Below are 144,179 nucleotides of genomic sequence, written 5' to 3' on the forward strand. Positions count from 1 at the left end.
TTGGATGATTAAAGGGTCGGCAAGGAAAAATTGAAATCGATCGGGGAGAGAGAGAGAGAGAGAGGGAGCAGAGGGCGGGGGGAGAGAGCGAGCTGGAAGAAGAAGAAGCGGCTCTCTCCTCAGACGAAGGGAAAATTTGGCTGGGTGGAAAGTTAAAATGAGTGGGTCTTCCAAACGTGTTTCTATGTCACGTGCTAGGAAGAAAAAATGAATTAAAAACACAACAAAAAAATAACAAATCAAATATCTCGAAATACCTCTAAAGATATATGATATATGTGAAATCTTGCCACAATTTATAACATATATACACTAGTTCACTTTTATTCTCTGAAATATAGAGATAGTTTCTTATTGGAGTTTTTTATAGCTTGTAAAAAGCCGATCAAATCGATACGAATATCGGAAAGCATATCCTCTGTGATAATTTGTATGGTTCGATGAAATCTGAGTCTTTGAAAAAATAAATGCATGGAAATTAACGTATTAAAATGAGAAGGGATAGATGATTAATGTTGTGATTCCTGCGAATATATACCTAATTTTACGAGTTTGGTTTTTGTAAGTGGGTATCGTGGTTTGCGATTTTTGTTTTGACACAAAGAGACTTGCATTAACTAATTAGATGGGGAATGGAAAAACTCCAACAATCCAACAAAAAGATGACGTTAAAAAAATTACGACGAGAATGAAGGAGCATCGCTGATACTGTTGGCTAACGTAAAAGTTGGGCTCGTGAAAACAATGATAAGTATAGGTAAACGAATCAGTAGAGGAGAATAATAACATATTCTAAAAGAGGTTTTATGTGAGTAATGGAAATAGTTTGATTGAGACTGCATTTGCAACCAAAGTGGAACTTGTTTAAGAAATAATCTTATCAAGGTGGAGGTGACGAGCTTACAATAAAATCTTTCATTAAGGCCACCACGAGAGTCCCTCGGTAATCCTCCACGCGTCGAGCTGTTATTCCTCTTAATACGAGACCAATGCACGTACACATTGAATTCATAGGTACCATTAGATGGAGGATTCATTTATCGAGTCTTTCCATATGAGGCAGAGGCATGATAATATTCTCGGCTGTAACCATTTGAACTTGGTTGGCAATGTGGAAGAGCTAATTCTCCCGCAAGCTTAAACGATTGATTAAACACAATATCATTTTGATCCTTCCAAGAGGCAAGAATCGAAACACCAAAGAATGTAATCCAATTTTAAGGAGTGTTTCGAGTATCATCCTCATTGACGTTTTAAAGAATTTTGCCAATGATTTGGTTTAATCAAGGGCGACCAAAAGTCTCTGGCTTCGTTACAATCTCTTAGAACGTGCATGATTGATTCAGGCCTTATACGACATCTTGTGTGGTTATCCTCATCAAAGATATGCATCTTGTACCTTTCTTCATTCATCAAAAGCCTCCCATAAGCCAACTTTCAAAGAAAATAGTTGATCTTGCTGGGACTCTTCCATTTCCGAACAGACTGAAACAACTTAGAAATGTTACTCTCTGGCGTGATTTTATTCGTGACGAGGGAATATGCCGATTTAAGCGATAATCTCCCATCGGTATTAGAAGTCCAATTAGGGAATTCTTCGTGTAGTTGCTACGATGGTGGCTTCATAGATATTTGTGGTTTGCAGAATTGCAAAATCGGTTGCCCAACTTTGATTATAAACTACAGCATTTTTTGTAATGTAACATAGATCCAATTTAATTTTAATCCTTTCAAAAAAAAGATTATATCCATAAAATTTTAGATTCTTTTATTTCTCTAGTTATATGTGGCATTTATCCTTCTTTTTTGGTGAAAATCTAGATAGTAAACTTATGCGGTGAATGTGTGACTTAAAGCTAAATTAAGGTTTAGTCAAATCTCACATAACTTAATCAAAAGCATGCAAATTTGAGATATGAGAATCTTTCTCAAGTTCACTGAGGTTTACAAAGGTTTTTAAATGTCAGGATAAGTCAAAGACACGTAGAACTTTACTATTCAATGTTTTATGTGTGTTCTATGCTTATAGAGTCATTAACCAATACAAATAGCTTGGACAGAGGCATGCTCTGTGTCCATAGCACACACATGGATAAAGAGAAATGGGAACGTCTCAAGACAAGGGGGAATGAGTCAACGTGTGATGCCACATACACCCAACATCAGAAAGAATCACACACAAATTTTATCAAATGTAAAATAAAATTGAGAAGTTATTACCAACCAGAGTCGTCTAGAAGAATATGTTAGACTCCTACCAATGTGATGCATAAAGGTTTGAATCTCGTATGAAGGATATGCTTACATTTAATTTTTGACACACTTCAAATAAGATTATTTTCCGTGAAAGGAACATATATAAAACAGATAGAAAGAAAAAAGGAAAAAAAAATTAATGGAGTTATTCATGGGTTATAAAAAGCTGATCATAACAAAAGACAACACATAAAATCTCGTAAGATTTTATTGTATCTTTTCTAAAAATGTAATACATTTTTTGACGGGTAAACAATATAATACTTATAAAACCTCTTAAAATACGACCAACTTTTTTGTGTGTTAACTCTCCAGGTAGAGAAAGAGAGTCTAATGATTTAGATTTAAGTATGGTATGACTAAAAAGTAAGAATTATTCCATACAGAAATTAAACCGAACTCTCTTAAACAATTTTTCTTTTAATGAAATTCATTACACAACCCATTTGGGTTGGCTCAGTGGTATTGGCTTGAGATCTAGGAGTGTGCTCCTCCTTAAGGTTTTAAGTTCGATTATCTCCCGTACCAATTTAGGTGGGCTAATTTAGCTTCTTCAAAGATGAAATTCATTACACACTTGTGTGCAATCACTTAATTACAAAATTGAATATTGTGTGCAATCACTTAATTACAAAATTGAATATTTCGGCTATGCAAAGATGAAAAGAAAAACTCCAGCGTACTAATTAGGTTTCCACTTCATAGATTCCAAAACTGTTGGTCGTATTGTTACATACATGTTGTAATTTTGATTGTATCCCAAAGGGACCCTCCATCCATCCTCTAAAACAAAAATGTACCTTAGAAATAATGTTGTGAAGAAGAAAGGTGAAATAGACGTATACAAAAATTATTCAACAAGACCAATTAGTATGAGAGTTTTTTCTTTTTTGGACAAGCAAACCAGTATTAAGAGAGTTGGAAATATCTTAATCTCTTATTTTGAATTTAGAGTCATCCATTGGGGCATTCAAAATAATGAAAACCGTCTGACATAATAGTTTACTTGTTTAATTATGAAGCTTTTTGCTATGTTTATTTAGTATTAAAAAAAAAAAAAATCAAAACTGTCGTTTATTTCCTCTCTCGTCAACCTAGCTAATAGCCAACACTTATCTTCCTAAATTTTTTCACACATCACATACACACAAGATCTTTCTTAACTACTCCATCTGGTCATTATTATAAGCAAAAATCAACTTTTTAGGTTCATTCAATAAATGATGTATATGGTCAAGGAGTACTATTTTTATTCAAAAATTGCTCAGTAATTAATCAATCACATGGTCTTAAAACAACTAACTATGAGTCACTCTCAGATGAACTTATAAAATTTTGAGGACCATGACACTTGCTTGTCCATTCCTACTTTGTTTATCAGGGAGAAAGTCCATTCCAATATGAAAAAAAAAAAAAAAAACATGATGACCTATAGTAAATTCAAATGTTTAAGCTATATTTGAACCTCTATCGGAGATAAATACCTTAAGTATGGTAGACTAGAAAGAAAAAAGCAATTTAAAAAAGAGAAATGATATTTTGACAACCACTTTTTGACAACTTTCGGACAACTTTCTCTCTCATACTCATATGATGTTGTTATCCTCTCTCTTCCTTTTTCTCTCTCCATTGTTTTTGACCAATAAGAAATGAGAAAAACAAAGTTGTCAACAAAGTTGTCATCAAATAGATGTCAAAATATCATTACTCTTTAAAAAATGGTTTGTTGGTGTAAAAAAATGAGAAATGATAAATGAACATTTATTTTGCAACAACTATTTTGACAACTCTATGAATGCAAAAGTATGTTTGTAAAAGTATTATGTTTTGTAATAAAAAAAAAGTATTATGTTTTGAAGCTTTATTTTCCTTTTGTTTTTATGATAATACCCTATCTTCATAGGGTTGTCAAAATATTTGTTGTCAATTAGATGTTCATACATCATTTTTCTAAAAAAATTATAGACACTGATATAATATTATGACACTATTAATATGTAAAATAAGCTCACAAATATCTACTACATAATAAACATTATTGTTTTTTATGTAAAAAAGTTGAGGTGAGTTACCAAGAATGAATTGATTTAAATAGTAAGGTATTTGATCCTTTTAAATAAAGGTTAAATATGTTTTTAGTCCCTATAAAATTACAAACTTTCAAGTTTAGTCCCTACAAAATATTTATTCACTTCTATTCCCTATTTGTATTCTATAAGGACTATTTTCGAGGACTAAAAGTATCTATTTTTTCTTAAAAAAAATCAAAATAGGGGCTATTATTACAAACTACGATATTTTAGAGGACTAAAATTACCATTAAAATGTTATATGGACTAAACTTAAAAACTAATGATTTTATAGAGACTAAAAATATATTTAACCCTTTAAATAATTGGTAATGTATTTGATCTCAAATTCTTGTATATGAAAATATTATATTAGAAGGACAAAACTCATTTTTTATGTCTCACAAATTCTTCAAGAAAAATAGTAGACAGGAGGTAGAAACCTTAAAACCACTAATATGTCTTTGTCAAAATTTAGCGGTTTAATAATCAATTTCATACCAACTAAACGAATATCGATTTTATATATAAAGTGAGTTTGAGAGAGTATTTAGCACTTTATAAAAATAAAATAAAGATAAAGTTGAAATAAAAATGAAAGAAAAGAACGTGAGTCACCCCACATTTTCATTTCGTTATCAAGAACAATGGACAGCTAAGAAAATAGACCGTGAAGTAACAAAACCCTCATTTTCTTTGGTTCCATTCCACCATCAATCACCGTTTTCCTTCACTCACTCACTCACTCGAATGTTACTCTCACTTTCCCAATACATCGTCTTCAATCCATTCCTCAGGTTCTTTCTTCCTCTCAATTCTCATTACGCTTCTTCAATTTTCTGCTTTTAACTTTATTATAATTCTCATCACTTTTCTGCATTTCATTCACTTTTATCATTATCATCACCCTACAATTAATTCGCTTTAATCTCTACCAGTTAGTTAGTTACTTAATTATATTTGTCTTACCCTAAATAATATCTCAATTATTATTCTTATTATTATTTTCATTAACAGGTACTATTGCAACCCAATTGCATCTTCCACACTTTGAATTTCTCATTTTTCTAAATTCACACATTAATTTCACAACTTATGAGTTTCGATACTGTAAGAATGGCTTCCTGTTTTGCACCTGCGAATTCCAGAAATTCAGCAGGGGTGCTTGCTGTTAATGGAGGAAGAAAGCTGTTAGAAAATCATCACATTAACAAACAGTGTTTTGTGAAAATTAATGAAAATAAGTTTGGATTTTTGGGTGTTAACAACAGAAAGTGTGGTTTGTTTCAAGTGAAGTCGACAGGGTTACCAAATTCGCACAGTGTCGGTCCTTATCATCATAGCAAAGACCCTTTTTTGGATCTTCATCCTGAGATTTCGATGCTTAGAGGTGAAGGAAGTAGTGGATTGAACAACTCTACGCGTCCGAGAAAGGATATGTCCGGTGGAGATGTGGTCGAAGGGTTGGAAGACACTTTGACTCCGAGTAATTATAATGAAGCAAAGATTAAGGTTATTGGTGTGGGTGGTGGTGGGTCGAACGCTGTGAATCGTATGATTGAGAGTTCGATGAATGGTGTGGAGTTTTGGATTGTTAATACTGATGTTCAGGCGATGAGAATGTCGCCTGTCAATTCTGAGAACCGGTTGCCAATTGGTCAAGAGCTTACACGAGGTCTTGGTGCTGGTGGTAATCCGGAGATTGGTATGAATGCTGCTAAAGAAAGTAAAGAGTCAATACAAGAGGCGGTTTATGGAGCTGATATGGTTTTTGTTACTGTATGTTCAACCACTTTCCTTCAAACATGGCTGTTCTACATTACAGTTTTATATTTGGTGCATTGCATACTCCTGAACATTACCATGTGTAGACATGATTTATATGCTTTATTATAATACTGAAGTAATTTTTTTCATATTAATTTAGGATTCAGAGTAGAATAGAGTAATACATGATTGGTAGGAAAGGTAATCTATGGTGTAGTGTGAGGAGAAATAGGCCTCAATATTCCACAAAGGGTTGTCTATTTGGCTCATTGTGAAGCCGTGCTCTTTTCTGCATGCCTTTGGTATGGTAGTATTCAAGTGTTTGATCTGAATTATCATACCTTTATACTCTATCATGCATTGTTTATCTCTCTACTCATGTCAATCATTTTTTTGTTTTGTTGCATTTCTTCAAAATGTTAGAATTCAAGATTATTCTGAACTATAAGTTAGTCTTTTTATCTCATTCATTTCAATGTTCAGTCTTAAATAATACTAGACTGTTGGGTTTTTTGTTGAGGGGGGTAATTAATAGGGGGTGAAGCAAAAGTTTGTACTGTCAAAACAAACGTATCATTAATATCAGGATATCTGTCTGTCCAAACTTCTTCACTTAAATAAAATCAACCCGGGCACATGCTTATGTATGCACAGTATGAGAAGTCTAATGTATAAAAATTGATTCAACTCCTTAAAATATACAACAACTTCGCTCATAATAATATAACTTTGTTATGTAAAAATTATAAACTGCCTTGTACATCAGTCCCCATACGACTAGGTTGCTGGCATCTCCACTTCAATTGGAAGCTCATTTTATGTTAAAAGGCACTTTGTCCTTCACTCATTTATTTGTCGAAACTCAAGAGTATATTTCATGTCAAACACTACACTTAGATTGTCAACTTATCTAAAATCTGCTTTCGAAATATCATTTCCCTAGGATGTCACTTTAAATTATAAAATTATGCTTTTCTGTATAATGTAAGAGATTTGCAATTTCAAATACTGTGATGGACTGTAATTCAAAATATAGCTTATTAGAGTATAATATAATTTTTTTTTAAACCTATGCATTTTTAAATTAGTTTTATGTGGTATTCCTTTTGAATTTTAGAAGAAGAATTATTCAAATGTGTATTAAATTCTAGTCTTTATGATTTTGATTTTAAGTCAATGCCTATGTGGATTTTTCAGAATTGGGAATAGACACGGCTGCAATTCCAAATTGTTAGTCGTTGGTATATTTTGATAAATTTGAAAATCAAAACTTATTTTTGTAGGCTGGAATGGGTGGAGGAACTGGCACTGGTGCAGCTCCGGTTATTGCTGGTATCACAAAGTCAATGGGTATACTAACTGTTGGCATTGTCACAACCCCTTTCTCGTTTGAAGGACGGCGGAGGGCAGTTCAAGCACAAGAAGGAATTGCAGCCTTAAGAGACAATGTTGATACCCTGATAGTTATTCCAAATGACAAGTTGCTTACTGCAGTATCTCAATCTACCCCTGTAACTGAAGCATTCAATCTGGCTGATGATATTCTGCGACAAGGTGTTCGTGGCATTTCTGATATTATTACGGTATGGAATCATAAATTTCTTTAGACATGAACACATACCTCCCTTTTGTTGCTTTGTTTAGTTTTTTCACGTCGAATTCTGATTGTATAGTAGTAAAAGGATGAAAGAAAGAGAACCATAATTGTGTCTTTATTCGTTTTGACATATCCGGTAGTCCCCGGATCCACATTTGGTTGTTGAGTTTTTTTATTATGTTCGTTCAAAATTGTGTTACCATTAGTTTTTGTATTAACTAAATTGATATATTTTTTTATCAGTTCTAGATGCGGTTTGATAAAAGAACATAATAAGATGTCCCGATAATACTTTCCCCGTACGGTTCAAAGCTTAAGGTGTCTTTTTTTGAATTATAAATGCCTGTTAATTATGTTATTTAAATGCAGATACCCGGGTTGGTGAATGTCGACTTTGCCGATGTTAGAGCTATAATGGCTAATGCAGGTTCTTCACTTATGGGGATAGGAACTGCAACTGGTATGCATGCAAACTGCTATTGGGGTTGCAATACTGCTCCTGAGTCCAGATCTTCTATTTGACCCAAATAATATTTCTGAAACCTACAGTTCGCTTACATAATACATGTAGATTGTGATGTGATACTCAAATTATATATAGGACTACCAAATGTTATATTAGCGTATCATATGGTGTGCATGTCTGTAACTGAAGGATTTTACAGCCAAAGTTGTTTTAGAGGATAGCTGGCATTGCAATGAAACTATTCTTTGACATAACAAATCCAAAAAAAACAATTTAAAGGTTGCAAAATTAACTCTCGTGAGTCATGCACACTTCAAAATTCATGGAGAAGCACACATGTTGATGGTGAATATGCTTTAATGTTCTTCATTCAGAAAATTTCACATTTTTACATCACTTTCTGTTAACTTACTAAAATATGAATGCATTACCCTTGCTTAGTCAGAACTGATGAGCATATTATTATGGTCCATGGTTACATGTATAATTGAAATTTGAAATTTATCTCTAGCTTCTTTTTGTATTGAAGGGAAAACGAGGGCAAGAGATGCTGCATTAAATGCTATCCAGTCACCCTTACTAGATATTGGTATAGAGAGGGCCACTGGAATTGTATGGAACATAACTGGTGGAAGTGATCTGACCTTGTTTGAGGTAGTTAGCTACCCCTCTGACCCTTACAGATTTATCATTTGTTAAATATTTGTTAGTTACATCTGTAGTTCTGAACACATGATGTTTCTCTTTCCTCCTTTTTGTTTCACAAGTTTATTCTCCCTCTGTTGATTCAAAATTTAGATCATCTAAGGATCATGGGAAGTGGTCAGGAGCAACATGCACTGAATTAAGATAGATTCCCCCCCCTTACAACAGCATGCGAATTACATTCGAACAGAATAAATTAACATATATCTAATAGGGGCATTTCGAGAATTATAGGCATTTATAGCATATTTTTATGAGAATATGCATTGAAAACCATATAAATATTCTAGTTATTTTTAGGAATTTCAAAAAAAATCCCAATAATTTTAAATGTTAACCAAAAGTTTTTTTTTTTAACTGACTTGGTCTCCTGGTGTTCTATCATTACTATATTCCTGTAATATCGTTTTCAGCCAGCCAGGCAGGGATGTATTTTCTTTTTTCAATTACTTGGAAACAAACACACTGGTATTTATAATTTGTTTTTGCAAAAAGATTTTCCTCTGTCCTCTAGTCCAGTTAATATAGTAGTGTTATCTTGCTTTTCCTGTGAGCTATTTATAAACTTGAGTTTTGAAGTGGATGGTTGTTTAAAGCTTGCTTTGGCATCCCTACTGTGAACAAAGAAATATAATGAACAAACTTTTTATTCTGAACTCTGACTGACTAACTACGTCATGATCTGCTCTATATTAAATTCATCATACTCTTGTATCTAAGATGGTCCTTTATAATGTACAGGTAAATGCCGCAGCAGAAGTTATATACGACCTTGTAGACCCCACTGCTAATTTAATATTTGGAGCAGTAATAGATCCATCACTTAGTGGTCAGGTAAGTAAAACTATGTAATCCCTCTAATGTTATTTGTATGAAATATGAATATGAACTTCTATATCTTATGTAAATATTTTTCCTGAAATGAATTGGGCAACATTACCCTGGTGTAGTGTGCCAAGAAAGAGTAGATTTTCTGCACTCAATCCTAGATACAAAAGTTCTAAATTCTTTAACCGGGTCATCTCTTTCTGTTGTGCTACTTTTGTCAATGAAATCTAGCTTCTGGCTGGTTCCTCTTATACTCTTTCTATTTAAACACTGAACACCATTTTTTGTTCGGAAATATTGCACCCACCTCTCGTCAGGTTTGTTTAAATGACACGCAAACACCTCTATTGTTACGGAATAGAAGGGAAGTGTGTGTAATTGAGGGAAAGTCAAATGTTTTGTACAGAATAGAGGTCATGTATGTGTTATTTAAGTAGGGCTAAATACTCGTTAAACTACCATGTTCCATAATGAGTTTAACAATGTTCTCTAGAACGAAGGATCTATTATAAAATTGTGTACTAAAAAAGGGAATGTGTGACCATATATGGTAGGTTTCATGTAAAATTTGTTTCAGAAGTAACTATATATTCTCACTCACAATCTTTTGTGTAATTCCATGAAAAAAGTTAACTCAAAGAGCACTTTCATTAGTTAAATTGTTGTATATTGTGTACTGATGTGAACCATGTCATTTGGTTTCATATAGGTGAGCATAACATTGATTGCTACGGGATTCAAGCGTCAAGAGGAAAGTGAAGCGAGACCCGTACAGGTATGTCTTAACCCCCTAACCCTCCCCCCTCTATGATGTCATACCCATAATTGTGGTTTTTGTCAAAAATGCAGGCCAGTCAACTCACACAAGGAGATACCGTTGTCAGTCGGCGATCTTCCACTTTCACTGATGGTAGTTTGGTTGAGATCCCGGAATTCTTAAAGAAGAAAGGACGCTTACGCTATCCAAGAGCTTAATACTCTTTTCCCCCAACTTCTTTAATTCCTTGTATTTCTTTACCACTGCATCAATATTAGGGGTAGAGTTAAACATTTGGTCTAGCTAGATTCCCGTTTTTGCCCTTTATAGCAATTTTAGGTCCTTGTTGTCCATGAAAGCTAAGAACTTTCCAAACTTGTGTGTTTTGAGGCTTGTTGACATGTGTGAACAAGTTAGCTTATATTTTTGTACAGAGAAAATACCAGTAATGGTCAGGGCTTGTTATAGATGTTTGTTACCTTCTTCAAGTAAGCTACTGGTTTTAAAGTAAATAAGAATTCATGAACATTTCTTCCTCGAGTATGAAATTTTGGTGGAGAGCAATGTGAGCGTCGTAAATTTTGTTGTGTATCGAGTTTGATTTATGTGTGTGTGTGTGTGTGTATTTTGCTTGCGATAAAAATCTTATTATCGATGGATGATTTTGTTGCAAACTCTGGAAACTGGAATGTATGCTCTTACAACACTCGGCATTGCATATTCTACAATGTTGTTGCTTATTTAACGAGTTAATGGTAATTTTTAGTCCTTCATTCATAATATAGAGACCCAACTTAAAAATTTGTGGTTTCAGAAAAATAAATTTACATTTGATCAATGCAACAGGAAGAAAAAATAAAGGTTGTAACATGATTTCTGATCGCAATTAGCAATGTCACATCATCAAATATAATTCCACATCATCAATAAAAATGACACATCATAAAAAATAAACCCTAAATTGAGTTGTGGAGAAAATATGAAACTTGGGAAATTGAGGAATAAAATCGCATATTTAGAAAAGTGGAGGAACTAAAACTATGCGTTATTGGAGACCAAATACGTGTTTATACCAACCTTTTCTAAAAAATAAAATGTATTTAAACCAATTTTATTTCATTTTTGCTAGAAAAAAATTTACGTACGCATTTTGTTGCAAGTAGATGAAGAACTTAATTATGAAACATCCTGTAAACTACTAGCAATTACGATACTTTTCAGTTCTTTTAAAATTTTAAATTAAACTATCTAAATTAACATCGGAAATAATCGAACCTACACTTTAAGAGAACCACGCTAAAAAAATATTAAGCAAACGCCACCATTCCAGTCCAAATAGGTTTCTTTTTTACATGTGCGATCATATCAGCACTAATACACCAGGTTTCTTTTTTACTTTTAAGTTGGATCCAAGAGTAATAAGCGACATGAATAATTTTCTGATGAGAAAAATCATAATAAACGTAATATGTATTTAAAAATTATTAGGATTTGATATAAAAAAATAGATATTACGATCTGTTTGTGATACATTTGGATGGAATATCTGATGAGAAAAATCAGAATAAACGTAACAGGTCTATTTAAAAATTATTAGGATTTATTATAAAAAAAATAGATATTACGATATGTTTGTGATACATTTGGATTTTTATATTATTTGCGCATTGACTGTTTAATTTTATTTTTATCAATAGCGTTGCCCATCTGTTATAAAGTTAAATTTTTTTTGTTCTTAAATCTCTCTTAGTCCGACAAATTTAGTAATTCTTTTTTTCTTATTTGACTGTTTAATTTTATTTTTATCAATAGCGTTGCCCATCTGTTATAAAGTTAAATTTTTTTGTTCTTAAATCTCTCTTAGTCCGACAAATTTAGTAATTCTTTTTTTCTTATTTTTTGCAAACTATATAATTTAGACAAAAGTTTATCCCTTGTAAACGTTTTTGTCCCACAATTTGAAGAATTTGTGTTTTCAATGTCAAATTTTGTTAGTTGAATGCAACGGTATTCATGAAGTTTGGTTGAGAATATAATTTATAATTCAATTATTTAAAAATATGTCATATTTTTATATATTTATTTAAAAAATAGATTCAATTTTGAATGAGTTTTATCTACGACTTATTGGTATCCAACCAAACTTGAGATGCTTAAGAATTTACCCAAATGTTAGTTTTTTAAAAGTGATTTAAATGTCAAATTAGTTAGCCAAACACAATTTTTCATTAGTTCTTTACTATTCAGGGTGATAATATCATAACAAAGACGAGTTTGGATATGATCCAATTTACTATTTATTCAGTTTTTCGATTTGTTATATGGATGTGTAACACATGGCAATAAACATTTCAACGGTTAAAAATTAAAACACCAAAACATGTACTCCAATGTGCCCTTGTATGCAAATGGGGCCTAGGAGCCATCGTTAGAGATGAGATGGGGTTAGTCATGGTCTCTGCAGCGTGGGAGAAGAATGGTTATGAGGATGTCTTGATTGCAGAAGCGTATGCTGTCCTTCAAATTATGAGGCTGGTTATTGATAGTGGTTTCAAAAGGGTGATCTTCGAAGGAGACAACGAAAGGGTGTTCAAACTTGTTCAAAATGACATTTCAGACATAAGAACTTACTATTGAATGAAATCCAGAAGCTGCAATCTATGTTAGACACGTGTAGGTTCAGTGTTATCCCTAGAACAACAAACGTTGTAGCCCATAAGTTGACTCAATTGGCCCACTCTAATCCAAATAGTATTTGGGTTGAGGAGGTTCATTACTCCATTCAGGAGGTGTATTTCCATGACTTAGTTCATTAATACATATTGTTTCTTATTTCAAAAAAAAAAAAAAATGTGCCCTTGTATGCCCTCTTTCCCATTTCAATATCTTCTATCTTTTCCCTTATAATTTTCTCCCTCTTCTCCATTTCAACAATATCATTGCTTTTCAAACTCACAAATTTGATTTTGTGAATTTTTCTCTTTCCAAATCTTTCTAAATTTTAGCTTCAAAATCTTTGAAAAAAGGGGAAAACGACGACGAATCAGAGAGATGGAAAGCAGATTTGGACTCCAAACATCACACAACCACTATTGCTCCTTTGTGATTGTTAAGCGATGTCTCTACTATTTCTTTTCTTGATACTCTTCTTTGCAGTTTTGAAAACTATGTTTGGAAGGGGTAGAGAAAATGGGTGATTTGGGTTATCGGTGCCGAGTACGAGACAGGGCGAGGCTGCACGACGGAGAGGCAATGTGAGGTTGCTGCTAGTTATGGGTTTGATGGATGTTGAAAACAAGCACATTGGGTTTGGTTGAATGAAGGTGTTACACGTATGGGAGAAAAAAGGAGGCGTTGAAAACAATGAGAGAGAGAGAGGAGGGAGAGATGATCTTAAGAGAATGTTGGTCGCTTTTTTTTAAAATGAATCGTTGAGATATATTTTACCACATGTCACTCATCGATGAAGTAAACTAGGAAACTGGACAAATTGCAAACTGGAGTAGATCTTGACTCGTCTTAGTTAAGTCAAGATCTGCTCCAGTGTGCAATTTGTCTAGTTTCCTAATGTACTTCATCCATGTGTGACGTATCAAAAATATATTTCAACAGTTCAGTTTAAAAAATCAACCAGTGCTCTCTCTCTCTCTCTCTCTCTCTCTCTCTCTCTCTCGCTCTCTCTCTCTCTAACGCCTCCTTTCTTCTTCCTTGCGCATTACACCTTCATTCAACAAAAAAAAAATGTTCTTTTTTCCAACATTCGTCAAACCTAGACCTGGCAGAAACCTCACGTTGATACTCCGTCGTGTCAACGTCCTCAACACCGAGTACCCAAATCACCGATTTTCTCATCTCCCCTTCCAACCACCAAAGTTTTCAAAACTGCGAAGAAGAGCATCAAAAAAAGAAATTGTAGACATCGTTTAACAATCACAAAGGAGCAATATTGGTTGTGTGGTGTTTGGAGTCCAAATCTACTTTCCATCTCTATGATCTGTCGTCGTTTTCTTCTTTTCTCAGAGATTTGAAGCTAAAATTTATAACGATTTGGAGAGAGAAGAAATCACAGAATCAAATTTCTGAGTTTGAAAAACAATGATATTGTTGAAATGGAGAAGAGGGAGAAAATCGTAAGAGAAAAGATAGGAGATGTTGAAATGAAAAAGGGAGCATACAGGAGCACAACGGAGTACATGTTTTGGTATTGTAAACTGGAGCAAATCCAACTCAACCGTGCCATATAGCCACACCACTGCCAAAAATTCGGTCGATTGTGGAAATGGATTGCATCTAGTAACGATATCCTATAATCATTACATTATAATCATTGTATCAAGATCTTACAGTCCAAAACATATATAGATTTTGATTTTTCTTAGAATACAAAACCCAAAGCTCAAATCTAATCGGTCTAACTTAGATTCAACAAACATCAATGTGCTATCTGAGTGATGGTAAATATAAATATACAATTATCGGTGCAAAGAATAACTTTTAATTGAATTGATAATTAATATAAAACGGAATAAATTTTAGCTATTTGCATTAAAGTCAGACTTCCTTCTTGCATGAGGTCCACTAGAGCGTCTATGTATATTATCTTCAACTTGATGAAGTAATTTTAAGATATCCCGAGGGTTGATAATTCATGCCCCATTTTTGTTTGAAAGGGAGAGCAAGAAAATAAGTTATTAGAACAGGCTAATGACCTCACAAAATATTCCCCATTCCTAAAATAGAAAACGACAAAAAAATATCTCTTGAGGCGTCTTCCAATGTAGGTCTCATAAAAAACATAGCACAACTACCCATTTATATCATATTTCTATCAGACAAAAAAAAGATTAAATATACTTTTTGTAGTTACAGAATCATAAAGTTTCATTTTTGCGATTCAATAAAAAATTGCACTTTTTAATCTCCACAAAACCATTTATAAGCAGTTTTAACCTCTATTATTAACTCAATATAAATTTTTGAATAATATTTTAAACATGTTTAAAACATTATAAAAAAAATATTCTATAAAAAATTAGAATAATAGAACTAAAAACATGTTTAATCTAATAAAAAATAGAACCAACACAAGTGAAATTGTAGACAAAAAAAGAAGTAAAATTATTAGTTTTCCATTTATTAGTTTCATCATATTTTCAATTTTTAGTTTTCCATTGCTAATTCAATTTTTTAGTAATATATTTTGATTGAATAATATTAAATATTACATGAAAAAATCATGTATATATATATTAGAGAAATGATATTTGAACAACCACTTTTTGACAACTTTTGGACAACTTTCTCTCTCATACTCACATGATGTTGTTATCCTCTCTCTTCCTTTTTCTCTCTCCATTGTTTTTGACCAATAAGAAGTGAGAAAAACAAGATTGTCAACAAAGTTGTCATCAAATGGATATCAAAATATCATTACTCTATATATTATCATTGAACCTATGTGGTTGATAGCCAAGAGACATACACCCTCCGGTCACTAATATAAGCAAAAATCCACTTTCTAGGTTCATTCAATAAATGATGTATGTAGCCTATAATAAAGACTACATACATCATTAATTGAATGAACCTAGAAATTGAATTTCTGCGGTGACCGGAGGATGTATATAATTAGACATGCAGATCAACATCAACCTCAGAATCCTCCAAAAATCAATCCAAGGAATCCCTCCCACACAGTACTTTATTTTAATGTATGTATGTTCCATTTTGACATTTTATAGCTCTCACCAAATAAGAATTAAGCCACACATCTAAAAATCACATCTGAAACAAGACACGTAGATTTGTCACTTACCATACAAAAGAAACTCATGTGGACTACGTGTAAACTAATTTCCCACCCATTCCATTTCTCTCATTATTCCCCACACAACACATGCAACTCCTCACAATTCAAATCTTCTCTATTCACAACAACAAGATCTCAAACAGGAAGAAAAAACCACTCTTCTGTGTTCTTTTCTTCTGTTCTCTCTCTCTGCATGAAAGAAAACAACAACCTTTTCATAATGTCTTACCAATCCTCTGTTGAATCTGATGACAAGATTCCTTCACACCCATTGGACTCAAAAAAACCCCACTCATCTAAAGATGTCAACTTGGAGACAAAACAAGATGACCCTCCTTTTTTGAACACTCAAAAGGTCCAAAACCATGATGATAAAGATAAAGATGCAACACAAAACCCATCTCTTCTTTGCAACAAGGAGAAAATGACACTATTGCAAGAGATAGCTCCTGTTTCTTCTATGGATGATGTTGAAGCAAAAGAGTTAACAACTATGGATGAAGTATTGGAAGAGGATAGTGAAAGAGAGAGGCTGAAGAGGCATAGAGTTGAAGTAGCTGGAAGAGTTTGGATTCCTGAAATATGGGGTCAAGAGGATTTATTGAAGGATTGGATAGATTGCACTGCATTTGATGCTCCTTTAGTTCCAAGCAAGATCACTATGGCACGTGCTGCTTTGGTTGAAGAGGGTACTAAAACCAATGCTGCTCCTCTAACTATACACAACAGGTGTTAGAACTTTTTTCTTTCCATTTCTGTAATTCTGTTTATTTGACAAACCATATATATATTCATCGTGGATGGCTTCTTATTCGTTAAATTTATATATACTACTTTCCTTTTTTATCTCTTGAGAATTTGATTTTTTGTGGTTGTTGAAGAGGCGTGACTAAATCTTTGAGTTTGACATCCATAAACAAATATTTTTGGGACTAAATTATGTAAATGTGATTCCTATTTACATTCACTAGATACTTTCAGCACTCATTTGATACTCTTTAATCAATTCCCCAAATGTGATGGTAATTGTGAATATTTACATATGATGGAACGAACAAAAAGTGGGAAAATTCCCAAATGATCTCTCCCACATTTCCTACCTTTGAGCATGGCCATCTATAATAATGTAAATAACTTTCAGCCTCTTGACAAACAATTCCCATATACTGTTTGTTATTAAGTAAATATAACTCGAATCATGCTCACGCCAACAATTTAATCAAAATAACATTTTAAAAAGAAAAAGTCCTATACTGAGATGATATAACCTAGATACATATGTTTGCAAAATTTTGGCCAAATTTCAAATTTAATTGATTAGCTGTCTATCAAATGCTCTAGTATATTACAACTTACATGTCAAAATGTCAAGGAACAATTAGCATTTTTACGTTGAGCACATCTAACTTTATGATGCTCGTTTCTTAATATGTTAGTCCTCCTCCATGTGCAGTATATATTGGGCCTTTACAAATGGCTAACCTGCCTGGGATAAACTAATGATGTCTACTGGTACTAACGCTAACAACTAGCAATATCCATCGGTTCAGAGTACATTGTAGAGAGAACCAAGGTCTGTTATGTTTTGACAAAACATGTGTTTTCATTTCTTGTTTCGACTGACAATTACATGATTATTACTTTTATTGTGTTGAAAATGCTATATTCACCATTTTCCATTGATATTTGAAAAAAACGTAAAAATGAAGTAACATTTCCATAATTATCAGTTAAAATAAGAACTAAAAATTCTGACAACAAATGTACTAGCTTTACGACCCAACAGAAAGCCGTGGGGATTATGAAATTGCTCAAGCTAATCAATCCAATTACCAGTTGCTCTAGTTAAGGACATCCTTTGTTCCCACATATTGAAGTATACTTACAGTACTAATTCACTCTAGGTGAATAATTTTGAGCAATTCTTGTGCAAAAATGCAAAGTTTAGTTGACAATAATTATAATTTTACAATAAAACTCCAGATTTAAAAAATACAATAATCAAAATTTTAAATTAAGAGAAAGAAAAAGGACAATGAGGATGCCTGCACATCTAGCATTTCTCCTGTTAGGCTCCACCAGTATAAGTTTCTGCTGCTGATACAGTAAATATGCTAAACTAGTATGATACCAGATCCCACACCTTGATTGTCCCATCATCGCTTGCAGAGGCTAGCAGTGGCTTCTCCTATTTAGCAAACAATAGTAGCAAAATATGTTGATTAATACCAAATTACAGAGAAAGACACAATGCAAATAGGAGCAATAGCTATCAATTTAAATGTTCTTTCATTTTCTGCTGAAAATTCTCGGCCAATCCCTTTCAACTCATTAGTCATAGATAGCCAACAAATCACAACCTTTATCGATCAGCTAATACTTAGTTAATTAGAGGGATATTTAGGAGGCCGTGCTTCAGAATCACGGTCAGCTTTTAATAATAGTAGTAGAATCTACCAATCCACCCACTTGATTTTGTGTAAAGAGATATTCACTTCACCATCAATGTGATTCCACTAAAGTAGTGTCTCAGAATCTTACCCCATGGCTCCACTGCACATAATTTATATCCATGTCATGAGCTTTCTCCTTCTTCAGTAGCAACTTGTACAAAGGACCGTCGACCTATGTCATAAGCAAACAATAATGTTTGGTCAATTTTAACATGCTTCTTGATAGAGTGAGATGCATCGAAAGATACAAAATTATTAAGAAATACTTCTATTGGTTTGTCATTTTTTCCTTCAGATCCGCACATTCTTATATAAGTTTGAATTTTTCAGGGACTTGGGATTCGATGTAGATACAGATTTATCTCTAAATAACAACTGCACAAATGTTGATGTTCAAAACACTCAAGTTTTCAGACGCCAAGAAGAGCAACTAAAAAAAAGATCTGATTCAAATTCAACCCCACAAATATATGAACAAAATGAGAAGGAATAGTATTATAGTAAGAAAAACATTGGAAACAAGCTGCTCCAGTTCACCAGTAACCTATAGTTCAAAGAAAAAAAGTTGAAGTAGATAAATGGAGTTGCAAATACAGTTAACAGTTTAGCTGTAAATGAAAACAAATTTAACATTGATTTGTTAAGCCTTTTGTTACTATTGTCCTTGTGATTGCAAGTACAAACTACAAAGAGACCAAAAAATTCCAGGCTTATCTATAAGCGCAGAGAGCTAATAGAATCATTGTGTTCATGACGTGAAGTGCATGATTATGCACCAGGAAAATGAACTTGTAATGGACATGTAAAGAATCTGATACTTCTCTTTTTTGTGAACTCTTCAAGCAGATTAGACTAAAATGTACGATGATAAAACCTCGGTATGCTCCCAGTGGCATTCCATGTGTGTAAAAATGATGTCATACTAAAATGATGGCAATTGTTAAGTCTACCAGCATTTGGAAGGAAGAAAAGTTGTCAATCCCGGATAGTATAGTGGAGCGGTCAACCCTAAAATTGGGATAGCAGGATGGCCGCTATTTGAATATTTTATATTTATTTGTTTAATTTATACTATGTGTGTGTGTGTATAAATAATTTATATTGTATATTTAAATATTTTGATACTAATACTAATTATGTAAGTTACTATTTTACTAGTACCAACTTGCACAACATTCACAGCTGTAATTTCTTAAGTATTATATTTATGGATTACTAGTACCAATCACAAATGGCCTGATTTATGAGTAATGACAATGTTGCACACACACATTCTGAAAAGCTAAAACAATGACATACCTGACTTTCATTGTTCTCCACAAAAAGTCGTATAGCGTCATCGGCAGCTCCACTGGCAAAGATACCTCCCCTGTCATACCAACAAAAATTGCAGGATACAAATACATCAGAACTATACAGGCCAAATTACATAAGTTGGAACTCTTCTACTATCTAATATCTTAATGACAGACATTAAGTGAACGAATCATTATTGTCATCTTGCTTTCAATTAGAAAGAAAGAAAGAAAAGAAAAGAAAAAAGATCTTGCTTTCAACTAAAAAGAAAGAAATAAAAGACAAGAAAATAATAAATTATTGAATCCGCAGAATTTTGTGAAAATGAAATTAACCTCTCTGTGATCTAAAGAAAGCAAGAGGGTTTTCGTCCACCATACAAATATGGACTGGGCATACTTTCTTAATACGGACATTGGCTGATTCATCTGTGCAACATAATACTACCTCCGCGTCTATATATAATAACTTGTAGTCTAATTCACAGGAATTAAAAAAGTTTGTAGTACCATTGAATTTGTTAATAATTTGCATCAATTTTTCAATTTCACCCTTCAAATAATTGAAACTCATCAACTCGTTTTTTTTTTTTTTTGGTCAGGTAGCCTAGCGGCTAGAATTCACCCTTTTCAAGGTGAATAAGTGGGATGTCCAGGGTTCGAACCCTGGCCCCTGCATATAACAATGCATGTCCCTGCCAACTGAGCTATGCTCACGGGGACACTCATCAACTCGCTTTAATTACAACATTTATGGCTTATTGGCTAACATTATGTAAAATAATTGAAGAAATTTTCACTCTGGTCCTATACATAGGGACGGAGATAATATCTCATATTTACTCCATTACGAGTCTAACTTAAAGTGGGACTGGGCTTAGTTAAAATCTATGACAGTTGACATCGTGAGTATTGAATGACAAGTTGGTTAAATCAGCAAACCACTAAAAGATTTACATAAATCCTCTAAAAAAAGATTTACACAAATGTATAAATGTCAAGAATTGAGATGAAAACTTTACTTTAGATAACCAAGATGCAACTACCTTGACCAATGAACTGAAAAAATTGTCCGATCATGATACCCTGTAAGAGTGCAAACATGTCTCCTGAAAATCCCAAAAAGAAACATGAAACAATTTTATATTGTAAGTAGGATTATTATTTATTAATGTGTACCCCAAAAAAAAGAGGATAGGATAAATATGCCATCGTTAACTGATTGATCCCTCATTTATAAAGGTGGCATGGTTAGTGAATAAAAAAAGATTATAAGTAACCCAAACTTATATAATTGAATTCAAAATCTATGAATAAACTGAATTAGACTGTTACAAATTACAATCCATCCCAAATTTTAATTATAATAATAACTAAAATGATAAAACGCCTCTGGATTCTGACTTGAAAGCTCAACCTATAGTTGAGTAACTTGAGTTTAAGATAAGATGACTATGCAAATGCAATACAATAGCAATTTTAGCAAACAAGCAAGTAGAGTGAAAAGAAATGGGAATGGATGTTAACATTTATAACAGTATAACTTCCCCAGCCATGTCATGCGAATAAGGATACCTACCCTCGTCACAGAAATAGAAATTGGTAAAACATGGGAATACCATTTTCCTGGGAATTGATAATGTTTGCAGATATTCTTTTAAACTTGCAAACAAGTATGGGAATATGATATTTTCAGATTTACTTCCCTAATAATAACTTTAAAAACCTTAAAAGAAACACCCTAAAAGCTAGAATGTAAGACTGGAGAATACTTACCAAGGTGCAAATCCACCACCAGATTGCATGCCTACATGCTCTGTTTCCCATACCTTCAGGGTAAGATCATCACTGCCATAAGGAGTTGGAGTCAAAATGTCACAGAACTTCAAGAAAATGCCAAAAATAATTCAAGGGTTGAACAAGAGAGATGATTCACATACCTACATGTAACCATTTTGTCTCCACTAGCATTAAAGGAGAGGGCCCAAACAGTAGATGTATGACCACTGACAAAAACATAATTGTGAACAAATCAAAATTAGTTTGAAAAATTGGCTATCCTACATAAACTGGCCTAAACAATAGTGCTTTGAAAAAGAAGAAAACACAAAATCTGAAAAAACTGAGCTGATGGGAGATGTTAAGAAGTTGTACTTGTTGGGTTCTCCAAGAGTTTGAACACACTGCCAATCGTCACTGTCACCTTCATCTGCCCAAACCTGGAAGAAATTTGATTGCATTCTAATGTTATTAGTATAACGTTGTTCAACCACAACAATTCAGAAAAGAAGCATGTAAAACTAAGGAACGGAAATTAAACTTAAACAGAAAAGCCTTTTCTAGCGTTTGCATTACCTTAATATTATTATCATAGCTACATGAAAATAATATATCCTCCGTTGGGTGCCACCTCACCATTTTCACATCCTGGGTATGTCCTTGCAGGACCGAAACACACTCAAACTCATTGCCTGGCTGCACTTCCCATATCCAAACAGACTTATCTCTACTACAAGTTGCAAGCAAAGTTCCCGATGCATTCCAAGACACACTCTTGACTTCATTTTCATGTCCCTGACCATAAAATTTACATATATGTCAGACCAGGTTTATACATATTGACTAAAAGAATAGCAACAATCAAAGAATATTCACATTCAAATGGAAAGAAGAAACAGAAAGACTATATTCACAGCATGGCAATAGCATACCTCCAAAGTAGAGACACACTCAAATTCACCCCCAACATTTTCCCATATGGCAGTGGTGGCATCAAAGCTTGCAGTGGCTAACAATTTTCCAGACGGTGACCAAGCACAAGATCGAACAGTTCGAGTGTGTGTTTCTTCCAGAGTCGCCTGCATTTCATTTTTGAACTCCAATATCATCAATCCATCATAATGAAATTGACACCAAACAATCAAAATATGGATATCAAAAGTGTTTATGCAATCCATATACATGAATATTGAAAAGTGATTGTGGTAAGAAAGAGAGAGAGGTACCTTGCAGGAGAAAAGGTTAGTGGAGAGGTTTTGTTCCCAGATTCGAACAGTTTTATCGCCGCTGCAAGAAGCGAAGATGAGGGGAACACCGGCATGACCGGTAGCAGGGTTCCAATCCAAACTCCAAACCCTATCGGTATGACCTTCCAGTTTCTGAACTTCTTTCAATTCCAATCTCTCCATTGATTTCACTTGCACAGCCTCAACCGTGTCTTCTTCAGTCTACAAGCCATGGAATCGTGTTTTCAACAAATACACAAAGATCCTCCAAACTTACAAAATTGTGATTACCCACTGTCAGGGGCGGACCTTGGACTCAAAATATCACTGAGGCACAATTTTTTTGTAAAATAATTAAATAATACTAAATTTAATAACTAGAATTCTAGATGTCATCTTTCAAATGCAATTGGTTCCATTCGAAAACGAGCTTTGTAGGTCAGGAAATAATGCAGAGTAAATTTATAAAACAGAACACTCCATTCACAATATCACGAAAAAGTGTGCAAGAAGTATAAATTCACAAAATTTTCCAGTATCATACAACTATGTATATGATAACTTTCAAATCCAACTAGTCTCACTCAAAAATGAGTTTCCTAACTCAAGATATTTATTTATTAAGCCAACTGCCGCAATGTAATTTGTAAAACCGAACAGATAAATTCATAAAATCACCTTAAATCACATAATCAATATAAAATTATAAGAATTAACAGTATTAAAGTGATAAAAGTAATTTTTCCAGTTTTCAAAGTCAGTCTTTGTTACTCTCCCTACTACAAGCTCTATCTCTAGGCATAACTAGTAAAACATTATTCGTCCCAGTTCAATTATACAACAAAACAATATATTAGATTACTAATGATAAAACATATCATGATTCAATTATTCTTCATCCTAATTCAATTTCAAATAATATAAAATCAATTTCAATAGCCAAAACCTAATGATATTTATAAAAGCTAAAATCAGTTTCAATTTCAGTATAGTGACCAAAATTGAGCCATTTTTTTTTTGTTTTTCTTTTCTAGCTAGCTCTCATTAGGTTTTGAAATTTCAGCGTAATCAACTTCAATCGGCAATTTTAGTATGAACAATTAATCATAATAAGCAAAATGAAGAAGAGAAGCTTAAACACGATTTCAATTAAAAAGGGAAAGGAGAGATGATAGCAGGGGCGGAAACTGACCTTAAACAGAGATGGTGGAGCGAGCGACAGAGGTTGGTATGGTTGGTGAACGGTGGTGGGCTGTCGTCGGTGGTGGCCGGTGGGTGGGCACAGTGCACTGATGCTTCTGTAGTTGCTGTGTGCGTATCGTGTTTGGTAAAATCAATAGAAGAAGTAAACGACGCGCGTGTGCTGTTTGTGCAGTTGTATAAAAAATAAAATATAAAAATCTGGGCTGGTGCGTCACTTGCCACGCTCTAGTTCAAGTCCGACCCTAGTTATTTTTAAAATTTTATAAGTGTGCAATTTAGTTGAAGAGTGTTCAATATTATTGTAGAATTGATTCTCTCTCGAAAGAAATCTGTGTAGAATTGATTTGGTGTGAGAGTCTAAATAGTCACTGAGTTAGTCGACAAATACTCTACAAATTTTACAATTACATATCGTTGGACATTTTTTATAAAAAACTTTACGATTATTCATTATATTAGTATATATTATCTCTTATCATGTTGACGATCCAAACTATTATTAGATTTATAAGCAGTACACCACCGATTTTTTATTAATAAATAGTAGTTTTAAAATAATAAAAACTATATTCCTTCAAAAAAAATATAATAGTTTCATGGAAAGGATAATGGACTATTGTTTGATGGACCAAATCTGTGAACTCTACGCTCAAATAGTCCTACCAGATTGTATGATGCACTGTTTGGATAGTTTTAAAAACCGGACCAGTCATCGACTCGGTAAGGTTAGTGGGTCACTGGGTCATTGGTCGAACCACTGAGTCACTGGTCGAACCGCATGAAAGAATCGGATGACTCGGTCGTACCACCCGGTCTCCATAAATTTTTTACCTTTGCATTAAATAAGATGACTCGGTCTAAAAAAAAAATAATACTAATAAATATTAAAAAATAAGTAAATTAAGATGATTTTTCAAAAAAAAAAAACTCTTTAAATTTAAAATCATTGACTATGACATAATTATTTGATCAAACACATACTCTGTTTAAGAAAAATATATATAATATGAGTGTAGTAAATTAAAAACATTTTGACCAAAAAATAATAGATACACTTACTTTTACAATATATTATGAAACAAAATAAAAAAATAAAATAAAGAGAGAGATAACGAATATATGTTTCTTTGTTTTTGAGGAAAGAAAAAATACAAGTTAAAATGTCAATTGAAATGTATGTAGTTTTAGTATTTGGTAGTTGTAAATATATATCATTAATAACAACAAGTAATTTATTCAAAATCATATGGCTGGTGCAGCGGTTATGGAAAGCGTTTTTCACTTCCTTATACACTGGTTCGATTACTCGTGGGTACAGTTTTCCCTTTTTTCAATATAAAAAAGCTATAGCCCGGTTGGCTCAGAAAACCGCCGGTTCACCGGTTTTTACCGGTTCGATAACATGACCGATCCAACGTATCAACCGAACCGGCCACCCTTCCGGTTCACGGTTGGACCGGTCCAACCGGCCGGTCCGAACCGGTTTTCAAAACTATGACCGTTTGCACTTAGTTTATTTTTTTTTTTATTTCACTTATGCAGTATTTGTCTTTCTAACTGATTGATATGATCAAGTTGATATTGTTAGACTCTTCAACACACCTCCATGACTGATACCATCGCCATTTCAGTTGCTATTTTTTTTGCTTATGCAAAACACAACCAAATTCCACTTTAGTTTGTCATCAACATAACCAATTTAACACTTTTGCACTTATCTCATCACCGTAAATTGATTCACAAAACCATCATTAATAAATACAATCCTCGAAGATTTTTTTTTTTAAGAAGCTAAATTAGCCCACTTAAATTGGCACCGGAGAGAATCGAACCTGAAATCTTAAGGAGGAGCACACTCCCAGATCCCAAGCCAATACCACTAGGCCAACCCAAGTGGGTTCAATCCTCGAAGATTTGAACCACGAAACCATCTTATAAAATGAGATCATTAGTGTTTTCACGTTCCGGGTCAACACCCATGTCTACATAATTCGTGTTTTCAGAAATTGCAAATTACCAGTACACACAAAGGGGTACTCATTTCAATGTTCTTAGCTGAAAAAACCTATGAACAGGATAATAAAATTCAAAAGGCTATTGTAAGGTTGGGTCAAAAAAGTGGTGGATGGTTGAGGATGGGGTGTATCGGTGGAGGAGAGAAGAGATGTGTTAGAGAGAATAATGAGAACCATATGATTGCATCTTAGTTGCAAAAAGTTAAATCTAATGGTGTAAATTATTTGTCTACTGTAAACCATTTACCAAATTCGTCGATATTATAAAATATGTCGTCTTTATACTATAAAACTTAATTAAACTCCAAAAAAGGTTAACAAGATATAGGCGGCAAAATCAAGAGGACCACTAGTAGACCCTTAAAATTGGGGACCATATTAGGGCACACGCATGCACGCCCGCGCGCACACACACACATATATGTAATACCATGCAATGAAAGTAAAATTAAATTTTTGCATGAATTGATCATTAAGATTGACATTGAAAAATGTCGTTGTGAAATTGATAACAATCCTATAAAAGACTAGTTAAAATTTTATATAAAGATTGAACAAAGATTGTCGCATATCTAAAACAAATCCACAAAAGTATTTCAAAAGAGACAAAATATAAAACAGAGTTTGTAAGGATAAATTTTTATATAGGGATGCACGAAGGCATACAAGATGGGGTCTGATTTTTTCAGAATCTCCTCTTTGACACATTCTTCACCCCTAAGCATATTGACAACGGTAGACATGGAAAGTCGGAGCTTAGGGAAATCATGCGTGCAAAGAAGGCCAATCTTCGAAAATCTGCCCGCCTCCAACACATTGATTTCACCTTTAATAAATTTATTTGACAGGTTTTATATTTCCCCCTTTTCATATAAATTTCATGCCTATGTGTGTGATACATTATTGGCAAACAAATTAAGAATGAAAACAAAACAAAAAAACGAGGAATATATGGAACAAAAACAATATTTTACTTGCACTACATACATTTCTCTCTCAGGTAAATTGTGGCATCTTAAACAATGTTTTACTCACGCTCTGTGCAGTTCTCTAATTCAATGTTTGCAAATAATAAATGTACTAACCATTGAATTAATGAAGACACTATTCTCCCTCAGGTAAATTGCAGTCTGTGTTTGGCCTCTCGCTCACAATCTCATCAAAACTGAAGATGTTTGACTTTCTTGTTACTCTACATTGTGACACCACTTCTGGTGTTGCGTAACCCCTACAAAAAGAAACACGTGTATGAATAAACTAAGAAATTAACATGAAATACGTAAACAAAAGAAAAGTGAACACCACCGATAAATTGCAGTTTTTTTTCTTGGTACTTTGTTGATCTTCTTCCGCCCAGTGGCTGCCTCACCCACACTACCGTTGTGCATTACCAAATGTGGCAAATGCACGCCATGCAGAGTCGTGGTGGTGTGGATTGGCCCAACCCCAGCTGTCGCCGAGTATTTTCCGGAGGCTTGGAAATGTCCACGTGGAGGAAAAGTGTTAAACCCATAGTGTAATAGTATTTAGGGGTTTCTTTCTACTGTATTATGGTCTAATGTTGGTAGTTTCCAATTTGGTTTTTATTGTATTAATTAATATATGCAAATTAATGAACATACAAGGTTCCCTTAGGCACTGTAGTAACATGTGAATGGTCGGGATCTACCAACTTTGCAAAACCGAAATCTACAATTATCAACCTCAAGTCTACATCAAACAAAATGTTATCAGCTTTGATGTCTCGGTGAATGATGTAGGGATAAACCTCCTCGTGGAGGAAGGCAATCCCTTGGGCAATGCCGTCGCAAATTATGCGCCTGACATACCAACTGAAGTTGGTATTGCAGCGGCTGGAACCCACAAAATCATGAGAAAGTCGCATTATCAAGATAATAAATCACTACACTTGTTGGAATTGATTGCATTTGTACATGATATTATCATTAGAAATCAATGTAAATTACTTACGTAGGAATATCTTGGCTAGGCTATTTTTCTCGACATAGCGATAAACCAAAATTCTATGATCATGTTCAAAGCAACATCCATATAATTCCACCAAGTTTTGACGCTTGATGCTGGAAATGACTTGAATTTCAATGAGAAGTTCATTGATTCCTTGTTTGGATGAAGCATCTAACACCTCGATATCTCCTAGGCGGCATATTTCACTTGGCCATGCACAACAAAAAATTGTTATGAACAGTTAAATGAACGTAGAATCTACTTAAATGTAAGAAGCAACTTAACCAACTTATATAATTGAGATACCTTGTACATAGGGCCATAACCTTTTTTGCTTAACTTATTGGATGAGCTAAAATTGTGGGTAGATGTTTGCAATTCCTTATAGCAGTAGATGGTAACATTGTCAAACATCGAGAATTCTGATTGGAGCAAAGAAAAAATAAAATTGAATTAAAGACTAAAGACATTTCATGAAGACAAAGTAATGATTTTTTTTTTTTACCTGTGTTAATCTCACTTAATTGTGTGGAATGGTGTTTTTTTTTTTTTGAAAATTGGAGCAAAACAAGTCACAAAAAGTAATAAAAAATAATGAGAATTATGTCTTTAAAAATTAATCAAAGAGAATAAGGATAATGACTTTGTTTGAATTTAATAGGAGGTGACTTTCAAAATTATACTACATAGCCAAAACAAATTCATATGAAAGTTCCTAGATTTCATAACTAAATTTCTAAAAATGAAGAAAGATTGCATGTAGTGTATGAATTTAAAAAGAAGGACAATAATTAATCAACGTTATGAATTTGATTTGAGTTATTAATGGTTAAAACGCGTAATCAAAACTAACTAATTTGGTCGTTGACAATTGGTTAGATGGTAAGGTTCTCTCACTCACGGGATTGTTGACAAAGAGAAAGAAGAATGTTATTAGGGTTCGGAAGGATGTATAGGTTACAAAGAGAGAAAGAAGAAATAATATTGATTTACCAGACTTGTCACGTATATGTGTTGATTCACTAGAAAATCAATTAAACATTGGTTTCTATAATCAACAACTTGTATTTCTTTGATTTATAAATATTTTTATAATTTCTTAATTTGCTCATAAATATTTTAACTATATAATAACAAGTGAATTGTAGTCACTGGATTACTTAATAAAAAAATAACTATCTCATCATTAATAAGACATGTAGTTCATCATTGCTTATGTTCGAAATATGATTAATTTATAAAATATAAAATTGAAGTTGACATTGTTAAGAAATTTAAAAAACGAGACATGAAGTCGTGATTGAATGCATAGAATTTAGCGGATATGTCTAGGCTTATGTCGGTAGAGTTAATTAGAAAGGTTTGCTGTAAAGTTTGTTATAGAGTTAAATTGCCATGTTATGCATCTAACTTACGGTGATTTCTACCCTTTTAATGCTATTTTGGAACATGATATGTCTTTAACTTGTGACTGACTTGTATATACAGTCACACGCACGCACGCACATATATAACACTTGTTTTAACACTCGCGCAACACTCGAAGAAGGATTATAATATAAAGGTTTAAATTGACTTTTGTTATTTTGGAACATGTCTTTAACTTGTGGCTGACTGTTGTATTTTGGTTGCTATCATGGTTTAACATGCCTAAATAATATATACATATATACACACACACATACAAGTAACTTAATTCTTGTCAAAAAAAAAGTAACTTATTTCTTTAAAAAATATATAAATAACTTATTAATTCCTGTCAAAAAAAAGTGAAAAGAAAAAATAGAGTATTTGGTTTTATTCCAATATATATAATTTGTTATTTTAATAGATGGTAATTAATGAATAACATTCAAACCGGAATTAATTAATAAATTGATATAATCGTCATCGAAATGTTAAGTTTTATCGTTTCTTAAAAAAAAATCAGTTTTATCGTAAAAAATTAAAATAGGTTGTTATAGTTTTTTTTTTGGGGGAAATTACACTGACCTCCCTTGAGGTTCTTTTAAATAACACAAACACCCCCTCTAGTTTTATAATAGACAAAAACCTCCCTTGAATTCTCTTAATATAGATAGGAACCTCCCTTTAGGACTTAACACCCACTTAACACCGTTTGCTTTTAATCCAGTGATGGCCTATGTGAATCTCAAACCAACCCCTTTCTTCATTCCCTTTCAATGCCCTTCAGTGTTGTGTCCAGTGACATGAAGAAGATTTAGATAGACACACCTTATGAGATTGGTAGTGGCATGGTTCTCCCTAATGTATTATGAACCTGATGCTTCTGGCAAAAAACAAAAGTGAAAGGGCGTTTACCAATTTGTGCACAGTGTTAATGTTGATGTATACAACCCTATTTATGAGCCTAAAGATTAGAATCTTCAACAAATGGGTTCCGTAAAAAATAAGTGTTGTCACAAAATTTATTGTTTAAAGAAGTAATTCATTGTTTAAGAAATTGGGCTATCAGAAAAAGGGCTGTCAGACTTTAAAAATTCAATGATTGTGGGCAACACCATTTCATTCACGAACGAGGCACAAAGGGAATAGACCAAATTTGGTTGATGAAATCGTTTTGGTGGAAGAAGTGCAGACCGAAGTTTGAGTTTTTCTTTTATTGTTTAACGGCACTTTAACACTGTCATAGTGAAGAGAGGTTAGTGTTATTTGTTAAAATCGAGGGGGTGTAAGTGATATATTAACATACCTCGAGGGAGGTGAGTGTAATTTACCTTTTTTTTTTTTAATAAAAAGGCCATCGAAAAGAAAGTTATCTCACGTGTCCTCTCTACTTGTGTTATTTTAGCCATCTCAAAATTCAAACCATTGATTGTTAAACAACTATCTCAATGGTGAGATTTAATATTTCTCATCATGAGAAATTTAGCCAACCTCCCCACCATAAACATCACCTTGATATATACAATGTTCCTTTATGCAATTTGTGTTAAACACTTATGTAAGATTGTTTTAACTTTTAATTGCATACACAACGACTCAACACAAATTTTTAACAAAACAAAAATATTTTAACTACCGGTTTCAAAAACGAGAATTAAATGTATCAAAATTAGCATTTTATTTAAATTATTTTCTGAAACAAGGCTTGTATGTAGCAAAGCAAACATGCACGTTTTTAAAATATCAGCAACATAACATTTAATATTTCTAAACCAAAAAAGTATCAAACCTCGTTCAATTTGACACAATTGCTTTTCCTCATTTCTTCATTGTACCAAAAGCATTAACATCTTTCAGAAAATGTTGTTGAATTTGAACGAAATCATTCTTGCCTTATTCTTTCTCAATCACGGCATGTGATGCCCAAGTCTCGAAATTTCCAAACTATATGTTATGAATGACTTTAACCAACGTCGTTGGATGTTTTACATTGTTGAAAGGAACGAATCCAAAGACATAACTTTGATGATTTAATTTATTTACAATTGACACATCCTCCATTGTCATTACCTTGAGCAGAAACCTGAGACACCTTCGTCTTGCAGACATGATATTATGATATCAGCGATTCGAAGTGTAACGCCCGTCTTAACTATTTAATTAATTCAATGAAGTTTAGAATATATTTATAAATATATGCTTATATGATTTATAATTTGTGTAATTTATGTGATTTATGATTTGAGTAAGTTATATGATTTATGAATGAATTATGTGGAGTATTTGATGTTGTGAAGTTGTTATGTTGGTGTGACTTATTTTATTATTAAATAAAATAAGATATTAGAAATAAAATAAAAATATTAGAAGTTGGGCTGTGAGGTGGAAAGAGTAAGTTTATAGGTGAGATGAGTAATAAGAGTAAATAAATAATACAGACATAAGTGGGAAACGTTTTTACGTGAAACGCTTTTGGAGAAAAGAGAGAAAGAGTCAGAAGAGGAGAACCAGAGGGAGAGGCTATCGATTCTGCAATTACAAGGTAAGGGTGAGACTAATTCTCAATATTATTAAGAGTATGATTCTATAGGATAAATTTAGCATGATTAGATTAAGTTTTGGTGAGAATTGAGAATTAGGTTTAAGACCGAATTTGATGATTGATTCATGAAAAGATGTTAGGTTGATGTTCAATTAGTGTACAGAACTTAGATACACCATAAGATGATAATTAGATGTTGAATTGAGGATAAAATTAGGAGATTAAGTGAAAAGTTGGAATTTTTAGGTTTCTGGCCGTACTGACATTCATCGCTCGCACCTGCGAGCAAGAACACTCGCATCTGCGAGCTAGAACCCAGAACTCGCAACTGCGAGCAACACAACTCGCAACTGCGAGTGACCTGTGAGCTCGCAACTGCGAGCAGAATAGCTCGCCACTGCGAGTAAATACGTAGGAACCCAGAATGCACACTTTGCTCGCCATTGCGAGTGAAGTTACTCGCCACTGCGAGTTAGGCTGTTAGTTGCCCAAAATTGTCCCGATGCGATCCTTTCGCACGTGTAGTCTTGAGATGACTTTAGAAGTAAGTTAGAGAGCTGTTTAGGATGCTTTCATAAGCTCCAGAAGTCTGTTATGGTGACTGAAATTAGAAGTGTTACTACATGAATGCTATAATGATGTTTTGTGCTATTTATATAGATGTAATTAATTCTTTATGTGAATGTTAACACATTCCAGTGTTGTTAATTGTTGTATGTTGCTGCTGTTTTCTGTTGTCGACTGTAGTGTCTTGAGGTTGCATGAGTCGGTCTATGTTGTTGGAATTTAAGAAGTTGTCCATGATTATGAGTCGTATGAGTTGTACACGTCGTTGTCTAAGTTGTTGGAAGTCGAGTTCATTGCATACTCATTAAAGTTGGGGGCTTTAGGCCCGGCAGCCTTTGTGCTCATTAAAGTTGGGGGCTTTAGGCCCGGCAGCCTTTGTGCTCATTAAAGTTGGGGGCTTTAGGCCCGGCAGCCTTTGTGCTCACACGTTGAAGAGCCTATTATGCTCATTTTGTTGCTGATTGGTACCACATGCATTTGCATATCAAGAAGTTCATGATGTTTAAGTTGTCAGGTTGTTGTCGAGTTGATAGAGTTGCATGGTCAAAGATGAGTCGTGTTGTTAAGTTGTTGTTGAGTTGATAGAGTTGCATGGTCAAGGATGATTTGTGATGAAAATTAGTAATGGTATTTGATGATTGTATTTGTTATGTAATGAAAAATGTGCTAATTGTTAATTGTTGATATGTTATTAATGTTTAAGTTGTTAAATGCATTTTATTGGATTATATGCTTAATGTATTGATTATGAAATCTCACCCCTTCTGCGTACATGTTGCCTCGACCGTGGGTAATGTGCAGGTAATAAAGATTAGAGGCGTTCATGAGTGGACTCTTTGTTGGCGTCTAGGTGCTCTGATACGTAACGGGATGAGGGCTTGCTTTTACTTCTATTCCTTACGTGTCTCTTTTATGAACTAATTTATGAGATTTTCCAATAAGGCCTGCGTGCCAAGACTTTTAGATGTTGAACTATTTTCCGCTGCAACAATTTTAAGATTTTCATGATGTTGAATTTGAAGGATAATTATTATTATCCGTTTTATGATTTAAATGAAGTATGTGACATTCCGTTGTGATCAAAATACTCTGATTTTAAATGAAATTTTTATGTTGGGAAAACGGGGTGTTACAATTGGTGTCAGAGCAGGTCGGTCCGTCCGGCCAAGTAGTGAGTCGAGTTGTGTCCTTAGCAGTTGGAATACCACTATTATGATATTCTAAACGTTGTGTGTTGTGCAGAGAAGAGACCTGGAGGCTGCGAATCTTATTTGCTATAAGAGGACTAGAATGGCTGGAAGAAATGATGCTGCGATTGCTGCTGCTTTGGAAGCTGTAGCCCAAGCTGTGGGACAACATCCAAATGCTGGTGCTGGTGCGAATGCTGATGTGAGAATGTTGGAGACCTTTCTGAGAAATCATCCTCCTACCTTCAAAGGAAGGTACGACCCTGATGGAGCACAGACGTGGCTCAAGGAGGTTGAGAGAATTTTCAGAGTTATGCAATGTACTGATGATCAGAAGGTGCGTTTTGGAACGCATATGCTGGCTGAGGAAGCTGATGACTGGTGGGTGAGCCTCCAACCTACCCTAGAGCAGGATGATGCAGTTATTACTTGGGTTGTGTTCAAGAGAGAATTCCTAAACAGATATTTTCCTGAGGATGTTCGCGGGAGAAAAGAGATCGAGTTCCTTGAGCTAAAGCAAGGAAACACGTCGGTGACAGAGTATGCAGCAAAGTTTGTGGAGCTGGCTCAGTTCTATCCACACTACACGGGGGACAATGCTGAGTTCTCCAAGTGTATCAAGTTTGAGAATGGTTTGCGTGCTGATATTAAGCGAGCCATTGGTTACCAACAGATCCGTGACTTTTCTGCTTTGGTGAGCAGATGCAGAATCTATGAAGATGATAGCAAAGCTCATTATAAGATTATGAGTGAGAAGAGGGGTAAGGGCCAACAAAGTCGCCCAAAGCCTTACAGTGCTCCTGCTGACAAAGGAAAAGGAAGAGCTAATGATGAGAGGAGGTCTAATAAGAAGGATGCTGGTGCTGAGGTTGTTTGTTACACTTGTGGCGAGAAAGGCCATAAGAGTACTGCTTGTACTAAGGATATTAAACGGTGCTTTCGTTGTGGCAGTAAAGGACATACACTTGCAGAGTGTAAGCATGCGGACATTGTGTGTTTTAACTGCAAAGAAGAGGGTCATATTGGGTCTCAGTGTACGAATCCGAAGAAGACTCAGACTAGAGGGAAAGTGTTTGCTTTGACTGGTACTCAGACTGAAAATGAGGATCGTTTGATCAGAGGTACTTGTTATATTAACAATACTCCTTTAGTTGCTATTATTGATACTGGTGCTACACATTGTTTTGTTGCTTTTGATTGTGCTTCTAAGTTGGGTCTTGCTGTGTCTGATATGAGTGGAGAAATGGTCGTCGAAACTCCAGCTAAGGGTTCGGTGACTACTTCTCTTGTTTGCTTACGATGTCCTTTGTCTATGTTTGATCGTGATTTTGAGATTGATTTAGTTTGTCTGCCTCTGAGTGGAATGGATGTAATTCTTGGTATGAACTGGTTAGAGTACAACCATGTTCTCATTAACTGTTTTAGTAAAACGGTGCGTTTCTCTTCTGCCGAAGAGGAAAGTGGAGCAGAATTTTTGTCTACTAAGCAGCTGAAGCAATTAGAACGTGATGGGATCTTGATGTTTTCCTTGATGGCATCCTTATCATTGGAGAATCAAGCAGTGATTGATAAGTTGCAAGTGGTGTGTGATTTTCCTGAAGTTTTCCCTGATGAAATCCCTGATGTACCACCGGAAAGAGAAGTTGAATTTTCTATTGACCTTGTTCCGGGGAACGAAGCCTGTGTCTATGACACCTTACCGTATGTCAGCTTCTGAGTTGGCTGAGTTGAAGAAACAGTTGGAGGATTTGCTAGATAAGAAGTTCATTAGACCGAGTGTTTCACCTTGGGGAGCGCCGGTATTGTTGGTTAAGAAGAAAGATGGAAGTATGAGGTTGTGCATTGATTATCGACAACTGAATAAAGTAACTATAAAGAATAGATATCCACTTCCTAGAATTGATGATTTGATGGACCAGCTGGTGGGTGCACGTGTGTTCAGCAAGATTGATTTAAGGTCGGGTTATCATCAGATTAAAGTAAAAGATGAAGATATGCAGAAGACGGCCTTTAGGACGCTATATGGTCATTATGAATATAAGGTGATGCCTTTTGGTGTGAGTAATGCGCCTGGCGTGTTTATGGAGTATATGAATCGCATTTTCCATGCATTTTTGGATCGCTTTGTGGTTGTGTTCATCGATGATATTTTGATTTACTCTAAGACAGAAGAAGAACATGCAGAACATTTGAAAATCGTTCTGCAAGTGCTGAAGGAGAAAAAGTTGTATGCTAAATTGTTTACGTGTGAATTCTGGTTGAACGAGGTAAGTTTTCTGGGCCATGTTATTTCTAGTAGTGGTATTGCGGTTGATCCATCTAAAGTTGAAGCAGTATCACAATGGGAGACTCCTAGGTCAGTTACAGAGATTAGAAGCTTTTTGGGTTTGGCAGGATACTATCGGAGATTTATAGAAGGATTTTCTAAGTTGGCACTTCCGTTAACACAGTTGACGTGTAAAGGTAAAGCCTTTGTGTGGGATGTTCATTGTGAGAACAGTTTTAATGAATTGAAGAAGCGTTTGACGACGGCTCCAGTTTTGATTTTGCCAAAACCTGATGAACCTTTTGCAGTGTATTGTGATGCGTCCAAATTGGGCTTAGGCGGTGTACTTATGCAAGATGGTAAAGTTGTTGCTTATGCATCAAGACAGTTGAGAACTCATGAACGAAACTATCCTACTCATGACCTTGAGTTAGCTGCAGTCGTATTTGTCCTTAAGATTTGAAGACATTACTTGTATGGTTCGAGATTTGAGGTGTTTAGTGATCACAAGAGCTTGAAGTATTTGTTTGATCAGAAAGAATTGAATATGCGACAGCGGCGGTGGATCGAATTGTTGAAAGATTATGACTTTAGCTTGAATTACCATCCGGGTAAAGCTAACGTTGTTGCGGATGCCTTAAGTAGGAAGAGTTTACATATGTCTGCTATGATGGTGAAGGAATTTGAATTACTTGAACAATTTAGAGATATGAGCTTAGTTTGTGAAATGTCGTCTCGGAGCGTTAAGTTAGGAATGCTGAAAATTGATAACGATTTCTTAAAAAGTATTAGAGATGCACAGAAGGTTGATGTTAAGTTTGTGGACTTGTTGGTTGCTAGTAATCAAACTGAAGATGGTGACTTTAAAGTCGATGATCAAGGTGTGTTGAGGTTCCGAGGTAGGATTTGTATTCCAGACAATGATGAGATAAAAAGGATGATTCTGGAAGAGAGTCATAGGAGTAGCTTGAGCATTCATCCGGGAGCTACAAAGATGTATCATGATTTAAAGAAGCTGTTTTGGTGGTCAGGATTGAAACGTGATGTGGCACAATTTGTGTACTCTTGTTTGATTTGTCAGAAGTCGAAGGTAGAGCATCAGAAACCTGCTGGGTTGATGACACCGTTAGATGTACCAGAATGGAAATGGGATAGTATATCCATGGATTTTGTGACAAGTTTGCCGAATACTCCTAAGGGAAATGACGCTATTTGGGTGATTGTTGACAGATTGACGAAGTCGGCACATTTCCTTCCGATTAATATTAGTTTTCCTGTGGCTCAGTTGGCAGAGATTTATATTCGAGACATAGTGAAATTGCATGGTGTTCCTTCAAGCATCGTGTCAGATAGAGATCCACGATTTACTTCTAGATTTTGGAAGAGTTTGCAAGAGGCTTTAGGTTCTAAGTTGAGATTGAGTTCGGCTTATCATCCTCAGACAGATGGTCAGTCGGAAAGAACGATTCAGTCACTTGAGGATTTGTTGAGAGTATGTGTGCTTGAGCAAGGTGGAACTTGGGATAGTCATCTTCCGTTGATAGAGTTCACTTATAACAATAGCTATCATTCCAGTATTGGGATGGCACCTTTCGAGGCTTTGTATGGTCGGAGGTGTAGGACTCCGTTGTGTTGGTTTGAGACAGGTGAAAGTGTGGTTCTAGGACCAGAAATTGTTCAACAGACTACCGAGAAGGTGAAAATGATTCAAGAGAAGATGAAAGCGTCGCAGAGTCGACAGAAGAGTTACCATGATAAGCGTAAGAAAGACCTTGAGTTTCAAGAGGGAGACCATGTGTTCTTGAGGGTTACTCCAACGACCGGGGTTGGCCGTGCATTGAAGTCAAAGAAGTTGACTCCAAAGTTTATTGGTCCTTATCAGATATCAGAGAGAATTGGCACGGTGGCTTACAGAGTTGGCTTACCACCGCATTTATCAAATTTGCATGATGTATTCCATGTGTCGCAATTGAGGAAGTATGTTCCAGACCCGTCCCATGTGATTCAGAGTGATGATGTGCAAGTTAGAGACAACCTTACGGTAGAGACCTTACCCTTGAGGATTGATGATCGCAAGATGAAGACGTTGAGAGGCAAGGAGATTCCTCTAGTGAGAGTTGTTTGGAGTGGAACGACTGGTGAAAGCCTGACATGGGAGCTAGAGAGTAAGATGATGGAGTCTTATCCAGAGTTGTTTTCTTGAGGTAAATTTTCGAGGACGAAAATTCTATAAGTTGGGGAGAGTTGTAACGCCCGTCTTAACTATTAAATTAATTCAATGAAGTTTAGAATATATTTATAAATATATGCTTATATGATTTATAATTTGTGTAATTTATGTGATTTATGATTTGAGTAAGTTATATGATTTATGAATGAATTATGTGGAGTATTTGATGTTGTGAAGTTGTTATGTTGGTGTGACTTATTTTATTATTAAATAAAATAAGATATTAGAAATAAAATAAAAATATTAGAAGTTGGGCTGTGAGGTGGAAAGAGTAAGTTTATAGGTGAGATGAGTAATAAGAGTAAATAAATAATACAGACATAAGTGGGAAACGTTTTTACGTGAAACGCTTTTGGAGAAAAGAGAGAAAGAGTCAGAAGAGGAGAACCAGAGGGAGAGGCTATCGATTCTGCAATTACAAGGTAAGGGTGAGACTAATTCTCAATATTATTAAGAGTATGATTCTATAGGATAAATTTAGCATGATTAGATTAAGTTTTGGTGAGAATTGAGAATTAGGTTTAAGACCGAATTTGATGATTGATTCATGAAAAGATGTTAGGTTGATGTTCAATTAGTGTACAGAACTTAGATACACCATAAGATGATAATTAGATGTTGAATTGAGGATAAAATTAGGAGATTAAGTGAAAAGTTGGAATTTTTAGGTTTCTGGCCGTACTGACATTCATCGCTCGCACCTGCGAGCAAGAACACTCGCATCTGCGAGCTAGAACCCAGAACTCGCAACTGCGAGCAACACAACTCGCAACTGCGAGTGACCTGTGAGCTCGCAACTGCGAGCAGAATAGCTCGCCACTGCGAGTAAATACGTAGGAACCCAGAATGCACACTTTGCTCGCCATTGCGAGTGAAGTTACTCGCCACTGCGAGTTAGGCTGTTAGTTGCCCAAAATTGTCCCGATGCGATCCTTTCGCACGTGTAGTCTTGAGATGACTTTAGAAGTAAGTTAGAGAGCTGTTTAGGATGCTTTCATAAGCTCCAGAAGTCTGTTATGGTGACTGAAATTAGAAGTGTTACTACATGAATGCTATAATGATGTTTTGTGCTATTTATATAGATGTAATTAATTCTTTATGTGAATGTTAACACATTCCAGTGTTGTTAATTGTTGTATGTTGCTGCTGTTTTCTGTTGTCGACTGTAGTGTCTTGAGGTTGCATGAGTCGGTCTATGTTGTTGGAATTTAAGAAGTTGTCCATGATTATGAGTCGTATGAGTTGTACACGTCGTTGTCTAAGTTGTTGGAAGTCGAGTTCATTGCATACTCCTTAAAGTTGGGGGCTTTAGGCCCGGCAGCCTTTGTGCTCATTAAAGTTGGGGGCTTTAGGCCCGGCAGCCTTTGTGCTCATTAAAGTTGGGGGCTTTAGGCCCGGCAGCCTTTGTGCTCACACGTTGAAGAGCCTATTATGCTCATTTTGTTGCTGATTGGTACCACATGCATTTGCATATCAAGAAGTTCATGATGTTTAAGTTGTCAGGTTGTTGTCGAGTTGATAGAGTTGCATGGTCAAAGATGAGTCGTGTTGTTAAGTTGTTGTTGAGTTGATAGAGTTGCATGGTCAAGGATGATTTGTGATGAAAATTAGTAATGGTATTTGATGATTGTATTTGTTATGTAATGAAAAATGTGCTAATTGTTAATTGTTGATATGTTATTAATGTTTAAGTTGTTAAATGCATTTTATTGGATTATATGCTTAATGTATTGATTATGAAATCTCACCCCTTCTGCGTATATGTTGCCTCGACCGTGGGTAATGTGCAGGTAATAAAGATTAGAGGCGTTCATGAGTGGACTCTTTGTTGGCGTCTAGGTGCTCTGATACGTAACGGGATGGGGGCTTGCTTTTACTTCTATTCCTTACGTGTCTCTTTTATGAACTAATTTATGAGATTTTCCAATAAGGCCTGCGTGCCAAGACTTTTAGATGTTGAACTATTTTCCGCTGCAACAATTTTAAGATTTTCATGATGTTGAATTTGAAGGATAATTATTATTATCCGTTTTATGATTTAAATGAAGTATGTGACATTCCGTTGTGATCAAAATACTCTGATTTTAAATGAAATTTTTATGTTGGGAAAACGGGGTGTTACACGAAGCACCACGAACGTAGCCTCGATACACTTTCAATTTTGTAGACCCAACATAACGGTTATCCCAATGCATAAAACTGTTAGTGTAACCTTGCATAATCTGAACATAACCCTTCCTTGTATGTGCAAACCCCTGCCTTGCCTGATTGAATCCTTGTCTCGCAACTATTTTCCGAAGCCTAATCCATTCCAAACCCTAATCCATTGATCATATTTTAACCTTTGCCAAACCAGTACACTTACTTTCCCTTTCTTATACCTCATTCAAGTCAAGTGGTCTCCCATCCTTCTAATCACTCTCAACCCTCACTGTGGCATAACAAACCACACTAACATGAAGCCCCCGTTTGCTCACTCATTATCTATCTCTCTTGAAACCATAACAGACCGGGTGTATTAAAACCACAACTTATCATTTTTTTGAAAAATTGAATTAAACTATTACTTTTTTGAGAAAGATTATTAAACTATTACTATTGAGTTAGTTTCTTAAAAAAAATGGAGTTAAACACATAATCTTGATTATGTTGTTGCCGTTAGTCTTTCCACAAGTAGATAATAAAGAAATCAAGAAGATAAAAAAAAAAAAAAGAAGAAAATCAGAAAGGGTCAGGGGCGAGTACGAGAGAAAAACAAGGTGCAGAAAGTAATATATTTCGATATAATTTATTTCCCCACCACTAGAAATTTAAACGAACGGTCCAGCCCATCAATAGCGAATGCGGAAACAGGCAGTGTCCGGTCGGATCGAGCCGGTACGGTTCGTTTGAAACGGTCAAAGAATTCTCAATCCTTTGTTTACATTTGAGAACGGTGAAAAGGGATAGAGAGAAACAAGAGAGCGTGTTAACAAACAAACAAACCCTAGAACTCAAATCAGATCGGAACCATGGAATCCGCTGCTAAAAGAAGAGGAGGAGGCGTTTTGGAAGGCCTTTACAAGGTTCTTATGCGCCGCAACTCTGTCTATGTTACCTTCGTCATCGCCGGTGCTTTTCTCGGTGAACGGGTTAGCTAATTTTCCCCTTTTAATTTTACTCTTAATCGTCTATTCTTATTTGCTTATCGAAGATCGCTGAATTTCGTTGCAGGCTGTGGATTACGGTGTTCACAAGCTCTGGGAAATAAATAATGTTGGGGTACTGAATCTATTCCACTTTATGCTTAATCTATCGAATTTTAAAATTACGCTTCTTATATAACTGCGATTTAATTCTGATCTTCGTGTCGTTTCGCTAGTTTTAAGATCTGGTTACTATTATATAACTTTGAAAGGGATTAGGCTTATGAAATTTGTATTTTTGGTTGATGTGATATTTTTATCGTGTTGAAATGTTTTTTCCTTGGGTTTTTATAGAATAATCTCTTAGGATAAATGATTTTCTAATTTTACGAGTGTGTGATTGTTGCTTCATTTTGGCATGATACCGTGGCTGTCAACTGCGGCCACCATAAAACACGAAATCAGAATCTCTTCATAGCCTGTAACTGTGATTGTTGTTTCATATGAGATGTTGAATTAAGTTATGTCGTGTGTTATTGGATTTTTCTTGTTATCTCTTTGAAGAATATGGTTAAATATTAGAAGCTTTAGAGAATATAACAGACAACTGTGTAAGGAAATGGAAAAGTCTTCACGTTTCTATTCCTATTATTCATTGTGGCTGCATTAGGCTTATTCGTTGCCATCTGATTTTCTCTTAGGCTTTGTTTGGGAGTTTGGAGGGGAGGGGAGGGGAGAGTTTTGGAAAAAAGGAAGGAGCAAGTGGAAGAAATAGAAGACATTGGGAGGAGAGGGCTTTGGAGGTTAATTTTTTACTCATAATAAAAAATCCCCCTCATTTGGGGGAACTCAAAAATTGTATTGGGGGAGGGTTTTGGGGGGTTATGGAGGGTTTATATGAATTTTTCAAATCCAATCTATGTTGTTATTATATTCTTAAAATTAAAAGTATATTAATCATAAGTATTAGTTTATCATTCTCTAAAAAACTGTTATTTCAAAAAATGTGAATTTTTTGTCCATTTTTCTATATATTTCCAACCCCCCAAATCCCTCCCCTCCCTTCCCCTTCAAACTCCCAAACAAAGCCTTAGGTTCTATTTGCAAGTTTGGAGGGGGAGGGAGGCGAGGGTTTGGGGGTGGATTGTAGAGGTAGAAATAGAGAAATCTTCCATCTTTTTTGAAATAGTGATGTTGTAGGGATTGATAAATTGCTGTTTATAATCAACATATATATTTTATTTTGAGAGTATTATAACAACATAGATTGAGTTTGAAGTAATTATCTCAACCTTCCAAAATCCCACAATACAATTTTTGTGTTCCCCCAGTTGAGGGTATTTTGTTTTATGGCGAAAAATACGCCCCTCAAAGCCATCCCCTCCAAAAGTCCTTCATTCCTTTCACCTAAAGCCCTCTCTTCCCCTCCAAACTCGCAAACAGAGCCTTAGGTGTTTGCAGCTTATATTATCTGTGCTTAGTTCTAGTTTAACATTTCCAAATTATATACCTGCTCTGCTGAATTTTGTGAGCTGCTGATCTTGGTCATTAATCTCTACTTTGTTTTGGTTGTTTCTTTTGGTTTTTTTCACTAATCGGTAACCGGTTTATGGTTCTCTACTGCCGACTTTCACTCATTGTTTCCTACACTGATCCTACTTGATCATGTTAACATATTGCATTTCATCCAAAGCCTGTTGAAACAATTTTACTGGAAATCGCCTAGCGTCACTTTTGCATTCAAGTCACCTGTTGTTTTTACGAAGTAATTCTGGTACACTGTTATGTGTGCGCTGATCTGTAGTTTTATTCAAGTTTTGTAGATAAACTTGTAAATTTTCATTGTTTACGATGCTTTGGTAGCTCCCTTCTTCAAAAGAAGAGTCATAAAAGAAAATTTATTTATTTTCTCTAATATGTGCTAACTGCTAAAGCACCCCAATTGCTTAGTGTCACTTTTGCATTCAAGTCACCTGTTGTTTATATGAAGTAATTCTGGCACACTGTTATGCGTGCGCTGATCTGTGTCGATAGTTTTATTCAAGTTTTGTAGATAAACTCGTAAATTTTCATTGTTTACGATGCTTTGGTAACTTGAAAAAAAAGAAGATAAAGGACTGAAATGTTATCTGAAATTAAGTTAAAGGACTTTTTCGTTTGTTTTTGACTCATGATTTGATCCATTTGTGATTCATATTTTTACTTGTGTTATAATTACATTTTCTTCTGCAGAAACGATATGAAGACATTTCTGTGCTGGGGCAAAGGCCGGTAGACGAGTGAACTGTCTGATCATATTTTTAGCCATTTTGAAGTTTTATTATATTCATGGAAAATTGAAGTGAACTTACGAGCTGGAAACACTTTCCATTTTGCAATAAGTGAATATGTTTGTCTCTGTTGACCTTAAGTCATGTATGGTTTCATTTGCTGGCTGTTGGAAGTATAAAAATATTGAACTGCTGCAACTTTCTTTTTCTTTTTCTATATGATTTATCCCAAATACTGGATTAAGAAAATCACTTGCTTTTGTGACAGTTTACATGTGCAAAATCATTACTTCCCACCGATTTAATTTAATTTAATTAACTTCACTAATGAGTGAAACTACATTACAATTTACAAGTCTGCAACCCCTGCTGAAATTCAAAGCAGCTGTGCAGAAAGTGTTTAGCAATTATCAATATCTTTTGTTTATGATAGATAGGATAGAGTAATTTTTAATTTGGTGCAATTTTATTATAAATTTATGCCAACCTATTGTCACTTGAGCTTTGGACAACTTAACTTGTGCTTGGTCGCGAAACGGCTAGTGTTTCAGTGTACCTATTGTCACTTGGGCTTTGGACAACTTGTGCTTGGTCGTGAAACGGCTAGTATTTCAGTGTACTCCTTTTTTGATCTAATAATTACTAGTTGAGCGACAATTGTTATACACAATTTCTTTATCGGTATAAAATTGGTTGGAAACCAAATCTAAGTTGGAGGAAAGCATGCTCAATTCATTCTAGGTAGTCGGTTTTAAGTTGGAGCATTTGGGTTTAGTTAGATGATTGTTCAATAGGCATTTTAAAATTGTCCACCTTGTTGAAAAAAGTCAACTGGGAGTAACAATGTAATCCGATATCACACAAAAATACTTCGATTAAGAGTGAAATTGAGGTTTTTATTGAACAATCATATTATTTGTCATAGCTGACGGGTATTAGAACGCTTTGTTGTGGTGGCATTAACATAGAGAATGTTACATGACATTTATGCAAATACTCTATCTTTTACTTATGTACCTTGAACATTTATACACCAAAATTATAGTAATAAATATTGCCATTTATTATAGGAAATGAAGAAGATGTCAACTCACCTTAGTTATACCCAGTTATGCCTCAAGAAATTAGAAAATTGCTTTTTTGACAATGAATACTTCCTATTGACACAAGTGAATGACGTTTTTACCCCAGCGGTAGTTAACTACCGCTGGATTGCTGTACACCAACACAGCTTAAAAAAAAAACTCCAACGGTAGTTAACTACCGTGGAGCATATGAAACTGTGGAGCATATGAAACTGCAGCTTCCATCTTCTTTGAGATTCATCGTTTCCAATTGATTCAACCCTTCTTTACAAAAAAAAAAACTCCAACACAGATTCTACCTTGTCAAACCAATTGATTCAACCCTTCTTGAGATTGATGCACCACTCAGATTCTACCTTGTTATTCACCTCACTATCCAACACTAGCATAGTTCTTAATCCATTAGAAGCAATTTTTCATTGACCCCATTTATTTCATCTCATTTCAACTCATTGAAGGTAATTAGATCATTTTTTAGTGTTTTTCTACATACCCTTTTGAACAATCTTGATCCATGTAATTGTTCATGATTCAAAAATTAGTTTTTTGATTGAAAAATTGTGACTTTAGTATTTGGTTCTTTGTTTTTGCTTAAAGGGTTGTTCAAAATGTTGATTTTTATTTGTTTTGTTGATCATGGAAGGTGTTGGAGAGCAAGAAGGTGATGGTGATGAAGGAAAGAGACGAAGAGGATGAGAGAGAAAGAGAATGAAAAGATGATTTTTTTTTTTGAAGTAAAGAATGAAAAGATGATGATGGTGGCAAAAAACAATTAAAAAATGGAAGTGGGTGGCAGAACAAGTGGGCATCTGCACAAAAGCAATTTTCAGCGGTAGTTAACTACCACTGAGTCCAGCGGCAGTTAACTACCGACGCTTTAATCAACGGTATTCTATGTCAGAAAAGCAATTTTCAAGAAATTATGGGTATGTTTGTGGACTACCAAAGAAATTATGGGGTATGTTTTAGGACTACAATTGACTTATAAGCTGTATAGTGGGACTTCACTCTTCTCTTCTACCATTAAAGCGGGAATCTCATATGGCATTGACTGATTAAATATTGACATATAAGTCAATTAAACTATTTTTCCTCTCTCTTTCACATACTTTTATGTTTAAAAAAATGCATCGTTGTGTCACACTTAACTTGTTCAATGTCACATGAAATTATGTCACAAAAGTGCAGTTTTTCATCATAGAATAAATTGCATGGTTAAATACATTTTCGTCCCACTAATTTATTTTTTTTTAAGTTTTCACACCCCTATATTTAAAAATCCGTTTTTGAGTTTCTTATTTGACCTTTTTTCTTTCTAAATTTTGGTTTTTCATTTTATTTTTCAATCAGTTTTGATGATGTGACCTATTCATTTATGACGTGACAATGCTTATTATTATTTTTTTTTGGTACAAGAGAGGGCAAAGCCCAAAAAAACAAAAAAAAAAAAAACAAAACTAAGAAGCTAATCGAACATTCCTAGGCATGCAAGCCCCGGATAAATCATCAAAAAGGATTCTTTTGACCTCACAAGGAGGAGACTCCAACACTAGAAAATTAAAGTGATCTGTAGAAATGCTTAAATTAGCGAGCCAATCAGCACTCCTATTTCCTTCACGCCAAGTATGGTTGAGTTGAACATTCCAACTCATCTTCAGCAGCTTCCGGATCCGGTGAACTAAAACAGGAATATTTCCATTGAACTTGAAATTATCAGAGTTGATATCTATTTCAAAAAAAAAAATGTATAATAATCATTGTTGCGTCATAAATAAATATATCATATCATAAACAAATGACCTAAAAATGCGATAAATAACCAAAATTTCGAAAAAGTTAAATGAAGGAATGTAACACCCCGATTTTTTACTTTTATTTACTTGACAAAAAAATCCCTTTTTTTTATAGTTTTATTTATTTTCTTAGGGATAAACTTGATTTTTTTTTTTTGAAAGATTTCTTTATTATTATTTGACTAATTTTTTTACTAGGTGTTAAGGATTTAATGAAATTTTGTGATCTGGATTATTGAAGTGAAGTCAATAGTTTTTCCAAATATTTTCTTTAATTAAGAGAATAAAAAGAGAATATTATACATAAAAGTTATTGATAAAAATATTCGTAAAAAATGCGTGCAGAGCTTTTGGATGATGCCGTGAATCTAAGATAATCTCAGTTATTTCTCTCTGATGTGACCAAAAACCCTAATTAATCATTAATTATTGCCCAATTAACTAGTATTATCCATCTCCTACTATACGATAGCATATGAATATAAATTCAAAGAATAAGCAACGAATAATCATAATCTATGAACAACAATGATGAAGGGGTTGGAGTCAGAACTCAAAGACCTAAATTCAAAACCACCCAAACCAAACGGAACCACCACCACCGCCACCGCTCGTGACGATCGTCCTCTTCTCAAATCCGATTCACTCTCTTCCACCACCACAACCATCACCACCGCGGCGGAGCTACAAGACCTAGAGAAGAAATTCGCCGCATATGTTCGCAACGATGTATACGGGACGATGGGAAGAGGAGAGTTAGGAGCTAAGGAGAAGCTTTTTCTTGGTTTCGCGCTTGTGACTCTTCTTCCGATTAGAGTGATTCTTGCTGTAACGGTTTTGGTGGTTTATTATGTGGTTTGTAGGGTTTGTACACTGTTTAAAATCCCTAATCGTGAAGATGAACAAGAGGATTATGCTCATTTGGGTGGGTGGAGGAGAAGTGTTATTGTTAAGTGTGGGAAAGCTCTTTCTAGAGCTATGCTTTTCATTTTTGGATTTTATTGGATTCATGTTTCTTCTAACTCTTTCAATCAGGTTTCAATTCTACTTTCGCTTTTTTGTTAATTGTTCAATTTCAATTCATTAGGATTAGCTTAGTTAAGTTAAGTTTATCATATTCGATTTGTGGTAAGGTTTTTATTAGCATCTTTAATTGGGATAAGTGTGGGAGATTTTACTTGGGAAAAGCTCTTTATAAGTTTATGATAGATGTTTATTATTATGAAGAAGTAAAGTTGGATAGCAAAAATGAGAGGTGGAATAGTTGGAAATTGCGTTTGTTGACGCAGTCGCGGTTATACTGGGAACCTTGAATATTGTGGCGAAATTAGGGCCAATATGGCTGTGATGCTGTTGTGGAGACCCTTAAAGCCTTTATATTGCTGCCACAAATTGCAGTTGTGATACTTTTACGGAGACCTCTAAAGTTTTTATATTGTGGCTGCAATTGGGGCTTGGAACCGTAGTTTAGAGTTATGCGCAAAAGTTAATTTTGTTAATATTTAACGTTTTGTTAATAAATGTTTCTAGTTAAGTTTATCGAAACTGGCTTGTACTCAAAAGACTATTGGATGTATCTTAGTTGGTTATTGGTTATTGCCGGCCAGCTTGTTTCATTATATTTTGCAGTCAAAATGTTCTCTCTTGTCATATTTTTAATTTGTTTTCTCTGCTTCATGTTTAACTAGGAAAACAAACCTCAGCCCGAAGAGACGGGAAGACCTGGTGTAATAATATCTAATCACGTGTCATACTTGGATATTTTGTATCACATGTCTTCCTCGTTCCCAAGCTTTGTTGCTAAGGTTTGTCACGTGACATTCTTTTTCCATAATGAACATATATATCTGTACATATGTATGATGCTGACTGTTTTGTCCTGAATGTCCTGTTAAAATCTTGGATTCCATCTATGAAGAGATCAGTGGCTAAGCTTCCTCTTGTTGGTCTCATCAGGTGTGTTGTCTTTTTTTATTAGTTCCTCCTGGTTTAGTTTTATGGATTTTGTGGTTCATTGTAAATTAAATTTTATTTCTTCATTTGAGTTCTGTAGTTCTCGAGGCATTTTGCTCTTTATTTCTTTCTCAAATCTCATTTCAAAAGTAAACTTCATATGAGTAGTGCTTCACGTATTGTCCGTGAAATGAGAATGCTGCATTTCAAATGATTCAATGTGCATTATTTTTTCATTGCAAGGTATTTTTCAGAACTTGGTGCTTATATATTATGACACATGTTTTGTAACAGCAAGTGCCTTGGTTGCATCTATGTTCAGCGGGAATCTAAGGCATCGGATTTCAAGGGTGTTTCAGGTGCGTAGATAGCTTAGTATGCGCACTCTGTAACAATCATGGAAAAGTACACAATTTAAATTAAATGAAGTAAAAAAAGTAAAATCCCTTGTTTCCATCATTTCCTCTGCCCTATGTTGGTCTTTTCATATTTTTAGCTGTATACTAATGTGCTCTAGTGGTTTTCCTTTTAGTTATATTCATGTGTTCCATTAAGTCAAACTAGGGTCTTAATACCCTGTAGACTATACGTTATTTGTTTAGTTGCAACTGGTGCCTAACCCGTGAACTTTCTTCCTGCAGCTGTTGTCACTGAAAGAATTCGAGAAGCACACCAGAATGAATCTGCTCCATTAATGATGCTATTTCCAGGTTATCTTCCTTCCTTTTTTGGGGGGTGGGTGTGGGGTGGAGTGGAGGGGTGTGGATCAAATTTTTTCGTGTAGTTTAACTAAGTTGGGCTCGAGTTCTCAAATTGGAGTAGATTATCTTAGACTCTAATTACGCCAGTTAGATTATATATGGGTTTGGTACCTTTATCTCTCCAATATACAAACTTTAGCTTACATAAAGAAGAGCAAGATATAGCTCGTTTGTACTTGATAGGTATGGGGGTCTCTTACCTGTATAAGGACGCTAGCATATAAAATGAGTGATGCACATTTATATTTGCAATTTCTTGTATTTTTTCAAAATAATTTGACGATTAAAGTTGCTGCATTTCATTACCTATTTTATCTTATTTATTAAATGAATACTGTATCCTTGTGTTCATCTGCTTGCCAAAATTTATGTTTTTGACCCAATGTCTGTTGTTTTTAAAATCTTATTTCAAACATGAAGATTCATTTCCTATGTCCATTTCCCATGTCCATTTCCTTGTAACTTCATAATCTTACAAATATAACTATATGCCTTAAGGTTCTTCACATTTAGTTACTTATTCTTTTGTTAGCATGTGAGTTATTCTTTGTCACATATGGTAACACTAGCATTGGTCATACTATAAAATTAGTCGATATTTGTCTAATTGCTCATTGCATCTGTCTGTAAATCATCAGAAGTGACCTGTATTATCCAAATTATTCATGTTTCTCAAATATTTTGCAGAAGGTACAACCACAAATGGAGATTTCCTCCTTCCATTCAAGACTGGTGGTTTTTTGGCAAAGGCACCAGTACTTCCTGTAATTTTAAAATACCCTTACCAGAGATTTAGCCCCGCTTGGGATTCCATATCTGGGGTAAGTACTTATATTGTAATAAAGCTTCATATTTTTCAATTACTTTTGATTATAAAACCTAATCCTTCTGTACTCAACTTCTAAGTTGCTTTGTACCGGTAAATATGTTATATTTTGGTCATATGTGTTGAACATATTTTTGGTAAATATGTAAACATCCTGTTATTTTATCGGTGTGTTTATATGGTTTGTGCGACAAATTCATAATTTTGGTCTTACATGTTGACAATATTCTACTTGCTGCAATAATGATGTTTTGTTGCTTATGTAAAGAAAATTTTCTCTAGTTTACTTTGAAATATAAGATATGGGTGAGGCGTGTGATAGAAATAGAAAATTCTCTCTAGTTTCCTAGGGTTCTTAGGTACTTACAAGGCACCAAAATTTACATTCTCACGCATAGAAGATCATATCATCTTGAAGTGGTGCGCTACTTTCATTGATATGCAGACAAAATAAATAGTTCCACATTTGGTATATGTTTCTTCTGGTGGAGGATCAATGTCATGGATGAGTTTGAGACAATCTGCGATTGCTACTTTCTCGGAGGAAAAATTTGTGGGGTGCTTTGAGGCCACATATTCATGCACTGTGGTTGCAGAAATTTACCTTAAAATTGGGTGTTGTCAACATAATTTACCTTGAAATTTATCTTAAAATTATTGTGATAATTCTGCAACTGTCTTCTCTAAGAATGACGATTACTGAAAGTGTGCAAAAACATTGATTTGAAGTACTTGTCAGTTAAAGAAGTGCATAAACAAAAAGTGTCAATTGAGTATATTGATACAAATTTAATGATAGTGGATCCAATCCTGCAACCAAAGCGTTGCCACCCAAAAAGTTTATTGGCTATGTTGAAAGGATGAATGTTACATATAAGTCCCCGTTAACATTACAAAGTGATATATAAGATTGCAAAGCTCGTGTATGATACTTATGAGTTCAATTAAATTTGTGTTATTTTTTGTTACCCGCATTATATGGAATACCTATGGACATGGTATTCCTTATTGTTTTGATGTGACGGCATGACGTGTCTTTGATAAATTGATGAACCCTAGGAAACTATGACTTATGGTTTTATGCTTACATTTTTATGCTAATTTAATTGGAGAAATTGCCGTCTTATGTAATAAACACAATGCTTATTTTATTCTAAGTTGATCTTAATGTTGGCAGGTGCGCCATGTGATATTTCTCCTGTGTCAGTTTGTAAATTATATAGAAGTGATACAATTACCTATATACTATCCCTCACAGCAGGAAATGGATGATCCCAAATTGTATGCCGATAATGTTAGACGGTTGATGGCTACTGAGGTATTTATTTTGGTTATAGATTCAATATTTCTTTCTTGAAAAGGTAGTTAAATAGTTGGAAGGATATGCCTATTTTATTGCTGAAGTTGATCGTTACACACGTGCATGAATTGACACTCTATAAGACATCATCCAGATACACCACTCAATAGCTCTTCATAGAGAATTGTTTTGATCAATCTGGCAAGTAAAATATTTTGCTGAATCTTTTTGCATTCAAAAGTTTGAGGAAAAAAGCTCTTCATAGAGAATTGTTTTGATCAATCTGGCAAGTAAAATATTTTGCTGAATCTTTTTGCATTCAAAAGTTTGAGGAAAAAAGCAAGTATATAATTATATGTTCAACCATGGTATAAACATAATGTAAATTAATTTTGTGACGCTTGTTGGAGTAGACAATATATGCATATCATAAATTATATATTCAAACATGGTTTTTGTTTGAATTTTTCAAAAAAGTGTTTGAATATTAGGACTCTGTAATTTAGCCTTGCTTCTGCGTGGGGCTTGTACCAGTTATACCACACTAGTACTAGACTTTGATTGCCAGAATAGGTATTTACGGTTTATACCTAATGCACAAGTTTCTCGAATATTGTTTCAGTGGAAATTGACTGCTGTGAATCAAAATCACTCTGATACCACTGGAAAGTCTGTGGATGACTTTCTCATAAAAACTGTTATTAGATTGAAAGTTCTTATCATGTTGTATGAAATTCATATTCGTTTGGAACTGTTCTTTTGCGGGCATTTACCAAGAAGTCTTGCACTATTTTTCTAATGTCGAAAAATGTTATTTTTGTGCACACACATTACTGTTTTGGTGAAACAAATATTAAACATCCTGAATGGTACAACAACAACAACCAAGCCTTATCCCACTAAGTGGGATCGGCAAACATCCTGAATGGTGATAAAGAATAATAATTATTTTATTCCTTTTATTTTTATCTCATTACTGTCTGGCAAATTTCAAAATCTTCATTCTTTTCGTAGCACTCTTTAGTGTCATACCTGTATTTATAGCCTAAAGGTAGTATCCTCCATGTTATGTATTGACTATTTTGTTTAGGCAGGGTTCCTTGTAGCAAAGCGATGTAACATTTATCTTATTGGTTGAAAGTTATACTGTTATAGTGTGACCGCTGGTGATACCTTTTTGATTATTTCTAATGTATGTTTTGCTTGCAGGGTAATTTGATACTTTCTGATATCGGGCTAGCTGAAAAACGAATCTACCATGCTGCTCTCAATGGTAATAATAGCCTGCCTAGTGTTTTGCGTCCGAAAGACGATTGATAATTTCATGATCCCGGAGTCAATTGATATGTAGTTACACACGAGTTTTGGTTTCAAACTTAGAATTTTCTTTATTCTTTAAATATATGAATGGACAGCTCACGTGAGGGGTGTTATAGCTAATACATTCTCCTCAAATTCAGAATGTTGTATAATTTCCATGTAAATAATGTACCCAATAATGTGTTTTAATTGCTGGTGAATGAGATACACAATTCAAGAGTCAAGTTTTATTCACGTTTTGATTGTGATAAATGACCTTGCTCATTTTAGAAAAGCCATGTATCTGAATCTTCTGTTTCATGTCCCTGCAGGTTTGTTTTCCCAATGCTAGTTCTTCGGATACGTGGCTTGTATATTTATTGTATGGCTCTATTATTTATCAGGAAACGAAAAAAGAAATTAATTAGAAAATTGTGTGTAGAGCAAGTATGTATCCAATAACTGCCTCTGGAGTATGATTGGGATTTAACAGTGCCTGATGTATCTATAGTTATAGGATTCTCTCCAAAATATTAACATAGGTGTTCTAACTTCTAAAATAACTTGCCGTTTCTTGCTATTTAATATTTTAATGTTTTGCATTAAAATATACAAGCTTATGGCTGCATTTATCTTTCTGGTGCTGAGGTTCCCTGTCCCGAAGCCCCTGACGAAGAACAACACTGAATAAATATGAATCTTCAATTTAGCCTGAAGTAAAATTCCTTTTTAATCAGCCTTTAAAATCTATACTTTCTTTTAAAGCACATGAGAATCTGCCAGTTTTGTTCCTGTTTTTAGAAACTGTCAAGATGATAGAGAATAGTAAAACAAATTTCCATATACGCTAGAGGTTATTTGGACAGATTATTTGTTGGAGACTTGATTTATGTATACACACACAAGTCCCCTTTTTAGATCATTTTTTTAGTATGGACAACTGAAGCCTCATCTATGGGAATTTAAATTATTTTGTTGGTATGCTGCGATAAGGTCTTCCGAACTCAGTTTTGGCACAATAATTATACCACAGGCATTGAACCACCAAGACTAACACAGGAACATAACTGCAGTGAGTTAATGTGACCATTGCAATAACACATTTGGAACCCAAACCCTGCCATATGGTTCAAAGAGATTGAATGAAAAAGAAAAGCAAAATGAAATACGATGCCTAGGTGAAAGACCGGATGAGATTGAATGTCGCAACTAATAACTAAATAGAACTACAATGACGGTCTTTCTTCTTACTCAAAAAGTCGCATGATTGTTAATAGTGTGAGCAATACTACTAACTAAATAGTTTGAACTGTTACAGAGGATTAAATTGTTTGTCATTCCATGAAGGTTTGTACTAAAAGCATAGACAAAAGGTGAATGGTCAGAGGAGGAAGTTCCAAAAAAGAACTGGGCGCGGTGCTAGTTTATAATTCAACCACTACGACATATCCATATTTAATAAATATGGATAAACCCTTAATTAAATAAATGTTATTTATGACTTTTAGATTAGATTTAAAGCAATAACCCAAAAGGAAACACATAATGGAAAGGTATACTTTTTTTATAAGCAAAATGTATTAAAGAGTACAACCCATCAAATTACACATCGCAGGTTACAATTGATAAGCTTTGTAAGCATACCAAAGGATTATTCAACCAGTTTGAAAAGGCAAGTGTAGAGTTCCTATTAACTTTTTTTTAGAGGTGACGACAAGGTTTTGATGTCTAGCAGAGTCTTTTCAACATCTCCCAACATTGCCATTGAAAATGACATTATTCCTCATGTTCCAGATGCAGCATATCGTTGCAAGCCATACCAAGCTTTTTACCTTTCTTCCTGCCAAAGGCTTCCTAAACAGAATGAAATTCAAGTGACCCATACTACCAGGTTGTGTATTCATACCTAGCCATGCATAAACTTCCTCCTAAACATTAACGAACATGACTCAACCTCTCTAAAACATAATGAAGTTCAGTGTACATTTGTTAACACCGCTCTTTTTTGCTAACTCGTCACGGGTAGGAAGACGGGATAAAAGTAACCTCCATCCAAAAACCTGTACTGTTAGTCTGCCATAATATTGAAGTGCCTTAAGTAAAAGATGATCAGTTTCCTCAAATTGCTTGTTAGACATGAAAACATTATAATAAGATTTAACAGAGAAACATTGTATTCTATCCAGCATCCATACCCATTGATCCTTATTCACAACCAGTTTGATCTAAAGCCAAAATCAACTGTAGTTCAGCCATCGATCAGTTCAATAATAACAGCATCATGCAGACGATCGAATGACAGAGACGCCTCCTAACTCCTGCAACTTCCATGCCACACACCCATCTTAGCCACAACCCCTTCTTTAAACTGAACACTTTAAGAACTCAGGGTACTCTTTAAAAGATTTACCATTAATCCATAATTTAATATCATCCCAACACCGGACACGACAACTAATATCGGATGCAAACCAGTTTTCATTTGCAACAACATTACTTACAGCCAGCAAAACATCTCTCCATGAGGTCTTTTGGTTTGATTATAATGTCCTCTCTATCTACTAAGTAATTTGACTGATAAAGAAGCATAGATAGTAGCATACCTGAATGGTTACAGCTCAAACCACGTGTATCCATTATCGTTTAATAAGCAGCACTTCCATTTATTTAACAATGCTAAATTTAAAAAACCACATACTTAATTGACATGCTTGTATGTTTTGAGTATAATTGATTTAACCTCTAATTTTTTTTTTTTAAGAAGCTAAATTAACCCACCCAAATTGACACCGAAGAGAATCGAACTTGAGACCTCGAGGAGGAGCACACTCCCAGATCCCAAGCCAATACCACAAGGCATTTAACCTCTAAAATTAATTCTAACTTGAAACTAGAATTTGGAGCTTTTGCATTCATAATTGACTTTTAACCTCAAATTGATAAACTCACATTTACGCAAATGTGTTCAAATATAACAAACTTTATATTCAACTCAATTTTAACCAAAATTAATTTATCCACGATAAATTTTTACCATTGCTGAACCAATAACACAATGAACACCATGATATCAGGGTTATATAATACTGTATTTACTTATTATCATAATAATTTCAATCAATACATCTATTATTAATAAAACTTATCAATAACAATTGAGCTAAAAAAATTCAATTTTTTTGTACGTTTATTGCGATTAACCTTACACTTAATAAAACCATAGGCACACTTGGGAAGTATAATATACTTCCTAAAATTATTACCATCATGCCCAGCCGCTAGTTAGCAGGGTCTTGTTGATGGAATGAATACACCCAAGTCATTGTTGTTGATGGCATTAAACAATCAACTTGCTGCTGAATACTCTAAGTACATTAGAAAGCCTCATTTGATACATGAACAAATCAGTAATAAGCACCAAAAGATAATAGAACAGGCTAGACTGAAATGCCTGATAATTTATTACCATTACAACAACTGTATGTTACATTGATATTGATATCAGTATACAAGCAATAATTTAATCTTCAATCAATCAATTGTTTTTTGAGGTACAAAAATCATGTTTCATAGTATAATCTAGTTCGACGGAATAAACATTTGAGCGGTGGAGGAAAGTGAGGAGGGGAGTACCAAGATAGCTAACTACTGTTTCACCATGAAGGAACTTTTACAACTGCAACCACCAACTGCACTTGGGTTCTCCGTCACCTGAAAATGAAACCAGAAAATAAATGTAAGTTTGTCTGGTTAAATTAAATGCCTTCAATGTCATAACTTATAAATGAGTAGCAATAGCCACACGACCCTTTTCTCGCACACTCATGACATTCCATTCCAATACCATTGGATATCACAGTTGCATCAATACTTTTCTGTTCACATCGACATACAATCTAAGGACCTCGAACTTGGTTCAAAACGCACATGCCGCTTTGAAGGGCGTGTTAATGAGCCTTCTTATATTACGAAAATGATGCCATCAAACACAAAACATCATTGTGAAATTATGTACGTAGTTTTTTTTTTTTGCTAAATAGTCAGCCAAATAAGTGAATCACAGCAGGCTATGGCTAACTGTGATTGTAAAGAATACTTAATAACAAAAGCAAAGGGAGAAACACAAACTACTCACTCTTTGACACTCTTTTCAATACCTTTTAATTTTGGGTGAAAACTTGCATTAATCTCACATAAATAGAGCGGCCTTAGGCTATTTAGTTAGAGTAACATGGGATATCACCAAACAGTGGAGAAGGTGTCAACAAAAAGTAAGCATTCTTTAATCAAAGTTCATGGAATGACGCACCTTAAGATCAGAAGTACCTATGTTGCTCTACATAATTTAGGAGCACATCATGCTTCTAAGCTGTTTAACAAATTACAAAACTGACATGTGGGCCTGGTTTACGTTGCAGGGCTACAGGTTGCTCCTCTTGACCACAATTTTGCAAGAAGCACTTTATTCTAATGTTGGTTACATTTTCCAGGCATATCTCTAGTGGTAGCTTTATTTTGGTTTGAACTTAATGGAAGTGTGCCAAAAACCTAAACGGTGTTGGGAGAGAGTAGTTCAAAGCAAAAGTTCCGTCAGGAGAGCAATTGCATCATCCACTTAACAAGAAATGATACATGCTGGTCTGTAATTCATAAAATAGCTCGCAGTGTAATATGAAACCAAAATGTATAAGGCATGGTAAAAAACCTAAAAGCATCTAAAGGCATTGTTTGGATGGTTGCAAAAGAAGTCACCTCTATATACAACAGGTTCATCCTGAAAAATTTATACTGAAAACTTCAAACATTGAACAGGGCCTTATATTTTGAATCCGAACCTGAATATGTTGTTAAGTTTTATCTAATTCAACTCTCATAAAAGCTCAAATTGTAAAATGTATATACTCATGGACGATTTTATATCCCAACGGAACATACCCACTCTGTTTTTTTTTTTTGAAAAAAAATTCTTGAACAGGGCCTTGTTGATTTTGGATTCCAATCTGAACTTGAATATGGTTGTAATATTTTAAATAAATCAATTCTGATAAAAGCTCAAATTGTTAATGTACACTCATGGACAACTTTGCATCCTAACATGACATACCCATTCTTGTAAAGAGTGGGCTTGAAGCATGTCAACTTTGCACACACATAGTCTAACTCATGCTTTCTACTAGAAGAACGAGACTCTGATTACTTGATTAGAATGACTATGATATCAAATCCACTCTCCAGTTACCAAGGCCCAACTCTCCTAAAATCTCAAGCTGATAGGCAAAGGCTGATCTGATCAATGCTTACATCAAACAGAAGTTCTCAAATGTTTCAAGATTTAACTTCATAACATGATGTGAACGTGAATTGCTACTATAGTTCACAGAAAAATTTCGAACGAGAACACATCCTAAGAAACTTCGTTACCTGATTAGTACCATACTAAAATTATAAAAAGGTTCCATGTTGTAGTGCACAGGAATCACAGAGAAAGGAATGAGAAGATAGCTATAAATAATTAATTTTCCACAAACACCAGCTTACACATGGTTACAAGTGCGCTTGACTTACTATGAAAGCCGAACGGATTAGCTCCTCGACATAATCAACAGTTGCGCCTTTCACAAAGTCGTATGAAATATTGTCAACAACCAGTTTAATTCCTTCCTTCTCAAAAACTCTGGCAATACATTAAGTAAAGTAAGTTATAATTTATAAAAGACACTGGTGTATCAACATATGGCAAGCCTATCAACATTGAAATCTGACTATCCAAGTGGTAGTACCTATCATCTGAGTTGACTCTGTCATCCAAATTAAAAGCATACTGAAATCCTGAACATCCACCGGTTTCTATGCTTAAACGAAGCATTTTTCCACCGGATGATGATTCACTGGCATCCAATTCCTTCATTTTCTGTTCCACATTCATTAAGTTGTAGAAACAAGTTGGAATCAATTACATTACATATAATGGTACGCATAGTTCCTAACCCGGGTACAGTACAACATGAACTTTTGAGTATTAAGAGTTGCAATTAATTAGTTCCCTATCTGCATAACTGTCATAACAGTTATTTTTTTTTTTTTTTATTATTATGAGAAGCATATGCGATAAGGTCCATCAACGAAAACCTAATCCAAATTTTGAAATGTATTTACTCTAAAATTGAATGAAAAAACAAGATCCAATTAACAAGCAATTGAGAGAAGAAAGAGCATACACGAACGCAGTTTTCGGTTATGTGGACAGGTTCCACGTCGGGAGAAGAAGGTGAAGATGTGGCATGGTGAAGAATGGAAGAAGAAGATGAAGATGAAAAAGAGCTTATAAGATTCTGGTTCCGTTGAAATCGTGCTGCCAACGATGGAGCGAGTCTTCGAAACAGCGATGTTTGCATCTCTCTTGCTAAATCACACCATTGATGTCTCAGGATCTTCTTCTTTGCGTTTTTTTTTTTTTTTTTTACAGAGGCTTAAATACTATGAAGCCCGGATACTCCAAAATGGTGTCGTACCCGTGTCGGATACGTATCGGATACCGATACTCCGCGGATACTCCAGGATACGTATCGCAGAAGTATCCGAATGATTTAATTTAATTTTTATTTAAAAATATATTGGATACCTTAAGGATACTCCCGGATACGTATCCCAGAAGTATCCGAATGATTTAATTTAATTTTTATTTAAAATTTTTATTTGTATTTTGATCACAAGTATTAATTTTTGTAAATTGGGATCATTATATTGGCCATTACTTGAAAAGGGTGACTATCTTCATACTACCTTGGTATCATCATAGTGCAGGTTGTTTATATGGTATGTTTTGGTTTAAAGGATATCTTAGTTGGTGAATGGTCCATTGTATTTTGACTTGATGTAATTAGTTTTAAGATTTCACGCTATTTATTTTTTGTGCGTTTATGTCTAATATATATATATATATATATATTAAAAAAAATTGTAAACGTATCCAAGCCGTATCGTATCCTAAATTTGAAATTTTTGACGTATTCGCGTACCCGTATCGTATCGTACCCGTATCCGTATCCGTATCGGGGCTTCATAGCTTAAATAAATCGTGCTTCAAACTAACCTAACTCACGGTTCAGATTTCACCACTTCATCAAACGGCTCAGATTTTACCAAGCCAACACAATTTTTCTGAATAAAAGGGAACGCAAGCAAAAGTAGCTTCTGACAGACGTCGTCATCGTCGCAAGCAAAAGTAATTCCTCTTCCTCCATCTTGAAGCTGCAAGTACGTTCAAAATTTCCTAATCTCTTTCAGATTTTTTTCCATTTTCTTTCTGCGGTATTGCTACAAATTGCTTGCAATTTACATTTTTTTTATTTCTTCTCAGATTCTTTAGTTATTAGAAGATGCAAAACAGTGAGGAACAAAAGTATAGAGCCAGAAGATTAGAGATTACAGACAAGAAAAAAGGTTTCATAGAATTACTACAACAGCTTAGCGTTTGTGATTCAGTCTCTGATAAGGAATTTGAGGATCGATTTCGAGAGGTTGATTCACTTGGAGATGATCATGTTATATGTGTTATTGAAGATGAGATTACCGGAAAGATTATTGCAACGGGGAGTGTGTTTATTGAGAAGAAATTTTTAAGAAATTGTGGTAAAGTTGGGCATATAGAAGATGTTGTTGTGGATTCAAGTGCTCGTGGGAAACAATTGGGGAAGAAAGTAATTAACTTTCTTACCGATCATGCTCGTTCTGTTGGGTGTTATAAGGTAATTCTCGATTGCAGTGTTGAGAACAAGGTGTTCTATGAGAAATGTGGTTTCAAGGAGAAAGAAGTTCAGATGGCTATGTATTTTGTTTGATTAAGCCTTGTTTTTTCTTTTCGCGAATCTATATTTCTTTTATTTCTCATGTGATGGTTCTAGTCAGATTGAACATGGTGTCTGGCAAATGTCAATGCCGGACATGACACATGTAGTTTAAAATTCAATTCAATTACTTACGTTTTCTCAAATTATTGCTGGTGTTCGTGATTCATTGATTCTAGTAAAGATATACGAAGCATGTTTGATTTCCTCTTCAGCAATTGATACTATCATCAAATCACCGTTTGTTGTTTGTTTGCAGTTATATAATTCCTTTTATTCTTTCAATGCCTTTATTAACTACCATCAATGGCTCCTACCATTGTAGTGGATGTTTGCAAGAGCAACCTGCTTTCTAGAGTTCTATGACGTTCCTGATATCAATCTTTAAAAAATCCAGAGTTGTGCATAGTGTTCATTTTGGTCCTATTTCCGTAAGTACTTCAAGATGTCTTTAAGGTGTTTTGTTAAATGTCTTTGCCATCATACATCGCCTTATGTACTACGAATAATGTTCATCGCCATTTCTTTTAGTGAAAGATTATGTTGTGTGTCACTGTTCTTTAGTTCTGTTCTAATATTCTTGATCATTTTCTTCTGTTATTTACATGTGTTATGGTAGTTTTGACTTCTTTAGTTCTGCTCTACTATGTTATGTGCTCACTGTTATCTGTACTCTTGGCTATTGTAGCCTGACCTCTTGGCTATGTGCAACCGAAACATGTGCTTGTTTAGTCTTAAAAGCAGAAAAATGAGGAATCCCACATATTGACGCCACCAGTTCAGCTGTAGTTTTTGATAAGTTGATTAACATAGGACAAGGTTGTCTTTATGGATATCAATGCATTAAGTATTGAGACCGGTTCAGCTGTAATTCTGATCAAACAATAAATCTAGATGTATGCTATCATCTTTTCTTAATTTGTGTCAAATGGTCAACTGCGACAATATTTGTAGGACGGAGGGTGCAAGTCAAATCTCATGCCTATATAAAAACAGAGGATGGAAGGATGGCATGAAAAGCAGTTCATAGAGGAATGTTTTATTGATCCATTTATTACAAAAGTTAAGGAAGGTGCTGCAATTTGCCTGTTCAATGATTTGGGTGCTTAAGGAATTATGAGGACAAGCATATGGCAGTACCTCGAAATTCTTTGTTACAGCTCTTATGGTACATTTGAAATGGGACCTTGATGCTCTTTGGAAATGAAATCGGTAGTGTGGTAGGACTAGCAGCAGTACATGTTCCTTCCTGGTTTACTAGATTGAGTTGATGGGTTGAATGAATGTGTTACCGTATAATGACATAATCATGGAATTTTTTTTTCTTGATTCTTCTATTAAACAGGTGTGGTGGGTTGGACATTATTCTGGATATTTACATATTTGCTGCCCTATATAGTCCTTTTTTATTTTTTGAACTATCTTATTATTTTGGCATTTCTTGTGCCTTGTATTGTCTGCCTTTCCTGTTGATAGAACGTTCCTTTTGGCTTCGAAAAAAAGTATAAGCAAATTTTAACAACAGAAACATAAGAGACCTGATAAAATTGTTTTATATCAAATATCAAGTTTTTAATATAACATGCATTTCTACGTTCAAAATAATAATAACCTACACACAATGATATTAAATTTCATAAATTTAAGTTCGAACATACGCATGTGTGTGTTAGGACTTGGGACCTTTTTGGTAATTCATAAATCAAAAACTAATTTTGGTCTGAACAATCCAAACATAAATCAATTTATGCTCAACTCATTTTTATTTAGCCAAAATCTATTAATTCAAAATCAATTTTTGTTAGAACAAGCACACTTAAATCAATCACACAACTATGTATTATTGACATTCTCAATCAACTTGCATTTTTTCTTTGTTCCTTCAATCATATTAATGTTTGAAACACAAACGTATTTTAAAGTGACTACAAAACTCTGTTCCTAATAAAAAAGTATGATTAATTACATTCCAAAATTAAAAGATATCTTGAGCTAATTCTATAACCAAAAGATATCTTCTCATATGATTTTACAAGACTATAAAAGCTAACAACTTATTGATTCAATTGTGCCTTCAGTTTGCTAATCTTCTCTCCAATGAAAGGTCCTTCCACTCCTAACTCTTGAAGGCTCCTTATCCTTCATTTAGGAGGGTTGGTTCTCATCAAGTAACATACATAAGACCCATGGAGCCTGACTTTTGAATAAGCATCTTTGTTATACTTGCGCTTGTGGGAACCCCGTCGAGGAGATTGAAGCACACTCAGCTCCATTCCTCCACGAACACATCTAGTACATTCAAAGAAAGCAGTGCGGAAGCTGCACTACCCCAGTGATGATACACAGGCAACAAAAAATCAACTTAATCCCCTGAAATTCCAACGACAAATCAATGAGTTAAGAAACACAACACAATTTCACCTACACAAATTGTTGATTTTAAGCATGACCAGAAAGAGAGATGAAAGGTGAACCAAAGAAAGTAATTGTATTGCATGTAAACATAGTTAAAAATGTAATTATGGACTGACAATCATACAAAAACAACAGCAAAAGATAAGATGTTAATTAGATTGCATTAACAAGTTTGTTTCCTGAAACCTACTCACATAAAACTACGTGCCTGTTTGAAATAGTTTTTGTTTAGTTTTTAAAATAAGTTTTACAAATCAATTTTAGAAAACTGTTTTTAAGAAGAAAAAAAAAATCTATTTGGTAATCTGACTTTTCAAAACTGTTTCAGAACCCAAAAAAATGAGAAAAAGACATTTTGATTAGTTTTCAAAACTGCTTGAGAACTGAACTGTTTGGTAATGTGCTCAATATCTTGATTAGTTTTCTTTTGAATAAAAAGACATTTTAGCTCTTGAATGTGTCAATTGATATTGCTATAGTCTTCGATTAACAAAAACATCCTCAAATGTTTCTATCGTTAGTTAGTTTGGTTATTGAAAGTATTTTTCATTAGCTGAACTAAAGAAACGATTCATCTAATTCCAAAACACAGCATTTGTGTTTCAACTTCACCACAAAGTAAACTCAGTCTAAAGTTATTAGACTCTTGCAAAGAAAAATAAAAGCACATTGAAGGTGCGGAATTGTACTATTTACTTCCACACTGAATTATGGGAAGTTCAGTGTGGAAGTAAAGTTTGTACACTAGAATGAACACATTAAGTAGGGACACGAAAATGTGCTTCTTCTTGATTGTTGATCCAAAGTAAAGGTGTAGCCATTGCAAGAATGAATGATGAAAACCAACTTATGCCAAAATGAAGTAACAAATATAAAGATTAATGGGAGTGAATGACAACCAATGGGAAAGAATGAACTGTGGTTGTGTTCGTCAGACTGAAACCACTTATTTGGTGAGAGTCGTTGTCATTCAATTGTGATTTTCTATGCTTTAATGCAAACTCGTTTGTTTCAGATATTGACACTATGGGAATTTTGAATGATTAAAAATTAGCTTCAAATATTTTAGACTGAAGGATGGCCCCAAAAGAATAAACATATGAATCATTAAGGAAAGCCAATAGACAAAATCTTAGAGGATATGGCTAGACTGCAGGCATAATAGACTTGCTTCTTTTTACAATTACTCATACATGCGTATTACCATAGAAGATATGATATTACCAAAAAGAATGGATAAATGAGGCTACATATACTGGTGTGATGGTTGAAATGATCTGAGAGTATATGATGTTGGTTGCGAAAAAGATATTGACAAAAATTCCTTTTTAAGTACTAACTAGAAAAACAAAATTTAGAAATATTGGTGTGGTGGCTAAAATGCTTATCATAGAGCCCATTAAACTAGCATTGAGATGCTTAAACCAAAACTAAACAATACATGTGTATGAAAAAATGCATATGCCTAAGGTATAGTCATACTTCATTGAATATTCTAAACTCAAAGAGAACCCATTCAAGTGGAAGTGAGGTATGTTACCTGTGCAGCAGAGGGAGGCGCATCAGCAGAACCATGCACAACCGATGAGGAGGCAGGAGCAGCGAATTGTAGATGATGGCCAGTGGTCTTCATACTCTTTCAAATTCTTCAACCTATTTAGTAACGATCAATCACATCATGTTAGTTTAATACATTACTGCCTTACCATTTCTATAGTAGAGGATAAGAATTGCAATGTGCAAAAATAACACTTCCAATTGTATACATCAAAAATTCCTTTTTCTTCAGACCATGGAAATCAAAACTCCCCTTATTGCTTATAAGCTTATAGGTAAATATAGATTTAGAGATACATGAGTTAAATAAGAGAGTTTTTGATGCAGAAATAATTTCAAAATCAATCTACCCTAGAAGCTGCTATTATTTAAAAATCTGTTGGTTACTGCACATAAGTACATGTTGAGCTCCAAGGTTAGCCTGTAAGGTGACGGCAAAATGAAATGTAAGCTCAAATAACACCCTTCCATGATCCTAACACAATAGTAGAGTCATCATGAAGATAGAGAAACAACATATAAGAAACAAAACAAATTAAAGTTTATCAAACACAACAATATATATGAATGAAAACAGATTGAAGTTTATCAAACACAACAACATATAAGAACCATCACAAAATTTGCACAGTCATAATAATGTAAAAATTTGTACATTTATAAGCAACAATGGCTTTGAAAATCTGCACAATATTCCTTATGTTGATTTTAGTTGTTTTCATAATAATGTGAAGTACTTAGCATTATTAGTAACAACTAATCACATCAAATTCTAGGATATCTGAAATTCTAAATCGAATTCCACATGTGACCGCAGAGATTAAGGAGACACCAAATTCTACCCCTGGCCTTTATCAACGGTTTGTGGTAGCGGGATTTGATTTGATGAAACAAAGAAATTACAAATGAAAAGAAAGAACTGAAACACATGAAAATGTTACAATGAAGGTATGGGTAACAACAAACTTAAGATCGCTATTAAATAATGAAAACACATAAATGATATCTTGTAACTCACAAAGGAGACACGGACTTTGTGTATCAGTCTCCATGAAATGGAAATATTTACAATGTTCACTAGCATCAGGTAAACATAATTGTAATAATCATATAATTTTAAAAGCCGTGAGTTTAGAGCACCAACCATCTTCAAAGTGGACTTGCAAGTGCAACCTATCTTCATCGTTGCGCAAAACAACTTGTATTAATTGTCTGAATTTTCAGCTGATTACAGGCTCACATCTCAATCACTCCTCAACAATCTTATCCCAAACAAAGTTTGACAACCAAGTTAAATCTTATATTGTTTGCATTTTCACCTGCCAATCTTGTTCACTTGATAATGCCTACGGTGTTGGCAATTATATAGTCCATCCATCAACTTATTATATGAAGCAAGATCAGGTATAAACCCCTTATCAAGCATTTCATTTACCACTAACTCTCCTTCTGCTTGATTTCCCTCTCCTCTATACCCAGCAACCAGAATTTTATAAGTCATGGCATCGGGTTCTGAACCTTTGCTTGAAGCAAGTAATCTCAACCTATTTGCATCTTCGGTCCTTCCCGCATCACAAAGATCTTGAAGGACAGAATTGAAAGTGACAACATCAAGTACCAAACCCTCCTCTTTAAGCATTTTTTCAACCAATCTCATTGCCTCTTCAATCTTCCCCAATCCTCTCAAACCATCAATCATCACAATACAAGAAATCAAGCTAGGAACACAACCTTTGCTCCACAACTCATAAATAACCTCCAAAGCCTTAAAAGCCTCTCCTTTCCCACACAAAATTTCCACCAAAACAAAATAATCATACCCTTTAGGCAAAACCCCTCTCTTCGAAAACTCCATCAACAAATCACACGCCTGTAAAACCTTCCCTTCCTTACAAAGCCCGTCAACCAAAATCTCACAGGTAACATCAGAAAGTGGACACCCCAATTCAATCATCTCATAAACCATCCCAATCCCTTCATCAATCCTACATTCCCTAAACAACCCTTTAATCAAAGTATTAAAAGTAACAACATTTGGATGACACCCCATTTTCCTCATTTCATCAAACATCTCCAATGCACAACTAAATTTAAAATCCCTACAATAACCACTAATCAAGATATTAAAAGTAAACACATCAGGCTTAATCCTATCCTTAACCATCTGATTATAAAACTCAAAAGCTCTATCAAATCTACCAGATTTAACAAACCCATGAATCAAAATATTACAAACCGAAACACTCGGTTTTCCATCAATTAACCTACGCATAACATTAAATGCAAAAACAGCATCATCAAATTTGAAAGCTTTACAGTAAGACTGAATTGCAAAACGGAAAATGGGTTCGGTTTGTGGGCAAGAGAAGATGGCTTGAGAGCATTGGCAGGGGTTGGTGGAGATGAAAGTGAGGAGGGTGCGGAGGAGAGAGAAACGATGAGAGAGAGCGAGAGTACGTGCCATCCATTCGTAGGAGGTGTGGTTGTGAGAGAAGGTGTCAAGGGTGGAAGCCCAAGAGAAGAGATGGAAGTCGAAGTGGGTGAAAGAAGGGTGGTGGTGGAGTTTGGATTTGAGGAAGTGGGTTAGGGTTTGTGGGGTGAGGGGTGGAGTGAGGTGGTGGTTGAGGAAATGGAGGAAGTGGGTGTAGTGTTGGGTGGGGGAAAGTGTTGGAGGGAAGAGTGATGTGATTGTTGGTGGTGGTGGTGGTGGTGGGTTGAGGATTGGTGGTGGTGGTTTTGTTATTGGTTTTAGTAAATGCTTTTTCATGTCAATTTTCGTTTTTCTGGCGTGAATGGACTAGCAGAGCCAGAGGGAGAGAGGTTTTTTTAGGTGTTGTCGCTTCTGTTTGGTCCTGTTGTTTTTGTTGTGCGGTTTTTACTTGTCTTTTTGACACGAGTGTAGGTTCTCTTTTCTTGTTTTTAGACACTCTTGTGTTTTAAGATCAAGATGTTCAAAGATACTATGCTGTTTAAGTCATATGATATTTTTATTTTTATTTTTATTTTTACATAGATTTATTTTCACTTAATTAATCTTATTCAAAGTGTGTTGATGTAAATGTTGGTATCTCTCTCAATCGAAATTACATTCATCATTAATGCTAGGGTCACTCATTTTAACACTCTCTTTCAACACACTCCGATGATAATTAGACACATCATCCACTTATTTTATTTCTTTGACTGGCAACCGGTACTAAAAGTTACTATTTCACATTTTTTGTTAATTTTACTGGAACTCATCCTCCTCGTTGAACTCCAAGGCTCAGAAAGTCTGAATTAAAAAAAAAAAAAACTAAAACATGGCTCCCTTCTTCTTCTCTTTCTCATTTCTCCATGTCTTCCTTTTCTTCCGATTTGTCCATTGCTCATATCGTCCTTCTCTACCGCACAAGATCTACAATCTTTCTCGTTTGATCTGACCCATCTCGTCTCTATTTCATTCCGATCTCGTCTTCGTTTTATTTTGTTAATCATCTCATTTGTCTCATTCTGATTTGTCCCTTGCAAGCTTTGTCGTCATTTTCGTCGATCTGACCCTTTTTTCTTTCTCTTTATCGCCTTTTAAGCAATATAGGTATGGTTGTGACTTGTGAGCTATAAACATCTCAAAGTGAGATCAATTTTTATTGATTTTGTTGGGGTGGAGATTGTACGATTCAGATTCAGTAAAGTTTTATTTGTTTGATTGAAAAACTCTGAAGAATGTTTTTTGCACGTTGTATTAAAGGGGAAAAACTTATACAAAGACTGAGATTGAAAAAGTATAGTTACGTTCCAATTTTTTTTCCTGTGTATGCATCTTTTATTTTGTTATATGAAAGCAAAACAATTTTTGACTTTCTCTGATGAACCCAGGTTTGTGGAAAGTTGAGTGGAGAAGATGAAAATTTAAATCTAATTTAATCATAAAAATAAAATAAATGGAAACACTAGTATGGGTGAAACCGGTTTGTAGGTAAAAAGTGGATGACATGGCATATTATAATTGGGTGTGTTAAAAGAGAGCGTTAGTGAGTGTGACCTAGCATTTCTCTATATATATATTTAAAACGATTCAAATAGGTTCTAAAAATATGATGTTATTTTAACAATGATAAAGTGACCAATTTAATTAACGTTGCACAAAATCATAGCCTATTTTAGAGTTTCGTTAAATTGGAGACAATCTTAAAATAAAACAAGTGTTAAAAAAGTTGGAGATGAAGAAAAGTATTTATTTTTTTTAAATAAGAGTTTTTTTTTTTTTTACAAAAGAAGAATTTTAAAGAAGAGTATTTACTCATTAATCTTGTACTAGTATTTACCTAAAATGATTAATTAATTGAGGTTTGGCTCACCTATTACAAAGAGAAAGAAAAAAGATCCCTTATACCAAAGTGACAAAAAAATAAAAAATATCTGAAAGAGGAGCTATATAAACTGTGCCGGGAAAACCATAACCACCACACCAGTATCCCAAAATTAAACAGAAATTCAAAACCCAAAGAATAACAATGAACCAAGCACATTCAATTCCCAAAATAAACATGGTAATTCCTCTTTGCAACCCTTGTATTTCATTTCAATCAACCTCGATTCATCATGGAAAACCTAACAAGAAAGTTGTATCTATTACCAACTCTGCATCTTCTAGCAACAGAGTAAGCACCCAGCGAAGAACCATGTCAGCATTCGAAGCTCGAATCTCACTCATTTTTGCTCTCGCTTCTCAATCCACCTCTCTCTCACAGCGACGTAAATGTCACTATAAACCAAAAAATCCTACTTATCTCTTCATCATTTTTTTTTTCTTTCAATCTTTTGATTTATTTATTTATTTCGTGATGCAGTTGTTGCCGATGCCGTTACTGAGACTGCAAAGTACTTGTTTCCAAAAAGATTTGAAAGCCGTACTCTCGAAGAAGCGTTCATGACAGGTGCTTCATTTTTCTGCTCAATTATGCAACATATTTTAATTATTCTTGTATATTGTTAATTATTTCGGTGTTTGAGCTTTCTTGTAGTTCCGGACCTTGAGACTGTCAAGTTCAAAGTTCTAACTAGAAGGGACCAGTATGAAATTAGGGAAATTGAGGTATCTAATACTATAATTATTCAATATTTTGGCTTTTTTTTGTTCAATTTGATTCTATCATTTTCTTTTTGTTCACAAAAGGATAGTGTGATTTCTTCATGTTCTTACTTGGGCATGTGCCTGTAAGTGTACGGCTGTAACATGTATAGATGCCTTCCTTTATGAGTTTTTTATTAGTTAAGAATCAAAAGTTTATAACCCCCAGGGGTTTGGTTGGTTGGCCTTGTGGTGAAGACTTGAGACCTAGGAAGTGCTCATGTCTCAGGTTCGAATCTCCCAGGGGCCAATAAATCCTGCTTTGGGCCAGTCCACATAGAGCTTTCAATTGGGCCCCGCTAGTAGACGATGGGATTTGTCCCCCGGATTAATCGATCATTTGTCTGGATACCAAGTTTCCAAAATAAAAAAACGAAGAATCAAATGTTTATTTAAATGGAAAAGCTTTCATTAATTTGGAGCTAATTCAAATTGGAAAAACTTTCATTAACTTGGTGCATGTTTCCTGCAAATAGAAAAGGGAGATTAGAGAGGGGATCTTGTTCTTATTGAAGTTATTTAGGGTCTTTTGGCACATTTGGATGTGGGCAGACCCTCAAAGTTGTGTTGCTGTTTTATAATCGAGGAAATTCTTTCCCATGTTTTGTAATAATACCAGTTGGTTCCTATCAATCTCACCTACCTTGACTTGATTGTCTTTGCAGCCTTACTTTGTAGCAGAGACTACAATGCCTGGGAAGAGTGGGTTCGATTTCAGTGGTTCTTCTCAGTCATTTAATGTCCTTGCCGGATACCTTTTTGGTAAGGTAGTAATACATTTTAGAACCGAGCTACATTCCTGCATTTTTAAAATTTCATTGGGTTGCTGTTGGTTGCTGCATATCTTGGTTTCCCCTTTCACTTTTGAGAGAAGTTATAGATGTGTGTTGTTCTTTTGATGGTAGAATACAACGGAGGAGAAAATGGAGATGACTACACCTGTTTTTACCAGTAAGAATCAATCTGACGGGGTTAAAATGGATATGACAACTCCCGTGTTAACAACAAAGGTATTATGATTTTTTTTCATAATAAAATGGATTTTATTAAATATCTCATCTACAGTCCTTATTTATTTTCATATGGCTTTCCAGCAAAATTATTTCAATATATTTTATTTGATTTATTCATTATAAATTCCTTTCAATTATGGCAGTTAAACAATTGCACCTAACCTAATATTTATTTTTCAATAATGTCAACGAAATACTAAGTTAACAATGTTTTAAACCAAACTTCACGAATCCAGGTTCAATCAAATTAAAGTTCAGCTGGTGTTTAAACAACTTAAACTACCCTGGAATATTTTGTCAAGCTGACATTTTATGATTGCATATAACCTGAAAAGTCTTTTGAATTCATAGGTTCTTTAAATATGGCCCAGTAATATGTAAAGTTCAAGCTCTAATTGCCAGAGATTAGTTTGCAGTTTGGATAAGTTGATATTGTTCTTTACTATAGGAATCAACCATGTTCTATCCCAATTACATGTTAATATATATATTTTCTGGAAGTTCAACATTTAGTTCTAGTATTCAATTAGGAGATATTTCTTGAGCTTGGTGATGTTGGTTTGGGACCTTGCAGTGCGCTCCTCTCAGCGTCTTAGGTTTGATTCTCCCCGGTGCCAATTTCCATGGGCTAGTTTGGCTTCTTAAAAAAAAGAGATATTTCTTGAATGTATGTTTGTTTTATGATGTTCTGATTTATCGATGTATTATCTTAGACTGGAGATAAAGATGAGTGGAAAATGTCTTTTGTCATGCCTTCAAAGTACGGTGCTAACTTGCCACTGCCTAAAGATTCCTCTGTGACAATTAAAGAGGTGGCCAGAAAAATAGTTGCTGTGGTTTCCTTTTCAGGTGTGCTCTTGCCTTAATGCTTTGTATATTGTATGTATACAAATTCAATTTCATTTTGTCCCTGTCATTGGTTATTTAGTAGGCGTATTGGATTATGATTATAAAGGAATTATGACTGAATATTTAACTAATGGAGACAGCACAGATAACACACAGATTGGTTTATTCCATTCATATGTATATTTGCATGTAGAGAAGTCTTAGCAACACATTTATTCAACATTCTCTCTATTATTGAGTGTAATTCATGTGGCCATGTGCGAACCTCCAAATAGGAAGAGAGACCTGCATGATTCAGTGAGCCCCACATGAACTTCGTCCAATTATAATGTATTGCTAGTATTTCTTTGTATTTATGTATATATATGTAGTCCTACATGATTCATCGAGTCTTTCTATGTGTGTGTGTGTGTGTTTTATTTTTCAGGCACCTCTAAATACTTATTATAAGTGGATCAAATATTTACTCAAATTTCATTTAAAGTCCTAAATTAATTATGTATTTTTCCTTCCTTTGTACTGAATCAGGTTTTGTAAATGATGAAGAAGTTAAGAGGCGTGAATCGAAACTAAGAGAAGCCATGAAAAATGACGGACAGTTCAAAATTAAAGAGGGAACTTCAGTAGAAATTGCACAGGTTAAATCCTTAACGCAATCTAGGGGTTAAACGTCTGTAAGGCTTTCTCGTCGATCCCTTTCTTCTTCAAATGGTAGTTACTCTTTTATTTTGTTTCAGTATAATCCCCCATTTTCTCTTCCATTTCAACGCCGTAATGAGATTGCATTGGAGGTGGAGTGGAAAAACAAGTAGGAACAATATTTGCCAATATACAGTTTCGAGGTACTTTTGAATTCTCATCATTTCACTGTAAATTGCAAAAATACCTGTTCGTTATCATGAATCAGACTCCAGTACAAGATATTTTGTACTCATTCATGATGCTTGTCTTTTTTTCTTTTTTGTGAATAGGTCCTGTACTCAACGTTGATGTTTGTCTTTTCTGTAGATAAGATTTGTACCTAATATTGTTGTTTATCAATATGTACGTAGACAGATGTGTTTGTGTGTGTATTGAGTATGGTAATAATGTATCCACAGGGCTTGGACCCTAGACCTTAAGGGATCCGAGTTCAATTCCACTTGGACCGATGTAATGTTGGTTTGTAGACATATAGTAAAAATAATGTGCATGTAAATCTGTCATTATAATAGTGTAGCGTTAGATGGAAAATATGTTTTTTTTCCAAAGAATTTACTGATGCATAGCTGAATCTGAATGGGATTGGTCTTGCACCAAAGTATGTGGAGATATCTGGGAAGGGGAAACTAGAAAGTAACTAATTGGATAAAAAGTAAAAGAAATAATACACTAGACTACATTCTAGAGGTCTACCAATAACACACATGCCCCTTTCATCTGAAAATTTGAGCAGTGAAGTGTACTCGATCTCGTCAAAGATACCAACGGCTGTTCTCAATCGGCAATTAAGGGGCCGTGAAGCATTTCCGCATCCCACTCCCTATTTCTTCCAAACATCAATAAGATATTTACTCTCATCACCATAGCACTGGGGGCGATGGCGGTACCACAACTACCATTAGCATTTAACATTTCCTCCATCATCACTTGGAAACTGCATTTTGTTGGGTAACATGTTTATTGATGATATTCCCATGAGAACTTACTATCAAGGGTTCATTACAAATAAAGCATATCCCAACACAACTAGATCGAAAAAATAAATAAGGAGTTTATTACAAAATCCAACAAAACATCACGCAAAACAGAAGCAAAAAGCACTTAACTTTCTGAGAAACAAGACTTCCCCAACAGTAATCAAGACCAAAAAATGTTAAAAATTGAAAATTTGACATGGGGTTTTATTTTGAAAATTAGCAAAGCAATCAAGAAAAAATAGAATTGAAAATGAGTTATATGTTGCTTGAGGTTATGAAGACAGGGGGTGGCTACAAAATCATCAGCCTCTCTCGAAACGTTCCACCTTGCTGAAGCCATCAGTCTCTCCTACTTTGACCGCCCACTGGTTCAAGCACTACCTTCCCGTTATCAAATACCAGGTGCTAATCAGTAAACACATGATCCTCTTCTCACCCTCTCCTTGGCAACGCAGTCTAGCGGTTGAATAAGGATATCATCTCCAGTCCAGAATACGCCTCCATCTTGTGCTCTGATGGATGAGGGATCTTTCTAGCAGAGAAATATTGTGAGAATGCTAAGGGTGACCAATTGTTGCAGGTAACAAACAGGAAGGATTGATTTGTAATTGGTATACTGGTGGATCACTTTCAAAGTTGTTCACCTTATGCTGCTCATATAAGTAATGGCAATTCACACGAGGCTAGCTGCTTCTACACTCCATAAGCTCTGTTGCTGATATATCAGTCTTTTATTCAGACAATTTTCTCAATTGTTATAAAAAACCATGATTGTGTGAAGTAGTACTATTCCTTGATTTCTTGACTCCCTTTTCTTTTATGCTTCTTGCTCTCTTATATATCAGTTAGGGAAAGTTGGATGCATGCTAAAAAAAATAAAAAATAGGGAGATTTGGATTGTTAATGTATCCAGTTGACATATGTTATCACAGTAGCAATTATCTCTAGCTTTTGTTTTTACATTAGATTAGATTAAATGCTGTTTCCAATTAAGAATTGGCGATTTGTATATTCGGGAGCCTCGCAGGTTGCCATGTTTTTTTTATGTAAATCTTACTAGCATTTTTTTGTTTTATTTAAATTCAGACATTTACTATTGAAAAGTGAGCGGTTGAGGCTACAAGCGTGCAACTTCTACTGATTTATTTGGACTTAGAATGTTCATTTTTGTCCTTCAAACCCCTTCCTCTAATCTTTCCCTCAGGGAAAGTGTGCCTTATTTTGTTCCCCGTGATAATGATTAATCTCAAAAATCCTTTTAGTTAGATTATGTCAAAATAGATGGTTCATTACCTGACCCACACACCTCTGTCCTTCTCATCTCTGTTGATTTCATCTTACTACTTAGCAGTAGAATAATTTGATGTATTATAGTATTAGTATGCAAATTTGCTTAGTGTATGATGCTGGTAGTTGCATATAAGCTTGCAAATCTTAGTGGCTGAGATAATGTCTGAATAGTAACATGCATATCAAGACTCTTTCAACAAATATAGACGCTACTAGAGGTAGACCACCAATCTCATCATATCATGTCTAGACTCTAGAGTAGTGGTAATAATTGGAAAATGATCTCTTGCAATAGCAGTGAGAACAGTGTATAGTTAAACCATTAAAATCAAATTTTCTCCATTAACCCAAGTGTGAATGGCAAACATAATCATACTTTCTCCATTATTAGCATTTGAAATATTCTTGTTAATACTTAACCTAAAGTGTGTCATTGTATGTATGTGTAAACACTATACATTTGGTCTTGTAACCAAGTAAGTATTTATCTTGATTTTATCATACCACTTGCAACTGGACCCGACAAATCTTGACATCACTTCTTTTCATTACGTTACCAAATGAAATCCAAGACTTCAATTATTTATTAATAAAACATTATATGATGTGCATTTGATGAATTGTTTATCCAGGTGAAGCTGTAGTATACCACCATAAATGATACATTCTTACAAAGTGTCACACCTTGATGTGTGGCTTGCTAAAAGACACATTCATAAAAGGTGTCTTCTAGCAATATATATATATATATATATATATTCGAAATGCCAAAATCAGCACAAAAATTCAAAAAGGTTAACAAATTCATAACCATTACTTCCAAGATATAATTTTATAAGAAAGTTGATATATTCAGCAAATGCATCAAAGGTATCATTCGTCGACTAACCCAAAGAAAAACCTTCGAAGACATAGAATCTTTGGTCATCATGTGTGAAAACTTCACATTCATTTCTTTTAAACAATCAAGCCAGACTTCGGCATCCACGCTTGAATAATCCTCATCAAAGTATGTGTACGGCAAGTCAACGACCCTATTCGTTTTCTTGACGTCCTCCACAAATCTCTCGATTAAACATGCTTGAGCATTCCTGGGTGGATATTCACCAGGCAATCCAAAAACCAGACCAATCACCGAATGTTGGTGAGTCATATGATGGAGACTGTCTGCAATCACATCAACAGTCTTCACATATCCAGCTTCATCCCTCATGAAGAGCACGCTAAAGATATTAGTGGTGCGAGTAAGTTTTTTTATTGGAGTAATAGATTCCGGTCTTTCTTGTGCCGTGGTCGATGGCCATCAACCGTCCACGATTAGGCAATTCCTTCACAAAACCGTAAAAATTCAAATTTATATTACAATATATATATATATATATATATATATATATATATATATATATATTATGTGTGTGTTTCTATCTATATGTTTCTAAATATCCATCAAATTGAATTGAAATGCAGTTCAAAATCGAATCGATCGAAACACATTGATATTGCAAATAAAAATAGAAATAGCTCAAAATCGTGTTTATAGAAACACCAATTTCTTGTTTATAGAAACATATCATATTTGAATATAAAATATACAATAATGATAAAAAAAAATGTAAGAAATCAAATTCACACTACAAACTTGAAAATTTTGAAAGAAACTAACAAGGTTTGAATTGTTGAGAAGTTTCATTTCCATAACATTGTAGAAATCTGAGAGCAGAGTAAAAGAATGAAGAACACGACACATAACAATGTGAGCTGTGATTAATATCAGACATCCACATTCGTTTAGATAGGACATATATTTGGAGTTGGATTCTAATAATAAAAAATAACAATAATTCAACATTTTAGGGACAAGTGTGTCATTGTATGTGCGTGTAAACACTATACATTTGGTCTTGTAACCAAGTAAGTATTTATCTTGATTTTATCATACCACTTGCAATTGGACCCGACAAATCTTGACATCACTTCTTTTCATTACGTTACCAAATGAAATCCAAGACTTCAATTATTTATTAATAAAACATTATATGATGTGCATTTGATGAATTGTTTATCCAGGTGAAGCTGTAGTATACCACCATAAATGATACATTCTTACAAAGTGTCACACCTTGATTTGTGGCTTGCTAAAAGACACATTCATAAAAGGTGTCTTCTAGCAATATATATATATATATATTCGAAATGCCAAAATCAGCACAAAAATTCAAAAAGGTTAACAAATTCATAACCATTACTTCCAAGATATAATTTTATAAGAAAGTTGATATATTCAGCAAATGCATCAAAGGTATCATTCGTCGACTAACCCAAAGAAAAACCTTCGAAGACATAGAATCTTTGGTCATCATGTGTGAAAGCTTCACATTCATTTCTTTTAAACAATCAAGACAGACTTCGGCATCCACGCTTGAATAATCCTCATCAAAGTAAGTGTACGGCATGTCACCGACTCTATTCGTTTTCTTGACGTCCTCCACAAATCTCTCGATTAAACATGCTTGAGCGTTCCTGGGTGGATATTCACCAGGGAATCCAAAAACCAGACCAATCACCGAATGTTGGTGAGTCATATGATGGAGACTGACTGCAAGCCCATCAACAGTCTTCACATCTCCAGCTTCATCTCTCATGAAGAGCACGCTAAAGATATTAGTGGTGCGAGTAAGTTTTTTATTGGAGTAATAGATTCCGGTCTTTCTTGTGCCGTGGTCGATGGCCATCAACCGTCCACGATTAGGTAATTCCTTCACAAAACCGTAAAAATTCAAATGGTTCCTTATGAATTTCATGGTCACTGTGGCGCGGCGCGGCGAGGAGACAGGAAATGAAATTGAGAGTATATATATATATATGTATGTTTCTATCTATGTGTTCCTAAATATCCATCAAATTGAATTGAAATACATATCAAAATCAAATTCATCGAATCAGATAGATATTGCAGTGTTAATATATATATATATATATATATATATATATATATATATATATATATATATATATATATCCATCATTCATGTGTTAAATATTACTCGAGAAGTCATACATTTCAATCACAAACAACACATTCAATTACGAATACGAAACACTAATATATTTTGCATATAATACACATTTTATTCATTTTTCATGCATTAAATATAATTATTTTAACTTTTTAGAAGAATTTCAATTTCAATTTGCCGTAATTTCAATTTAAACTTCTGGAATTTTAATTTAACTCAATTCATCAAAATTTCAATTTCAAATACATTTAACTTTAACCTAAATATCCATCAAAACGAATTCAGCAAAACACGTAGATATCGCAAACAAATATAGAAATAGTTGAAACTTGTTTTTATGAAAACACTAATTTCTTGTTTATATTACAAATATATATATATATATATATATATATATATATATATTATGTGTGTGTTTCTATCTATGTGTTTCTAAATATCCATCAAATTGAATTGAAATGCAGTTCAAAATCGAATCGATCGAAACACATAGATACTGCAAATAAATATAGAAATAGCTCAAAATTGTGTTTATAGAAACACCAATTTCTTGTTTATAGAAACATATCATATTAGAATATGAAATCTACAATAATGATACACATTCATAAAAGGTGTCTTCTAGCAAATTTATATATATACATATATATATATATATATATATATATATATATATTTGAAATGCCAAAATCAGTACAAAAATTCAAAAAGGTTAACAAATTCATAACCATTACTTCCAAGATATAATTTTATAAGAAAGTTGATATATTCAGCAAATGCATCAAAGGTATCATTCGTCGACTAACCCAAAGAAAAACCTTCGAAGACATAGAATCTTTGGTCATCATGTGTGAAAGCTTCACATTCATTTATTTTAAACAATCAAGCCAGACTTCGGCATCCACGCTTGAATAATCCTCATCAAAGTATGTGTACGGCATGTCACCGACTCTATTCGTTTTCTTGACGTCCTCCACAAATCTCTCGATTAAACATGCTTGAGCGTTCCTGGGTGGATATTCACCAGGCAATCCAAAAACCAAACCAATCACCTAATGTTGGTGAGTCATATGATGGAGACTGTCTGCAAGCACATCAACAGTCTTCACATCTCCAGCTTCATCCCTCATGAACAGCACGCTAAAGATATTAGTGGTGCGAGTAAGTTTTTTATTGGAGTAATAGATTCCGGTCTTTCTTGTGTCGTGGTCGATAGCCATCAACCGTCCACGATTAGGTAATTCCTTCACAAAACCGTAAAAATTCAAATGGTTCCTTATGAATTTCATGGTCACTGTGGCGCGGCGCGGCGAGGAGACAGGAAATGAGATTGAGAGTATATATATATATATATATATATATATATATATATATATATATATATATATATATGTGGGGTTTGCTACAATAGACCCACTCATTTTCATGAAGGTCTATTTTAGCAAGCAGCACCTTTTGATTTGGACCAAAAACCCATTTTTTGCTTTTTTGAAGTTATGAAAACTGAAGGATAAAACTGTAAATAACATTCAATCATTAATGTTTTTTTATTTTCCTATTTTTTCTTCGTCTCTCTCCTTCAGTCTCTCTCTTAATTTCTTCTCAGTCTCTCTCTCTGTCAATTCACGTTTAAAGCTTTCATAGTTGATCACAGAGCTTTTCTCCGACTCTGAACTTGCAGTCATCGAAGGAACGAAGATTCAATTTCCCCGCCAAACCCTGACTCCTAAGATCATTTGAAGGATCTGGATTTGTTGCTATTGTTAAGGTGGTTCGATTTGTTGATCCTAAAAAGGAAAAAATGAGAGAATTGATATATTGTGCTGTTTGATTTGTTCTGAGTTTCATTGAATTACATTTATTTTTCAATTTCAAAGGCCATTGATTATGCTGATTTTGTATTGTTAATTGAAAGAATAATTTACCATGGCTGTGCATTAGAAAATTAAGAATGCAAAAGATTATGATTTAATTTCATGGACTATCATATTTTGTTGGTAAATTGAAACAAAATGGAAGAAGAATGGAAAAGGATGTGGAAAAGAGAATCGAAAGAGAGAGAGAATGAATGAGAGAGACAAAAAACAAAACATTAATTATTGAATGTTAATTACAGTTTTATCCTTCAGTTTTCATAACTTCAAAAAAGCAAAAATTGGGTTTTTGGTCCAAATTAAAAGGTGCTGCTTGCTAAAATAGACCTTCATAAAAATGAGTGGGTCTATTGTAGCAAACCCCTATATATATATATATATATATATATATATATATATATATATATATAGTGTGTGTTTCTATCTATGTGTTCCTAAATATCCATCAAATTGAATTGAAATACATATCAAAATCAAATTCATCGAATCAGATAGATATTGCAGTGTTAATATATATATATCATTTATGTGTTAAATATTACTCGAGAAGTCATACATTTCAATCACAAACAACACATTCAATTATGAATACGAAACACTAATATATTTTGCATATAATACACATTTTATTCATTTTTCATGCATTAAATATAATTATTTTAACTTTTTAGAAGAATTTCAATTTCAATTTGCAGTAATTTCAATTTAAACTTCTGGAATTTTAATTTAACTCAATTCATCAAAATTTCAATTTCAAATACATTTAACTTTAACCTAAATATCCATCAAAACGAATTCAGCAAAACATGTAGATATCGCAAACAAATATAGAAATAGTTGAAACTTGTTTTTATGAAAACACTAATTTCTTGTTTATATTACAAATATATATATATATATATATATATATATATATATATATATATATATTATGTGTGTGTTTCTATCTATGTGTTTCTAAATATCCATCAAATTGAATTGAAATGCAGTTCAAAATCGAATCGATCGAAACACATAGATACTGCAAATAAATATAGAAATAGCTCAAAATTGTGTTTGTAGAAACACCAATTTCTTGTTTATAGAAACATATCATATTCGAATATGTAATCTACAATAATGATAAAAAAATGTAAGAAATCAAATTCACACTACAAACTTGAAAATGTGGAAAGAAACTAACAAGGTTTGAATTGTTGAGAAGTTTCATTTCCATAACATTGTAGAATTCTGAGAGCAGAGTAAAAGAATGAAGAACACGACACATAACAATGTGAGTTGTGATTAATATCAAACATGCCCATTCGTTTAGATAGGACATATTTTTGGAGTTGAATTCTAATAATAAAAAATAACATTAATTCAACATTTTAGGGACAAGTGTGTTATTGTATGTGCGTGTAAACACTATACATTTGGTCTTATAACCAAGTAAGTTTTTATCTTGATTTTATCATACCACTTGCAACTGGACCCAACAAATCTTGACATCACTTCTTTTCATTACGTTACCAACCGAAATCCAAGACTTCAATTATTTATTAATAAAACATTATATGATGCGCATTTGATGAATTGTTTATCCAGGTGAAGCTGTAGTATACCACCATAAATGATACATTCTTACAAAGTGTCACACCTTGATTTGTGGCTTGCTAAAAGACACATTCATAAAAGGTGTCTTCTAGCAATATATATATATATATATATATATATATATATATATATATATATATATATATTCGAAATGCCAAAATCAGCACAAAAATTCAAAAAGGTTAACAAATTCATAACCATTACTTCCAAGATATAATTTTATAAGAAAGTTGATATATTCAGCAAATGCATCAAAGGTATCATTCGTCGACTAACCCAAAGAAAAACCTTCGAAGACATAGAATCTTTGGTCATCATGTGTGAAAGCTTCACATTCATTTCTTTTAAAACATCAAGCCAGACTTCGGTATCCACGCTTGAATAATCCTCATCAAAGTAAGTGTACGGCATGTCACCGACTCTATTCGTTTTCTTGACGTCCTCCACAAATCTCTCGATTAAACATGCTTGAGCGTTCCTGGGTGGATATTCACCAGGCAATCCAAAAACCAGACCAATCACCGATGTTGGTGAGTCATATGATGGAGACTGTCTGCAAGCACGTCAACAGTCTTCACATCTCCAGCTTCATCCCTCATGAAGAGCACGCTAAAGATATTAGTGGTTCTAGTAAGTTTTTTATTGGAGTAATAGATTCCGGTCTTTCTTGTGCCGTGGTCGATAGCCATCAACCGTCCACGATTAGGTAATTCCTTCACAAAACCGTAAAAATTCAAATGGTTCCTTATGAATTTCATGGTCACTGTGGCGCGGCGCGGCGAGGAGACAAGAAATGAGATTGAGAGTATATATATATATATATATATATATATATATATCTGTATGTATGTTTCTATCTATGTGTTCCTAAATATCCATCAAATTGAATTGAAATACATATCAAAATCAAATTCATCGAATCAGATAGATATTGCAGTGTTAATATATATATATATATATATATATATATGGGATTTGCTAGAACGCACCTACTAGTTTTTATGTGGGAGTGTTTTAGCAAAGCTACACCTTAGGGTGTATTTAACCACTTTTTAGTTATTCACTTGCTAAAATACTCCTTCTAAAAAGTAAGTGGGTGTATCCTAGCAAACCCCTATAGGATTTGCTAGAACACACCCACTTGTTTTTGTTAGAAGGTGTGTTATAGCAACATACACCTTAAGGTGTATTTATTAACTTTTTAGTTATAACTTGCTAAAACACTCCCACATAAAAATTAGTGGGTGTGTTCTAGCAAACCCCTATATATATATCATTTATGTGTTAAATATTACTCGAGAAGTCATACATTTCAATCACAAACAACACATTCAATTACGAATACGAAACACTAATATATTTTGCATATAATACACATTTTATTCATTTTTCATGCATTAAATATAATTATTTTAACTTTTTAGAAGAATTTTAATTTCAATTTGCAGTAATTTCAATTTAAACTTCTGGAATTTTAATTTAACTCAATTCATCAAAATTTCAATTTCAAATACATTTAACTTTAACCTAAATATCCATCAAAACGAATTCAGCAAAACATGTAGATATCGCAAACAAATATAGAAATAGTTGAAACTTGTTTTTATGAAAACACTAATTTCTTGTTTATATTACAAATATAAATATATATATATATATATATATATATATATATATATATATATATATATATATATATATATTATGTGTGTGTTTCTATCTATGTGTTTCTAAATATCCATCAAATTGAATTGAAATGCAGTTCAAAATCGAATCTATCGAAACACATAGATACTGCAAATAAATATAGAAATAGCTCAAAATTGTGTTTGTAGAAACACCAATTTCTTGTTTATAGAAACATATTATATTCGAATATGAAATCTACAATAATGATAAAAAAATGTAAGAAATCAAATTCACACTACAAACTTGAAAATTTGGAAAGAAACTAACAAGGTTTGAATTGTTGAGAAGTTTCATTTCCATAACATTGTAGAATTCCGAGAGCATAGTAAAAGAATGAAGAACACGACACATAACAATGTGAGTTGTGATTAATATCAAACATCCCCATTCGTTTAGATAGGACATATTTTTGGAGTTGAATTCTAATAATAAAAAATAACATTAATTCAACATTTTAGGGACAAGTGTGTTATTGTATGTGCGTGTAAACACTATACATTTGGTCTTATAACTAAGTAAGTATTTATCTTGATTTTATCATACCACTTGCAACTGGACCCAACAAATCTTGACATCACTTCTTTTCATTACGTTACCAAACGAAATCCAAGACTTCAATTATTTATTAATAAAACATTATATGATGCGCATTTGATGAATTGTTTATCCAGGTGAAGCTGTAGTATACCCCCATAAATGATACATTCTTACAAAGTGTCTTCCTACTATCCACGTCATATATGCAAGCAAGCAAATACATTACTAATCAAATTTTGAGAATTTCCTTGTTAGAATAAGAATAGTGGTGGAATAAAAATGGAGCTCGTAAATATTTGGAGTTATTGAGATCACTTCCTTCTATTAAATTACCAACAAAATTCTTGAAAATTGTCATCACACACCCATATTGAGACATGTCAATTTCATTGACAAAATAACAGTTAATTAAATCTGATTCATCCATCATCAACAATCACATGATATCACACTAACCTCACAATTATCACCGTGGAGAAGATTTAATATACACTTTCACACACATATGTTAGCTTTAAATTGTCAGTACAATGAGAGAAATTTATTTCATTATATCATTATTTCCTGTCAAATATATCACCTCCTCAACAACCAACCCATTTCTGAGAAAAAAAGCACTTCTCCTCCGTGATCGTTTAATATAATTTTAAGGGTTAATAGTGTTTTACCCCCCTGTAATATAGGTCATTTTCAGTTTTACCCCCTGTAAAATAATTTTTAGGGTTAATAGTGTTTTACCCCCCTAATTTTTAAAAATATGTGTTGTTAACATCTTTGTTATTGGGGCAATTATCAGTCGCCAATCAAAGCCAACATGAAATCTACTTCTAAAGTGATGAAGTTAAGAATTTCTTTGAGATTTTTATAGTTGGATTTAAGATCTTGTTTATGTTGGAGTTAACTTACGTTGTCCTGTATAACCCTCCTAAATTACATGTTTCCCACACTCTTCCTCATCATTGCACACAGCTTTTGCTCCTTCTACTTTTGACTATATTGATAGGTCTAAGACTGGAAATATCATGAGAAAGAGAAGGAAACCCCAGTCCCCAACCCCACAGATGTTTGCCACTATTCCTCCTCCTGGTTAAACTTTTCCCCCACCCCCATAGTTGTTTGTCAATATTCCTCCATCTCATGGTTAACTTGATTAACCATTTTTCTCTATCATATCCTTTGTTGTTGTTTGTATTGTCCGTATTTGACCATGTTACAGCAAGAAGATCATTCATCGTGGACGCTAACTCTTCAACCGAGCTCACTTAACCGAGAGCATATTTAGCTTGAATACGGAGAAAACATATTATTAAATCAGAAAGCATTTTTCGCTGTTGGTTATTTTCTTGTCCATGGACCGGGATTTCCAGGATAGACATTTCATGCATTTGACGATTTAGATCGTTGATTTGAGATTAGACAGTCCAAAAATCAAATATAAAAATTTCAACCATCCATTTAAAATTGGACGACTAAAGATTTGGTATTCGTTTTACAACATGAAATCTACGAGAGTAGTTTATGTCCTTTTTCCCTTCGAAATTATCCATTTTTTCCTCTCTATTTTCATTTAAACAAACAATTTCTAAGTAAATATGTTTTTTCTTAAATATTTTTTCTATGATTCCGTCGCACGAGTTCAACAGTATTTTTGTGTTGTATGGTTTAGTTGTCTATCTTGTTTAAGTGGCCAGTTTAGTTTCGATCCATTACACTACAAATTCAATCAATGACATAATCGTTAATTCCAGAAGCATGTGTATTTCAATCAAAACAATATTATTATGTTTGTTCTAACTCAATTAACAATATTCATGCACTTAACTCAACTAACAATGTCAATATTTATAGACCAAACATCTTAATCCATATTCAACACTTAATACCTCGTTGTCAAGTAACATGTAAATTTTAGTTGATATTTATCACTTCAAAATAAACAATATTAAAACAATAATTGAAAAAAGAAGGATCTAAATTATTTTTGTGAGCGTGTAAATATTTAATATAGAATACGATAAATATTTTTGTTATAGTTCAGGCCTCCAATTAAAATTGTGTTTGTTAGGGTATGCAAAATGGAAAAACAAAGAAACAAAGTTAGGAAAACATTAAATTGTTTTGTTATAAATCAATATTTTAGTTATTTTGGAAATATTTAATATAGAATGTGATAAATATTTTTTCATAGAAAGAATATTTATAAATATGCTAATCATGTCTAAATTACTTTTAGAATGTTTAAGGAAGACTTTTGACTTGACAACCCTATATTGTTCCAATCTATGTTTTTGGCCCCCCTAAATATATCAACTGTGGATTTTAGTCCCTCTAAAATTTTCTATAGGCTTTTAGTCCCCCTAAAATTTTCCATTTATGGAATTGGTCCCTCATCTTTAAAGGTACTGACGTGGCAACGCCACACGTGCATACCAAATGATGTGGCACTACTACGTGGATTTTACTTTGCTGACGTGGAATTTTTATTTTTTAAAATAAAAAATAGAAAAATTATTTTAAAAAAATTAATATTTTTTTAAAATAGATTAATTTAGATAAAAAAATTATTTTATATTAACCACTAACCTTATGACAAAAAGATTCATTCTTAATTTAGATAAAAATACTTAATTTAGATAAATATATATTAATTTTTTTAAAAAATCCACGCCAGCAAAGTAAAAATCCACATGGCAATGCCATGTCATTTGGTATGCACATGTGGCGTTGCCACGTCAACACCTTTAAAGAGGAGGGACCAATTCCATAAATGAAAAATTTTAGGGGGACTGAGAGCTTATAGAAAATTTTAGGGGGACTAAAATCAATAGTTGATATATTTAGGGGAACCAAAAACATAATTAATCCTTAGAGTAAAGAAACGATAAATCGGAGGACAGTGAACACATTCGTTGCATTGTTAGAAATCCTATATCAGAACCATGTCAAGGACATGTTTAACATCTTAAATAATCCATTAGCTGCCCGAAATGTTCCAAGAATCATCTTCAACAAAGAGCACTGTGGAGTTTTTTTGTGTGTGTGTGTGTTAGCTAGCTATTTATGTTGCAGAAGTATTTGAGAACATTGAAGAATACGAGCAAAAAGAAGGAGTTGAGGAAGACATATATATAGCTACAAAGGTGTAAGGATCAGTGCTTGCAAACCGTTGGCAAACAATGAAATAAATGTGTACCTATGTTAAATCGCACAACGACATGGTTAAAAATGCATAACAATCACATGTACCACCTTTGGTAGAAATACATAAATTGTCATACGCTAATTTTGTAGGCACCAATCGCCAATGACACCCAAGTATTTTTATATTGTATATACAATATATTTTTTTTAGACTACACTTAATTCTGTGTACACACAAAACAGAAAAATTATTTTTTTCATTTGGATATCGCTTACTTGAGAAAGCGAAAAGCTTAATGGCAAACCAAATACTTGTCTGAGGTAACATCAGATAAAACTTGCTTTAGCATGTGTTATTTGAGTTAGACATATCCAGATAACAATTGTTTAAACAAGTGTTATCATACTTATCTTCAATAACGCTTGTTTGTGTGACTCCAATAATGCTTTTGAAGTATTATTTGGAATTACACACGCTTTATCAGAATCAAAATTTAATGTGATCGAGTATTTTATTGCCTAACTAGTGATTCACGGAGAATTTGCTGAAGTTGAAGAGTGAAGATTATTTTCTTAACCTCTATTTATAGTACATATAACACTACTGTATAGGACTTGTTTAAAAAAGAAAAACTCTAAGGCCTAATTAAGCAGTATAACAAAGCTAAAACAGTATTAGAACTTAAAATCTATTGCTAGATTACTTCAGGTATGCTTTGCAATACTGGTTTCCACCCTGCACAGGCATCATCACTTTTTTTACACAAATCTTCACCATCCATTCCATTTTCACCATGAACAAGAGATAGCATCTTTTCAACTGAAATCCCTCCATTATCCAGCATCTCTTGCAATTTTTGCTTACTAATAACAAGCTTAATCCTAACTGCACTACTTTTCTGTACATCTTGAACTTCTGGATCTGCAAACCTCACCTTCTTGCGCTCTTTTGGTGATGATGGAAGAGGCAAAACCTCTTCAGCTTTGATAGGTGTTTGTGTTTTGTATTCAAGAATTTTTCCATTTGTTTTCATGATCTTCACCACATTAATTTGTTGCAGCACCAAACAATTTCCCATGTTTATTTTTTTCTTTAGTGGGTTTGCTTGATAGAAAAGATGCTTTAGTTAGTTTATTTGGTACACATAAACAATTCCTTGAATGATGTGAGTGAATGAACAATGTTTTGCGCAATATATAAACTAAGTGGTTAGGGAAAATACCCTTATGGTGTTTCAAATATTACTAAAAGACCTAATTTTGTCTTTTTTGAAGTGTGGATTGGTTGTGAAGTGAATCAAGTAAGGTAAGTTGAAGTCAATTACTCACTATCTTGGGCGGTTGTATTGTAGGGAGAATGAGTGGGTTATGGCCGGAATGTATCACTATCATAATAAGAACATGTTGGATGGTGTGGAGCCCTTAAAAGCTCAAGTGGTTGACTACTTGAGTTGTGTGCACTACAAAGATTTTGTTGTGTTGACTAAATCATATGCCACATTGACTACCTGGTCCCTAATTCGTCTTTCCAAATTTTCACAGAAGGAGGAGTAGTATTGAGTTTGATCTCTAGAAAGGGCAACTTGTATTTGTTAGCCTTTTGAAGCTTTTGTATAAATAAATCAACATCATTAATTAACAAGAACACATGTTTTTTTTTTTTTTTTTTTATCAAAATGCGTTGAAAGGTTTGACAACATAACTCTCTTTTAGAAAAATCATTAGGTTCCGCTTGCGATTCGAGGATAAATTTCATAGTGGACACAAAAAATTTAAGCCGTGAGAATATATTGGGGTAAGAAATCTTAATTATTGTGGGTTGATTAGAAGGAAAGAAAAAAAAATGTCTTTAAAAAAAGGGAGAACTCTTGCAAATAAGAAAGAGTTGGGTGTTATTACTCCTAAGACAAAATGGCAAGTCCAAAATTTTAAAAACTTATGCTTAGAAAACACAACACTTGAAATGAAATTAAAATATTCACTTCCTACCCACTGTCACATCAAAACATGTTGATTAAGGTTGGCAAAAATTGGAGTGTCTGAAAAGTTCCGTCCTCTGTTTTGCACCATATGGACTATGAGCAATTGAGCATGTTGTTTTGTGAAAAAGATATGTAGCCCAATTTCTCAACTGTAGTTATTAAAAGTTAAAACTAGAGGCATGGGATTAATAATGCTAAAAATCGTAAGTTAAATTTGATTGTTTTTTATATCATGTAGTTAGAATCATGGTATTGGAGGAAAGGAGGATGAGATGTTAATTTATAACTTGAGCTCTTGTGCAGACGCAGTAATTTGAACATTTTATTCAATCACACACATAAAAATTGAGCTATGGATAGATATATATAAAATGGTATTTAAGAGTTAACCATATACGCCCCATTTGTGTATACCAAAAATCAATAAAGCAGAATTTAATACCAAAAATCACTACAAGTCTTCATCCTTTATTGGTCAAGATCATTATCTCCAACAATAATATTTCTTGCAAGGTAACCAAAAAAAATTATCATCATCTATTTTGCATGTCGTTACATGATTTTTATGGGTTATGCTTATGCAGAACTAGATTCTTTTTCAATGTGCTATTTTTATTCCATTAGTGTTTCGGACCACATTGAATAAAGTGTCGATTGAATGCATAAAGCAATGCTGCTAATTTGAGTGATTTAGGGCATGTTTGCTTTAGCGGTACAACTCAACCATACGTGCATCTAAAGAGAAGCTAAGATTCTTGGCTTCTTGTTTTTTCATGTTGGGTTTATTAAGTATGAAAGACTTATCAAACGTCAAAGCAAACATACACATAAGTACTATATTTTATGAATTAGCGTACTTTTTGTACTCTTTATATTAGTACAATTAGAAACATCGTTTTAAAAATAAATAAATAAATTAAAAAAAGCAATACCCTCTCTTTATCTTCTTTGGTGATAATGAATGGCTCCTGTTGCATGTGGTTTCTGTGTGTGGTGTGTATTATTATGTTGCATTGCATGTAGCAAATGCCCTTCGCAAATGTTGCTTTCAGTTTTTTACGTTTTTTGTTTGGAAACATTTGATACATCAAAAGCGTCGTTATCACCACCTATCCCAACATCTACAAAGGAGTAATGATATTTTGACATCCATTTGATGACAACTTTGTTGACAACCTTGTTTTTCTCACTTCTTATTGGTCAAAAACAATGGAGAGAGAAAAAGGAAGAGAGAGGATAACAACATCATGTGAGTAAGAGAGAGAAAGTTGTCCAAAAGTTGTCAAAAAGTGGTTGTCAAAATATCATTTCTCATAAAGATTTTAATTTTTTACAAATAGATGGTTTGGCACTGTGTCATCATTGTAGCTAGACCAGTGGTGGTCCAGTTGAGAAAATTTAAAACGAGTTAATTTAGTCCTTGCAAAGCTTTAAAAAGATGCAATTGGGTAGAGAGCAAATTGTATTTTAACACTTAAAGTTTGATGGCAAAACAGAAATTTTAAAAACTTGGATTGAAAGTTCGCTATTGGTGGTAGCTCTTGAATGTTAGAAAATTACAAGAGGTACCAACACGCATGGTTTGTGCTCTTTGGAATATAAATAATGAAACTTCTTGCAGGGTAATTTTAGTGGAGGTAGGAAACACGACTAATCAATGGAATAATCCATTACACAACAAAACAGAGAAAAGGCCATTGTCTTTAATTCTTCTTGTTATATAGTTACTGTTGTTACATCATTAGAAGGGAATTTTTCCTCATTAATTCATGTGTTTTCATTGACAAAACCCTCCTCAGAGAGATACATGCATCGATTAGCATGCAGTTTGCAAAGCTAGCATAAATCTTATGAGATGGCTATATGCATAAAAAAAATAAAAATTAAAGAACGTTTACGTCTAAAAATGATTATTCTGTTTGTAGAAATCGGCGTCACATAGATGATTAGAGGTTAGACGAGTTTCTCATGCTAATGGAAGGTTAGACGGATGTTATTTTAGTCAAATGATGGTCAATCGATTCTCTCTCAAGTTTAGTGACTAGTATAACGTTTGGTAAACATCAAACTCGTTCGCAACTCAATTGAAATGGACAATAAGACACACGACTCACGGTTCTTATTTATAGTGTCAATAATTGCAAAAATCAACAAATAAGAGGGCATGTTTTGAGGAAGGGTCGCGTACTATGAACCTTTTCAACTAATCATGTCAAAAAGATTTTTGTTATCATGAGTTTGAGGAAATAAGTTATCCTTCCCATTGCTGTTTTTAAACGTAAAAAAATGTTTTTTTTGATGCTATATACTAGTGTATGTACATTACTTTAATTAAAGTAGAAATCACAAATTATTTATTTATCTTATTTGCAAAAGGTGAAGAAGATATTTTGGAAATATCATCCAAAATCCAAATTAAAATCCAACATAACGCACTGTCTAGCTAGTTGATTTGAGATATATATATTTTTTTTTTTGAGAGAATTGATATATATTTTTTTAAAGCTTGATATTTTTTTATAGCAAGACTAGTTGATTTAATTGGCAGGATATGCTACACCATTTAAGCATATCGAGATTTGAGACCAATAAAATTGAAGGTATGTGAGTCCATGCTTTTTAAGAGAAGATATTTTAGGTGACAATACCCAAAATAATATCAATAGTATATTTAATCTTTAATTTTATTGGTTTTAGCTGTGATAAAAATTAGGATATGAGATGAAGTATTTAGTTGCGTCAGTATGATGAGTGCACCTTTCTCCTAATGCCCATCAATTTTTTGGTGTTAAATAATTAACAATGGCGCACTTTAATTCTTTTTGTAATGATTATTAGTTGACTTGTTGCATTAGCCGGCTAGAAAACGATATTAACTGTATTTTCTGTTTCAGAAAATGTACCAAGTATATTTGTGCGCCATGATGATAGCAGTAACCTATCATATTCATTTTCAGTTTTTTTTTTTTTGAAGGATATTCATTTTCAGTTGTTGCTGAATTCAATAATTCAAAGGAGTACTGCTCCTGAATATATTACAAAAATAAAAATAAAAAGTTGTTGAATTTCAGAGACTATGATCATTTTTCTTAGAAATTAAAAAGTTAACACACAAAAAAAAATATAGTTATTATTATAGGGCTATCTAATATGGACCCGATCCAAATATGAACCATCATATTTTTTAGAGAATTTTTGATAAATTTTAATAATATATTTTTTGTTATTTATATTTTTTTTATTATTAAAAATAGTAAATATTCACCTTTAGACCATTATTATTAGAGAAATGATATTTGAACATCCATTTAGTGACAATTTTTGCAACAACTTTCTCTCTCATACTCACATTACTTTTTACTTTATCTCTCTATTGTTATGGTTTCCGTGCCAATACCATTTTTTTCTTTGTAAAATATGGTTGTCAAATAAATTGTCCCGAAATTGGTTGTTCAAATAACACTCCTCTTCTTATTAAGAGTTTCATGATAGACATTATATTAGTACTACTCTTTCAAAAGAAAAACTATATTAGTATTAGTTTTATTTTTTCTTCAAAAGAAATAAGCTACGTACATGAGACGGTTAGGATCATGATTGATGAGTTGGAGCACTAGCTGTGTGTCTTTTCTAATTATCAATGCATTAATCTAAAACTAATCTCCAAGACATCAGGACAACATTTCTTTGAGAAAGGACAACATTATATAGTAATTAATATAAGAAGACTACATTAATCTAAAACTATTGTCCAATGCATCAGGATTCAGACATCATCAATGAATAAATAAACACTGTGAAGGACAACAATGCAAGAATTGCTTAGGCTGATTAGAAAATATCATCATTTTTAAAAGAAAAATATTATTTTTAAAATTTATTTTAAATAATGATAATCATATATATAACTTAACATTTTATCATTATTTTGTAGTTTTACTAATAATGATATTGAAAAATATTGATGATTTTTAATTACTATATTTAAAAAATAATATTAGTAATCTACTTACTCGGATCTCTATATACATCTTAGAGGTTGTCAAACATAAATTCATAAAACTGGTTTATGTTCAACTCAATCACAAATATATTATATACTGTGATATGATTCTATAATTTGTGGTTATAATATAAGGTTTTCTTAGTAATTTACTATTGGTATACTCCTATATGCGAAGTTGGACGGTTTTGCACATGCGCAGCAATGCATGACTTTGTTCTCCATTGTGTCTTCTTGCTGTTGTTGTTCTATGTATACTTGTAAATTATCCTTATCAAAGAAGAAACCTTCTAATCTGCTTGTTATTCACGTTGGACTTCATGCACCATTCTGGAAATTAAACATATCTCCACTTTCTCAATCTAGAAATATTAATGCTTTTCACCATCATGAAAGCTCAAAGTCGTAAAAACTTCACCCTTTATTAGGCTACGCATGCAGACCAAAATATTTGTCCTACTTTACCTCTCTTCGTTTATGTTAAATAATAACTTATGGCGCTTCACAGTTAAAGGTGGAGGGGACCAAATTGTGGCTCTCATTGGTTTGACGGCACCGCTGAATAGCACTGATCAGATTCAGTCCTTATAATAGGATCATTTTTCTCTTCTTTGAATTTTTTTTAGCTCATTCCCCGATCATGTCCCATATTATGTCGTTTGACCCCAAGAGATAAATAATTTACTCCTATTGTTTCCGTGAGATCAGTTGGTATGAACATATGTCGAGATCGGGCTTTGAACCATAAACACCTCATTTATTCATCTTATAAAGGTGAATTTCTAAGCATTAGACTACTTAAAAGAAATTTAATTTACCCCCATTAATTCCACATTCACACATGTCAATAACATAACATTGAGAGTTGCATTTCTTAAAGGAAAATGCTGATCAACGAGAGAAAACATCACGACCAAAATGTAATTTGTTATTTAACCAAAAACTAAATAAATTGTCATTATAAAATAAAAAAAAAAAAATAATTGTCACTTAACACCATTACGTGGTTGATTTAAGGTATATCTAAAACTACATGACTACTACAGTTTTACCTAATCCTGTCTTAATTTTTATAAACTCAAACAATACACTACGTGAAATTCATGAATTTTCTTTTCGCTATGTATAGTAGTGCTCTTTTTTGAATGACATCGATACACTAAAATAAGAATTTCGTACACAAAATTTGAATATATATATATATATATATATATATATATATATATATATATATATATATATATATATATATATATATATATATATATATATATATATATATAGGGATTTGCTAGAACACGCCCACTAGTTTTTATGTGGGAGTGTTTTAGCAAGCTACACCTTAAGGTGTATTTAACTACTTTTTAGTTATAACTTGCTAAAACACACCTTCTAAAAAATAAGTGGGTGTATCCTAACAAATGTCTATAGGAGTTGCTAACATACACCCAGTTATTTTTTAGAAGGTGTGTTTTAGCAACATTCATCTTAAGGTGTATTTAATAACTTTTTAGTTATATTTTTGCTAAAACACACCTTAATAAAAACTAGTGGGTGTATCCTAGCAAACCCCATATATATATATATATATATATATATATATATATATATATATATATATATATATATATATATATCGAACCTATAACCCCATGTTTAAAGGATTTCATCTAATTATTATTAGAACAATACAGATTTAGTTGTACACATGTGTTTGTATAAATAAGAGACAATAAACTAAAACAAGTACGACAGTTAACATGCTATGTTAGGGGTTTCATTGTGATCGTTGTTTCAAACATGTCTTTGAAATTCAATCGTGTCTTTTCTTTGTTTTCTCACAAACTCATATTTTTGTGCTTCATTGATCAACAAACGATATGTCTCGGTTAGGGTTTTCATATGGAAACCAAAAAACTCCAATTGAAGAAGAAGATAAAAAAGAGAGAGATACAAAGAAAGTTATGGAAGAGGATCACGAGTTTACCAATAACTCGCCAATACCTATGTGCGTCTATACCTATATGCTATGATGATTTGATGGATGGAGAGGATGTGAAAGAGATGAGAGGAGGAGGAGCTAAATCCTTTTTTTTTTTAAGGAGCTAAATCCTGTTTGGCGATTAATAATATCATATATTTACTTATAGAGCTCTACAAAATGGTTAGACATTGTTTGGTGGTGTCAATAAGTTAGTTTATAGCTTATTAAACTAACTTATAAACTTGTTTGATCAAATAAATTATATTTGGCAAACAAGCTTATTTTATAAGTTTATAGTTTTTCGGTAGAAATTATTTAAATTAATGTTTGATCTTACAGTTTTTCATATTTTCTTTCATTTATAATCTTATTTTAATTTATCCTGGTTAAACCTTTCTGTAAAATGATACAACCGCCCACTAACTTATGATGTTCAGACGCATACAGAGAAAACTGTACACTCGTTACTTACAAGTTCTTCAACTTTAAGTACTTGTAATCTTTGAGCAATTGCATTAGCATGGCTATTTCTATTGCTTTCTTTTTTTAATTAATAAAATATTTAATTTTTAAATAAAAAAGTATAATAATGAAGTTAAACAAGCCATGGTATTGAGAAGAACCATGGAACTATTATTATTTTTTTAATGGCGCCCATGGAATTCTCATTAACGAAATTCAAGCCAAAATAATATAATAGACTTTTTTTAATAGATAGATGAAATGACAAAGTCATTATAAACTTAAGTGGAGGTGTTGAGGTTCAAACCTCGATCAAAACGTACGCTTAACAATTTCGACATTTTATCAGTTGAGCTAGAACTTGTTGACAGATAAATATACTAGACTTTAATTGATATATACAATGTAAAATTATTTTACACATAAATTCAATCATTTATTGTCACATCAATTAATAATATGATTATACATGTATTTTCAAGCACATTATTATATGCTAGTGTAAAATAATTTTATACGGACAGTGTATATCAATTAAATCCAGATAATATAATATACCTACCTTACCTTTGACTTTGAATGAAAGATGAGAATTTCTGGAGAAAAATTGAAAACCCTTTATGCAGAATAATGAAATCGAGAAGGATCAGACTTATTTTTGGTAGGATCACAAAAAATAAAATACAAAAATAAACCTTAACATTGTGGAAAATCCTTACTTGGACACAAGGGTTTGGACACTAAATTTAGACTCACATGCACAATTGAGAAAAGGTAGAAAGAGAAAATAATTAAATAATATTTATTTTTTAAATAATAAATAAAATGTATTTTTATGTGTGTGCGCCTAAGTGGTGTGTCGAAAAGCTTGTGACCATGCAAGACTGTCTCTAACATTGTATTCAAGTCTAAGTCTGGTGGAAGAACTTGCCAAAAGTTCTTATCAACCCTTGAAGAGCATTCGAGTTATGCCTAAAAATCTGTGTAACACAGTTGTCCATCGAAAACAATTGAATAATAAAAAAAATGTTATCCAAATAGTAATGATATTATCCAAAATTGTCAATTCAATTAAGATTGATTGCAGATGACGAAGTTGTCAATTTTATAAATAAAATAAAATATATTTAAAATTAAGAATTAAATAAGTTATTTGTGGTGAGTGTAGGAGGTTGTTTGCTTGGGGGTTTGGAGTTAGTGAGTGATTGTTTTGTGCTGTTATATTCTATTGTTTCGTAGGAAGATGTGGTGGATATGTGGGTTTGAAAATTACATGCTTCAAAGTGGTACACGGTGAGTAGTGCTTACCAGTTCTTGTCAACGATGGCTACTATCAATCCTTTGGATAACAATCATATTATTGGGCTAAAAACGGTTCCTCTTAGAGTTACTCTCTTTGCTTAGTGTTTGTTTCTAAATCGGTTACCTACTAAAGAAAAATTGCTCTAGAGGAGTAATTAATAATTGATATGTGTCTTCAAATGAAATTTTTATGAAAGAATTTGGCACTTGATTTATCAATGGTCAGGCTTCGATTTAGTGACTTATGGTACTCTTTTGGATAATCTCTTTCGTTTTGGTGGTCTTGGAGGTTTTTTCAAACATAATCGACTTACAATGAATATACTTTGGCTTTTTATTGTTTGGGTAATTCGGAAAGAAAGAAATGGGGGCATGTTTTATCATAAGGAGGAGCAACTTCAAACATTAGGTGAAAAAAAAATTAAGTTTTAGACTTTTTGGTTGAAGTCGAAATACACTAATTTTGATTTTGATTATCAGTTTTGTTCCTCCTTTTGTTTTCTTGTAATTTTTGACTTTGTAATGTAACTTGGTAATTTTCTTTAGTCTTTTCTGGTATACCTTGTATTTGAAGGACTATCTTAATTTGGTTAATATTCATTTTGACATTTAAAAAATAATAATAAATATTGATTTTAGTCCTGGCAAATAAAATGGGTTGTTTTCACCCAAACCAGAATTTTATTGTTTTTGTTCCCTAATGGGTAATATATGGTTACGTCACGTGTAATGTATGACAATTTTATGTTCAAGATATATCGGATTGTTATTTCCAATCATGTATGTCTATATTATTATGTTCACCAAGTATAAATATCATGTCAAAATTGTGTCTATTAGATTAGAAAATAATCACAAAACATAATATATGCAAGGACCCGATGTTCAAACCTCGGTCACCAAAAACGTAAAATTTTAGAAGGGACTGAAAACATCTCATTCTAAGTTGTAGAGACTAAAATTAAAATTTGTTCTATGTATGTCTAAGACGGAAAAACTAATTTATTTCTAAAATTAAAACAATTTTTACAGTATACTTTTATGCCCAGAAGATACATCTAGGGTTATTTCGCCGCAGAAAAATGGTAATCTTTTCCTCTTCTCTGTTTCTTCTCCGTGTGCTTTCTGAATTTTCATTTCAGCAATTTGTTTTTGTATGTAGTTGTTCTTCTCATACTTCAAAGATTTGGTGGGAAGAGAAGTTACGGTAGAACTTAAGAACGATTTAGCCATCAGAGGCACATTGCATTCTGTTGACCAATACCTCAACATCAAGCTTGAAAATACTCGTGTTGTTGATCAAGACAAGTACCCTCACATGGTATCTTCTTTTCTCTCTCTAGGGTTTATTACTACTATTTTTTATTGCAATCAATTCAGAAATATCAAAATATAGATTCTCTCAGTTAGATGAATTAAGAGTTCGCCTTCTAACAATTTGTTCCTGGTTGGTATAGTATAGTTGCCATGTGTTTCAATTCGAAGGCATGAACACTAAATCATTGTTGGGCTATTGGAAAAACCAAGTCCCACATAGATTAAAGATAAGGACTGACTAGAGTTTATAAAGAGAGGCACCCTTCACCAGTTTTGTAAGGATGAGTTAAGTCTGATATAAAAAAAAAAATCCTAATAGGGGTAATGCAGCTACATATTGAGAACCCCCTATTTTACCTTGATAGTGCAGTGTATTTATTTTGAATTAATTACTATGTGATAAACTCATAAGTGAGGTTGGGGATTTAAATTTAAAATATTTTAAAACTATGATAGAATATCATTGAGGATAAAATTGAGCTCAAAGATGAAAAACCTAGCTCAAAGCGTCGGTTCAGCCAAACTCAAAATTTAAACATGAAATGGTCATGAAAAGTGATATTCAGATCATCTCTATATTAAAAAACTCATATTCTGCGAATAACTATTGGATTAAGAAAGATGGGTTTTCCATTATTTAAAGCATTGTTGATGAAATATTCCGAAAATGCTATTTTGATCTGTTCATTTCTAATTAAGTATGCTAACCACATATGCACAATAAGCAAGGACACCATTATTGATTTCTATTGAAGTTTTTGCTATTGTTAAAGGTTGTAGATATGCTGATATTGTTTGATAACCTTTACTTTTGTGCATTAATTTTGCTTGTCAAATCCATTGATGCATGATTTCCCTTTATAGCATGTCGATCAAGCAAATTTATATTTTTAAGAACAGATATTCAAAATTTAAATTTGGATATTTGGTATTTGTGTCATCTTGTCAGCTTTCTCTATAGCTCAATAAAATAGGTTTTTTATTTTTTGTATTCTTAAATTTAATTTTGTTTTAGGGTTGTTTGTTGTTTGAGGGTGTTTATGCACTTAGGAGTTAGGAATACAAGAGGCTCGGATAATAGTAAGAGCATAAGATTGAGTATGTAACCACCAGGAAATTTTGTTTTGATGTGCCTTATGTGCTTATTTATTGGTTAATTTTGAAATGTTAATGTTGCTGTAGATCTTGGTTATGTTGTGAATTGAGGAAAAAAAATACTTAATAAAGTATGCTAGTGTTTGAAGAAAGAAAAACTGCAGAGGAAGGAAAGGGGATTTTCTGTTTAAAAATTTAGGGGATTTTTAAATGCCATTTTTTCATAAAGCTAAAAATAAGTAGAACTATGTCTCTCATGGTACCATGCTGTTTGGAATTATTGTTTTTGTAGGAATTTTGGCTTGACCTTCACATGAATCAGATTATGTTATTTTTACCATTCTTCAACTCCTAACACTGGTAATGACTTTTAGAGATATTTAGCTTATGATCTGCGATAGGTTTCTGTTTCCATGTGAGCAAGAGGAGGGGTCAGGGGTGCAGGGTTCTTGTTTAAAATCTGCATTCGGTTTTTGGGGTCAACATTAGGTTTCTCGTTTTCATGTTTGGTATGTTGCTTTATTACTCTTCTACATGTATGTTCATCTGTTAATATGAAATGGATGTAGATTGAATGTATATATGATAATGTTTGCCGCTGACAAATTGCTTTCGTTACTTTTATCTATGCTAAATGTTAGTCTATGTCTTAAAAGTTTTATTCAAGGAGGCAATATTTTTTACTTCATCCACATTTAAACAGAGTTGGATAATTGGTAAGTCGGTGTAATTATAGCAATAATAGTAGGGGAAATTTGTTGTCCTGAGTGAGCCTACTAATGTTCATCTTTCCTAGTTCTGTTATCCTAATTGTTCATGAATCGGGAGACATTGAAACGGTTATTATAACTTATTTCTTGAATAGAATTTGAAATTGAGAAGTATATTAGGATTTTGGAGTAAGGCTTTCCAAATTGTGGTTTTTATCTTATGTAGGATCATAATGAAGGTAAAATATCATAATTAAAGGAGCATATCATGAATAGTAAGATCATATAAAAAATTATGATAATATAACTAATTAATACCTTTAATTATATAAACAAAATTTAAGAATTTAGATATTTATTTATTTATAGTTATTGGTATGATGAACATTATATTATATATTTGATAGTCTTCATGAAAAGAAAATATGTGCATTACAATAAAAGTTTAGTTCCTTAAAAAAAAAAAGAAGAAGATAGTTCAAATAAGAGCCTGAGAAGGAATGTGTTTGAAAGGTCTGGAACAAAGTCTCAACAATTGTGTCTAAAATAAAGAGCTTCAGTTATAAAAAAAAATCACAAGTTTCAGATAGATGAGACAGAGTAAGAGAGGTTTAGAGAGGAGAGAAAGACAATGGGTTGGGAGACATGGATAGAGGTTCGACGGACAGAGATAGGCATAGAGGTTAATGAATGAGAAACAGAGTCAGATGAAGCAATGTTGTCCCTGGCTTTGTGTCATTATCACAAGTTGTACTGCAGCTTAACCTGTCACTTGCCTCACAAAACTATAACGATCTCGCTGTTCCTACAAGTCTCCATGGAGATTCCACCCAATCTTTTCTATGTAACAATCCTCTATGTGGGATTGCACGACCCTCCGAGTAAACAAGGAATCTTAACAGCCTTGTTTGAGCTTGTTTATATTCAATTAATGGCTGTGTTTGAATGGAATGCCCCACAATTTTTAAGTCTTATGGTCCTGAACTATAGGTTATTTTGGAATGCCATTAAAAGGAGATATATCAACATTGTGAGTTTGATATGTACATATAGATAAAGAGTAAAGGATAAACACCTAGGTATGCTGCTATCATAGAATAGATAAACAAGGAATTTTACAAGGATATTTGCAAAAGGTTTGCAGAAATTACCTTGGAGTTTGAGAGAGCTGAACAGTAGAATTAGCTAAAATATAAACAAATTTATCAAACCCTCGCATTACCTTATGCACGCATAAAGTGAAACTGTATGTTATTTTCTGGTTGATTTTGTTATACTTGACTCTTAATTTGATTAACCTAACTGGTTTCAGATTTGATTCTATTTTTGTTATGGATTAGTCAGTAACATATTATTGTTTGATGTCAGCTTTCTGTAAGGAACTGCTTCATCAGAGGATCAGTGGTGAGATACGTGCAATTGCCGCCAGAAGGCGTGGACATTGAACTATTGCACGATGCCACAAGGAGAGAAGCCCGGGGTGGTTGATTTTGTTATTCTTGTAATGTATCTTCTGTATGAGAATTCATTAGGCTGGAATATCATATACGTTATCGATCCTGCTTAAGAAAGAAACTATTATGAACTGTCATGAATTTTATTGCGTCTATGTATAAGAGATTATATTTGATGTGCGTACGCAGAGAAATACTGGATCATAAAAATTTCCAATGTGCAAGAAGAATATATTCCAACATGTGAATATTGAAGACATTACAAAAATGAGGTCCTTTGAAAATGAATGTCATAGTTAATTTATTTTACTGGAAATCACTTAATTCATTCCACAAAAAGAGACATAGTACGTATGATTGATGATTATACCAGTGGCATTTCTGAACCAGCATATGCTGAACGGTGACGAAAGTTCACGAATTCAAAATCTCAATGCCTCCGGCAAAAAAAATAAGGGGGTTAAATGGACCTACCAAACAAATTTCAAATGGAGGAAAAAAACATAGTGTTGTATGTTTTTTTTGACAATACGTTAATATATATTGCAATACATTTTTATTAGTATTTTACTATATAGCATGTTTAATGCTAAGGAAAAAAAAGTCAAAATATATATCGGGGATTTTTTATGGTTAATACACAGTATCATAATTATCAAATTACACTTTTAGTCCCTTAACTTAATTTCAGGTAACAATTTCAGGTAACAGTTTGGTCGTTTATCTTTTTTTCATTTCAATTTGGTCATTTTTGTCCATTTTCATATACATTTTCAAGCTTCAAATATGATATTCTTGTGCAAACATAGACGAGTATCATACATTTGAAGACTAAAAGACCATAAGCAAATAAATCATGAATTTTAAGCTTAAAAATTCATATGAAAATGGACAAAAAGGACCAAATTGAAATAAAAAAAAGAAGATAAATGACCAAACTGTTACCGAAATTAAGTTAAGGACTAAAAGTGTAATTTTGCATGTGCGAGTATAACTTACTTAACAAAGACACTATCGACTTCCTTAAAAAAAAAAAAAAAAAAGGACGCTATCAACTAGAAATTCGTCTTTTTTAAAATTAATAAATAGGGGTGTTCTTGAATTAAGCACATCCAAATTGTTTATTATTTATCTTAAAACCAGTGATGAGATTATTTTACTATCACAATTGAAAATTTTAAAAGATAAAAAATATCTAAACTCTATTCGTGTAACACGCGAGACAACACAAACCCCCAGTAATAGTATCCCTTGTTTCGCTACCGACCTACTCGAGGAAGAAAATACGTAAAAATGAATCTGAAGTTCTAAACCCTTTCTTCCCTCTCTTAAAATTTATCATTCCCTCGCAGGTTAGTGGTTATTTTCACTCTTTCATTCTCCCGCATCTTATTTGTTCATTAGGGTTAGTAGATTCAATGGAGAAGACAACAGTGGTTGCAACTAATGAAAATGTGAGCAATTATATTCACGATGATATAGCATTCTCCATTATATCAAAATTACCTCTTAAATCTTTTAAGCGATTTGAATCTGTTCGTAAATCGTGGTCTCTCTTATCTGAAAACCATCATTTCATGAACATGTTCCGCGATCATTTCTTTTCTTCTAATTTGCATTCTTGTTCTTATTATGACCAATCATCTCTAATCCTTAAGGTTTATGAACCCCAACCCCATCAGGAAGTTTTATATTTTCTTTCTGGTCAGAGGTTTCAGAATAAGGTCAAATTAGATTACTCAAATCCATCTGCACACCAATTCCGTTTTCGTATTTTTGGTTTTGGTAGTATTAATGGCACACTCTGTCTCCATGAATGTGATAATTATGGCAAAATTGTATTGTGGAATCCATCTACCCAAGCAATCAAATTCATTCCTCTCAGTCTTGTTGAGTTAGTTGAGTCGTCTATCCCGGATGCTGGTGAGGATTTAGTTAGTATTGATGTTTTGTCTTATCTTCATGGATTTGGTTATGACAGTGTTACAGATGACTATAAGGTCATTCGTTATGTATGTTTTGCATGTAACACCCATGGACGAGTGGACAATATATTTTTAGACTCTTTATTGAAAGATATATCTTTAGACTCCTTATGGGAGATATATAGTCTAAGAAGTAACTCGTGGAGGAAACTTGATGTTGACATGCCTTATTCTTTGGAATGTATTGAGGGCACCCAAGTCTACATGGATGGAGTGTGTCATTGGTTGTGTGAAGATGACTATGAATCTTCGCAAGGACATGATAGTCCATCTGGACCATGTTTGGTATCATTTGACTTGAGCAATGATGTATTCTTCACCACACCTATACCCTCAGACCTAAATGGTTGTTTCTATGTTGGAGAATTGTGGATAAACTTGGTTGTGTTAAATGAGTCCATTGCCTTGATCTCATTTCATGAAAAGACGGCTTCTTTTCACATATCAATTTTGGGTGAACTTGCTATCAAGGAATCATGGACCAAACTCGTCATTGTTGGACCGTTGCATTGTGTTGAGCGTCCTATCGGAGTGGGGATGAAAGGAGAAATATTCTTCATTAGAAAAGATGGAGAACTAGCTTGGCTTGATTTAAGTACCAAGATGATTGAGGAGCTTGGTTATAAAGGAGGGGGTCCTACTGCTCGGATAATAATATACAAGGAAAACATTCTTCCAATTGGAGGAGTAATTAGTTAACTGTTTTTCTTGTTATCACCAAGAGGTATATGATTGTGGTTATTGAGATATTACCTTGTATACAAAGTCCCTTGTCAAGAGGTATTTGCACAATTATTGTCAAGTAAATTAAGAAATCATTTGATCTTGCTTTATGAATTTTACTTTGAATGTTTAGTCTCTTTTCATTTGCAAACGATCTGATTTCTATATCAATGAAAAGAATGATCTTTGGTTTACTTTATAATCTGATGAGCAACAAATCTATATTTGATCTATCATTACATTCTGCCAGCAATATGCATGCCATTTTGTTTAGTTTCCTGGTTTATTTTGTCTTTTGCGTGATCTTGTTCAAGCTTGATGACTTAGTTCAAATCAATTAATATTCGTCATAACCCCTTTATTATTAAAAATCTTATCAATTTCAGTAAAATAGCCAAAGACCACTAGTTAGTTTGAGTTCCACTCTGATTTATGTGATGTAAAATATCCGGGTTCATACGAGGTCTTGGACTGGATGGCCCTAATAACTCTATTGTGTTGTGTCTTATATTGTTCTTTTCAAATAACCACCTGACTCTAACTTCCAATGAGTTTTTGGTTGTGTCTGTAAACGGCCTATAGTAAGCATAAGTGTTTTTCTTTAGATGATAGACTAGACACTTTATTTCAAATGATGTCACTGTTACTAAATTCGATTTTTCTTGCAAGTATCATCTCCCCTCTATACTGCCCCTACGCCACTTTGGAATTCAAATAAGAAGGATGCTACTCATTTATGTTGTGTCGTTTCTTTATTGAGTCGCTTGATTGATAAACTGAATCTTTACCTGTCCTTTAACAGGCAGCATTTTGTGCATGTGATGTTGATGATTTTCGGCATGCTGGACCACTTAAGTTAGTATTTTCTAATTCTATGCAGTGGTTGGGCAATCAAGGCTTGGAACAGCCTGTTACTTGGTCTGGTTTTTCGCATCTTATGCTTTTATATGGTCGTAATACATTGTAATTTTAGTGTTTTTGGACTTTCGGTGGTATGGAACAGAGATTTTCATAGATAATGTTAGAGAGAACTGAATTTTGTTCTATGATGGATTTGGGAGTTTTTACTTTTTGCTATCTCTCATTGATATAGTACAATATCATCGTTTTGAAACCCTCCTTTTGATTGAACGAAACCTCCTAAATCATGTGGTTTAATTTTAAATTGTTCATTTGATCACTATAGAGAAAAGTTGGACTAAGAAAGAATATAGATTTTTTTTTTTTTTTGAGAACATAAGAAAGAATATAGATGCTCACTTGAGTCATTGAACAAACCAGTAAGGGCCGAAAATGAACTGTGTAATATATTTGTCTATTATAATTGCGACATTAATGTGTTTGGTTCACTAATTTGCAAAATTTGACAGCACAGTGGCAAAGAGACAACACTACTTTGCGGAATTTGGAACTGATAGAAAATTTGTAAAGTAGTACTAGTATTAAGACTGTAAGATTGATAAATAATGAATTCTTGTTTCAGCGTGAAATGTTTTCTTTTTTATTCTAGTTTGTAACTCTTTTTGGGCATAACAAATTGAGGCTCTAACCTTAATAGAGTCAAAATTACACCAATTTGATATAAAGAGATAAAAACACATTTAGAACCACAAACTCTGCTACTATATTCACTCTGCAGCAATCTCTTTCAACACCAAGTTGTCATGCCATGAACACAATACTTAGAGCAACAAAGTGCTTTCCTGTTTGGAAGTTATGCAAGTTATGCAGCTTAACACATTACTTGATTTCTTATTTATTAGCATATAGTACATGATCAAAATACACATAGTTTCTTTAGAATTGCATATTTTGTTTAAGAGTAAAATATGACCGGGTGCGCCATTCGCATAACGGTAAAACTATGACACTTATTTTACTTAAATTCAAAATTTGACTCAAATTTGATACAAATCTCCTTTTTAGCTTAAACTTGATTCCTTTCATGTTTGCTAGGGCTGGAAATGAGTCGAGTCCAGTCGAACCAGTCTGAGCTCGACTCGATAAGAATTGATTCGGCTCGAAACTCGACTCGAGTTCGATACGAACTAAATTTTTAGCTCGAGTTCGGCTCGTTTACAGTTCACGAACAACTCGGTTCGGCTCGTTAGATTCAACTCGTTTGCTCGAGTAACATAATTCAAAAGTTTTTTTTTTTTTTTTGTCAAAAAATTATAGCTTGAATTTTAATTTACTTTTTAAGAAAACTGTTGGCCATGTTGGTCTAAAGACCACTATGGAAAAAAATCATGCGCACCTTATAGGTTCTACTGTAGCGCTACCCATACTATTGTGCTTCTATTTATAATTACTTGTCCTTACTAATGTGTTTAAACTAACCGATGTGGGACAAATTTGAGTATACGTATGTGTAGTTAAAAGCCTAAGCTTCCACCAGTTTATTATTAGCTTTTTTTTTTTTTTTTCTCTCTGTTTCTTTTTTTAAAGGATCTATTTATTTTTTTTAACAAAGAAGGATCTCTTTTCTCATAATTATTGATAATTGTTAATTAAATTAGTAGTATTGTCTCTAAAACCAAGTACTTAAATATCAGAAGAAGCTTGTAATAAATTAGATATTTTTTCTTTTAGGGTCATGTTAACTTGTGCCCTTAGGGCACAAGTTAAGGAGCTTAAAATGGAAATTAAAAATAATTTTTATATTGAAAATATAACTTTTGAAACAATATATTTAAGTTTGTACTATATTAATTTTTACTAAACTAATATATATATATATATATATATATATATATATATATATATATATATATATATATATATATTATCGAGCTAACTCATGAACCAATCGAGCCGAACTATATATAACTCAAGTTCAGCTCATTTATTTAACGAACTTAATTTTCAGCTCAAGTTCAGCTCATTTGGTTCATGAACCAAGTTCAACGAGTTAATTGTCGAATCAAGTTCCGAACTATTGTCGAGTTGGTTCGGTTCATTGCCAGCCCTAATGTTTAGGGAACAATTCGTCCAGCTTGTTAGATTTGGCTTGTTTGCTCAAATCTCATAATTCTAAAGTCAATTTTTATTTTATAAAAAAAAAGTCAAAGTGTTTATAATTGTGTTTATCTAATTGACCTAGTAGCCGCACATACTTAAATAAATAACACATCGAGGAGGGGGAAATGTGGTAACCCAGATTCAAACTTGGAATTCCACATAAAATGTCTCAATAGTCAAACTAAGTTGTAACAACCAGGATTAAATATTGTCAGGAACAAGAAGTTTTTAATGGATATAGATAAATACTCCTCCGGTCCTAAATATAAGAGAAGATTCTTTTTTTAGGTTCATTGAATAAATGATGTATTTAGTAGTTCAAATACATTAATTATTCCATGAACCTAAAAAAAGATTCTTCTCTTATACACCCCCTGGTCACAAATATAAGCAAAAATTTACTTTTTAGGTTCATTCAATAAATGATGTATGTGGTCTATTTAATAGTCCACATGCATCATTTATTGAATGAACATAAAAAGTGAATTTTTGCTTATATTTGTGATCGAAGGGTGTATTTAGGACCGGAGGAGTACTTAACAAGGACGTTAGGAACCTATCACCTAGAAATTTGTCTTTTTTAAAAAGTTCAAACTTTTGCATATATTGTATATCATTCCTAAATTATTACGATAGTTAATGAATACTCCCTCCGTTTCAAAATGAGTGTCGCTTTAGCCAAAAAAATTGTTTCAAAATGAATGTCACTTTCAGTTTCCAATGCAATAATAACTTTTTCTTTTCAATTGTACCATCCAATTAATACTCTGCACACTACTTCCAAATTATTACTTTTAAAACTAACCAATAGTTAATAAAGATAATTTGGTAAAATAACCATTCTCTTTCTTTTAATCATTGCATTTCTTAATATGTGTGTAAACACCTAAAACGACACTCATTTTGAAACGGATGGAGTATTATGTTTAAAACAATTTTTTAATATTTTATTTAATAAATTACTCCCTCTGGTCTCAAACGTAAGAAACAAAAAAATAAAATTGGTGGTCTCAAATATAAGAAAAAGTATAGTAAAATGAACCTATTAAATGCCACAATTCCAAGTTTACCCTCATTAATTGTTTTTACTACTCCAAGACAAGGGTAAAATTAGAAAAATATCACTTTTTATAATGACTTAAATATAGTCAATCCACTTTCTTAATATGTGTGATTTTTTTTTTGTTTCTTACATTTGAGACCAGAGGAAGTAAAGTTTAAGGTATATAAATATTTTTAGAAAGAACCGGTAAAGGGCAATATGGAGTATTTGTTGAGATGAATGCTAACTGACAAAAGAAACAAGACACAAACACTAAACATTTCACGAGGACTTTTTTGTTTAACCGAAAAAATTCATTTCACTTTAGAAAAGATTCGAATTTTTTCGACCGTTGGGGCCCGTTGCAAACAAGGTAACGGTTAGGACATAGGTACGAATAGCCGTTGTCAAAATCAACCTTAATAAAACTAATAAACAAACCTTAAGACACAGTTTTAGAGAGAGAAAGAACACAACACAATAGAGATTGTTCATCCATGGGTTGCGTTTCCTCTAAACACATCAAAAAAGAAATCAACCAAGAAAAAAATCCTTACATTAACCATGTTGTTTCTCTCACTTCCTCAACCTATGGAGCACTCAAGTTAGACAACAACAACAACGAATCATCCAATCCCATTGTTTCAGAAACAGAGTCAAAAACAGAACCCAAATCAAACCCATCACCACCACACAAAGACCCAGAAACTGTCTTCAACATCAATGCTTGGGAACTCATGGAGGGTCTTGAAGAAGGAGTGCCCATTTCAAATTTTCCCAAGAAAAGCCCAAAGTCCGCACCTTTTCTTCGTGGGTTTATGGCTTCTGACACAAGAAGTCCATTGAAGTTTCTTAGTCAATATGGGTCACCAAAATCTACACTCAAGAAGCCATTGGGGAAAGAGAATAAGGTTCAAGTTACTAATATGGTAAGAGGTGGTGTTAGACGTTTGGATTATAGTCCTAAGGGAATTTTGAAATCTACCACAAATTCTTCTCCTAAGAATTTGAAAGGGTCTCCATTTTCTGCAAGAAGGAACAGTTTTGGGAATGAGAGTGTGAGAAAAAGTCCTAGTTCTGTTCCTAGTCCTTTGTTTGATCCAGAGATTATTGCATCCTATGAAAAGGAACTTTCTGAAGAGGAAGAACAAATCAAGAGAATTGTTTTTGCAACACCCAAAACACGAAGAGCGAGAAAATCTCTTGATTCAATTGCCCTTTTGAACTTGTTTGAGAACAAGTGTCCTCCGGGAGGAGAAAATTCTGTTGTAATCTACACAACTACATTGAGAGGAATCAGAAAGACATTTGAGGATTGTAACAAAGTTCGATCGGTCATTGAATCGTATTGTGTGTGTTTGCGCGAGCGTGATGTGTCTATGGATTCCGGGTTTAAGGAGGAATTAAGGAAGCTTATGGGAATGAAACAAGTTCAAGTTCCTGTTGTGTTTGTGAAGGGAAGGTTTGTTGGAGGAGTGGATGAAGTTATGAAATTGGAAGATGAAGAAAAATTAGGTGTTCTTTTGGAAGGGATTCCAAGGGCATTAGGAGTTTGTGAAGGGTGTGGAGGTTTGAGGTTTGTGATGTGTAAGGAATGTAATGGAAGTTGTAAGGTTTTGGATGAGAAGCAAAAGAAAACGGTTAAGTGTGGTTATTGTAATGAAAATGGAATAATTAGATGCTCTTTATGTTGTTGAAGAAAACTGATTTGTTGTGTGGTTTGTTAGTTTGGATTTTTAGGATGATTTCTGATTCTTAATTTCTAGGAAGAGATGGAACAAGCATGGTGCTTGATCCTTACATTGTTCCTAGGAGTAGGGTTCTAAAGCGTGTTTTAGTCCCTTATTTATTGTTGATTCTTTTCTGTCTTGTAACTGGGACACTAGATGATGTTCCTTAACGTATCATTAGCTTAATTTGTGATTTCACTAATCCAAAAGTTTAATTTATGCTTGCTGTGTATTTGGCTAAGATTTTGATTTAATTGTATTTGGCTAATTTATGATTTCACTAATCCAAAAGTTTAATTTATGCTTGCTTCTTTTTTTTTTTTTGGGTACAATTTATGCTTGCTTCTATCATTCATTTATTGCAAATATGTTTTTGGGAATTTTTTTAGTACTGTGCTGGCTGCTATGAAATGGATTGTGCATATTTTCCTCCACTAGTTATTCTTTTTTGGTGAACCATGTTTCCAAATGACCAAGCAAAACAAGGGAAAGGCATCGCAGTCAGCCACAGATCCAGGAATTTTTAGTAGGACAGTATATATACAAAATTTTACCATGAAACATATATAGGAGTAATATTTTATTTCTTAAAGCATAAAAGATACATTGTAAGCATTACCTGATTTTCTCATTTTAAATATTGATAAAAAAATATATCTTTATATATAAGTAGCTAAATAATAAATAATGACTAACTCTTTTTATATTACTAATTTAATATATCAGTAATATAAACAATACCTGTAATAATACATATATCAACAAATATAAAACATATTTTCTAGTTTACATAAACTTAGCAAAATCAATATTCCTAATTTTGGGTTTTTTTGTACAATATATAACATCTTTAATTGTTTGAAAAATTAGTCCAACTTTATTTTAGGTAAAAAGTTTGGTTCAACTTTCATTCTATAAATATAGAAAGCATAAATAGATGATCATATCATATGTGTATGTACTAGTACTTATGAATAAATTATTCAAAACATAGTGGGGCACCAATCCCACACCTCTACACATAGATCGGTCATTGTCACGGTCCATTTGTTGGAAGGTGTCACCTTTGTGTATCAATTCATGTATGTTTGGCACTTTCACTTTTACAAGGCAACTAGCTCAAGGGAAAGCGGGATGGAGATCCAATGTTTGATACTTCCTCCGTCTTGGAATAACTGACCCATTTTTTAAAAAAAAGTGTCCCAAAATAACTGATCCATTTCAATTTTCAATACAACTTTCATCATTTCCAATACAATATAACACTAAATAATATTACTTTTATCATTTCCAATACAATATATTTCACTTTCCTCCTTATTTATACATTTTTCTTAATACTCCCTCCGGTCACATTTATAAGCAAAAATCTATTTTTTAGGTTCATAGAATAATTAATGTATCTAGTCACATTTATAAACCAAATACATTAGTTATTCAATGAACCTAAAAAGTAGATTTTTGCTTATAAATGTGACCGGAGGGAGTATGTGTGAAAAACAAAATTGTGTCAATTAAATTGGGACGGAGGTAGTACTTTTTTTGAAATGGCAAAATATTATTAGTCCACAAGCCCGTGCGAGAAGCACTAATAATATTGATTTTGTCTAAGTTTATGTAAACTAGAAAATATGTTTTATATTTGTTGATATATGTATTATTAGAGGTATTGTTTATATTACTGATATATTACTGATATATGGAGATCCAATGTTTGATACTAACTCTGGTTCAATGTTACCAAACAAGTGGAGCATAGGTTTATTTCATTCTCTTCAGCAAAGGTTTATTTCATTCTCTTTTGTTTTTCCACATGTGCCTTTGGCAGCAAAGTGCATTTTTGGATATAGTGAGTTTGACGGAACTAGTGTGAGCCATTGTAATTTTGACAAACACTACACTTGAATCTCTAACAAAATGTCACTGTGATTTCGTCAATGTGATTCTAAACATGTATTAAGTGTTGAAAATTATTGAGTGTGGCTCTTAGTCACAAATAAGTGAACATAAGTTTGATGGTAGTAAAAACTACAACCAGTCACTTTTATGAAAGACGTAAACACAATCGGTTAAACTCCATGATTAGTCGCTTCATGTTCTTGTTATTGCATTTTATTCATCTACTTTATTTCGAGTCAACTTTATTGTTCTAACAAAGATAAATCACAAATAAAGATATGGACACGCCAAATTATGTTTTCTATTGTTATGCTTAAAGGAAATGTATTGTGAAGTTGATCTAATTGTATAGTGAAGAATTCTAATCTCTCTACATAGTTTAGAGGGACATTCTTTTACCAACAATCAAGAGTGGTTTCAGGATTAATTTTTGGATGTGGCTAAAAGAATAGTTTTAAAAAAAAGGGTTAAATATGTTTTTGGTCCCTATAAAATGGCGACCTTCTAAGTTTAGTCCTTACTTAATTTTAATAGCTTTTTTGATCCCTACAAAAAAAAATTTACTTATAATTTTAGTCCCTGCAAAAATAAATTTTGTTTAATTATCCTTAAACTCTTAAATTTTTTAACGATTCTTTTTATACAAGTTTAGAACACTATGAAAGGTTCATTTACTAAAATCTATAATTTTTTAACATGAAATAAATTAAATATGAATTTTTTAAAATGACAAAAGTTTAAGATATAAGTAACCAAAATATGGACGTAGAAATCAAATTTTTGCGAGATTTTTTTTGGAGGACCTTTTAATAACATTCTTAACACGCCTTTAAAAAATTGTTGAAAAACTTAAGAGTTTAAGCATAAATTAAACAAATTTGGATTGAGTAAGGACTAATATTGAGTGCAGAAATTTTTTGTAGGGATTAAAAATGCTATTAAAATTAAGTAAGGACTAAACTTACAAGGTCGTAATTTTGTAGGGACCAAAAACATAATTAACCCTAAAAAATTGTCCAAAGAAATTACAGACTACGTTCTATCTCATCTAAAATAACATATTTAATAACCCAAGTCTATTTGTAACTCTAACAATTGCTAATTAGAATACAATGAGTCGAGTCGTCAACTAACTCCTCTAACATTTTATTATTTTAGACATCCTTCCTATGTAAAAAAAAATAGAAATTTTTTGACGTGACTATATCCACACCTAACCATATGGTCCATCCATGCCAACATTGACACATGCATACCTCCTACATTTAATCAACGTTTTATTTCATCTTCACATCTCTTTTCGTATCACATCAACAACTTATCATATCATACCTCGCTAACATTTTTTTTTTTTTACAAGAGTAGTAGTTAACTTGTTCTGTAAAGCTGTTTTTTAAACTGAAAAAATGAAAATAGATAATGCTTGTTTTAGAAAACCATAAACAAATTCTAATATTTTTTATTTAGTTTTTCATATAATCACTTTTCATTGTTTTTTTCTCAACATAAAATACAGAGACAGATAAAATTTAGTATTTTGTTCCTTAGTTATCTTGAGAGTTATAAATTATCTTAAGTTTTCAATTTTTAATCACTCTTAATTTCTTCTTTTCGGAATTAAATAGGGTGGAAGATGGGTAATATGTGGTTACCTTTTGGGTTGATGTCGAATGCCATTTAGTTCTTGTGCTTGATGGTTAATCTTGTTGGTTTGTTTTGTTTAAAATAACAATAATCTTGTGAGTTATGTGGTATTACAACTAGGGGTGGGAACAGGCGAGACCGTCCGACAGGGGTCTATGGCCTAGCCTATTTAAAGCCTAGCTCGGCCCAGCTCGTTTATTAACAAGGTCAGGCTCAAGCTTTTTATAAAGCCTATTTAATTAAATAGGCCAGGCTAAGGCTTACAAAAAAGCCTATTAAGCCCGTCGGGCCGACCTATTAAGCTTTTTATGTATAATATATATTCCATTATTGATATTGTTGAAGTTTTTTTTTCACATACACTCAAGCCTTCATATGATTGGTTATTTAGTAGCACATATATTGGTGTGATTAGACCTTCATAAGATTTCATTATTTAGTTGCAGATGTATTCATGTGCTTTAGGCCTTCGTAAATTTTGACCTATTTAGTAGTAGGCTTACATGTCTTGCTAGACTTTAGTGTAAAATAGGCTTTTAAATAGGCTTTCAGGCTTCATCGGGCTTTTAAATAGGCCAGGTCAAGCCTAAAAAATGAGCCTACGACATGTAATAGGCCAGACTCAGGCCTATAATTTTTTAAAGTAGGTCAGGCTTAGGCCTTACAAAGCCCGGCCCGGCCTAGCCTATTTCCACCTAATTACAACGAACTTGTTAGAATTAGAGTGATGCTATTTCTAAGAATTGTTTGTCGTGAAATTTCAAGAAGATACTCTCTTCGGTCCTTATTATAAGAAAAAGTTGACTTTTTAGGTTCATTGTATAAGTGATGTATCTAGTCTATATTTATAACAAGATACATTGATTATTCTATGAACCAAAAAAACCAATTGTTTCTTATAATAAGGACCGGAGGGAGTATGTTGGATTTACAAGACACGGAAGTGGTGACACTTCCTTATTTGGCGGAGAAAACATGAGCAAGAGGTGATAAAAAAAGTCTATCAACAGTACTCATGATCTATTCAGGATAACAAGTCTCGCAAAATATTCGGCATTTTTCTTTGTAGAATTATATTGAGGTGGACTCATTTGTGATCTCAATAAACCTAACAAGATACCGAGGGAACACTAATTAAGATGTTGATATTTTTTGTCAAAAAAAAAATGTTGATATTCAACTTTTCAAGTCGCATCAAATATTGAAATTGAAATATAGATGCAATTTTTGACACTTTTGATTTCAATCTATTTTAATATCACTCAGGTTTGATTGAGTTTGATTTCTGATAACAACAATTTTTTGTTAGACTTTATTTAACATTTATTACAATAGAAAGTTCAAAACCGCATAACTTAATACTTTAGCTTATGTTTGTCAAAAAAATAAATAAAAAATACTTTAGCCTATGGGCTCCGCTCTTTTTTTGTTTCATTAATGTTGATACAAGTAAAACAAAATCATATCGTTACTTGCTTTTATTTTGTTTTTGACGAATCGTTACATGATTTAGTATAATTAAAAAGGACATGTTAATTGAAACTACTCCACCAAAAATTATATAATTATTGAAACTAGCATTTGAAAATTATCAACTGTATGTTAAATAAAACACTCAATGGCTCTTGTATATTCACAAAACTTTGTAGCAAATTCAATCACAATATACAAAACAAAAATAAAATGAAAAAGAAAATTGTTTCCCATTAGTAACGGTAGTAACAGTCGCACATATATGTTATATTCAACACGCCACATCACCCTTCCACACGCTTGGACCCCACGAGATTGACTCGCGAGTCGCGTGATGTTTATCAGCTACTTACTCCATTCACATCCATAGACAATGGGTCCCACTTCGTAAAAGCCGTCGCGTAACGTAACGGAACGGTTACCAACTACGAATACTATCTTGACACGTGGATTTCAGAATCATCCACCCACGACTCAGACCGTCTTCCAGACGTGAACCGCATCATCCCACCCAAACCAGGCGGTTCACCCTCCGATACGCTGTTTCTCGTCACCGATTCCACAAACGACACGTCGTTTAAGCTCGCCGTGCTATCACGCGCTTTTGAATCATTCACGCTGTTCGTGTTCTTCATGATTGAACTTGAATCCAACGCCGAAGAATCGTTTCTCCGATCATGTTTATTCCTTCCACCGGAGCGGAAAATAGCACGAAAACTTTTTAAGAAACTGTGTTTTGATTGTTTTCTCTCGGTTCTCGCCGTTTTTTCTTTCACGGCGGCTTTGGCTGCGGCGGTGACGGAGGAGGTTTTACCGCGTTTAGATCTGACTTTTCCCATGCAAGACACTTTCGGTGATGAAGGTTCAACAAACGATTTCCCAACGGAGGCGCTTCGCTTTGGAAACAACTTAATGTTACTCGGCTTGTGATTACGAAGATTCTTAGCGTCGAAGGAAGGTTTCTGAGGTTTAGGCAAACCAATCATCGACGTCTTCGATTTGAGATTTGCGAATCGCTGAGAGTTGGAAGTCGAAGTCGAATTGGAATTAGGGTTTAAGTTTGTTGAACTTGAATTTCCTTTGGTTGATTCTTTGCGTTCGTAGATGAAATTGCGATCCAACCACTCGTTTTCTTCATCTCTGGAGAGCCAGAATGATTCCGGCGGAGAATCGGGATGATGATGAGAGGATTCCGGTGGAGGATCCGTTTTGAGATCGTCGGCTTGTGTCTCGCAGGCGATTTTCCGATCAGTTGAACCGCCGGCACAGGCTGAAACCAGTGTTTCCACTTGTAGCATATCCTTGAGACTTGAGTTGGTCAACAAGCTATAGTAACAGAAAAGAATGAAAATATCAAGTTTCTAGAGAGAGAGAGAGAGAAATAGAAGTTTTTTGTGTGTTATGGTGAGAAGTGTGAAGAGGAGAGACAGAATATATAATTTGGAGGGAGAGAGATTTCAACTTGCTTGCGCATTAGTCATCATGTAGTATAGCGGTGGTTTTGTTTCGTTTTGAATTTTTTGCATATGCCAACTATGTTCAATGATCATAGATTAAATTATATTTTTTCTATATTTTCTTGTCTTATGTGTATAACTTAATGTATATTAGTATTACTATATTAATACTATATGTTTTTATTAACAAAAAAAGAGAGCATATACTACGTGATTTCCCTTTACTGGTTTAATTAATGGTGAGAAAAGGAGGAAGAAAAGCATCTTTTATTATTTTCTTCTCTTCAAAAAGTATACGAAAGTAACCGCGAAACGCATAATTAGTAGTCTGCATAATTATTCATTTAACACCGTGACCTAATTTTTTTTTTCTTTTTCTTTTCAGAAGGAGTAAAATTACTCTATCTGTATATGAAATAAATAATAATAAACTAGATTCCTTAAAAAAAATAAACTAGAATAATTGTTATCTTTTTTGGAATAAAATATAAGCCATAGTTACAATTTTTTCATATTTAACGATGGAATCGTTAAATTATCTCTATTTGTTTTTTGACCAAATAAATAATCTCTAATTTAAGACCCGTTTGTTTGGCATTCTTTTAAAAAAAAAAATATAATTCTTTTGACGTTAAAATAACTTTTTTTTGTCAAACCCTAAAAAAAACTTTATTATTTTTCATTGTGTTTGTTTCTTATGTGAAAGAAAAAAAAACATTTTTTTTTTTTTTTTTTTGATAAAAGAGCAGAATTTTATTAATTCAAAATATCTTTGAAGTATACATCCTGAATGGATAATGGCACCTCTTCAATCCAAACAACATTGGGCTCGGTATGGGCCAATTTTGCTAAGAGATGTGCAGCCTTATTTCCATTTCTAGGTACAAAATTAAAACGACATGTGTCGAATGTTAATTGGAGCAGACGGATTTCTTTGAGGATCAAACCAAGATAAGATCTATCCTTATCTCTTCTATCCTTGAGAGTTCTAAACAGAGTCTCATTGTCACCTTCGAAAATAACCTGTCGGAAACCACATTCTTGTGCAAATTTCATGGTTTTTAAAACCCCAAACGCTTCTGCTTCTAAAACATTAGCTGAACCATTGGATTCCCATGTAGCTGCCGCCATAATCAAACCTTCATCGTTCCTAACAATCGACCCAACTCCCCATCTGCCTTTAACTTTTAAGCTCACATCGCTGTTTGCTTTGACCAGCCCAGCAGGTGGCTTCTTCCATTTCGCGTTGGAGGCTGCTCTCGAAGTCCTTGAAGACAGAACGTTGTTGTTCCTACCTTCATCCGAGGTTCCAGTGTTGTGAGTAGCTGTGCGCACCGCGGGAGAGCCAGTTGCATGCTGAGCTTGGAGAAATTCCTGGATGCTGCTGTTTGCGCGTTGGATGATGTCTATCTCAGGTATCTCTTTTTGTTCGAATACGCTTAAATTTCTGGCATGCCAAATGTTATATATGAGCGCTGCTATCTGGATAAGAGTAGATTCATCTAGTTTCATGATGGCTTCATAAAGCCAAGCTACGAAATTTGGATTGGGAACCTCTGCAAAATTTATAGCTAGGTTGGATCCAAACCAAGTTCTGATAATTTTAGGGCAGGTCATGAAAACGTGCGTGATATCCTCCACTCTTTCATTGCATCTAGGACATAACATAGAGCAATGAGTGCCCCTGTTTCTGAGTTCTATTCTGACAGGAAGAGCATTTTGAAGGATTCTCCAAATTAAATTCTTGTGTCTAGGTATAGTGTGGAGAGCCCAGACTTTGTTCCAAATAGGAGCCATATTAGTGCTAGAATTAGCACTTAGGTTGTCTTGTTCCTGCCATAGCTTAATGGCTCTATAACCACTCCTTACAGAATAGGTGCCATTGGATTCATACATCCACATAATATCATCCTGAGCTTCTGAGTTGATTAAAGGAATTTGTTGAATAGCCTCTTGATCAATATTTAACATATGGGTAGAAAGCATATCAGAGTTCCAGTTAAGACCATCACTGTGAATAAGATCTTTGACCATCCTAGTGTTAGGTTGAGCACCTTCAGTAGTTAAAACCTTAAAGGAATTGTGTGTAGGGATCCAGTTGTCCTTCCAAATGCTTACTGAGTTGCCACTTCCAATTCTCCAGCAACAGCCTTTGAGAAGAGGCTTAATAGAGCTGTGAATGCTTCTCCAGGCATAGCTAGGATTGTTGCCTAGCTGAGCATTTAAAAGGTCAGAATTTGGATAATATTTAGCTTTAAAAACTCTTGAGATGAGAGTTTCAGGTTCAGTAAGAAAGCGCCATGCCTGTTTGGCCAGCATAGCTGTATTAAAATCTCTAAGAGTTCTGAATCCCAAACCCCCATTGCACTTGGGTTTAAATAACTGCTTCTTCTTAATCCAATGAATTTTATTCTTAGAGCCAGAAGAGCCCCACCAAAAGGAACAAACAGCTCTCTCAATTTTTGAGCACAGTCCCTTAGGAAGTAAAAAACAGCTCATGTAGTAGGTAGGTATGGCCTGAGCAACTGCGCGAATGAGAACACCCCTACCCTCAAAAGAGAGGCTCTTTTCCTTCCAACCTTTTAATTTTTTCCAGATCCTGTCCATAATGAAAAGGAAATCCTGTTCTTTAGATCTTCCAAAGTGAGTAGGAAGCCCCAAGTATTTGTGAATATGATCAGTAATTTTAACTGGGAGTTCTTTCTGAAATTGAGCCTTGAATTCCTGGGAAATGTTAGGGCTGAAAATCATTTCTGATTTATTCAAATTGATTTTTTGACCTGATATATCTTGGTAGTGATTCAAAATATCCAATATCACTTTGGCTTCTGCTAGTCTTGCCCTACAGAACAATATACTATCATCAGCATAGAACAAATGGGTGATGGTAGGAGCATTAGTTGCTAAGGAAATCCCCTGAATATGGCCATCCTGTTGAGCTTTAGTAATAAGACCAGAAAGGACCTCAGCACAAATGATGTAGAGATAGGGGGAGAGAGGATCCCCTTGTCTAAGACCTCTCTGAGGTATGAATTGCTCAGTAGGTTGGCCGTTAATAAGGATTGAAAAAGACACAGTTGTAATGCAATTCATGATAAGTTTAACCATTTTAATAGGAAAACCCATAGAATTGAGGGTATTTTCAATAAAATCCCACTCTAAACTGTCATAGGCTTTAGCAATATCCAATTTTATCCCCACATAGCCATTGTTTTTCTTCCTGGGTTTCTTAAGGTAGTGAAGAGTTTCAAAAACAATTAAAGAATTATCAGTAATGAGTCTGCCAGGAAGAAATGCACTTTGGTATTCATTAATGATGTGAGGAAGGATCTGCTTAACCCTATTAGCTAGAGTCTTGGTGATAATTTTTAAAATAACATTACAAAGACTAATAGGCCTGAAATCAGAGGGAGAGTTTGGAGAACTAATCTTAGGAATTAAACTGATAAAAGTTTGATTAATATGGTCAAGTTGCCCATTGTTATTAAGAATGTTAAGAGTGAATTCCAAAATATCAGGCCCTATAATTTCCCAATAGTGTTGATAAAACAGGGCAGTGAGCCCATCAGGACCTGGAGCAGAGTTGCTTTTAAGGGACCTGATGGCTTCAAAGACCTCTTCTCTTGAAAAATCATTATTAAGAAAATTGAAATCATCAGGGTTGATCCTATTGGAGACCACATTAAAACTATCAGTGTTCCTACTATTAGAAGATTTGGTAAAAATGTTTTTAAAATAATCAAGGAAGACAGAGTGAATATGTGGACTATCCTGCCATTGATGTCCATGAATATCTTGAATGCTGTGGATATGATTTTTTCTCCTTCTGAAAGAAAAAAAAAAAAAAAACATAATTAATCTTAAAATGATTTTTTATCTAAAGTCAAGGAACTTAGGTTCAAGAGCATCATATTATAATTTTTTTTTATGATTATGAATAAATAGAAATTAGCCTTCTTTCGATTTTTTCAAAAAAATTTACAAAAAAAAAAAAAACTGGATTTTCTTAAAGCAAAATCATTTTTTTAAGTCAAAACAAACACATCCTTGCTTTACAATTTTAATATTTTAATGATTCAAAGTCAAGGAACTTAGGTTCAAGAGCATCATATTATAATTTTTTTTATGATTATGAATAAATAGAAATTAGCCTTCTTTCGATTTTTTCAAAAAAATTTACAAAAAAAAAAAAAACTGGATTTTCTTAAAGCAAAATCATTTTTTTAAGTCAAAACAAACACATCCTTGCTTTACAATTTTAATATTTTAATGATTCAATTTATTAGTTGCGGAGAGTAACTTAGACAATACACTTAATTTTTACTAGCTTGGAAACCCGTGCCAAGCACGGGCTAGAATTACGACTATTTTTTTTATATAAAATCTAATTAAATAGCAAATTCATTATTTTATACACAATATATAAATAGAACGCATTGTTATCGTATTTTCGATTGCTTATATATACGAATATCAACGTGTATATAGTTATTTGGATTTTCGTATTGTTAAACATGAATGATTTAACGGATGCAACGTCAAAATATTAGTATTTAATGCCGGAATATTTTACATGGATGGCTAAAATTTATTACGGAGACATGAGTCTTTTTTTTTTATGTTCTGCATATAACTGGGGGTGTTGGAGTCTCGAGGCCTACTGCTGCATATACAATTAATTGTCCCTACCCAACGAATCGTCTCTATCAGATGCCCTTATATATAGTTTCTTTCAAATTCCATGATTTCTATAGTGGATACCCTTATATATACAAAGTTAATATCGTGCATACACTTGATTCATCTTAACATCCAACACGAATTTATAATTATTCAATCGTGTAACAAATAAGTATAACAAACAACGACAAAGACACCAACTATGTATCGCATTTTTTTACTAAGCATATTATAAAAACATAACAGAAAAGGCTTGAAAAAGGACTACAAAATTGTCATGTGCATGCACATAGACATAGGCGCTCCAAAGAACAAAGGAAAAAAAAGACGAATATATAGCAGATTGTATAAAATATGAAGCAGAGTATATAGTTGATAATATGGTCACTGAAAGAGTACGACTTACATTAGAAAAAATGAGAATGATCAGAAGGATACTGACATTATAAATAAAATTAAACTGAGTATGAGAATATTGAAGTTGCTCTACCAGATAATAGAAAAACCGAAGTCTCAGTAGATAAACACCTTAATGTATCAGGCAAATTTTGGTGTCGAAGAGAAGGCATTTCACCTATTGCAATTGGTCAATGATATTTCAATGCCATAGAAATTCCATTAACGTCAGCCTGTGTACATCTGAATGATATCACCTCACCTAAAGCAGACAGCACCTGAAGGTACATGAGACCAAAAATATTGTCAAAAAGGATCAAAAATATTACTCCATATAACATATTAGTCCCTATAACAAATTGATCACTCGGCCTGTTCTTTGCACAACAATAAATGTTATTATATTTTATACAATGAAATAAGAAGTGTGATCTTAATTGTTAGTTCCAGAATTGTAGTTTATCTACATGTCCAATCCATTACTCTTTCTTTACGCAACTATTAGAATGGTTGCAAGTAGAAACAACCAATTCATGTCCAAATAAAAAATATATATTACAACGAAGTTTAAAAGAGAAAAAAAAAACTCATACCCCGCGCTATTGTTTAAAATTTGGTGGTAAACCATTCGCTTTGTACCTCACTATTCTCGTCTGATTTGCAAACCGAATCAGAACTGGTATATTCCTTTTTGTCTCCTGGAACCAATGATAGAAGGAATTTGTTTACGTGATCAACTGCGTCCAGCGTGGGAGCAAGTATCCCCCGCGCTTGGAAAAAAATCTGAGATCTTCATGTTTTGCGAAAAAATTCGGATATACAAAATCAACCAGAGAACGCAACAAATCAGAGGAATCTTTTATCAACAACTCATCAGGAATGGGTACATTAATTTATCCACTCTCGTTGGTGGATCCTATTCCATCTCCAATTGAAAGCATCCAATCGACAAACTTTCTTATCTCATCTTGCTCGACACGAACGGTTGAAGAACATAAACGCATATTTGTTGTAAGTGTGAGAACCTTACAGTGACTACACAACATTGATTAGTTGATGGATGAAGCAAGTATGTCTTTTCTGCATCCTTTTCTTATCACTGGAAAAATTTGTCTGAAATCACCGTCCAAAACCACAGAAAGACTCCCAAATGGTTTATCTGTATTATCGACGCCATCATAAGACATTATATCGCGCATGGTTAGGTCAAACACCTCAAAACAATAACGATGCATTATCAAGTGTCAAACTCCCCAAATGGACACCCGTGTTAAGCACAAGCTAGAATTTCGTCATATTTGAGGGAGAAAATGCTCTGATATATCAAGTGTCGATTAAAGTTCAATATTGAATAAAAAAGTGGAGGTTGAACAACAAATAAATTAATAAAACTCATATTTTAGTCTTCAATTTTTCGATGAAGATGTGGTATTGTTCTCACTTGTGTGGTTTCTCTTTCTGTAATGTGTCGAATCACATCAATGTTGACTCCCCTATAAAGCCCAGAGGTGGTATCATATCCCGGTTCAACATTGTGGACGGCGGATGGAGTGCTTCTTGGTGGTCTATCACAGACACAGAGAGTCTCTTAATGGAGATATGTTAATCTGTCAATTATGAGTTAAAATTTGACATTGGATGCAAGAGTAGACGTTGAGAAACATATGAGGGAGATTATCCATATACCTAATGCTTTAGGACTTTGGGTGAAGAAGTGATGTCGATCTCCTTGTGTTGTTGCTCTTTGACTAATATGATGATACAACCCAATGTAGGTTCCAATGGAAGTCGTAACATTATAATGATTTGTTGTTAGTTTTTGGGTGTCATTTGTTTAATTTTTATCTTAAATTTTAGTTTTAGGATGTCATTCGCTTTCAAGCAATTTTTTATTCAACCTTTATTATTTTAAATTCCTTCACTTTTGGTCTTTGGTATGATTTGACAATGGAAAAATGTAGATGTGTTATGCTACGTTGACAAAATACATGTTTATTAGACATTTTAAATTGATGCGACATTTTTAATGAATCTATTATTTTGGTAGCATAATTACCCAGTAATTTCCAAATCATTAAATAAATTCATAAAATTACCAACAATTGAATCTCTTAATTATATTGTCATAGATAAAACACATTCTCCTTAGTTTTACTTCTTATCATTCCTCTCTTGTTCAAATTCCTTTTTCTTCTTTCTTTTTCTAATTTACTTTCTCTCCCCACATTAAAGAAAGGAACAAAGACACCCCTCTATGAAATAGCCACCAACTCACATTTTTTTACCATGTTGTTCTTCTTATCTTATTTTGCTATCTCACCATATCATAGACACAAACAATCTCACACTTAAGGGAGGGATGGTAATGTGTCATTTGTAAGTAAAACTTCTACATTGGATGCAAGAGTATATATTGAGCAACAAATAAGTTAAATGACAAATATACCTAATGTCTTAAGGTTTTGGATGAAGATGCGGTGTCAATCTCACTTATGGAGTTTCTCTTAGCCAAATGTGATGATCCAAGTCATTACAGGCTCCCTCGGAGCTCCATACATTATGATAAATTGTTATCTTAGCTTTTGGATGTTATTTGCTTAATTTTTTATATTAAATAAAAGTTTTTGGATGACGCTCACTTTCATGCAATTGCTTTTATTCAATCTATGTTCTTTCAAATACATCCACTTTTGAACTTTAAACTTGTTTATGGTAGCCTTGGTCCCAATCCCAAATAAAATAAAAGAAGGTTGTGTCAGCATCTATAACAAACATAAAAAAAAAAAAAATGAATCTCTATAGACAACTCCACTTCGTGGGGATAAGACTTGGTTGTTGGTGGTTGTTATTTCACCTTCACTTTTAGTATTTCGTGGAATCTGACAATGAAAAATTCAAATGTTTTATGTTGAGTTGACAAAGAGACATTTTAAAATGATGTGGGACTTTTTTAATTGAATCAATTTTTTGGTAAAAACTACTCATATATCTCCAATTTCTTCAACTAACCAATAAAATTACCAATAACTCACTCTATTCCCAATACCTCCACAGACAAAATACAAAACTTTTTTTTCCTTATCATTTCTCTCATGTTCAAATTGCTTTTTCATATTCTTTTATTTTCTAATTTCCTTTCTCTCTTTTCATTAAATATGGGAACATAAACCTACATAAACCACCATCATTCCACCTTTTTCACCATGTTGTTCCTATGTCACCAAATCACAAATGCATCAAGTCTCACACATAAGGGAAATATGTTAATGTGTCAATTTTGACTTAAAGTTCCATAGTTGATGCAAGAGTAGATGTTGACAAACATATAAGTGAGATGACCAATAAAGTTTCATAGTTGATGCATCAAGTCTCTTTTTGTATTTTTTTCTCTTTTCTTAATGATGTTTAGAGGTTAGCAGTCATCATGCTACCTCTTTTTGCTAAAAAAAAAAGATGACTAATATAAGAGTAGATGTTTAAGTTTTATATTAAATTTAAGGTTTAAGATGTTGTTCACTTTCATGCAATATTTTTTAATTAATCTCTAGTAATTTAAATCCCTTCACTTTTGGTTTTTGATGGATTTAATCATCGATAAACTCTTATGTATTTGTTGAGTTAACAAAATACGTGGTTATTAGACACTTTTAAATGTTTTTTTTTAATCGAGCCTCAAATTTTGGTAAGTTAAATGTTTATTCTTTAGTATGAATACCTGCGCCAAGCATAGTGTAGTATCATTTTCATTTGTGTGGTTGATCCTTGTTCAATGGATAAATGCACACCAATGTTGACTACCCCATATGGATCAACGATGGCATCATATCCTGATTTGACTATGAGGAAGCAGAAGAGGTTCCTAGTGGTAGATCCCTGAAGTGGATAGTCTCATACTTGAGGGATAGAAGTTAATGTGTCAAGTCCGAGTTAAAGTTTCATATTGGAGGTAAGAGTGTATGTTGAGTGGCACATAAGTGATGTGATCTATATACCTAATGTCTTAAGGTTTAGGATGAAGATATGGTGTCAAACTCACTTAAGTGGGTTTTCTTAGTCTAATGTAATGATCAAATTCAATGTAGCATCCCTTGAAAGTCTCAGCATTACGATGAACTGTATTTTATTTTTTATTTTTGGATGTCATTTGTTTATTTTATTTTTTAATTGAGTTTATTGATGTCTTCCTCTTTCATGTGATTTTTTTTATTAAACCTCTATTATTTCAAATTCATTCAATTTTTGTCTTTGGTGGCAAATGAGAGTGGAAAATTGCAGACGTGTTTATTCTGAGTTGATAAAATATATGCTTATTAGACATTAAAAATAATGTGAGGTTTTTTTAATTAGATCTAAGTTTTTGGTAAAATAATTACCTAAAAATTTCGTACTCCTTCGACAGACCTATAAGATTATTGGCAACTCACATTATTCCATATACTCTTACAAATAAAACACACAATACTTATTTTATATCCTTTATCTTCTCTCATGTTTAAATTATTTTTTCTTATCTGTTTATTTTCATTTAATTTGAAAGGAATGAACATAAACCTCCCTCCTTTAAACCACCACCAGCCCACCTTTTTGAACATGCTCCATTTGATCGCCTTAATTTTAGCTTTTGAATGTCATTGATTTTGATGCTATTTTTTTATTCAACCTATATTATTTCAAATTTCTTCACTATTAATATGTAGTGGGATCTGACAATGGCAAAATGTAGTTGTGTTGTGCTGAATTCACAAATAGATGTTTCTAAGACATTTTAGGTGAAATGTGGTATTAATCTCACTTGTGTGATTGCTCTTAGCCTAATATGATGATCGAGGCTCCCCATGAAGCCCCAACATTATGACTTCTTAGTGAGATTGTATATCATTTGTTTAATTCATTTATCTTAAAATCAAGTCTTTCAATGTCATCCATTTTTATGCTATTTTTTCTATTTAACCTCCATTAGTTCAAATTCTTTCACATTTTGTCTTTGGTGAATGTGAAAATGGAAAGAGGCATATATATGACGTTGATTTGACGAAATACATGCTCATTAGATATTTCAAAATGATGTCGCATTTTCCAAATGAGTCTAATTTTTTTGTTAAAATAATTACTCGTAAATCTCCAGCTTATTCGACAAACTCATAAAATTACCAGCAACTCACGCTATTTCCTATACTCTTAAGAACATATCACACACTTCTTTTGTTTTCCTTTATCATTTTTCTTAGGTGTAAATTCATTTGTCATTTTGTTATATTTTGTAAGTTTATTTCCCTCTTCTCATGAAAGAAAGGAACAAAAATCTTCTTGCATGAAAACACAACTAACCCACCTTTTTTAGCATGTTGTGTCTCTGTCTGATCTTATTTATTTATATCTTTATAGCACAAACATAAAGAGTTTTACACTGAAGGGAAAGATGTTGACGTGTCAAGTATGAGTTAAAGTTCAACATTAAATTCAAAAGTATATTTTGAACAACATATAAGTGAGGAGACCAATATAACTAATGTCTTGTATGGTTTTGGTAGAAATAAATTCATTGTGGTTTTTGATTTTATTTAAATAACGACATTAAATGTTAAACCTCAAAAATCATTACGGCGCAAAGATCATTAAGGTTTTATTCCATTTATATTTTAATTTATAAAATTAACCATAAATGTATTATTATTTTTTTGTATTATAAAAGACTTTTATGTGCACTATGCTACTAAAAGGGAATTGGATTATCTCCATTGAAAATTTTCTCAATTTTTATCCATTTCCAATCTACACGATTAAAATACAAAAACCATTTTTTTATAATTTAATTCTCAACTCTCTCGTGTTTAATTGTTGAGATTACACTGGAGAAAATTTGAGAGAATTTTCAATGTAGAGAATCCAAATCCGACTAAAAGACACGATGTACTTTGATTTTTTTTTTAAGACAATTTTTTTGAAAAAAAAACTAAAATTGGAATTTGAAAAATTAATTGATTTATTGCTTAAATTTAGTTTTGGGTATCATTCAACTCTTCCTTATACTCTTGTTGTTATTACATTTCAATAATTATATGACTTTTCTATGTTCTTGAGTAATCTTTTTTCTTTTAGAATATCAAAATTAAGGCTTTCATTTTGGATAAACAAATTAAGGCTTTTCAATGACCAATATTGAAATTTAAATTTTTAAATTTAAACAATACATTTTCTTTTAAGATAAAAAATGTAGATGAGTTTGGTTCTCAATTGCTCACCGGGATCATAACATGTCTCATGATTCAAAGAGCGTTTATACAAATACTCGGAGTCCATCTTCTCTTAAGCCTTCTCCTGCTAACATCTTCGTAAAGAGTAGTGTTACAAAATTATTCTATAATTGTTGTTTTTGACGTCGTGACACCTTAAAGTGTTTGTGAGATTGAAAAGTTACTTGTAAATCCACTTCCCTTAGCTTTCTTTATGATCTCTTTCAAAAGGTGGAAAAAGAAGGGGAATCATTAGAAGATTAAAATAAAAAGAAATAAAAAGTTGTAGAGAATGACGAAAAAAATCATGTGAAAATTTTATAAGAGTGAATCGATTTAAATAACACAAATAAGGTATCGCACAAATAACCATTCAAAAAACCAATTAACATAAATTTTTTGTTAGAACTAAAATTGATGAATAGGAAAAACAATAATTTAATGAAGAATTTTGAATTGTACAAATGAATATCTAAATCGTGAGAAAAATGTTGAAAGTGAAAACAATATTTATAACAAAAGTACAATCAAATCCATAAATTTGCGTAGACAAAAATTTGATGTAATTACATTAATCAGAGGAAAATATATATAATAACCAATTATCAATTGTTTTTTTAGAATTACAAAAAAAAAAAAAAAAAACATAAATGAATTTGGTCTTAATAATTAGGCAAAGTTACACATTTTGTCCTTTAACTTAATATTATAAAACACTTTTATTCATTATTTTTCTACAATTTAATCATTTATGTTATAAAATGTCAACATCATTATCATATTTTTATTAAAAACACAAATAACCATAATAAAAACCCAAAAAAAATATGAATAAACTTATAACTTGATAACTTGATAACATTCTTCATTTTCTCTCTAATCAATCAACTAAACACTCCAACAACATAAACATATCTTGAGCTTGGTTAGACTTTACTTACTTCTCAGCTGAACTCCGAATTAAAATGGCCCATGAGTATATTCTCATTATTATTATTATTTAGATTCTCAGATGCACAAATAGTGCGTTTGTTCTATACATAATATTATGAAAATAATATTTTTATGGCTTAAATGTGTAAATCATCCATGTAAGTTTGCATTATTATCTTTTTTTGTTCTAAAACTAACCCTGTAAGTTATAAATGTTTTGGTTTTTGTCCCTGCCGTCATCCTCTATTACAAAAATGTCTATGTGGCAAACGAAGGATGACATGGCAAAGTGTGACGTGGCAGATGACACTGACGTGTCGTTCCATATGCTGAGTCACAATGTTCGAGGGACCAAAATCAAAAAACAAAATTCGTAGTGGGACCAAACCCAAAAATTAATATAAAACTTCATCTTCTTCCTTCCTTTCCTCTTCTTCATCATCTTCAGCACATCTTCATCAAATTTCATAGAAAACCCAAAAAACCTAGAAATTCATCAAACAACATTAACATCACCATCGACATCACTACACAAAAAAAATCATCAAAAATTCTATGAAAAGTCATTTAACTTATTTAAAAGTAAAACCCATTTAACATATTTAAAAGTAAAATCAGATTTTTTTTTAGCACTTATGTGATAATTGCAAAGTATCCATGTGATTATCTATGAATTTGTTACTTATTAGCGAAAATATTTCAATGACTAACATGATCCAGATAATATGTGATCCATGCTAGAACTTATCTACCACGTCACTTAATGAAACTTTGTGCTGATTTTTCTAATCTATGTAACTTTAATTTATGTAATCAATGTATGGTTGTTGCATGGAAATATGTTCTTATGACTAATGAGAAAGAGCCCGAGAAGGCTAGTGAAGAGTTGTTTGAAGCTCTGAACGTAAAAAAAAAAAGAGTTGTTTGAAGCTCCGCAGTTTCTTGAGAATGAGCTGAAGGAAAAGTTCTTTTGAGGAGAACAAACAGGCTTTGTGGATATTGATGCTCTCTTCATCCCTTTATTCCAAGAAGTAACAGAGAAACAACTGTTCCCTGATCTCAAATTTCCCAAGCTACACAAATGGAGTCAAGAGTTTTAAAACCATCCAGTCGTCAAAGAAGTTATGCCTTCAAAGGGCAACAATCTAGCTATTTCAAAGATCGTGCTGCAAACCTTGATGCTCTATCAAAATAGAATGATATAATAGAGTGAGATTCTAAACTTGTAATGAAATATGTATTAGTGCTTGACTTGGTTGAATTTTGATTGTTTGAATTTCAGTTGAAATGGAATATGCTCTATAATTTCTCATATGTCATAAATATTCTGACAAATTGTTGTCAATTATGATTTCTCATGGATGACGTTAATTAATTTTTGGTATTCTATGAAGTTTGATGAAGATGTATTGAAGATGATGAAGAAAAGGAAAGGAAGGACATAGATGAAGTTTTCTATAAATTTTTGGGTTTGGTCCCTCTGCGAAATTTGTTTTTTAATTTTGGTCGTCCCTCTAACTTTGTGACTCAACATATGAAACAACATGTCAGCGTAGTCTGCCACGTCGTCCTCCGTTTGCCACATAGACGTTTTTGTAACAAATGATGACGACAGAGACCAAAACCAAAACATTTATAACTTACAGGGTAATTTTAAAACAAAAAAAGATACAGGGACGAAAACCAAAAACACGCGAACTTACATGGACAATTTATATATTCAAGCCTATTTTTATTTATTTTGAATACTACTGTTTATCGAATTCTAAAATATTAAGCGTGAAACTTACAATAAATATCATGGTGTTAAAAAATTAGGATTAACCATGAAAAATAAACTACAGATACCATGAATAATGAAATTTGTTCTTGAAACTCAGGAGACATATAACTTGATTCCAATATTAGATAATATGTAGATTTATCATAATGTGGTGTATAAATATTTTATTTGAACCCCTTAAAAAAATATTTAATTTGAAATGAGTGAAATTTAAAATGAATATTGCCTTTTATCATTGTTTGAGTAGTCCTTCAATCATTTTTAACTTGGTCAATTTGAGGAGATCTTCTCGGATAACTTTAAAAATACCTTGAAGCAAACATATCGTACATCCTACACTTCTTTTGTTTTTTTGGTTACCGTACATCCTACACTTCACATAAACATTAGAATTATAAATAGCAAAAAAGACATAAAATAAGATTCCAATTTGATAATGATGTATGTGCAAAGAAGCAATGGAAAATCAATATCTTAAAAATAGGTTTGTTACATGCAGAAACTCCACTGATTGAGTACACAAAATCAGGATTAATTATAAACTAAAACCGATTATTAATTACACATAAAACTGATTATTAATTACACATATCACTCCCACAAATTGCAATGATTATTCTTTATCGTTATTTTTATTTGAGAGGTGCATGTAAGTAAATTTCAGCTATGCAATTATAAAGGTGATTGGAGAATAATTTATTTCTATTTGATGGAAACATTTTGTTTTCCTTTAAAATGGACCGCATTAATGGTCGGTCATTGAATGAAAATAATTTTCAATGCAATATTTTGGTATTTTAATTTGAAAAAAGTTCATAAAGTATATATTGAATGACACATACATGTACACCAAAATATTCATTACTACTAGACTCTAACCCGTACGATGTACGGGTTTTGTAGAGTTTCTTATATAAGCATCAAAGTGACTATATTATTAATTTTAGAGTTACATTCAAAGGAATAGAAACAATGAAACTAAGTGATGTTTGAGAGTGATCGACATGCAAAATCTCAAAAAAGAAAATTATAAGATTAGTTTGCATCAACAGAAATGAACATGGAATAAAAGTCATAAATTAAATTATGTGAAATTAATCAAACATGAAAATAAACACAATAAAAATGAGTGTTAGTGGCTTAAAAAAAGGCCTTTAAGATTACATATCCATTTTAGAAGCAACTATATTTCAATAAAAATGTTAGTGGTCTACCGTCTAGTGGTAAAAGCTCTAAGGTGTTGGTTCAATTCCTTGCAAAACAATTTTTAAAAAAAATATATTTAGACCCGCCAAAAAGGGCGGGATTAAGGTTAATTAAGATTGATTGGAGAATATCTAACATTATATATATATATATATATATATATATATATATATATATATATATATATAAGATATTCGTTCCTTTATAAAAATGAAAAAGATTCGTTAGGATTTTTATAGAATTTTTCAAGCATGTGATAGTTTTTTTTTTTGTTTTTTTAAGGAATGTGATAGTTTTTTGTTTCTTTTGTTTTTAGGGAGGTATGTGATAGTTTTATTTTCACGGGATATACCACGTAATAATTTGATTTCTTTTTAATTTAGAAACATATTGATTTACATTATGTCAATGTGTGGAAAGACGGGCATTCACATAGCCGTCTTTTCGTTTTTTTATTACGCTAACACATATAGATTATGAACGATATTTTATATAAAAAAGTTTATATAGATTAAAATTATAAGCATATATATTTATGAATTTCAAATGTAACAAACAAAATTGTTTAAAGTATAGTTTGAATAACAAAATTCAGCCTAAAATCCTCTATTGTTTATAAATATAGTACAAATATATCATTAATAATTGTAACAAAAAAAAAAAATCATTAATAAGTGTACAACAACTTGTCAAAAAAAACAGTCTACAAAAACAATAGATATATACAAACGATGACAAAACAGTCTACAGAAACAATAGATATATACAAACGATGACACAACAGGATATGAATAAAAAGCTTATCAGCGAGGAGAAATATTAGGGATTGCTGCATTTTAGAAGGAATTTGTTAGTTTAAATTGGTGCGTTGCATTTTAGATGGAATTTGTTAGGTTAAATTGCTGCTAATCTAATGCAGAATTTTAGAGGGAAATTATTAGGTTAAGTTGCTGCAGACCTAATAAAATTAATAAATAAGGATAAAAAAGGCATGAAATTGGTGGGCATGAAATTGGTGCGATGCATTTTTTTAGATGGAATTTGTTATGTTAAATAATTGCAAACCTAAAAGTGTAGAAAATATTTGATTCAAAAAAAAAAAAAGGAGGATAGGAATGAAATTTGTTAGGTTAAAAAATAAGGATTCGGCTGGCCAAAATTATAGCAAACTTGATAAAAAAATTCGGCTGGCATTAAGTAAGATGATCAATGGCTAAAATTGAATGGCGCCTAAATGTGCAAGATCCAATGGCTCAAAAAAGTGGAGGGAAAAATGGAGGGAAAATATTAGGGCAACAATAGCTTGAAGGGTTAAGCTTTAGTAATTAAGATTTGCTGTTTCTACCTCCCTGATATATGCCATGCAATAACTTAGAACGATTTTTTACTTCTTACAATTGAATAAAATTCATACTACCTCCGTCCATAATTATAAGACCCTTTTGCAATTTTTTTGTCCCTTTTTATAAGACTCCTTTGCTATTTCCAACTACATTCATTATTTCTTTACATACATGTCTCTATTTATTATATACATTTTTCTTCAATTAACAATAAATAGCATATGAAAAGCATAAACCAATTCTCTCTCTTAATGATAAAATTGTAAAAACAATAACAATTACGAACAACTCTAATATAAATATCCACTATTTTAATTCCTGTGATTTTAGCAAAAGGGTCTTCTATATAGGGACAGAGGTAGTAGTTATTTTCATTAAAAGTATTTTATACTTTTGTGAAGACATTAAATAGTCTTAACAATGAATTCAAAAATTTAATTCTCTAAATTATTTATTCTTATAATAATTATCAGTTTTTTCTTGTAATTGTAAAATTTGAATTTTAAATTTTTATGAAAAATATGTTAAAAACCATTATTCCCTTGACTCATACATCATGAAGTAACCGAAAAACCCATTTGAGTTGGTCTAGTGGTGTTAGTTTAAGACATGTGTGTGATTCTCAATGTCTCAAGTTCAATTCTATCTGATATCAATTTCGATAGATTAATTTGACTTCTTAAAAAAAAATTCAAGTAACCGAAGAAAAAACGTGTGCATTATTATTCACCAATTTGTTGATTTGATATCCGAAAGAAAGTCATACAAATTTAAAGACACGGTTTTTTATATTAACTACCATAACTAAATCATCTTAATGAACCGTCTTAATGAACATTGTTATTGGTCTTTTTTCGTGTATAATTTTATTTTTTTTATCAGGCAACCTTAACTAAATCATTTTAGAGATTGTGTTTAAAAGGTAGATACTTGTTCTTGTTATCAAAATAATGAATAATGTTCAAGTTCTTGTAATCAAAATAAAATAATTTTGTTCAAGCTATTTTGATCAAAATAAATAATTTTGTCAATCTCTTGTGATCAAAATAATGAATTTTGTTCAAGATCTTGCCCATACATGATTTAACCTTGTTATCACAAAAGATTTTTTTTTGGTACAATGTTATCACAAAAGAATTAAAAAAAATTATAAATAAAATGAGTTGCAAATCACAATTTAACATTGTTTTCCATCAAACTATGTAGTTTATTTGGATTTGGATATTAGAATACATTTTTTTGAGCAGTAAGCATACCCATCAGATCTATGCATACATAAATAGATAAAAGAATGGTGAAAACAATATTTGAAAGTTCAATATTGAATAAAATAAAAATTTAAAACGTGGATGCTTGAATAAAATAATAAAAACATGATCAAACGGGGAACCATCTTACATAAATCTTCGTTAATCTTTGTTTCGTATGAAACAACCAAACATCAGAAACAAAAAAAAAATGAAATTGATTCAACACAATAAAACAAATATTTAAAAAATAAGAGAGAAAGAGAACGATTTAAAGAAAAGGGAAATGAATATGAAAGGATGTGTGCTAATGTTGAGAAAAGAACGTTGAAAACACTGTAATAGGAGGCATATGAAAATGATATGAAAGAAGGATTGACAATATATAGAGAAAAAAATCTAAACAAATGGACAACATTTGATTGGTTGATGTTTTACCAATTCAAATTTGATTGGCTAACAATTTAAATTGGGACGCATTAGAATAAATAGAAAAATTTGACTGGCTAATGATAGAAATCGTATTTATTTTTTTGGTTATGCATTTTTTAATAGCAAATCAATTAATTTATATAGAAAAATCAAATGTGTGGTTAAATACAATTAATTGCTAATGTTTTTTTTTGAAGGATTTTAATTGCTAATGTTATACATTAATAGAAACAATAATCAATAATAAACTAATATTTATATGATGAAGTGTACACATGTATATTTTTAACAATATAACATAGCATTAAATGAGACTTAGATCATCAAAGTGGCATGTGCACTCTTAAAAAAAAATTAAGGCAAATGTTTATAATAGAGATTTCCGTAATAGGAAAAAATGAAGGAAATACGAAAAAAATTGATACTATATGCATAACATACTCCTATAAAATTATGTTAAGGAAATAACACTAATCCTCTTTTTTCAAATATAGATAACTTTTGATTGAAATCATGTGCATTAAATACTCTTATAAAATAGAGATAACATTTTAGGATAATTCATCAAATTATGATTGTTGTTTCTATTATAAACTTTTTCATATTTATTGTGTACATAAAAGAAAACATTGGTGCATTAAACAACAATTTCAAATTATGATAATTTTCGGTTACCATACTTGGATTCCAATTTTGTTTGCTTTTTTTCCTATTATAAACTCCATCATACCTTGTGTGTACATGAGAAAAATCATTAAATGAACCTTTTCACTAATAGGATGCCAAGTGTACTTTAAAAAAAAATAGTGCAAATATATATAATAGAGATTAGAGTTTTACTCCAAAGACCCTATAGTTCAAAATTGATGAAGTACCTGTATCTGATATGTATCATACACCGATACCTATCTGATACCCCCGATATGTTTCATAAAAGTATGCAATGGTGAAATTTTATTTTTTAATAAAACAATTATGCGATACATTTTAAATACTTTTGATATACATGATTTTTTTTTAAATAACAATAAAGAGAAGTGCAGATATTTTTTGAGAAACCGCCTAAATTTTCAAACTGAAGCAAATGATCTGCAATACGCACATGATGAACCGTGGTAAAACAAGGCCAACAAAAAATATCATACCAAATTTTTTCGAAGAAGCCGCAAAATAAAAAGAGGTGATCAATATCCTCTGATTTGCCACAACCACCCACACAAAGGTTCATGGCCGTCCCTGAGAATTCGGAGGCTCGGCTCAGGGAATGAAAAGAGGCCAGTGATAAAATCAAAACGTATTTTTTTTAAAAGAGCAATAGATAATATAAAACGAGTTTAGGCGAATACCTTCAGAAAGAGTCTTCGTTCGCACCAAAACGAGACTTCCTACGTGTATTTACTGAAGCAAATTCATCAATCAACTCTTCGTATTGTATATTTGGTGAGGGTAGACATGTAAGATTATTAAGAGATCAATTTGGTGATAATTATCTAGAGTAGATAATGTGGCAAAACTAATGCTTCTAGAGTAGAAAAACTATGAACTTCCTAATGGACAAGTTATCATAATCGGGGCTGAGAGGTTCCGTTGCCTAGAAGTCCTTTTCAAGCCATCTATGATTGGAATGGAAGTTGCTGGAATGGAGATATTAAGGGGGCCTAAAAAGCAATACTATTTTTTATTGGAGATACTATTACTACTGGGTATAAAAAAAATTGAGGCCCATCCTTGAGGGAGGCCCAGCTCGTTTGAGCTGTTTGCACCCCCTCAGGGACGCCCCTGCAAAGGTTCACATTGGGCTGAAGAACTCACCTAATTAAATTGTCCATCATAGGAATACAACTGTGAAGCAGACACCAAGAGGAGACTAATCTTATGGGGAGCTTCCTTGTTCAAACAATATTAAAGTAATCATCTGAAAGGTGGAGATCGATTGACAACAAATAACACTTGAAACATTGTATTGTTTTGATGCACGAAGTCGTAAAAACCACATGTCATAAACATTAGCCTACAAGACAATATTATGTAAAGACTCACAACATTCTCTCAACTGCTTTTTTTCCCAAACGAACAATCTCCGCCTCCACTTCTAAGTCTCACCATCCACCCCCAACCTAAAGAGTTCATATCCGCTACCGTTGTCATTTCATTATCAACAAGATAAAAAAGACGAATAACTTTACTCTTCAAGGTCTCTCCATCCAACCACGAATCCCACCAAAAACTAGTTTCAGTACCATCTCTCTCCTCACGCGAAAGGGGTTCATCAAACCGACGACCAACCCCTGCACCAGCCCCACCTCTAATGCTATTAAGATTATTCCACCAAACCGAACCACCTTTGCCCCCTTCAGATATACTCCCTCCAGTCTTACCGTATCTCTCAACTAAAACTATACCACAAGCTCTTGAGTTCTAATTTTAACCTCCAACACCATTTATCAAATATAGCCTACTGAATTCCCTTAACCTCCTAACCCTCAACCCTCCATTATCATTTTTAGAACAAATAGTGTCCCAGTTAATCAAGATATAAATATTTGATCTTCATAGGAATTATATAGGTTAATTGGATCTAATCAGCCAACTTTTTTAACATGCATAATTTTATCATTTTTGCTCATAATTCATTATGAAGCAGAGAACTAACGAGATTGTATATATTTTTTTTAAAGAAAAGTACTAACGAGATTTGTTATGTGATGGATTAGGCTTAAAATTCTTAATGTACACTTCTTTTTGTTAGAGTGTTGCTGTTTTCACATCTATTGTTTCCTAGAAACACATGAAAATGACCAAAAACCCAACGGTAGTTAACTATCATCGATTTTTTAGTTATAAGTCAGCGGTAGTTAACTATCATTGATGTATTTTTGGTCATTTAAATATATTTATAGAAAACAATGGATGTGAGAAAAACAAATTCTTTCTTTATTATTACAAGAGAACCGAAGCATAATCTTTGTTCGCACTTTTCATTGGAATTGGTCTTGAGTGTGAAACTTTGGGTTTTTTTTTACAAGATGAAACTTAGTTGTCTTTCAAGATTTGATTACTTGAATCCAAACCAATGTGATGGGATTGTAACACGACATGATGACATTGCATATGAGTTGTGTACACATTTGAAAGAACATGCATGTTACACAAGGCAGCGATATGTACTCCCTCTCCCAGGATTATTTATAAGCAGTACTTTTATTTAAATTTAAAATAAAAAGCAAACAAAACTCGATTCAATAAAGGGACACAAGGCAGTCCATCTCGTGTGTTTTCTTTTTAGAGCATTTATATATTTTTATATAGTGATATATGATTTTAGTGTAGTTTTTTTTTATCGATCATACCTAGGGATGGGAATAGGTCAGACCGGCCTACAGGGGCGTACGGCATAGCCTACGACAGGCCAGGCCAGGCCGGACTTTTTTCTTAAATAGAGAAGGCCTAGACTTTTTTTTAAGCCTATTTCGCTTAAAAGGCCAGGACACATGCCTCTCAAAAAGCCTCTTAAGCCTATTAGGTCGGCCTATTTAAGTAATATGAATAATATTATTTATTATTATATTATATTTTGTACTTTGAATTAAAATATAAATTTGTAAACTTTTTCAGTAATTTAAGTTTTATTAGTATACATTAATTTTTTGCATATATAAATGTATTATTATAAAGTAGAACAAAAATATGATACAATATATAGTCGAATTCCTTAAAACCTCATGTTGATTATCAAGAGAGAGTTAATTGAACTATTAGTTCGCTAGTCCATTTAAACTTAGATCACATTGCGTATTTAAAGATGTGTTCATAAGATATAGGCTTTTAAACAGGCTAGCAGGTCGTATCAGACTTTCAGAAGGCCAGGCTCAGGCCTAAAAAGTATGCTTATGACAGGCCGCAGGCCAGGCTTAGGCTTTAAGAAAATATGGCAGGCCAGGCTTAGGCCTTGCAAAGCTTAGCTCGGCCTAGCCTATTCCCATCCCTAATCATACCCTTCATTTAAACCGTCATAATTCTATTTTTTCCGTAATATTTCTTAAATATTCAATTAAAAAATAGTTAAATCCCTTTGTAATAGGAACAATTCCATCAAGACAAGAACAAGTTAAATATATATTTGATTGTGGAATATTATAAAAAACTTATAACTAAATGCAATAAAATAAAAGTAAAAATAGGCACAATAAAAATTCGGAAAGATGTACACGTTAGTGTTGATCTTTTCGCCGGTGTTAGGAATAAGATGTTTGCTCAATAGATCTTTTAGATTGCTAGCATACCCCTCAATCGATCGGGTCGTACATCTTAATCGACCTTTTTTGTGTGTAAATTCCGTTCAGATCGTAACCCCCGATCAAATTTTTCAAAAAATTAGTGGAGCTCAACTTATATGTGTATGTCTTTAAGTAAGTATTCTGAATAATAATTCGACTATCACTTTTGACACCCTATTACCTACTCACGTGCCCTATTTTATTTTACAAAAATGTCTATGAGATTTGGATTATATAATTTGAAATATGCTTATATATAAGCAACAATCAAAATCCCTCTCATTTCAACAGTTGCAAATTTTGCTTTTTAAAAACGACAAAAAAACATGTAAAATAAAAATAATATATATATATATATATATATATATATATATATATATATATATATATATATCACCAAAAAATTCTAAAAATCAAATAAAACTAATGCAATTTTTTTTTCGGATTTTTCCTCAGAATATGAAAAACGAAAAATCGGTATAAACAATGGAAATTTGAATTTTGAGGGGCGAAGTCCCGTAAGAAGTCCCTTCTAGGAGAGTCGTGATCCTTGATTGTTTTTCTTCTGATTTTTTTGGAAAGTTTCGGAGCAATCTGATCAAGTCGCCCAAAAATCGAATTTTTAACTGGAAACAACTAACAACTAAACTTTTGACCCGTGCGACGCACGAGTCTAGTCGACTATAATACAGACCAATGAATAATCTTTATCCCGTAAGATCATGGATCGATCAATAAACGAAAATTAGAATATTAGAGATACAATATTACGATCAAATTTGTCTTACTATGTCATTCTATGACACTTGAATCTTATCAAATTTTACATTTTAGTTTTGAAAAACTAATCAATTAAATAATGTTATTTTATTTTATCACAATATATTATTGGGGCATTATCATCTCTTTTTTTTTAAAAAAAAATTATAAAGAAAAAGATAAAAAGAATACAATATTATATTGTTGCACGAATCAATTTTATTTATCACTTTTATAGTTAAACATCAAAAATTGACTTGTAATAATTGTTTTAAATTTCTACTAACATGAAAAAACAAAGTCACTTCAATTAATAGAATTTCTAAATTACACGTACAACTCTAAAAAGAATAATTACACTTTGATATTTACTAAAAGTAATAATATATTTTTCCAACCAAATACATATCATATCCAACCAAATAGAAGAGATTTTATACAATGGATTAATTATTTTGAAGATGTGTGCTTTTGTTGAAGAGCTATGTATTTTCCAAGGGGTATAGCAATAGATGTAATTTAATGCAATTCATGGTTCCTAACAAAAGTTTTTGAATTTCAAATTGAAGAAGTGTTGGATGGAAATAGTACATAATTAGGGTTAGTACTTAGCAGTTAATGTGGATCATTTAGAGGAAATTTTTTAGGTTTAGTTGTTGCAAAAATTAGGGTAGCCGAGTTTGCATGGAAATTAGGGTATTCTATTTGAAAACGTATTAAATAAGTGTGCAACAACTTGTAAAGAAAAAAGTCTACAGAAACAATAGATATATACAAACGATGACACAACATGATAGGAATGAAAAACTCATGAGTGAGGAGAAATATTTGGGATTGTTGCATTTTAGTGGGAATTTATTAGGTTAAATTGGTGCGCATCATTTTAGATGGAATTTGTTAGGTTAAATTGCTGCTAACCAAATGCAGCATTTTAGAGGGAAATTATTAGGTTAAGCTGCTGCAAACCTAATAAAATTAATAAATAAGGATGACCTAAAACAGAAGATGAGAGTTAAGAAGATTAATATGGTTCTGAAATCGGTTATCCATGTTACAAACATGCTCAAAATTTATGCTGATACAGTTTAGATTATATAATCTGAATTAATTTTCCCCTGAATAAGGGTGTTTAAAAGGTGTTCATATTCTATATTCCGGAAAAAAGCAAGGAACATGCCCTATTTTTTGGGGTGTTCGAGTTATAGAATTTGAATTGGTGAAAAACTCTTTTTTTCATCCAAAACAAGGGGAAAACTCAATTCAGACTACAGTATTCGAAAATCCCATATATATTTTCAAAAAAAAAAAAAGGTGTAAGAGAAATAAGAAGGATGAGAAAAGTAATAATAGTGAAAGTCTAATAACTCCTCTTGAGAGTAGTCTCAACGAAAAGAAGGAATGTTAACAACACTCACTTTTCAACATTCTCTCCATCAGTCATTCTTTCATTGGATGAAATCAATGTATGTCCCACCACTTTGTACGAGCTCTATTTTTAAAGTGTAGACCCACAGTAATTTGAACCGATAGAAGATAAAAGAGTGAATATTAAAGACAGTGTTGAAAAAAGAGTGTTGCTAGCACTTCTCCAAAAATTGGGCGTGAAGAATGATAGGTCCATAAGATTTAGGGCTCCCCACTCGCACGTGCTCTCCATGTGCCTTCCCTCCATAACATTTGATCGCGCAATTTTGTGTAGCAAGCAACTTCATCATCCAATTGGCTTCGCTCGACGATGTCAGGGAAAAAGATAAAGAACACGAAATCGTAAGTTCTCTTCATCCCTAACCCAATATTCAACTTTCTATCTCAATGCTTCTTTTTCTAGGTTTAGGGTTATTTGAAAAAAATAATTGGATCAATTGAAAAACATCACATTCACAGTTGTTTCGTTTTTTAATTGAAAGCTATTTCATTATACAAATGAAAAGGTCGTATCTTTATGGATCAATTGGATTTTATCGATATTAACTTAGGTTGTGATTCTGAATATTGCTAGGGTTTATAGATCATACCACTCTTAGGGGGATGTATTGGATTAGGATTTTAAAAGACTATTTTAACAAAAAAAGTCTTTGAGATTTTAAAAGACTTTGTGAGATTGTACTGATTATGTGAGATTTTAAAAGACTTTTTATGTAAAAGACTTTATACACTCAAGATTTTAATGGATTTATCACAATGACTTTTAAGGATTTCAAAGGATTTTATGGGATTTTAATATTTCAAAGGATTCAATGAATTTTAGGGGAAAAAGAACAAACTTACAACCGTGAATGATAGAAATAGTAAACAAATAAATTGCGTTTGGATAAAGAAAAATAAAACCAATAGAAAATTCTTTTACTAACAAAGTTATTAATGTTTTTATGTAAAAAAAAGAACAGAGAGATTGATTATTTTCTACATTGTAATATTATAACTTCATGTTCTCCTAAGTAGCATCTCTCCACATATCTGAACCTATATTAGTCCTCCATAGATTAGCATCTTCTCGTTCTTGCTCTTGTGTTTGAACATTGAGTTCATCATTATTGTCTTCATGAATAGGTAACATTGAAGATGAAGATGAAGATGAAGACTCATTAGAATGTTCAACTGGAAATTCATCGGAACGACATTCTTTGCGAAGAAAGTTATGAAGTGCTGCACATGCCAACACAAGTTCTGCTTGTGTCTTAATCAAAAATGGAGGTGCTGACACATGAATAGGAATAAGAAGAAAAAAAAAATTCTAATCCAGAAAGCTCCAGGAGCTAATAGCTATGAGTTGAGTCTAGCCAATAAAATACTTAAATTACATGACGATAATCATAGGAAGTGTACATTCATTGGCTCACCGGTGTTCCAAGCTCAAAGGAACAAAAGCTACATGCGCTAATTTACAGTCAAGCAAGCAGCTAGCTTTGTGCTATACATTTATGATTCTAACTCTAATCAATAAACAAAAATCGGACCAGAGAAAGAAAAAAAAACAAGTATGCAAGAATAGACAAAAAAAATTGCATTAACAAGAATCAGACAAAAAAAAGTAATCGAACAAAAAAAAAAACAATGGTAATCGACATGGACAAAAAGTATACAAGAATAAAAAAAAAAAAAAGTAATCGAAAAAAAAACAAATAATAGTAATCAGACAAAAGTTATCGAACAAAAAAAAACAATAGAATCAGACAAAAAAATGCAAGTTGAAGAATTTGATAGAGAAAAGAAAAACCTGGCATGGAAGATGACGGCAGACAAGGGTTTGCAAGAATCTGATAAAATCTCAAGGGTTTGTGTGAGATTGTTGGATGGGAGTAGTATTTATATTTTTAACTAAAAAGTCTCACAAAATCTATTCCATCCAAGAATCCATCAAAATCTATAGACTTTTGAATACCAATAGACAATTCATAAGTCATGAGAAATCTCAATTGAATACCAACGGATTTTGTTGCCTTAAAAAAAAGTCATAATTGTCTTGATTGAATACCACAATCAAGACAATTATGTCTTGATAATGTTGTGCTTATTTTAAGTGTTAATTGATACATGAACGATTTCTATCTCCGATTGAATGATTTTTTTATGTTTCATCTACATTTGATTTATTGATGTTCTGTATTTTGTAAGGCTGTGGCTACTGTTACACCATGACTAGCTTTGTTATGAATTAACTCAACATTTTTAAGTTGAAGATTGTGGATTGTTCCTGTGTATTTGTACACTCGGTAGCTATAGTTTTTAATCGCCGAGGTATGAAATTATATACTTGTCGCGATATAAACCTCTAAATTTATGTAGTTGGAGAAATTTACAAGTTTTGAGAAGCTATACATTGGTTTGAATGTCGAGGTCACTATCAGTGCTCAGTACCTTTTTTTTTTGTGTTCTAACATTCTTCAATTCAGGTTTTTTCTGTGTTCTAGAAGTTCGATTGATATACATTAAGAAGTTCTGAGTTTTTTAATCTTCATGCATTCTAAGTTCATTTTGTTCAATTTCCCAATTCAGTCTTGCAAGTTGCACATGACTATCTATCGATAATCTAATACTTATTTTATTATTCAGGGTAAGTGACGGAATCAATGACAATGGAAGAGTGGCTGCTGAGGTGAAAGCTGACAATCTGGAGTTGCAAACCTGGGCCGATCTCCCTGCGGAACTCTTAGAATTGATCTTTTCTGGTTTGATCGCAGCGGATAATATTCGTGCTTCAGCTGTTTGCAAGAGATGGTGTTCAGTTGCCAGTTCTGTACGTGTAATGAACCAATCACCTTGGCTTATGTATTTCCCAAAAAGCGGTAGCTGCTATACATTCTACGACCCTGTACAGGAAAAGACCCATTTCATTGAGTTTCCAAAGTTGGATGGATGTCATGTTAGCTATACAAAAGATGGTTGGTTATTGCTATACCGGTCAGAGTGTGCCGAAAATCACCCGTTTTTTTTTTCTTTAATCCATTTACTAGGGAGATGATCAGGCTGCCTAGATTTGCCATGACATACCACATTGCTGCCTTCTCTTGTGCTCCAACATCAACTGAATGTGTTATATTTACAGTTAAACATGTTGATCCTACAGTTGTATCTATTAACACATGTTCTCCTGGGGCAAACAAATGGACAACTGTTAATTACGAAAACTGCTCATTTTTTTCCTGGAACAGATGGACTAGGATTGTCTTTTCTAATGGGCTATTTTACTGTCTAAGCGACAAAGGGTTGCTAGGGGTGTTTCACCCTGTTAAATATACTTGGAGTGTTCTGAACCTTATTCCACCCGGATTCCCAGAGTGTTTTCTTGTTCAAAATTGGTGGAAAGGGAAATTTATGATAGTGCATGAAGGAAATATATTTGTAATTGATATATGTTGTCGTGATGTCCCAATTATTTTCAAGTTATATCTGACAACAATGGAGTGGAAAGAAGTGACAACGTTAGATGGATTGACACTTTTTGCTAGTTTTTTGTCATCTCATTCTAAGACTTACGTCAGTGGAGTAATGAGAAACAGTATCTACTTCTCTAAAGTCCGTTTACATGGAAAGCGTTGCATATCGTTCTCTCTTGATGACCATAGATATTATCCCAGTTTGCAGTGTCGTGACTGGGTAGAACTGGATACTTTTGAGAACATGTGGGTTGAATCACCAAAAGACTTTGCTGGCTGGATGTAAAAAAATTACAAAGCAAGTAAGCA

General features: G+C 33.0%; 14 protein-coding genes and 3 pseudogenes across 24 annotated transcripts in view; 10 read left to right on the plus strand and 7 right to left on the minus strand.

Moving 5' to 3' along the window:
* Positions 1-142, minus strand: part of LOC146910734 (F-box/LRR-repeat protein At1g67190 pseudogene) — a 2,381-nt pseudogene extending 2,239 nt beyond the window's left edge. Inside the window, exon 1 of the transcript XR_015017544.1 lies at positions 1-142. The product of XR_015017544.1 is annotated as an F-box/LRR-repeat protein At1g67190 pseudogene (transcript).
* A 4,804-nt stretch (positions 143-4,946) lies between these two features.
* Positions 4,947-10,985, plus strand: LOC146910735 (cell division protein FtsZ homolog 2-1, chloroplastic-like). Its single transcript, XM_085727330.1, has 8 exons — positions 4,947-5,122; positions 5,343-6,104; positions 7,376-7,675; positions 8,059-8,149; positions 8,685-8,809; positions 9,602-9,694; positions 10,398-10,463; positions 10,538-10,985. The coding sequence occupies exons 2-8, from the start codon at positions 5,421-5,423 to the stop codon at positions 10,661-10,663; spliced, it is 1,485 nt and encodes a 494-aa protein (XP_085583456.1). The 5' UTR covers positions 4,947-5,122; positions 5,343-5,420; the 3' UTR covers positions 10,664-10,985.
* A 5,368-nt stretch (positions 10,986-16,353) lies between these two features.
* On the plus strand, positions 16,354-19,867 carry LOC146910736 (uncharacterized). 2 transcript variants are annotated; one of them, XR_015019586.1, is made up of 3 exons: positions 16,354-16,983; positions 17,708-17,827; positions 19,038-19,867. XR_015019586.1 is itself a non-coding variant. In XM_085727331.1 (2 exons), exons 1-2 carry the CDS (start codon positions 16,448-16,450, stop codon positions 19,198-19,200), a joined length of 699 nt encoding a protein of 232 aa, XP_085583457.1. In that variant the 5' UTR covers positions 16,354-16,447; the 3' UTR covers positions 19,201-19,867. The 2 variants fall into 2 exon arrangements, 1 of the variants encoding a protein (XP_085583457.1); XM_085727331.1 differs by lacking the exon at positions 17,708-17,827.
* LOC146910737 (protein CIA1-like) lies at positions 18,019-24,322 on the minus strand (annotated as a pseudogene). The gene is made up of 11 exons (XR_015019585.1): positions 24,200-24,322; positions 23,008-23,229; positions 22,714-22,860; positions 22,358-22,576; positions 22,157-22,221; positions 21,943-22,008; positions 21,779-21,850; positions 21,049-21,111; positions 20,007-20,076; positions 18,796-18,879; positions 18,019-18,442 (listed from the first exon to the last, which is right to left on the minus strand). The product of XR_015019585.1 is annotated as a protein CIA1-like (transcript).
* A 16,998-nt stretch (positions 24,323-41,320) lies between these two features.
* On the plus strand, positions 41,321-44,054 carry LOC146910738 (ubiquinol-cytochrome C reductase UQCRX/QCR9-like family protein). Its single transcript, XM_085726469.1, has 3 exons — positions 41,321-41,523; positions 41,606-41,653; positions 43,750-44,054. The coding sequence occupies exons 1-3, from the start codon at positions 41,404-41,406 to the stop codon at positions 43,798-43,800; spliced, it is 219 nt and encodes a 72-aa protein (XP_085582595.1). The 5' UTR covers positions 41,321-41,403; the 3' UTR covers positions 43,801-44,054.
* Positions 44,055-47,176: 3,122 nt separating this feature from the next.
* On the plus strand, positions 47,177-53,367 carry LOC146910739 (lysophospholipid acyltransferase LPEAT1-like). Of its 2 annotated transcripts, XM_085726462.1 has the most exons (9): positions 47,177-47,700; positions 48,354-48,470; positions 48,584-48,621; positions 48,913-48,977; positions 49,260-49,328; positions 50,067-50,200; positions 51,383-51,523; positions 52,715-52,778; positions 53,137-53,367. In XM_085726462.1, the coding sequence occupies exons 1-9, from the start codon at positions 47,194-47,196 to the stop codon at positions 53,154-53,156; spliced, it is 1,155 nt and encodes a 384-aa protein (XP_085582588.1). In that variant the 5' UTR covers positions 47,177-47,193; the 3' UTR covers positions 53,157-53,367. The 2 variants fall into 2 exon arrangements, with proteins under 2 accessions (XP_085582588.1, XP_085582587.1); XM_085726461.1 differs by lacking the exon at positions 53,137-53,367 and having other exon boundaries at positions 52,715-53,077.
* A 2,862-nt stretch (positions 53,368-56,229) lies between these two features.
* LOC146910740 (Iron-sulfur cluster biosynthesis family protein) lies at positions 56,230-59,248 on the minus strand. Its single transcript, XM_085726463.1, has 4 exons — positions 59,023-59,248; positions 58,585-58,715; positions 58,370-58,478; positions 56,230-56,515 (listed from the first exon to the last, which is right to left on the minus strand). The coding sequence occupies exons 1-4, from the start codon at positions 59,197-59,199 to the stop codon at positions 56,450-56,452; spliced, it is 483 nt and encodes a 160-aa protein (XP_085582589.1). The 5' UTR covers positions 59,200-59,248; the 3' UTR covers positions 56,230-56,449.
* A 753-nt stretch (positions 59,249-60,001) lies between these two features.
* On the plus strand, positions 60,002-62,088 carry GNA1 (glucose-6-phosphate acetyltransferase 1). 4 transcript variants are annotated; one of them, XM_085726467.1, is made up of 4 exons: positions 60,002-60,061; positions 60,165-60,552; positions 60,977-61,082; positions 61,340-62,045. In XM_085726467.1, exons 2-3 carry the CDS (start codon positions 60,184-60,186, stop codon positions 61,037-61,039), a joined length of 432 nt encoding a protein of 143 aa, XP_085582593.1. In that variant the 5' UTR covers positions 60,002-60,061; positions 60,165-60,183; the 3' UTR covers positions 61,040-61,082; positions 61,340-62,045. The 4 variants fall into 4 exon arrangements, with proteins under 4 accessions (XP_085582593.1, XP_085582594.1, XP_085582592.1 ...); XM_085726468.1 differs by having other exon boundaries at positions 61,606-61,746; XM_085726466.1 differs by lacking the exon at positions 60,977-61,082 and having other exon boundaries at positions 61,340-62,088.
* A 379-nt stretch (positions 62,089-62,467) lies between these two features.
* Positions 62,468-67,471, minus strand: LOC146910742 (pentatricopeptide (PPR) repeat-containing protein). 2 transcript variants are annotated; one of them, XM_085726459.1, is made up of 3 exons: positions 65,768-67,471; positions 64,607-64,719; positions 62,468-63,021 (listed from the first exon to the last, which is right to left on the minus strand). In XM_085726459.1, exon 1 carries the CDS (start codon positions 67,388-67,390, stop codon positions 65,939-65,941), a length of 1,452 nt encoding a protein of 483 aa, XP_085582585.1. In that variant the 5' UTR covers positions 67,391-67,471; the 3' UTR covers positions 62,468-63,021; positions 64,607-64,719; positions 65,768-65,938. The 2 variants fall into 2 exon arrangements, with proteins under 2 accessions (XP_085582585.1, XP_085582586.1); XM_085726460.1 differs by having other exon boundaries at positions 64,607-65,044.
* A 1,596-nt stretch (positions 67,472-69,067) lies between these two features.
* LOC146910743 (SOUL heme-binding family protein) lies at positions 69,068-72,831 on the plus strand. The gene is made up of 9 exons (XM_085724047.1): positions 69,068-69,360; positions 69,456-69,542; positions 69,630-69,700; positions 70,402-70,503; positions 70,642-70,746; positions 71,463-71,598; positions 72,127-72,236; positions 72,336-72,440; positions 72,570-72,831. Exons 1-8 carry the CDS (start codon positions 69,120-69,122, stop codon positions 72,408-72,410), a joined length of 927 nt encoding a protein of 308 aa, XP_085580173.1. The 5' UTR covers positions 69,068-69,119; the 3' UTR covers positions 72,411-72,440; positions 72,570-72,831.
* Positions 72,832-76,828: 3,997 nt separating this feature from the next.
* On the minus strand, positions 76,829-77,368 carry LOC146910744 (uncharacterized). Its single transcript, XM_085729459.1, has one exon. It carries the CDS (start codon positions 77,366-77,368, stop codon positions 76,829-76,831), a length of 540 nt encoding a protein of 179 aa, XP_085585585.1.
* A 9,594-nt stretch (positions 77,369-86,962) lies between these two features.
* On the minus strand, positions 86,963-87,600 carry LOC146910745 (uncharacterized). The gene has a single exon (XM_085725796.1). The coding sequence runs from the start codon at positions 87,498-87,500 to the stop codon at positions 87,117-87,119; it is 384 nt and encodes a 127-aa protein (XP_085581922.1). The 5' UTR covers positions 87,501-87,600; the 3' UTR covers positions 86,963-87,116.
* A 9,509-nt stretch (positions 87,601-97,109) lies between these two features.
* Positions 97,110-100,924, plus strand: LOC146910746 (sm-like protein LSM2). Its single transcript, XM_085725480.1, has 3 exons — positions 97,110-97,239; positions 97,317-97,475; positions 100,645-100,924. Exons 1-3 carry the CDS (start codon positions 97,237-97,239, stop codon positions 100,762-100,764), a joined length of 282 nt encoding a protein of 93 aa, XP_085581606.1. The 5' UTR covers positions 97,110-97,236; the 3' UTR covers positions 100,765-100,924.
* Positions 100,925-101,803: 879 nt separating this feature from the next.
* LOC146910747 (F-box only protein 8-like) lies at positions 101,804-104,484 on the plus strand. 2 transcript variants are annotated; one of them, XM_085727042.1, is made up of 2 exons: positions 101,804-103,439; positions 104,241-104,484. In XM_085727042.1, the coding sequence occupies exon 1, from the start codon at positions 102,149-102,151 to the stop codon at positions 103,412-103,414; it is 1,266 nt and encodes a 421-aa protein (XP_085583168.1). In that variant the 5' UTR covers positions 101,804-102,148; the 3' UTR covers positions 103,415-103,439; positions 104,241-104,484. The 2 variants fall into 2 exon arrangements, 1 of the variants encoding a protein (XP_085583168.1); XR_015019335.1 differs by having other exon boundaries at positions 101,805-103,495.
* A 3,468-nt stretch (positions 104,485-107,952) lies between these two features.
* LOC146910748 (Glutaredoxin family protein) lies at positions 107,953-109,450 on the plus strand. Its single transcript, XM_085726470.1, has one exon. It carries the CDS (start codon positions 107,999-108,001, stop codon positions 109,196-109,198), a length of 1,200 nt encoding a protein of 399 aa, XP_085582596.1. The 5' UTR covers positions 107,953-107,998; the 3' UTR covers positions 109,199-109,450.
* A 4,926-nt stretch (positions 109,451-114,376) lies between these two features.
* LOC146910749 (uncharacterized) lies at positions 114,377-115,776 on the minus strand. Its single transcript, XM_085726471.1, has one exon. It carries the CDS (start codon positions 115,543-115,545, stop codon positions 114,682-114,684), a length of 864 nt encoding a protein of 287 aa, XP_085582597.1. The 5' UTR covers positions 115,546-115,776; the 3' UTR covers positions 114,377-114,681.
* A 24,885-nt stretch (positions 115,777-140,661) lies between these two features.
* The window catches only part of LOC146910750 (F-box/kelch-repeat protein At1g57790-like), a 5,177-nt pseudogene continuing 1,659 nt past the window's right edge, over positions 140,662-144,179 (plus strand). Inside the window, exons 1-2 of the transcript XR_015019708.1 lie at positions 140,662-140,760; positions 143,047-144,172. The product of XR_015019708.1 is annotated as an F-box/kelch-repeat protein At1g57790-like (transcript). The remainder of the gene's footprint in view (positions 140,761-143,046; positions 144,173-144,179) is intronic.

The sequence above is a fragment of the Medicago sativa genome, chromosome 7 (genome assembly GCF_051527215.1).
Source record: "Medicago sativa cultivar Bolivia chromosome 7, Bolivia_mono, whole genome shotgun sequence".
NCBI lineage: Eukaryota > Viridiplantae > Streptophyta > Magnoliopsida > Fabales > Fabaceae > Medicago > Medicago sativa.

What these genes read in the sequence shown, in the direction of transcription:
- LOC146910735 (XM_085727330.1), top strand. Translation starts at nt 5,421, where the DNA reads ATGAGTTTCGATACTGTAAGAATGGCTTCCTGTTTTGCACCTGCGAAT. An exon ending in GCATTTCTGATATTATTACG is followed by an intron (nt 7,676 to 8,058) that starts GTATGGAATCAT and finishes ATTTAAATGCAG; the next exon opens with ATACCCGGGTTGGTGAATGT. An exon ending in ATCCATCACTTAGTGGTCAG is followed by an intron (nt 9,695 to 10,397) that starts GTAAGTAAAACT and finishes GGTTTCATATAG; the next exon opens with GTGAGCATAACATTGATTGC.
- LOC146910736 (XM_085727331.1), top strand. Translation starts at nt 16,448, where the DNA reads ATGAAAGAAAACAACAACCTTTTCATAATGTCTTACCAATCCTCTGTT. An exon ending in CCTCTAACTATACACAACAG is followed by an intron (nt 16,984 to 19,037) that starts GTGTTAGAACTT and finishes TGAATTTTTCAG; the next exon opens with GGACTTGGGATTCGATGTAG.
- LOC146910738 (XM_085726469.1), top strand. Translation starts at nt 41,404, where the DNA reads ATGGAATCCGCTGCTAAAAGAAGAGGAGGAGGCGTTTTGGAAGGCCTT. An exon ending in GTGCTTTTCTCGGTGAACGG is followed by an intron (nt 41,524 to 41,605) that starts GTTAGCTAATTT and finishes ATTTCGTTGCAG; the next exon opens with GCTGTGGATTACGGTGTTCA. An exon ending in GGGAAATAAATAATGTTGGG is followed by an intron (nt 41,654 to 43,749) that starts GTACTGAATCTA and finishes TTTCTTCTGCAG; the next exon opens with AAACGATATGAAGACATTTC.
- LOC146910739 (XM_085726461.1), top strand. Translation starts at nt 47,194, where the DNA reads ATGATGAAGGGGTTGGAGTCAGAACTCAAAGACCTAAATTCAAAACCA. An exon ending in CTTCTAACTCTTTCAATCAG is followed by an intron (nt 47,701 to 48,353) that starts GTTTCAATTCTA and finishes ATGTTTAACTAG; the next exon opens with GAAAACAAACCTCAGCCCGA. An exon ending in CTTGGGATTCCATATCTGGG is followed by an intron (nt 50,201 to 51,382) that starts GTAAGTACTTAT and finishes TAATGTTGGCAG; the next exon opens with GTGCGCCATGTGATATTTCT.
- LOC146910740 (XM_085726463.1), bottom strand. Translation starts at nt 59,199, where the DNA reads ATGCAAACATCGCTGTTTCGAAGACTCGCTCCATCGTTGGCAGCACGA. An exon ending in TAACCGAAAACTGCGTTCGT is followed by an intron (nt 58,716 to 59,022) that starts GTATGCTCTTTC and finishes AATGTGGAACAG; the next exon opens with AAAATGAAGGAATTGGATGC. An exon ending in AGAGTCAACTCAGATGATAG is followed by an intron (nt 58,479 to 58,584) that starts GTACTACCACTT and finishes ATGTATTGCCAG; the next exon opens with AGTTTTTGAGAAGGAAGGAA.
- GNA1 (XM_085726464.1), top strand. Translation starts at nt 60,184, where the DNA reads ATGCAAAACAGTGAGGAACAAAAGTATAGAGCCAGAAGATTAGAGATT.
- LOC146910742 (XM_085726459.1), bottom strand. Translation starts at nt 67,390, where the DNA reads ATGAAAAAGCATTTACTAAAACCAATAACAAAACCACCACCACCAATC.
- LOC146910743 (XM_085724047.1), top strand. Translation starts at nt 69,120, where the DNA reads ATGAACCAAGCACATTCAATTCCCAAAATAAACATGGTAATTCCTCTT. An exon ending in ATGAAATTAGGGAAATTGAG is followed by an intron (nt 69,701 to 70,401) that starts GTATCTAATACT and finishes TTGTCTTTGCAG; the next exon opens with CCTTACTTTGTAGCAGAGAC. An exon ending in CTTCAGTAGAAATTGCACAG is followed by an intron (nt 72,237 to 72,335) that starts GTTAAATCCTTA and finishes ATTTTGTTTCAG; the next exon opens with TATAATCCCCCATTTTCTCT.
- LOC146910744 (XM_085729459.1), bottom strand. Translation starts at nt 77,368, where the DNA reads ATGAAATTCATAAGGAACCATTTGAATTTTTACGGTTTTGTGAAGGAA.
- LOC146910745 (XM_085725796.1), bottom strand. Translation starts at nt 87,500, where the DNA reads ATGGGAAATTGTTTGGTGCTGCAACAAATTAATGTGGTGAAGATCATG.
- LOC146910746 (XM_085725480.1), top strand. An exon ending in AAGACAAGTACCCTCACATG is followed by an intron (nt 97,476 to 100,644) that starts GTATCTTCTTTT and finishes GTTTGATGTCAG; the next exon opens with CTTTCTGTAAGGAACTGCTT.
- LOC146910747 (XM_085727042.1), top strand. Translation starts at nt 102,149, where the DNA reads ATGGAGAAGACAACAGTGGTTGCAACTAATGAAAATGTGAGCAATTAT.
- LOC146910748 (XM_085726470.1), top strand. Translation starts at nt 107,999, where the DNA reads ATGGGTTGCGTTTCCTCTAAACACATCAAAAAAGAAATCAACCAAGAA.
- LOC146910749 (XM_085726471.1), bottom strand. Translation starts at nt 115,545, where the DNA reads ATGCTACAAGTGGAAACACTGGTTTCAGCCTGTGCCGGCGGTTCAACT.